The following is a 144,179-nucleotide window of genomic DNA, read 5'->3' on the forward strand; positions in this document are numbered from 1 at the left end:
GTTAAATACGTGTCTTCAGAAGTGTTATGATAGGTGTAGTTGAGAAATATATAATATTTAACCAATATTTAGGTCTTTATTTACTATAAATCTTCACTTTCACATTCTTGTTCTTTTGTTCTTTGATGATTCACATTCTTCGTGCATATCACCACCTACTGGTTGGGGCTGGTCAAAGGTGGAGATTTATAATAAAAAGGACTTAAATATTGATCTGTTCCTCACCCATGCCTTTAACTCTACACCATTTCTTAATGTGAGCTGTAAATGTTCTAAGTGTATTCAGCAGTAGATCACTGTCAAACATAATATGAGGCTTGACCTACTGATTTGAACAGCTGCCAAATGACCTCAAATAATCTATTGATTAAAATCTCATTGAATGATGGAGTAATGAAATAATGGAGTAAACCCTGTGTGCTCTTGTAGCTCAGAGTTGAGGTGTTCGGATTTGAAACTACAGTCAATCTTACAGTATATAATTCTCTGTCATCACTATAAGAGCAAAATTAGCTTCAACTAATCATTCCATCTCAGACATTTCAATTGTTTAAAGTGCAAATGGCTTAAGTTAGATTTGTTTTCAATACATACCCATAGAGATCCAGCTTGGAACACAATATGCCTCTGCCTCTGCCCATGAATCTTCATGGAATAGTCTCAGAGACACTTATGAGAGCAGACAGATTGCTTGTGTGTGTGTATACCAGTAGTATATTAGCGATTTGTGCCTGCATTTCCTTTAGAGGAAATTGTTTTCAAAAAACAGTATGTCAAATGAGATGGTTGTGGAGTATTAGGAAAACTATGCATAGTGTATTGCATCCGATGAGATTCTGAAACGTGCAACCAGTGAACACTTTACTATCCCATAAGGCCAAGGGATAAAATGATTACTTTATTCTCAAAATGTTCTGTATTTATTATTATCATTATTATTATCATTATTACTTAAATTTGGCAGCAAAAAGCTGTCATAGAAGAGCCATCAGATACGAAAAGTTGATAAAGAAAAACAAGAGCAAACCGTTAGTCTGGCAGCTCATTTCAAGTGAAAGTTGTTCCTTGTGGTTAAATTAAATACTTACTTGTTAAACAACACTACATTATTTTTGTGGTACGTCAAAGGACAGTGCTACCTTGAGGGATGTATGTCCAGGAATGTATTTACACTACACATCTGCAAACTTGAAGAATGTACTTTATAAAAGGAACATTCTGGGCTCAATACAAGTTAAGCTCAATCGACATGCTATTGTGGCATAATGTTTATTACCACAAAAATTACTTTCGACTTTTATTTTATTTCGACTTTCGATATATGGAAGTGAATAGGGCAATCAGTAAATATTAAAATGCTCACTGTTTCAAAAGTTTAGCCACAAGACGTAAACCAATTCTGTGTTAACATGATTTTAAGGTGACTGAATTGCTTACTAAGCTTTTCTGTGTAAAGTTACATCCAATTGTACATCTTCCTTGCCATGATGATGTAATGCCTTAAATGGATATTTCACCCCAAAATTTAAAATCTCACATCATTTACTCATTTACATTTACTTTGGAGCATTTAACATTTTTTCACCCATTAACTTGCATTGTATGGACCAAAAGAGCTGAGAAATCCTTCTAAAAACTTTCATTTGAGTTTAGCAGATGAAAGAAAGTCTTTCATATCTGGGATTGCATGAGGGTAAGAGAATGCTGAGAGAAGTTTCAATTTTGTGGGAACTATCCCTTTAAACTCTAAATAATATAATAATATAATCTATAATCTTTACATTTCTGCCTTTTAAAAAAAATGTAAGGCAAAAACATCTACCTCAAAAAAATGGCCCCATTCACTTCCATTGTAAGTGCCTCACCATGATATTGACTATTTTATTTTTATTTATATTTATTTTTAAGAAAGGGAGTGGCGTGTCTCAATTAATCGTTGTGGTAATCAAAATTACACCACAAATGCTGCCGATTGAGCATTACTTTGATTGAACCCAGAGTATACCTTTAACAGTTGAGAAGTTCTTCATCAATTTCGATACAATCTCTGAAAGCATGGGAATTCAGATGCGGCAAGATAGCAAACTTAAAGACACAGAGAGAGAGAGAGAGAGAGAGAGAGAGAGAGAGAGAGAGAGAGAGAGAGAGAGAGAGAGAATAAAGGAAACGGCTTGATGCCTTTAAGAGATGAAGAATCCTGGCTTGTCGCCCATTCTCCAATTTGCTGATAATGAGGCCTGTGATGAGAAAGGAACCAGGATCCATTTTTAGCGATGAGTTCATCCTTTACGGCAGGAAAAAAAGCAGAAGAGTGCAGCCATAAAAATTGCAGTCAACGTCATTCTGACACTGTCTGCCAATACCTGACAGGACGTTGCATCTGCACTTATGTGAAGTTGGCTATCAATCTACGGCACATTCCGGTGCTGAACACAGACTGCAAAAGAACACATTAGTTAAAATAATGATGGACCTAGGGGAACAGTGCCTCTTGTAAAATGTTCGATACATCGCCTGTTGCATATCTGAGCAAGAAACCTGTGTGTGTGTGCGTGTGTGTATGCGTGTGCACGTGTGTGCGTGCGTGCGTGTGTGTGTGCATGTGTATAAAAAAACAGTGTGTCAAATGAGTAGGTTGTCGAATGCCATTGTATTAGCAACCCATTACTGAATACTCACTACTCATGAGTACCTTAAATTAGCTACTCTTTTACTCATAATTGAGTGGTTTGTAGGACTGGTACTTTTACTCTACTCACAATTAACAGTACTTTTACTTGAGTATGACTTTTCTTTACTCTTTCCACCCCTAAATATCACACAGTCAAAATATCAGTCAGACTCACTGACAATCAATGTCCTGCCAAATGTCTCAGAAGTACTACTCTTCTTTTCTAAGAATCTTTTCTAAGCTTTACTGATGTTTCTGAATAAGTCACAGTAAAGTAAGGATTGAGCTGATGAATTTAGAGAAGAATTCCTGTCACATTCCCTCCATACTGGAGAATGCTCTCCCACCCCTCAAATGCAAACACACACACACACAGAGAGAGAGAGATAAGAGAGAGAGAGAGAGAGAGAGAGAGAGAGAGAGAGAGAGAGAGAGAGAGAGAGAGAGAGAGAGCAGAAACATCCCCATAATTTCCCTACCATCCCTTTATCAGTCCAAATGCAGACTGTCTGTTCAGATGGTATGGCTCTTCAACAGCTAAACTTATGATTGTGGCACCATCTATGGGTGTGAATCAGTGTTTTCTGAATTTCAGACAATCTAAAAATATTTGGAAAGTTGAAGGTATGAAAAACCTTTCATTCTGTGACATTCTTTAAACTGCCTCATAGTATTTTAAACAACATTAGGCCAATTCTTTTATAACCATTATGCATGCAGTTTATGTGATTCTATTAATTGACTACATGGAATATTTGTACTATAAAAAATGTATTTGTTACACTACATGACCATTTAAAATAAACTAGTGAAGGCAGAAAGGTGATTAAAAATGGTGAAAAACTGTGAAATTGTGACCAGTCACAGCACCTACAAAATACACATTTCCTTATAGATTCATTGAAATTTTAACCTATTTATTTTTTTATAAAATATTTATGAAAGTAATGAAGAAAAAAAATCAGATAGTGTATTAACTATTTTTAACTATTTAACTAAAGATTAACTATTTACAAAATAAAATTGCATATTGGAATTTTTTTTTTTTACTTGATAAACATAAACAAAAGCAAATATTTATATTTTTAGCAGCAGAGCACATGAAAAGTGGAAATGACCTTCCTCTTTCAAACACAGATTTCAATATTGAAACAAATCCACAGCGATTTGTAATCCAGTCAAACCACTGGTCTGGCTTACTGTAGAATAAGCAAATATTTTAGTATAACAAGCCTAAAAGCCTTTCTAGATTTAAACCATCACAATCCCCACATGAAAAAAAGCATCCTCATTCTACAGACACCTGGATTGTGTGCGTCATATCTATCGTCTCTTTGACCTCTTGCCTGTATGTGTCTGAGACAGTGTGTCCTGTGTGAGTCCTTTCCTTCACCTACAGGCTCATTATTGAAGCTATGACTCATCAGCTCAGGTCATTTGTGCTCCGTGAACATCTGCTTTTGGGAACTCATCATACGTCCAAGCGAAGTCCTTGGCTTAAAGAGGCTTTCTTATTGATTGACTTTCTAATTGCATATTTTGTATTTACTGTATTTATTAAATCTGTTCAATACAAATATAAAATCCAGTAGTTCATGGGTGTTATACTGCAGTTAGTAACAGCTCAGTGATTCAGTATTAGTGGCGTGCCTAACTGCCTATAGGAAATTAATTGCACAGTAATTGTAGATATAATACTTGGTAAACATGATGTGTAAAAACACTGCTGCACTGACTGTGTCATGAAAAGTATCCATAAACAGAATAGTAGTTCTTGTGCTGACACAACTGTGTGTATCAGAGAAATGTTTGTAAACAGTGCCACACCACAGTGCACCAAGTCTCTTGATGCAAGTGAGAGATACTTTTGCTTTGTCTATTTTGACTTTTTACTGTATGCTTGGAATATGGTAAATGGTCTGCACGTATATAGCACCTTTTTTAACCTTAACAAAGTACAATACACTGTGTCCCATTTACCCATTCACATTCACATATACATACACATGCAAGGCACTAGCCTGCCATTGGGAGCAACTTGGGGTTCAGTGTCTTGCCCAAGAACACTTCAGCATGTGGAGTCGTGCGTGAATCCAACCGCCAACCCTACGATTAGCGGCTAACCCGCTCTACCACCTGAGCCACAGCCACCCAATATCTTTTTCTCAAACCTGTGAACCCTGCACATAACTTGACTGATTCTGATGACTCCTCGTATAGATTACTTTGGTTTCTCTCAAGTCCTGTCTCTATTGACTCTTCATTTGGATCATCACTGCCCCATAGTGTAGTGGTAGAAACCTTGTGTTTACAGCTGCATATCCCAGGTTCAAATCCTCACAGTTGACAACACCTGTGACAAACAGAGATAGAGTGAAATCAAAAGCTTTCGTATTACAGAAAACACGTGTTTCACTTTCCTCCTAATATAGCTGTTTTCTTACACATGGATAATTTGTTTTTGAACATTAGCCTCAAGTTAAAAGGATGGACTACCACATCTCCCTAATCTGCACAAAGAGATAAAGCTCAACCTAAAGTAGAGGAAATTTACATCCCCTCTTCTCCGCTTTCATGAGCCAAAGAGGCCATTTAGACAATGAATGAATCTGAGTAAGATTGTCATTTAGTAATTTGCAGTATTTGTTCCCTTTCTGACACTCACTCGATGTTGTGTCGATTGTAGTTACACAAGGGGCTTCTTTCGGGAGCCACGGATTCCTCTGAGTATGAAAAAGGCCAATACCAAATTGGCGAACGGAATTAGCATGTCCCGCCCCCGGACATATGGGTATAAAATGGTCTGCACTTGGAGACCTGCAAGCGTTCTCTGTCAGCGACACTTACCTGGAGTTCCATCTGGCAGATGCTCATGTCATGTGTAACAAGTTTAGTTCATCACTTGTTGTTCCACAAATTTTGACAACCAAGAAGTATTTATCTTAATTTTTACCATGATACATTTTTTTTTTATTTTAAACCTAACAAACATGTGAAATATTAAAGTGTGTGTGATCTATAGTTCCCCTTCTGTCACTCACTCGACGTTGTGTCAAATGAAGTGACACAAGGTGTCTTCCTGGGATGCCAAACGTACCTCTGAACCTGAGAAAAGGCCAACGTCAAGTAGGCAGACAGAATTTGCATGCCTGCCCCAGACATACGGGTATAAAGGGAAGCGGTGCAGCGAGTGCCAGTCAGAATTTTTCTTCGGAGCCGAAAGGTTGTGCAACAGCAAGCTGAAGTTCACAAATGTTTCACTCACCTCTGTCAGCGAGAAGCATTGCTGTTGGATCTACGGCGCGTTTCCAGCTGGCGTTCTTCTCTCTCTGCACGCTGTGCAATCTACACCTCTGGCGCTTCAACAGTGCTTTTCACTGTTAAGACAGAGTTTTGATTGGGTGATGGCCACCCTCGTGGTCCCCAGCAGACCAAACAACAGCCAGCTCCAACTCAGCTTGGGCTCAGTTCTCAGCCCCAGCATTGAGCACCTCGCAGGCGGCGTACGCCAGGGACAGGAAAGCTCCGAAGTGCTCCTGAGACAGGCGACCCAGGCAGTCAGATGTTCGCTCCGGAGCTGGTACCAAGACCACTCCATCCCCCGGTGGAGGGCCGGGAGGAGAATCTTTTTGTATTGTCTAATCAAACAATGTTTTATCTATATATATATATATATATATATATATATACAAATATATGTTGGGCCATCAAAGAGGTGGACATCAGAGGGAGGGAGTAAGAAGGCATTGAACTGTTCTGCCCAATGAGATCTTTGGCCATTATTGTCCATTATGTGAGAGACTGCTGTATTAGCTCACACCAATCTGAAAAGGTGAACTGTCAATTCAGTCATGCTGCACTGTAAGTTATAAGGATATATGAGAGTAGGTAGCACTGTGAGTAGGTAGTACTCAGTACAGTTCTCCATTGTCAAATCTTCATTGACCACACCTTTTGATTACAAACCCTGTGTGAATCAAAGATTTATCAACACAAATCTTTCCATCATAGAATGTTTCATTATGACATTCCTCTTGCATTATTGTGGCGCTTTACTGCCCCCTGGGGATTTCTAGTGGGACACACACCCTCTATATGAGAATCATAATTCCTAAATATGTGTCAAAACAACAACAACAATAATGGGGGGGGGGGTCTAAAAGACTATAAAATGTGAACCTGAATTGCCTGAGTGTAATTTTATTCAATCAGAATTTGATACAAAGGCAGCGATAAGTGAATATGAACCCACAAATAAATACAAGAAATATCATTAGAGCAAGAAGAGTATTGTTAGGATGAAAAAGAAACATGACAAACATGAGTCTCCCATTAAACTGACTAGTGCCTTGTAGATCAACATGAAATACAGACTTTTATTTACAAAACATAACACATCTATGTTAAATCACTACACAGCCACTATATAGGCATTTGGGCTTTTCTTTTTTTCTTCTTCTTTTTTGTAATTTTATTCTTATCTTATTATTCTTGTTATTTATTTTCTTTGATTTGATACCAACTGACTAATAGCAATGACAACAACCAGAATACCTTAAGGCTTTTAAAATCACCACACATGTTAGTCCATATACTGTATGTAAGCCTGTATTTACAGAAGGAATCACTTATTACATTTGAACATAGACATTGATCGTTATGATGCATTATGGCAGTGCATTGATACAACATGTACTGTATATAAAGAATCAAGTTCCGAACCTTCTGATATACCGTTTGTTAAAGAAATACTACTGTAATAACCAACCATATATTGCACTTTTAAAACATAGGGTTACATCCATGTCCTCTATACTAATAAAAAATGAGTGTTCTGTTTGTAAAGATTTCTTTCCAGAGTACTATTGAGAGGAAATAGACTATACAAATTAAAGACAATGGTGCATCTCAAGGCCTTGTTGAATTCCACATAGTTGATTTGAAACCACAAAGGTTTCTACAAAGAACATGTACTGTACTGTAATGTCTGTTTAATATAAAATAATACCTTCAACTCACATGTCATCTCTTATACATACTGTGTCGCCTGCTTTCCAAAAAAAAAAGGACAGGACATTAGTGTTATACAATACTTAAGCAATGCTTTTTGCCAATATCATCTCAGCATGTAATCTTTGTAATGGTGTGTATATTCTGCCGTATGTTGAGGTATGGTAATCACAAGAAAAGTTAAGTGAATTAACAATATGTCTTGGTAAAGAAGAACAAAACAGTACCAAAATGTCTCTTTGCTCCAATACTTAACATGCTTTGCATTTTCCATGTACTGCCATTGGGTCAAAAGGATGATGACCAACACCTCAGGTTCCTAGGTGTGTTGGGCACTGATGATTTGACTTCAGTCAACCCGTCCAGCATTTTCATAACACATACATCACCTTCTTATTGCCAAAACCTTCCATCAGGGTGCAGCACAGCATTATTCAAAAGCAATTTGTACAAATTGAAGTAAATGATCCATGTCTGTGCTCTCCAAGGTGCTTAACGGACTGACATGTCAACATGAAGATGTGCATGAAATGGATAGTGTGAATGTAGACCAGTTCTGTACTACTAAATCCACATTTCATACACCTGCTGCCTGTGTCCAGCAATACTTATCCAAAAGTTCTACAGTTTGTTTTCATAGCTGAGATGAATCTGTGGTAGTGTTGGGTCTCTTTTGTTTGGTTAATTCCATGTACATGTCAGAGCGGAGGAATCGAGGGTACGAGTCTCTTTCCATAAGTCCAAAGATTCTGCTTTGAGCCAGGTCGAAGCAGTCTACACAGATGTTCTCCATGTTTTCCTTGATGTGCTCCCTGGTATACGAGTCCAGATTCACCTTGGGGACAAAAAACAACACTCTGCTTAGGAAACACATACTCATTTTGGACTTGGTTTCTGGCACATCTGCTCCCTGGAATCAATTAAACATTGGAAATAATCACATTTTCAAGAAAGAAAAAGAAGACAGTCAACTGTGTTGTATCTTTGGCTGTGGCTGAATATTAGTAAACTAAAGAGATAATTGCTGGCATTGCAAATTAAAATAAATTATTCTGTAAATCTTACACACCTCTTTACACCAATTGCATAATATTTCTGTATATTTTCTATATATCTTGGTACATTCTATATAGATATGGTATCTTTCTCTAACAAATATATATAATTGATTATTTATTTTTCTCTACTCCCTTGTTGAGAAGAAGAAGAAAAAAAAAAAAGAAAAAAAAAAAATATATATATATATATCAGGGCTGTAAATGGCTTAAAATTTTTAATCGGATTAATTACATGGTGTCACGATTAATTAATCGTGATTAATCGCATTTAAGTTCACAGCAACCCATTTCGCAAGTGAATTTGTCAATCAGTTGGAGATTTATTATGAGGGCTTGTTTAAGGACCCGTCAATGTACAGCTGCGTCAGATATGCTTGTGTAGCGTCTCAGGTGTATCGCATCATAAACATAAAATGTTTAGGTCACTGTGTCAAGTTAAATATAGTTTAATACTCAGAACACATTTTGAGATCACTTAGTTCAAATTTGCACTCCATCAAGTGTTTTGAACACAAGAACGTAACGAATGTCTGTTTTGTGCTGTCTGGTTGTTTTCTTCACTGTATAACCTGTGTGTTGCTCATACAGCTGAAGTTTAATTTACTGCCCTCTGGAGTAAACAGGTGGTACTACAAGCTTGCATTTCTCAGGAATATTCCTTATTACCATCCAGGGGCACTGCGATTAATTGCGGTAATTTATTTTAACGTGTTATTTTTAATAAAATTATTCGCACTGAATTAACACATTAAATCGACAGCCCTAATATATATATATATATACAGTATATATAATTTTCAAGTACCAATAACTATTAACATCCTTAAACCAAGTGCACAAGATATCAACTCTCATTTTCTGTCTTGAATGTATTCTGTCTTATTTCAGTAGCAATATTTTCCACTTTGGCATAAACTTCATTAAATGTCAAATATTTGTATTTCTATTTTTCAATCTTCCATTTATGCAGTGTTCTTCTCTTACACAGTTTTGGTAGCTTTTAGGAAAATATAGAAGTTGAACGTAATAAATTATACTTTGCATTGTGAATTTTGTTTAAGCCTGCACAAGGATGGGGGCTTGGGTAGCTCAGCGAGTATTGACGCTGACTACCACCCCTGGAGTCACGAGTACAAATCCAGGGTGTGCTGAGTGAATCCAGCAAGGTCTCCTAAGCAACCAAATTGGCCCGGTTGCTAGGCAAAAATATAGAAGTTGAACATGTAATAAATAGAGTCACATGGGGAAACCTCCTTGTGGTTGCGATAAGTGGTTCTCGCTCTCAATGGGGTGCATCTTAAGTTGTGTGTGGAACGCGGAGAGTAGTATGAGCCTCCACATGCTGGAGGTCTCTGCAGTGTCATGCACAATGAGCCACGTGATGAGACGCGTGGATTGACTGTTTCAGAAGCAGAGGCAACTGAGACTTGATCTCTGCCACCCAGATTGAGGTGAGTAACCACGTCAACATGAGGAGCTACTAAGTAGTGGGAATTGGGCATTCCAAATTGGGGAGAAAAGGGGATAAAAAAAAAAAGCCTGCACAAGGATACAGAATTTGGGCTCTTAATCTTGTGACAGATCTGCTTTTAAAGATAAGTCTAATCAACTAATAATCTGCAAAATGAAAGCACTTCATAAAACTGACCAAGAACTACTAATAATCTGCAGCTGTTTTTAAAAAGAACAGTTCACCCAAAAAGAAAGATCTGTCATAGTTTATTCACCTTCATGTCATGTCAAGACCTTGCATTGTTTAGAGTGTGTGCCACTGTAAGCAAGCCTCTTTCATGCATTATGAATGAACACACAATGGACGTCAATATTTTTCAGTTAAAACGACTGGAAGGAATGTTCTGTGTTCATTACAAGTTAAGCTCAATCGACAGTATTTGGAGCACAATGTTGAAACTAAAATCATGTCAATATGTATAATGATTACGCCTAGTATTAGTACTTTTGAAAAAATTTGTATTTTAATGTTTATGGATTTTTCTCAATCACTTCAACATAAAACTGTGATTTTTTTTCTTCTTCTTTTTTTAAATAAACAAGTGACGTTTTGAAATAATAATTTGTGGCAATGAACATTATGCCACAAATGCTGTCAGTTGAGTTCAACTTGTATTGAACCTGGAATATTCAAATTTAAATTGCGGGTTGTTTCTCACAAAAGCATCATATGCCTCCAGAAGACTTAGAATATGATTCACAAGCCACATGGAAAACTTTTATGATATAATTTGGCTCATTTTTTAAGCTTTAAAATTAGTCAATATCAACTGCCATTGTATTGACAAGACAGATTGGGCTATTTATTGAAAATTCTCCTTTTGTGTTTCACATATGAAAGAAAATACAAGTTTAAAGCGAAAGAATGGCAACTTACTAAAGAATTAACATTTTGGGGTTAACTATTCCTTTAATATGAACATGACATCTTGATAACACAAGTAACATTAACACTTTAATGAATCTTTGATTTGATTTCTATATAGGCGCTGAAAAGACATTTTCAGTTTACCTCTTTACAGGACTGTATGGAGATATACTCAGTGAATATCTTCTTTGCTCTGGATGCCATTTTAGACAGTGATTTGATCCTCTTGAAGTCCTCACATGCCAGCCAGAAATCCAGATTCTCCTCGCTGAACTCAGTTTGCAGGAAAGAGCGGAGCACTGCCAGGCCATCTGAAAGGTTAGAAAATGACTCTTACGCACTGAAAAAAGACTTAAAAGAGAATGAGAATCTGGGGTAAATATTTGAAAGTCTGGATTTGGAATACAGTGTGAATGTAAGTACTGAGACTGATGTGGATAAACTCTGCTGATGTAACAGTTGCAGAAATAAGAGAGGCGAATCTTACATTTGTGAGAAAGCAGTGCATCGAGTGACTCTGCCCATCTAAGAGCTTCTTCCGGAGTTGGTCTGAGAGAGAAGCAGACAAAGTGGTCAACAAAACCATGACTCATCACATTAGCGAGCCATACAAAGTAAGTATAGTACACAAAGTGGGTCATCTACTCACTATCCCAAAACGTCAGTATTGTTTTGATTGCAGAGATCTTTCAAGTCAATTATTAGGCTTCTAACGTAATTAAACACTCATCTTAATAGAGTCTTCTAAGGCAAGCATCACTATTACTATTTTTACAAACCCCTAATGATAAATATTAAATTTGGTGCATCATTTTGGTGCATAAGCCTTGGTAATAAGCAATGACATCCATGGACAGATGTTTTCCTTTTCTTTTTTCTTGCAGAAGATACAATGTGCAAAATATTACCATAGATTTAAACTGAAGGAGGCACTCTGTATATCTAGTGTCCAGCATATCATAGAGTATTTGGGATGGGCTCTTTTGACAATTTGACAATATAAACCAGCCATTACACCCTAGCAACCACCCAGATCACACTGGCATTATGGCTTTTGCACAGGCATTTTCTTCCAACATTTATATGTGACACAGTAGTTGTGCTGTCCTGGGGTCAGTTCAGGTGAAAAAGGAAACAATCACGTGTACTCACTTATCTGACTTGAGGATTTTCTCAAGCATGCCAGCTGGATTGCTGCCATGTCTGTCGTTGCTCTTCTTTCGCAGGAAAGTCAGTCGATTTCTCATGTCTTTGGCCCTGTGTGAGGAAGACAAAAGACATTAAATCAGGTGACTGATTGGCTACCGTAATTGTGTTACTGAAGAGCCAATGGGAGGAGATCATTTGTCCGTGTATAGTGTCTACAGCCGTGAGATTTATTGTGGCGGGACAACTGACAGTAAAGGCGTTATGCTTTTGCCCAATAAACAAGAGAATGCACACACAAAATGAAAGTTCACTATCATCAGTTTTATTCAGTCCTCCCATTTTCATATTACTAAAAAAAATTATCTAACATTGGGAACTTAATTTAACTGAGTTGATCCAACTAAAAAAGTGCCTTGTCTGCTTGACTTCATCCTTTTGCATTGGGACAACATGAATATATTTGTTTGTTCGTATAACTGTAACTGGGCAGATGATTTTTCTTTCCCAGCATGCTTTGCATGCGACCCAGCAGGGAGAGTTAAAATTAATTGTTTTTATATTTTGTGCAAGATGAATATAAAGGGGGACACTTATTAGTGTTTAATGTTTGTTATGTTGAAATTTAGAAGAATTTCAGTTATTTTGTAGTTTTGTGGGTTTCCCATCATGGTGAAGAGTGGAGCATGCATACTTGCATTTCTTGTCACTAGAGGACAATAACCAAAATATTTTAATTTGAGTTATTTTTGACATGTTACATTTTGTTGGGATTATTTGATTCTGTTATGATCCCACCTACTTTAAGTGTTTAAACTGAAATAACATGGTAATTTTAATTTAAGCAAACTAATTTAAAAAATGTGGAACCACTTTCCTTGATTGAATTAATTAAAAGTTAATCCAAAGTGTGAGCAGTTTATTTATCTATCTACTTTCATTTATTTATTGAGTGTGGAAACATTATGTTAGCATCTCTTTAACCAACCAAAAAAAAATATCTTTGTGAACAAACAATTGTAATCAAATACCTCAATAGGGTGAATCTCACATAGAAATGTCCAGGTCACCCCAAAATCAAAAGAAAAAAAGTAAATAAATAAATTATATGTTGCATAAAGAAAATGAAGAATATTTTATGAACAATTACATTTTTACATTCTAAATTATTTGTATTACAACTAAGCACATTTCCCTCCAGAATTATCTCATTCATATTACTGTAATACAGTAATACCATCCAGTCTGGACACAATGATCAGCATCAAATATATTCAGTGCAAAAACTACTATCATGGTGTAAACTTTTTCCAGACAATTGTAAGCATTTTTTGAGAGTCAACCAATAAACTGCAGATGAAGAACTTAATTATACACAGGCAAAAAGAAGAGAGAAAGTGGTTTGACTCACAAATTTTTGGATTTCTTCTTTTTGACAGCACTTTTTCCTGTGTCACATTTACAGTTTGTCTTGCCACAGACCTGTGGAAGATACCACTTATTTTACCATGTGATATTGTTATACTGATATTTAAATATCCTTATAACAATTAATTCTGGAACACAGAATGCATTAGTATTTGCAATATGACTTTATTTCTGTGTATAATGGAGATACATACCCTCCTCCCAGTGAAAAGCAGACAGATCTGGTGGACAGATCCTCCATTCTTGGTCAGCTCTTTCCTCAGAGTCTGTGGCGAGGGGATTGCCCAGCGCTCCGGAGTCTCCCGCTTGGCCTCTATACAGTCGATGGCCTGATCGGAGATGAAGCGAGGAGACCTGGGCTCCTGCAGTAAACTGCCCTCACTGTGTGTGCGTCTGTGGAGAGATCTATGCACACACAACCCTCCACTCTGCTGCACACCGGAAGGAGATGTTTCTACCATACTCCTCCTTTTAAGAAAGCCTTCATCACTGTCTGCTTCCTCATCATCTTCCTCGTCATCCTCATCTTCATCGTCAGTGGACGGTGAAGTCATAGCATCTGTATTGAAGGAGCGATCCAAGCACAGCTTGGGAATGACTAGAGGAGAGGAAGAGGATGACGACGATGTGGGTCTTGCGCCAACACTGATCGTCTCGGATGCGCTCTCACCCTCCCCCTGCTCTCTCTTCTCGAAATCTGACTCTTCCGAACCTCCTTTCACCTCCTTCGGTCTCTCCTTCCAGATCTCAGAGGTCTCCATGTACACATTTTTGCAGCTGTCTCGTGAAGGTGGAATGGTTTGGCTGGCATCTCCAGAGCTGAAATGTAGGTCTGGATAAGAGAGCCGCTGAGCTGGAGAGCTGCATTTTGTACTTCTCATGATGGGGGATGCAGAGGGGCATGATGGGGAACAGGGCTCAGACATACTGTGAGGGTTGAAGCCCAGCAGACCCAGATCAGTCTGTTCAGCTGCTTTTGGTTCCAACATCTGTCAATACAGAGATTAATTTGAAATATAACAGATGGCTTTAGATTTAACACACACTTAGTATGTCTCATTGTGGCTCTGAAAATCCATTAGAGGAAATCTTGAAGCAAAAATGCAAACATGTATAAACATCCTTAAAAAAAGAGGTTTATGCTTAAAATAAGAAAAAAACAAGCTGCCAATTTCAGTATGTTAACATACATAGTTTTTATGGCGATACAGCAGGTTTGTGCATTGTCCAGTTACAGTCTTCAGTTCTCACTGGTTGCTAGGTAGTTTTTGTCGGGGTTATTGGTGGTTGCTTACTGGTCTAAATCAAAGAGATTGCCCTCAAGTCGCTATGATATTCTGGTCCCTATATTGGGTCACTCCTTCAGTGTAAATCTATAGGATGTTTTTCTTATAGTGTGCCAGGTGGAAATTGTAAATAGTTAATCTGAATGCTTAGAAAAGTAAAAGCACACCTCTCCTCAAGAGGCTGTACATTTGAGGTATAATTCATATCTGTGCAGGTTGAGATTTTGGGCTGAAGAATATTACAGATGATATATAATAATAGTTTATTCTATTAAATTAAATTAAACTTCTATTAAAGTACACCAGGGCTAAAGGTACCACTTAAGGACATTTTGCTAATTCTGGTCACAAAATGTATCAAGTCAAATAACTATCCATTGGAGGATAGTGAAATCTCATTTAAACTGAATAACAGTCTATGCCAAGTCCCTTGGTAAACAAACCCTAATTATTAATGTAGATACAGTTGATCCACAGTGGCTGTAAATAAATCAATACTAATCAGAAAAGCAGCATATTAAAAGCCTAAGTATTGTGAAAACTACATTTCCAAACGTCCAATATCTTAGCTAACTGAATATGAAAGCATATAAACACTACATTATTGCATTTTATTGGGAAGGAAAGATGGAGAGAGGGAAAATAATAAAAGAGAAAAAAATAGATCAATGTGTGCTTTACATCTCGGTATCACTGTTGAAAAGGTTAATGTATTCATGTGCCTTACAGACCTAATCAGCTCATTAAGTAGTTTGCTGGTGGAGCAACTGACTCACAAGCTCTTTAAAGCCACAGAACAAAAGCTCTGACACAAGGAGTTAAACTAGAATTTCTGACATGCACCACCATTAATGGCTATCTAACATATATTATCATATCTATAATTAAGCAGTAATATACAAGATTTTACTCCCACAGTCCTTATCAAAAATCACATTCCATGCCTTGTGTCAAGTTAAGATACATTGAAGTGTTTAAACTTACATATATCAATAATAATTCATACATTTACTCCACCACACCTTCTCCAATATCACACACGCCAATCAAATCAGAACGGAGGTGCTAAATATACATGAAATCTCACTTCCAACAATCAGACAGCAAAAGCAGGAAACACAGCACATGCACAATAAATATCTAAATGACCTCACCTCACAAAGATCCAGTGTTTCCCCTTTCAAACAAATAATGTATTACTCCATTGTACTATCATGCATTACAGCAGCCTTACTTCTCTCTCTCTCTCTCTCTCTCTCTCTCACACACACACACACACACACACACACACACACACACACTCTCTCTCTCTCTCTCTCTCTCTCTCTCTTTCACGTGGTCACATGCGCGTATCTGTTTGTGCTAGTCTGATGATGATGTCGCTGCTCTCCTGATGTCACTTGCCCACCGAGTGAGAGAGAGAGCATGAATAAGAAACAGAAGATGCAAACATTATGTTTAAACTTGTATGTACAGTGTATAAATTGTAGTTGAGAGAGCATCTGTCTCTTACACTGTCAAGATGAAATTAAAATTGATCCTATTTACTTTTTCTTAATATACATTGTCTTTTTGAGAAAGATTCATTAGTGCACATTATTCCAAAGAGGAAGAAAAACCTGGCAGCACTACAGTACTGTTCTACATTTACGTACTATATAATTACAACAACTAGAGTAATTACTAGGTACTAACCATAAACCTAACCCCAACCCTAACCTTAAACCATATTAAGAACATGTAGTAACCTAATGTTACTCAGTACTTTCTTGGGTAAGTGCACTGTAAGTATTCTGAAAGTACATGTACTATAAAATAAAGTGTAACCAAAAAAACGTTGTAGTTTTTATTAAATTGCAATAAATTGCTCCACCCCTGAAATAACTTTCCTTTTTTGATGACATCATCAAGCCCTCTTATTTTTCAATCAATCCCCTCCATCTACCTGTCATACAGCCTCAAGGATCTATTTTTATCTGATCTAACCCACACAAATGTCTTTAGTTGGTGTAACCTTAATTGAGAAGTACATTTTGTCAGATTGGACTGATTAGGCAGGAATATATAAATATATATAGCTGCAAGCAGCAATGACAGTGTCATGTTCTCTGTTGTCTTTTGTTTTTGTGCTGTTATTTTGAAGTTTAGTTTAGTTCCTGTTTCCTGTTTGGTTTTTGTAGTCCTTTGTAGTTTCATTTTATGATTGGTTTTCCCCTAATTAGTTCTCATTCCCTGATTATTTCCCCAGGTGTTCCTTATTCCCTTGTTTGTTCCTTTGTGTATATAAGCCCTTTTAGTTTCCTTGTTTCCTTGTTAGTTCTTGCATGTTTTTGATGCTCTGTGCCAGGTCTCCCCTGTTTGCTTGTTTCTGAGTTTTTCTTTATGTTTTTGAATAAACTGCTGCGTCTAGATCCTCATTCTCCGCCTGCTTCGTCACAGACAGGCCCAAGCACCATGGGTCCATTTCCAACTGGTGGTTTTTGGAAAACAATGCATGATGGACAAATGCATTTGTTCCAGACACCATGTCTTACCTTCTAGGTTAACAACTTTGATGTGTGTGGCAAATTAAATAAATGTGTAATTATGGCAAGTTTTGGAATACGCTTGAAAATTTGTTGTTGCCAGCTGGAGGCCCTATGACTGTGACCCAGCATATCCACATCCATGTCAAAAGCATTATTAAACATATTGCTGAGTTTGTCATTATTGAATACAAAGACACTGCATGCAAATTTTGAAATTAATCGGACCAATGTTTACATTTAATGCCACATTCATATTGTTCCATGTTATAGCACCACCAAATGGCCAAACCCCTTAACTTTTTCTATGTGTTCTCAGGTTGAGCCAGACCCCGAAGCCGCCGCCATTTGCGCCATTTAGAATTTCAGCCGCCGCCAGCCAATAATTTCGTAAGCCAAATTGAGCCGCCATCTGATAAAGTTTGGCTGAGCCGGCTAGAATTATTTGCATCAAATAATAATTCTATCACATAGAGACATACACACACGAAATATATAAACAATACACGAGATCTATTTTCCCACTGGATTCATAACAGCACAATCTTGTGCTCGTTGCTACGATACACAGACTCACAGTGAATTGACGACCAATTAAAATTGCTCGTTTTCTGTACAGAAGAAGCAATGCATTTTTTTCTCGCACAGAGGTGAAATGACGGAAAGAAGCAAGCAAGGTAATTTTGATCTCAATTCTCACATACTTTCCTAATTCCTACTTACTTTTTTTTTTTAACTTAAGCCTACCCAGACTTTTGTTAAATATTCAGGGCACAGTTGCACAAACACCTGAATCAAAGATTGATGTTATGAACCAAATATTCTGGAACGGAGAGATTTATAGCACTGAACGTGATATTACTGCAGTAACAAACCACCGTTTCCACATTGCTAATTCACGACGCATGCTTCAGTGTACATTGAAGTGAAATGTGCAAAACTTTGTCCAAAATAATACTGATAACAGTGTGTGTTTATATTAAAGCGAGAACACGACAGGCAAAAACATAGTTTTTTTACTGGTCAATTTTGAGATTTTTGGATATTTGTCATCAATAACATGTCTCTTTCAGACTTGTGATGAAAAAAAGTCTGAAATACACATTTAGGTCTTTATTTTACTACACTTCGTCTGTTTACGTCTGTAGATTTCTCATAAATTCAACAAAAGTTTGCGTTCTTAATCAACATACTTCTCCATGATCTCTGCGTCACCCTCTCATCACAGTATTGCATTTTGTAGAAATATAGTGTAAGCCATGCATTGCTTGGAAATATTGAGATCTAGTAAATCAGTATAACATAGACATCTGTAGACATGAAGTGGCAGCTTCAGCCATTTGCAGCTATGAAAAGTTTGGCGGCTGCAAACATTCGTTTGACTCTGAATGTTTCACTGAATCAAAATGACCAGTTTTATAATTTTGGGCCAAAGTGTTCAAGAGTTATAAGCCAAAATAGCAATTTTTGCTATCTCCTGACCAGTAGGGGGCAGTGTGGCGAAATGCTGCAGGTAACCTCAAGGCAAGGCGAGTTTTGTCACAATCCGTCACAGTGTTGCGGAGATACAGTATGAAGTTTATTTTGGCATGCTCACCGTCAACTTTGTGAAGCCATTTCTCAGGAAAGATTTCAAACATCGAAAAAAAAGTGATAACTTTTAAGGAGCTCCATCTCACAATTGCTTTAAAACTATTTTGGTGGAAATTGGACAAAATTGTAGGATGAGTAGAGAAAAATTCAAAATGGCGGACCATCTAGTCAGGCGGAAATTGAAACATATCCATTGACAATTTTACATCAGCAGTGTCTTGACATTATTCTAAAGAATTTTGAAACAATTCATATAAATATAAGAGGGCTATTTCAAAGTCTGTTAAAAGTGCCATACTTCCTGCTGCCAGTTGGTGCTATAACCTCATTACCAAGCATACAGCTGCATTTTCATCAAAATCACACAATGCACACAGAGAAGATATAAGGCACTTCCTGTTTTCCATTTTTCACCATAAATGTATTGCTTCACCATGGCGACACTGTTCAAAATATCAAAAATCTGTTCGAAATTAAGCATAAACAATGGCTTGGCATGATGTTTGTACAAATTTGGTGCCAGTCACATGATTCCCCTAGGAGGAGTATTGAATAATAATAATCCTTAGAAGAACAATAGGGCCTCCACACTTTCACTGCTTGGGCCCTAAATATAGGAAGCACATAATATCAAAGCTTATTTTTGCACTTCCAACAATGTACTCCTTTTCTAAGGTAAGTTTCAAAAGTGCTAAAAGGTTATCCATTTTTTTCTATGGTACATTAAAATGTTTTGTTGCTTGGTTTACAAATTTGCATGTAAAATTCTCTAATAGAGGTTTAGTGTGAACATTATTTTCAAAAACAAGAGGAAAACAGTATTCTGTTGCTTTATAATAATGACCAACATATCGGTTATTGGCCGTAACTTTGAAATAATTATTGTATTGGCCAACATTTTTAACCCCAAACTCAAGTCTTGTCATATTAGCCATTTTTGCCATAATTAATGTCCTATTTCCCTCTGAAATATGTCACATTACAAAATTAAATGGTTTGTGGATGCCATTTCACATTGACTTTTAAGGAAAGAGCTAAACTACAGACATTTGAAGATAAGTAAAGGACACAGCTCTCGGGAGGCAATGTCAGGTTGCATCTGTTAGCTCTGTTTATGAAGAACTACCTTTCCTAAGACAGTATACTCAATAACTGATGCAGAAATGCAGACAGGCTATGGTTAAATGTGAAATCCAAGTATGTGTGTGAGTGTTTGTGTTGTGAGTGTGCATGTGTTTCATTTTGTACCTGGTCAAAATTGCCCCTTAGTGCAATTTGCTTGTCAATATTGTCTCTCAGACACTGAACGACCCTCCTCTTCTGTTCAGCTGAAAAGGCTTCTAGGCTGAACAGACACTCAGTCCTCTACAGAGACACAGAAACAGTGCATGTAACTGACATTGTGGGAGTGTTTGTGAAAAGATGTGTGTATATGCATGAAAGGAGAGAATTATTCATCACAGTCTCATTAATTTGGGAAAAAGGAGGGAATTGAAGGTTCATTCATCTTTAAAGTTTTAATCAAACGCACATAATAAAAGACCATCTTTTAAGAACCCTCAATATCATATGCTATTATGCAGGAGAATGGCATAAGAGATATGCACTCATACACACTCAGACATTAATGTCAGTGTGTGAGTGTGTATGTGCAATGTGTTGTCAGGGAGATGGGCAGATGGCTGGGATGTGTTTGCTCGAGTGAGCTGGCTACGTCTTTCAGGCAGCTTTAAGGGCTCTAACATGTGACGTAAACTCTGGGCACAAGAGGCCCTCCATTTAACAGCCTCACACTATTTACTTCCCATTAATGTTTACCGCAGGGCCATCCTGTTGGGTCACCGCTTCGGGAAACACATTAAACTGCATGAGATTTTTAGTGCGGTACATTGATTGTTCACCCCAAAATTAACATTCTGTCATCATTTACTCCCCTCATGTTGTTCCAAACCTGTATGACTTTCTTTTTGTTCCTCAGAACACAAAAGGAGAAGCAGAATGTTCATTCTAAGGCCAATGTATGGAAAAAGATGTAATGAAAGTGAACGGGGACTGAGGCAAACATTCTGGATAACATAATCTTCTTGTGTGCCAAAGAAGAAATAAAGTCATAGTGGTTTGTAACTCAATGAGTGTGAGTAAATAATGACAGAAATTTTTTTTGTGTGTGAACTATCTCTTTAAATTGTACTGTAGGCAGGGATCTGGGCTAAATGAGTAGGTTGGTGCGCAGGATCTCACCTCTATCCAGTAGGAGATGTACAGCCGCAGTTTGTCTGCAGGAACTGGAGAGAAGAAGAAAGAGGTGTGAATTTCTTCATCCTGAGGCTGAGCATTGCTATGTTATGAAAGGAATGCCTTGGTGTATTTTTTACCATTTCCTGACTCTGGGGGTATATGTGAACACCCACATGTACCATGATATACAGTATGTACAATAAATACACAGTATGGTATTTAAATTTACTTGAAAACCAGAAGCACTTCAAACACCATTATGCTTCAAAATGAATGGGTTAAGCAGTGACAGAAGTATCCTGCAGTGTGACACCATCAAAACAACATAATTTGACATTTTTATAAATCTGTATAATTGTTAAGCATGTGGTTTATAGAGAGACTACATAGAAAATTGGGACAAAAATTAATCTGTCACATTACAGGACATTTTAATTAAACTGCAAAAAAATCTAAAAGATTTTTTTTTTTTTTTAAATTTAATACAAATGGTCACCAGTTACAGAACCTAAAATATACACATCCATTATGTATACAGTATATACTTATATACTGCCAATGTAAATTGCATAGAAAAACAGTCACAATTAGGGCAACACAATTAGTCAAATAAATAATCAAGATGGCAATTACAGCAGCCACAATTATCAAACCATGAAGTGTCAGTTATAACATTCCAGTTGGGTCTACTCCTGCTGCATCAATATTATTTATTTATTTATTTATTGCTGTGATTAAGCATTGTAACTAATCACAGACATGTCTATTGCTTGTAAATTTGAATAACAGGTTTGTTTTTCATGAGGAAAATGTTGAAGTTGACTGTTTAGCCAATGCCTTGATTTAAAGATGTATAAAACAGCAAAAAAAGATCTTTAGTAACAGTTCTCATCTTATTCTGGATGTGTAGCCTACATAAAGATCTGTATATGACATGCAGATGCCCCACACAATAGACCTATTTTAAAGTAAATTCTTTTAATTGAAATGAATCACAAATATGAAACCAAGGGATATAATACATGTTCACAATGTTACTAATACATAACATTCACAGGCTGGATAGACCTTCACTGTAAGTGCTTGAACCACATATTAAAAGACAATTGTCAGCATGGTGATGGTTATTTCAGAAACTGAGATGTCAAATAAAGATTGGATTAAGATATAAATGCCCTCTGTGCCACATGCTGCTGTATTTTTGTCAGCAGGAAGGTGAAGAAAACACAGTCCCACCCACCCTGCCTATAAAAGGCCATACCGGAGACATGACCATTGTTTCAGCAGACAGAGAGGGTGAGGAGAGCTGGACTCTCATAACACACACACATTCACACACCCATGACACCTCCTTCCTGACTGTCACACTACTAACACATGGTCACAAATAACACAGGGTGGAACTCCCCTCCACTCTAAAAACAAAACAGTCCAGAGAGATACATCACACACCCACACACACACACACGTATAAATAGACAGACAGAATGATGGATCGGCAAACAGACAGACAGCCATATGTAAAATGTTTCTTACCATTTACACAGTAAATATTAAAACTACACTATATAACTTTTTTGCTAGAAAATAACAAAAATGTATTAATGAGAGTGCAACACAAAACCATGTCTTTACCAAAATACACTTTGATTAACCTATAATAATGATCGTGGGAAATTGCATACATACGTCATACGCCCGGGCGTGTTTAAGTCATTTATGTACACAGAGAACATAAGCTCCGGCTACTGTTGTGTACATGTATGAGTAGTGTAGACTGGAAGATTTTTTGTCACAACTAACGAGAAAGATTTACCATGGATAATTCAAAACAGCAAACCTCCAGGGAATCACTTTGTAAAAACAAAGTAACCCTGAACAGAGCAGAGTCTACAAGCAAAAAGTGAAATGGACAGAGTCTGTAATAAAAGCCGAACCAACATCGGCTTGGCTTTTCAAAGGTGGCGACAACCCCGAGATCTGAAAGGATTTAAAAGCGACCCAGAGATGGCTTTTTTCTTACTCAACAGGTAAGATATTTTATTGATATGGTTTATTTAAGTTGTGTAATCACACACACACACACACACACACACACACACACACACATATCTGTGTAGTGAAAAACAATAATTATACTGTAATCGGTGCAGAACTTTTCACTTGCTAGCACACGTGTGTATTTTTCTTTATAACAGCAATAACTTATATAAATAAATAATTTAGTCCTAGGCTTGCCAAGAACATGTGAGTCTTGAAATGATGTTGACCACTGGTTGGTAACAATGACAATCTATAAATTAGTTACTGCTGTGGTCAATTTGGCCAGAACATCCTGCAGTTATAAAAACTTTCCAACGTTTGACCTTATCAGACTAGCAATCATTATGTCTAATATTAATGCATGTTGCCAAACTTTTGTAATGTCATTTATTTCAAAACATTAATGTTTCCAATAAGTCAAAAAAAGTCTGCTCAGATGACATGTTTTTGGATATCCGTCTTTTCCTTTCTTTCATTATTTATTTGACAATTCGCTCTGATAAGATGTCCTGTATTCATGTGTACACCGGTGCCTCAAATCACATTCATCCATGCAGAGGAGCAGAGCCGAACCACAACTTACGTCATTACCAAAACCATGTTCTTCCACAAGACACATACAGTTTTATTTTTTAACCACTAGAGGGCCAAAAGTTACATAGTGTGGCTTTAAGAACTCTGTTTATTTCAGTTTGTTTATCTTAGCCAGATGTTAGTGGATACAAAGTAAACTAAGAGCAAGAAATGCCTTTGCTCTAAATAATGAAACATACATACATTATACAAGTGTCCTTATGTTTAATCAAATAATAAAGTGTACAGAATAACAAACCATCCTGCAGGTCTATCTGATGGAGGTAGAGTGGACTCTGCAGTACATTACAGCGGCCTGCTTCATCTTCCCTGGTCAACAGTATCAGGTCTGTGTAGATGAATACTGTAGCCTACAGGGGGCGATACAGTCAACAGTTAGTACCACACTGAAACATCACCGGCTGACCTTTTTGTGTCACTCTCACTCATTTTCTGGCCATGTGAAGACAAAGATAACCCTTTATACTGTTCTTTAAATTATTTAGGTCTTTAATAATTTACATCTTTAATTGAAACATGAGGCAGCAAGTGCAAATATATAATTTCACAAATCTTACAGAACAATAAACTGTCCTTTCCTCAGGGATCTGCTGGTAATTCTGCTAAAGTATTATTATGTTTCTAACACTAGATGGGTAACAAGTGAAAACTTATGAAAACATGTCTGTTATACATTTTCTTTAATTCAATCAAAAGGAAAAAAAATAAGGTTGCAATGAAATTTTTTTTAAATGTACTAAGCTTACGTTTCTTTTTTTATTATTATTGATTTCAGGGTAAAATTTGGACATGGACACAGTGTGTGTGTGTGTGTGTGGTGAGGGGGCTCTAACGATGCCCACTGCTTGGCCAACTCCTGGAATTTGGCCAACTTAATAAAATCAGCCCATCTAATTCACAGTAAAACACACACATTCATTCTAGGACACTGAAGGAATGTGGTTAGCGATGAGCAGCTCATCCTTCTTAAACACTCTGATCTTTAGAAACTCTAGACTGCATTACTAAAACAGGTCTCTAAGCAAAATTGATGTCAGCTGGCATACAGATGGAGGCCCTGCCAGGGAGAACAAAGGATGTCACAGGCTCTCAAAGGGAATTGCTATAGATACAAAGTAGATTTTAGAGGCTATTGTGGCACTCTCAGATTTATCTTAGCACAATATTGCTCATGCTGAGGAATCAAGAGAGCATGTTATTCCCAAACTGCAGGTTCCTCTAAGGCTGTAGTTGAAAAAAGACTGAGATCAAGATATCTGTTTTACCTCTATGAGGAGCACAAATTTTGTGTCAGGCATTATTGTCACAGGAAAAAATATCCAATAATGGTTTAATGAAATGGATCTAATAGAAAAGGTAGTGTTTCCTCCAGTGCAAAAAATGCATCAGTGCCTCTAGACTAGGAGACTTTTAGAGTGGTATCATGAGAACAATCTAAAACCCTGACTGAGCAAAGAAAAGTAAATTCTGCTGAAAGGGGACACCAATTCTTTACAGATACAGGTCACTTTCAGAGCTCACAAACATGATATTATAAGAATCCCTCCTGCATTATTTTATCTAAGACAAGAAATGTGATTTAGATTCTTTACTCTACACTGAAAGAATTTGAAAGGCCGTGCCTTGAATAATCAAAGTTACATAGAATGAAAATGATAATCTACTTTGAATGTTGGCATACAAAATATCCGTCTGCTCCTCTCACGAGGCTATTGTATGACTTCAGAAGACTTGGAATAAAGTCATATGGACTTATTTTATGTGGGGGTTTTTTCAACAAAAGATACATTCTGCAAAAACGTGATAAGAAAGTGGTGAATGTAAGTGATGGAAACGGCTTATTCTCATGAACGATGACGTGTCATGACCATTTGTAAAGCGCAATGGCAATGTGCTCATCGGATTGGTGTGCAAGAGCTTGACGTGACTGGATCAACGAAAGGCCCGACTATGGCACACATTTCTTCAATCTTAGCCCTGGTAAGTTGAAAGTGCTTCACCCACAAATCGATGTTAAAGTGGGTCCTCAAAATCCACTAGAACTATTTTGAGCGCCGGCAATCCCAGGCATATGGAGGCTGTTGGCGAATGGGAATAGCTATTTGAGCCCTCATATGTGGGCTATTGCACTTATTCTGCGACGTCTCCTGGCAGCATTTAACATCATAGTAATCTACAATTGCTTTATTAAGCAAATACAACTATCCCCGAAGCAAAGAGGTCATTAAGCTGCTCTATGACAAAAAGGCGGGCTCCCTCAAGATAATGCGCATTTACAACCTGAAACGTGCAATGTTTTCCATATTCTTTAGTCACATTTTCAGAATTGTGTATTAAAAATGCTAAAAACTTTGATGGAAACCCAGCTATAATCTCTCCAAGTAACAGTAATGAGATGAAAAAGAGAGCAACAGTTTTTGAAATTAAAATATTTTCTCATAACCCAGATTAAAATGCAGAGCCGTCTATTTGTAACTGCAATTTATAGACTGATTCCCTGAAAAATGTAAACATTGTGACTGTTGCGCTAACAAAAAATTGCAATGTTTAATCATCATGACCAGCCGACAAGATTTGGAAAACAGTCATTATTTTTGCAGTCTCATTTGGTGAAGTAAGTGGTGTAGAAATTACACACTTCAGCCTGTCTCCTGATTTTTCCATTAATCCTCCTAAGCAATGAAAGAGCAACCTCTAAGCAAGGCTGTAACCATGTCTTGAACATTGGGGGGACCAAACCATTTTGGGGGTGACGGGTGTTGTGGTCACAAATATAATGGTCCTCTTTGGTCCTTTAATGTAGTAAAGCTCTGAATGCAATACTTTTCTAAATAAAGGCTTGATATACGATAAAGGCCCAAAATTGTTTAATTTTTGATTTTAAATGATACATGCATTTTTAAAGTACAAGACATACACTGTGTCTGCATTGCAGCAATTTGCCTGTTTCTTTTTGTGCTGTATCAAAGAAAAGACGAATATAATTTGAATTTCTTTTCATCACTGATGTATCTGTATCTGACTTTGTCAGCTGGCTAGCAAAAAGAAAATACACAAAATGATTTACTGCTCTCAAGTTTTCCCTCGTTTTCTTTTTTTATAGGTAATTTACTTAAAGTCAAGAGAATTTTCTAAAAAGCTCCTTCAAATACCAGATTACCACATTCATTCAATTCCTTTACAATATACACACATTCACTCTTTGTCTTAAGCCTGACATGCTGTAAACTGCTCCGTTAATGTTTTCACATTCAAAATTATGAGTGACATATAAATCACATACTGTATGTGACTTTAAATTCAAAACTTTGCCAAATGGTGAATAGTTTGCACCATGGGAAATTAATGTCGGTTGGTACAACATTTAAATCAGAAAACAGTGGGCAAATATTGCATGTTTAGTTAAATAATGACATCTTACATGACACAAACACTCTTAAACTGAACTGCTGACACTGACGCATGCGTGCTGTGTTGTGCTGGGATAATCCGTGAGATTTCCGCTTAGCGTATTGAGTCAAGCCTTCATCGATTTGATTGGCTATCTCAAATGACATTGACCAGCGGTGGTAGACTACTGAGTGCAGTAAAAATTTAATTTTTTAAACCATTATGTTATTTCTGCAACAGCTTAATTACAATTAAACAGTTTAATGGACTGCAGCAGAACAGCAACAAGGATATCAATTATTGTGGGGACAGTCTGGTCATATCTGATTATTGGGGGGTCCCCATCAGTATATATTGTGGTTACAGCCCTGTCTCTAAGCAATAACATTTTCTAGAGTGGAACGCGAGAGAACTGTTACCTTAAGAGCTATGTGTTTACTGTCATGAAGGATCATTTCCTCTGATAACATCAGGATTCTCTCAGGGCTGCACAGGTCCAGTGGCTGTGATACACAAACGTTAGAAGGGTTCAATTAGTGATGGGGAGTGGACTCCAAAATAGTCTATTCCTCGACTCTGACTCATGAGTCGACTATGATAAAGGAATCTAATGAATAAGAAGTTGTGATTGGCTCAAAATAATGAATTGGCATTCTTAAGAACCAATCACATCCTCTACAAACACCTTTTGGTTGGTGGGACACCACCTCATTCATCATGTGCATTTGAGTGAGCGATAATGTGAGTGCAAGCAAAAGAGAGGGAGGGTGTGACCGATTTTGGAAGTTTGTGTAATATTTATTCAATGTAAGGGACAGTGGTTGGAGAAGTGGATTCTCCCAATTTGTCTAGTTTCTATATGACAATGTAATTATTTCCGAGCTAGCCGGTCTTTTTATATTTTCCCTCTATATGATATGAGCAGCAATTAGGGAATGACATTTTTGCCAGTCATTTTAGGTAAAGTTATGTAATGTCTCACATTTAAAAAACTCTTAATAGAAAATAAAAACTACATTTAGTGTGCGGTTAAAGACTGCAATATTCACAGGACCATCGCCAGAATATGCATAGAATAGGAAATACTACTTAGTAAAAGTGGTAACTATTCTAGGGGCCCACGGGTCCCACAACAATTTTTAAACTGTATTTTTTTTATACAAAAGGGGCCCAGACCAATATGCAGTCAGGGGGCCCAGAATTATTTGGTACTGCCCTGCAGGTAAGCAAGTGATATTTTATCAAAGCAATAACCAATATATCTTAATTATACCCACTGCTATTTAATTCGTTGTGGTCAAGACTGTTGAGTTTAAAAAGCTGCCATTTAAAAATGTTCCCCATAGGTTCCACAAAAAAGCAACCATACTGTACGTTCCGTTTAGAAACAATGGTCCAAATTAATATTTTTTTTATTTGATTACATATCCATACTATGCCTATTAAAATTTCTAATTTATCAAGGAGTAGCAATCAGATGCAATAAGCAGTGGATTGAGTGAGCTATATACAAGTGATTTTATAATTCCATTGATTTTGTGGTCATGCCTGACAAGCAATTTTGGGAGTGAAAATATGGCACTGTCCACTAATTGCCATCCCTGGTGACAGCCCTGAATTTTGAAACTATCCTGATTGAGTCGAAGAGTCGGGAATCAGAGTTGTCTCCAAAAAAAATCGAAATCGAACACCCCTAGGTTCAATGACATGATTGGCTGCCACTCATACACAAATTGTGGCTGAAATGGTGTCACAGTGGCAAAGGGCTGTATATTTGTAAAACTGGTCAAAGATGAAGCTGTGGGGATAATCACATTAACCAGCTCAAATATGTCAATGGAAAAAAATATATTTTTTTAGTTTTAACGTGTCAAGTTTGTAAATATGTATTTTTTTGTGTCCATGCTAATTTGATTCATTTCTGGAAGAAAAAACATTTTGAGCATTTTCTAAAAAAAATGTTAAAAAAAAAATGTGCATAGCATTTTATTGTACCTATACTGTATATTTACATTTACATTTACATTTATTCATTTGGCAGACGCTTTTATCCAAAGCGACTTACAAAAGAGGAAGAACATCAGCGAATCATCTTAGGGAGACAGTGGTACAAAAAGTGCCATATTACAAAGTTTCACTATCATCAGAATAGTATACAAAACAGATTTATGTGCAACAAGAAATGTAAATTATTTATTTTTTTTTTTTTAGTGACCGGCTAAGTGCTTTTGGAAAAGATGTGTTTTTAGCCGTTTTTTCAAGATAGAGAGCGAGTTAGCTTCCCGGATTGAGTTGGGAAGGTCATTCCACCACCGTGGTATGATGAAACTGAAAGTCCGGGAAAGTGTTTTGGTGCCTCTTTGTTTTTGTATATACACAGAATAGCACATAAGTCATTAGGTAATAGTAGATCAAATGAATTTAAGCTGCCATTATTGACAAGATATACTGATATATTAGCTCTAACTACTTAAATGCAATCAACTAGGTGATACCTTAATCTAGATGATCTCTTAACGTAAACTTTAAAAATCGATTAATAATTAACTTTAAAAACATTATACAATAAATGATCCAATATTAGATTAAATTAATAAACTCAACGCACCTGCACAAAAACAGGGAAGATGAGAATTTTAGGGGCCAAACTGACATATGTCCCATAGTTGGAGTGGGGCAGGTGGGATTGGACGATGGTGCAGTTTTGGTAGTTGGAAAAGCTCTGTCTGTAGGATGAGGGAGGCATGGTGGTAGTCTTCCCACTCAGAGACCTGCATAAGGTGGCTTGTGCTTGCAATCCCCCATCCGGCAGGTATCCTGGACTCTGCTGCAGCCCTCTGCTAGTGTGAGGCTGATAGATTCTTCCTATGAATTGACAGGATATATCACACTTATCAAAAATTAAAAAAAGTACCACAATTACCATTACCAAGTACTATCACCCTTTTTGTACATGTACCATTGTAATACCATGTTATTCTTTGGAGTATGTGCCATGGTATACAGTATATCAAAGTAGCATGGTATTACTTCTTGGGGAGTTTTTCTTTGCCAGTGTTGTCTTTTGATGCTCTCTGGGGGGTTTGTAAGGTACTGTTCTATTTTTCTATCATCTACAAAGCTGCAATGGAACAATATGCATTCTATAAAGCACAACATAAATACTTTGCAACAGAACATTAAAACTGATCCTCTAACATGGTAAATTAACTTTTTTTGTAAATAAACAGTGCTCGGAAACTGTTTATGTACAGACGCTCTTTTCTTTCATTATTTTCACTTAAAAGCAGACTTGTGTAGAAGTGTGACTTTTTCAACTGATCTTAGATCAGCCTACATCAAATCTCCTCCTAAATTTTTAAAAGAGATAAAGATTCAAATGGGCTCCAAATGGGTTAATGTCTTACCGAGAGTTCCTATTGTTCCACTGTTGTCAGAATAAACCGGCTGCAATATCTGCAATTTAAAACATTCACACAAGTGGCAATGGTTACCTCAGCCTTCACAAAAATGGGTCAGTTAGAATAAATATGAAAATATCTTTTGGCTACAGTTAGTGTGCATGAACTGGCGAGCTGGCACAGATAGAAGCCCTAGTTTCTAAAGGCCAGCATCATGCTGTGATGAATGATCTAAGCATCTGGGTGCATGATAAATTAAGTCACCATAAAGCTTCCACTAAACAGTAATAAAGCACAAATCTAATATTTGGTAAAGGCTGCTGGCAGGTTCTTGTCTTCCCAACCTCTAAGAAAAGCACTGTCATTACAGTGAGATATACACAATCAAGGTGAATAAGTTAAACCTTTATATTGCAATAAAAATTGCTACCTGGTTTGCAGGGCTGACAGGCGAGAGGATTATGTAGTTGTCGCCATTTGATGATGTCACACGGGTACCTTTGAGGGTCTGAGTGCGTGTTTTGTAGTCATTCTCTCGTTTCCCAGTCCAAGACCACAACGACCCTCCTAATCCATTACCTGCATTCTCATGGCCACTTCCTTTCTTACAGCGACTCTGTTTGTGGTTGGTAGGTCGAGAAAGCAAAGGTGGGGTTTTGTTTTGTGACTTTGTATTAGAAGAGAGAGTGTCAAAACCGGAAGGTTTGTAAGAAGGCCTGTGAATAAGCCCCTCGTAGTAAGGCTTCATTACAGGCACTGTCCTCCATACCACCACTGTGATCTCATTACGACAATTCCTAAGGAAAAAATATCATGTTAATGATCAGTAATGACTGCATTGCAAAAGAACCATTAAATGGATATTTTACCCTACATACATTTGCATGTTTACATGAGAAAAGTGCAAGAGTTCAATCAAATGTTGGGGTCAGCTCATTTCTTTTCTCCCCTTTTTTCTCCCCAATTTGGAATGCCCAATTCCCAGTGCAATTTTAGTCCTTGTGGTGGCGCAGTGACTCGCCTCAATCCGGTTGGTGGAGGACGAAACGTCTTGGGTTACATGTGTAACCCTTGTTCCCTGAAAAAAAGCGGAACGAGATGCTGCGCTGCTAAGCGCTACGGGGAACAACTCTATCTGTGAACCGAGCTGAAATAGTGTGTGTAACACGTCAATGAACATTGACTGGAATTTATAGCCTCGGTTGATGTAATCATTAGATGCACCTGTGGCCAGGCTATAAATGGATACGTCACCAGGTGTCGTCAGATACTTCTTTTTTAAGAGCAGTCCTGGGACGTCCCAGTGCGGCAAAGCAGCGCAGCATCTCGTTCCGCTTTTTTCAGGGAACAAGGGTTACACATGTAACCCGAGACGTTCCCTTTACAAAAAGCTTCACTTTGATGCTGTGCTGCTAAACGCTACGGGGAACACAATACCCACGCCACCGCACTTGGGGCTGTCCGGACCCCTACGGTTGTGCAGTGTACTCACAAAAACGCGAGAGGTCTCAGACATGAGCTTGAGATGTCGACTCAAGGGCATAAGAGCCCGGAGTAGCATAAACATCTAAACCATTCAATTTTGATGAATGTGTGCGGAGAGGACCAGCCTGCCGCATCACAAACTTGTTCAGGCATGAGCTGAGATGTCGACTCAAGGGCATAAGAGCCCGGAGTAGCAAAGCATCTAACCAATAAAGTTCGATGAATGTGTGCGAAGAGAACCCGATTGCAACACAAACTTGTCATAAAAACTGATGAATGTGAGCGGAGAGGACCAGCATGCCGCATCACAAACTTGTTCAGGCATGAGCTGAGATGTCGACTCAAGGGCATAAGAGCCCGGAGTAGCAAAGCGTCTAACCCATAAATTTCGATGAATGTGTGCGAAGATAACCCTATCGCAACACAAACTTGTCATAAAAACTGATGAATGTGAGCGGAGAGGACCAGCCTGCCGCATCACAAATTGTTTAGGCATGGGCTGAGATGTCGACTCAAGGGCATAAGAGCCCGGAGTAGCAAAGCATCTAACCCATAAAGTTCGATGAATGTGTGCGAAGAGAACCCTATCGCAACACAAACTTGTCTTAAAAACTGATAAATGTGAGTGGAGAGGACCAGCCTGCCGCATCACAAACTTGTTTAGGCATGGGCTAAGATGTCGACTCAAGGACATAAGAGTCTGGAGTAGCAAAGCATCTAGCCCATAAAGTTCGATGAATGTGTGCAAAGAGAACCCTATTGCAACACAAACTTGTCATAAAAACTGATGAATGTGAGCGGAGAGGACCAGCCTGCCGCATCTCAAACTTGTCCAGACATGAGCTTGAGATGTCGACTCAAGGGCATAAGAGCCCGGAGTGCAGAACATCCAAACCAAAAAAGTCCAATGAATGTGTGCGGAAAGGACAACCTGCCGCATCACAAATTTGCTGCAGAGGGAGACCTCTAGCCAAAGTTTTAGAGGAGGAGAGCCCTCTGGTAGAGTGCGCCCTGAAACCTACTGGCGAAGCTTGACCGCGCGCCTCGTAGGCCCGGGCAATAATGAGGATGCCACTTTGAGGGCACCCCACCCACCAAGCCGTGGCAAACCGCAGTGGCCACATAGAACCTGGCAGTGGCGAGGCAAGTGCCCGCTGACAGTTCTTTCTACAGAAAATCCAGAACTGAAGCAAACTGGCAGTTAGCCGGTTCTGTAATAAGAACTTTAGTAGAAGGAAACTCATGCAGGCGCATTTGCGTTACTACGTTCAGCCCCTCCCGAGGGGGGGGGGGGGACTGGGCGACTCTGGGGAAGTAGAGGAGACATTGCGCTATCAACAGAGGCGAAGAGGTCCTCTTCTGCCCTGTAAAATCTACCCAGATCAGTTCCAAGTGGAGGGAGCCCTAGCACTTGAAATGGTCTCGATAATCTCAAGAGAAAACCCTGTGAACCTCATTTGGTACCCTTAGGGGCCAGACATGAAAGGTTTCACAATTCGGGCCAAGGATGAGAAGGTCCTCCCTGTTCGGAATCGCCCAAGGCAAGCCGTCGAGGAGAGGAATTAGCTCCGAGAAACATATCCTGTTCGGCCAGTGCAGCGCCATTAATAGGAGGCAAGACCCTTGCTGGTGAACATCGCCAAGACTCCCGGGAGCAGAGAAACCGGGGAAAGAAATGCATACAGACGCATTCTGGGTCATGTATGTGTCTTAACGTCCAAACCCAAGGGGACTGGGTGATTTCAGGGAGAAGTAGAGGAGACATTGCGCTATTCATAGAGGTGAAGAGGTCCTCTTTGCCCTAAGATCTCACCCAAACTTGTTCCAAGTGGAAAAAGCCCGGCATTTAAAAAGGTCTCGATAACCTCAGGAGAGAGCCCTGTGTCCTTCAGTTGGTACCCTTAGGGGCCAAACATGAAAGATTCCACAATTTGGGGCAGGAATATTGCCCTGTGCCTGAGATAGAAGATCCTTCCTCTTCGGAATCGCCCAAGGCGAGCCGTCGAGGGAAGAGATTAGCTCCGAGAACCAAGCCCTGTTCGGCCAGCGCGGTGCTATCAGTAAGAGGCAAAAACCCTTGCTGGCGAACTCTGGGCAACTACTACCTTAGGGTGGAGTTCTTAATTCCCCCATTGGTATTTTCTGTCTGGACCATAAATCTGCTCCCATATACGGGCATCCAGGGATATAACTGACCTGAGTGACAGGAGCTTGCCCTGGGCCCTAAGGAGAACCCAACGTGTCAGAAATACAGCTGACAAGAACGTGGGTCTCCTTGATGATTTATGTAAGAGGCTAACGCTGTATTGTCCACCCGCACCAAGACATGGCAGCCTCAGCAGGAGGTATTTCAGGGCCAGAAATACAGCCATCAACCCGAGACAGTGACTGTGACAACCGAGCTGACAACCCTCCTATCTCCTTAAGCTGGACGACCACTTAAGGCCGCTACCCCGCCCATCAGAGAGGTGTCTGTCGATAGCAGCCTGCGACAACAAGACGCACCTAGAGTGGGACCCAAGGCAGAAAACCGGGGTCTGAACCACATAGAAAGGGAATGAAGCCTGAGGCGCGTAACCCTATTTAGCCTAGGGGTTTTGGCCCTTGGAAGAAATCCCCTGGCTTTTGGCCACAACAAAAACAGTCTCATGAGCAGAAGGTCCAGAGGGATCACCGTGGACGCGTTCGCCCTGAGACCTGGAAATCGTTGATACTGATAACAGTGCAACCTTGACCTAGCCTGACTTTGCTCAGGGTGATCTGAATGGACTCAATACTAGCGGGAGACAATTGTGCCCGCATTGTGATTGAACTCCATACGATGCCCCGATAGACAGTGTTCTGAGTGGGAGAGAGGACTCTTTTCTTGGCGTTGAGCCTCAACCCCAGAGAAACAGATGAGCTAAGACGATGTCCCTGTGCTGAACTGCCAGTTCCTGGAACTGCGCTAGGATCAGCCAGTCGTCTACATAATTCAGAATGCAGATGCCCCGGAGTCGCAAGGAGCCAGCGCTACATCATGCATTGTGAATGTGCGGGTAAAAAGGGCTAGGCTGAGTGAAAGAACCTGACCCTGGAAGACTTCGCCCCTGGAAGTGAACCTCAGGAACTTTACATGTTGTGGCAGAACTTCTAAATGAAGTATTGAAGTGCGTCATAAGATCGATGGTGACCAGCCAAACGAGTTGTAGGGCTTGAGACACGACCGTCTTGACAGGCATCATCTTGGACTTGAACACCCACGGGTAGTTCAAGCTTTAAGATCTAAGCCAGACGCCACCCCTCATCCTCCATGGGAAATGGGAAGTATTTAGTGTAATAACCTAACTCTCTCTCTGGAAGGGGAACACATACCATGGCCCCTTTAACCAGGAGATTTAGTTTTTTTTTTTTTACAAAAAAAGAAATCCGGTTTACGGTAGTGAGAACACGCCGTTGAAACACGGAAAAGCGGCGAGTGAATTAAATCCTGACGCCCTTATAAGACCCACAGAAAAGAATATATCCGGCAGAAGTTTCCACGCTGCCAGGATCTCTGAGATGGGTATTATATTTGAACACTTCCTGTCGAGGGGTTGTCGGGTGTTTCGCGTCCTGAATAAAATGCAGGAACAGCGAAAACACCCAATTTTGACGGAAGCCTCTGCAACCCGAAACACCAAGAGGTGGCGGGAATGGAGGGGCTTCGAGGGGGTACCGGGAGGGGTGAAGTGATAGGCCCCTAATCTAGGCGCAAGACCATCAGGGTTTTCTCTTACTAGAAATGATAGCCCTGAGGTCTTGCTTCAGGGGCTGGCGAGGGAGGCGAGACTGTCCCCAATCCCTGGGAGGAGGAGCACGACTCGCCACGCTTTGCTTTTGAGCCTCCGTTCAGACAGGACTGAGGCGGGTCTGAGGCTTGCTCGTCAAGCGCAGAACCCACACTCAGGTCGTCCGGGAGGTCATTCTGGTACGCCTGTAAAACAGCATGGTGTGCAGAGCAGCACCAGCCTGACCTGCTGCTTGATAAGCCCTTCCCACTAAAGTGGAGGTTGTCCTACAAGGCTTTGAGGGGAGAGAGGGCTTCTTAAGTGAGGATGCCGAGCCCGGCGAGAGATAGCCCGCAAGCGTCTCTTCGACCGGCGGCATCACTGAATACCCCGTGCCTCAGCACCCACGATGGTCAAATATAATGACGCCGAGAGTATGTGAACACGGGAAGAAAATATATATATATATATATATATATATATATATATATATATATATATATATATATATTTTTTTTTTTTTTTTTTTTTTAGGGGTTCCTCCATGAGCGAAAAAGCTCTTCATGGAGGTTATCAAAGAAGGGAAGGGACTCGTGAGGTGTTCCCTTTCTTAGACTGGAAGATAAAATCTATCCCCTAATTTGGAGGGTTTGGTGTCTCTTTTTCGCGTGGCCAGTCCAATCTGGCAACCGCTTGAGTAACAACATCGAGCAATTCCTCCGTAGATTTTTTTATCGCGGACGGAAAGCTCGGAGGCGGGAAGAGAATCGCGATCCTCCTCATGATCCGAAGAATGTCGGAACGCGCTTCGAGATCATGTGAAGGACCCGCTGGGTTTGGAGAGAGAGTGAGAGAAAGGGATCAACCCGTCTCTTGCTCCTCAGCCAAATCCATGCAAGAGCCCCACGAACGATCTTTATATATTTTTTTTTTTTTCGTGAGTGCTGACTCCCGGAAGCAAGCGAGGCGAGCACGAAGCACTCTGCCTGTTAAAGCAAATCGCAGGGTGCGAGCCGCCCTGCTGCAACGCGAGAGCAGCGTGCTCTTACCCCCAAACAAACAGAGCAAAAACTGATGTGTGTCCTCTTCAGCTATAGAGCAAGAAGAGGGGACCACGCACCGTTTGCGGCTTTCAGTCATTCTCTCTTTTTTCTTTCTTTTTTTTTTTTTTTTTAGAAATATATATATATATATAATATTTTCTAAACAGAAGAGAGAAGAAAAAAGAGAACAAAAAGAACAACGTTCACTGCACACTGCCTAACTGATTCTAACTCCTAACAGAGGAAAGAAAGTTTTGACAGGGTTTGTGAAACACACAGAAACAGAATCGGTCTGAAAAAAGAGTTTCTGACGACACCTGGTGACGTATCCATTTATAGCCTGGCCACAGATGCATCTAATGATTACATCAACCGAGGCTATAAATTCCAGTCAATGTTCATTGACGTGTTACACACACTATTTCAGCTCGGTTCACAGATAGAGTTGTTCCCCGTAGCGCTTAGCAGCGCAGCATCAAAGTGAAGCTTTTTGTAAAGGGAACTCAGTTGCCTCCGTGTCTGTAAATCCGCACATTTTATCACATGGCTTGTTGAGAGCATTACTGTGGAGACATAGCGTGTGTGAAGGCTTCACGCTATTCTCCGTGGAATCCACGCGCAACTCACCACGCGCCCCATCGAGAGCAAACCACATTATAGCGACCACGAGGAGGTTACCCGTTTGACTACCCTCCCTAGCAACCGGGCCAATTTGGTAGCTTAGGAGACCTGGCTGGAGCCACTCAGCATGCCCTGGATTCAGACTCCAGGGGTGTTATGCTCATTTCTAAATAATTAAAGGAACAGTCCATCTAAAAATGGAAATTATGTCAAAATTATGTCATTTACATAGGCACAGGCTTGGATAGGCAAAATAATAATAATAAAAAAAACTATAGACCTGATGGCATGTGCCAGGTCCACACACTTCCAGTGTTCAACTGGCTGGCCATTTAGTTGTAATAATGTGTCCAGCTGTTGCAATCCAGCCTGATGAGCTGGCCCATCTGAAAAAAAATCAGACCATAGTCAAATTAAGCATAAGCATACCCAAGACCAAGCACATATGGGTTCCCTTTACTATATTAAAGGAATATTTTGGGTTCAATACAAGCTAAGCTCAGTCGACAGCATTTGAGGCATAATGCTGTTTATCACAAAAATGATGTAGACTCTTCCCTCCTTTTCTTTAAAAACAGCAAAAATAGAGGTGACAGTGAGGCACTTACAATGGAAGTGAATGGGGGCCAATTTCTGGAGGGTTTAAAGGCAGAAATGTGAAGCTTATAATTTTATAAAAGCACTTACATTAATTTGTCTGTTAAAACTAATGTATTAATTTAGCTGTAAAGTTGTAATTTTTTGCAGTCATTTTAGGGTTTGTTGACATTTCGTAGTAATGGCAACAAAGTTGTAAAATTCACTATAACTTTACACAGAAAAAGTTAGTAATTTGATCTCACTAAAATCATGTTAAAACGCATATTGGTTACATCTTGTGGCTATATGTTTGAAAAAGTGTGTATATTAGCGTTCAAAATTTGCCCCTATTCACTTCCATTGTAACTGCCTCAATGGAACCCAGACTGAACTGGAGGAACGAGTTGAAATAAATTTCTGTGATAATCAAAATTATGTCTCCACCAGAAGTCCAACGCACAAAATTCAAGATGACTGTATTTTGCCATGTGAAGGTAAATGTGATCGCACCTTAATTGTGTCTATTAACAGCAATGACATTAAATAGAGAGCAAATTGTGACTTGAGAATCTTACATGAGTCACTGTATTGTTTTTGTTCCAGAAGAGATCTCAACAATGACATGAACTATGCTCAGATTTGCCAAGACACCAAAGTCATTTATTGTAAATTTCTTCCAAGACCAAATATTCTGAGCTGTACTATTTACATGAATAACTCTATCCTCAATCTGTCCACATTTGTCTCATATGTGTGTCTGTTTTCATTTCTCCCAAGTAATTTTAGGAGAAACATCAGAGGCAAAGTTGATACTTAAATTAAACATAACGAAGATCTCTATTAAGCCCACCTATCTCTAAAAGAGCAACCATTGAGCAATGCAATTTTCCTCCTGATATCATATTCATACATTCACTATATTGCATAATTTACAGCCCATGGTACATGAAGAAAGATATTAATAGAAAGTGCTTAAAATTACCTGGATCAACAGCTTGGACACGCACAGGTGAGTCAGAGCAGATGGTGAAACCAAAACCATCTTTACCTCTCAAAATGGTCACCTGTTTGAGAGACCACAAAAATGTGCATGTTTACATGATAATCAAAAAAAATAATTCTATCATCATTTACTCTTCCTCATGTTGTTCCAAACATGCATGACTTTCTTTATTAAATAAAACTCAAAAGAAAATGTTAGGCGTTATGCTAGTATCAATCACTATTTAGTTTCATTGCATCTTTTTTTGATGCAATGAAAGTAAAGGGTAACTGTGGCTGTTCTTTAGCCTCATGTTTCCTTTCATGTTCCATTGAAGAAAAAATAAATCATCAAGTCAGGGTTTAGAACAACATGAGAGTGAATAAATGATGACAGAATGTACATTTTGAGGTGAACAATCCTGTAAATAAAATGCAATTTTGTATTTCATAAATAGCATTTCTACAATGACACTCCATAATAAATCTATCATTTGTTTTGAATGGACTATAATTAAAGCTTCAACCTTTAAAGAGACATCCAGGAGAATGGACCTTTCACAGTAGGAGTAAAGTGTGAGAAGACCTCCCTGTAACCGGGTCAGAGAGTGTGTCTCTATGTGTGTGTGGTGTAGTGTGAGTGCGTGCACACGCGTGTGTTCGCTGAAGAAACCAAAATCCCCCCTGGAGCACCACTGTACACTAAGACAGTAATGCCACAGCAGAAAATAGTCAGGGATATTAAAAACTACAAGCTGAGAAATTAGTCAGGGTTGCTGGGTGATCAGGGAGCCTTTCTTTTTCCCTGGCAAGAAAAATAAATTACGGGGACCGAAAACTACCCTGGCACTGACAAAACAGCAGAGAATTAATATTTGGACAGTAGAAGTTAAAAATGTCAATAGAACCTGGAGCCAAACTAAATAGAAAATGTTGAGGGAGGGGGGTGTCTCACATTTAACATGACATTGACTGCACAACAACAAAGAGCCTTGTTTAGGAAGGGAGAGAATTAAAAGAGAAAGAGTGATGACAGCTTTAGAACTTTCACTGCCCTCGTTACAAGCTCCATTAATTACTCTGATGAAATAATTATCCTAATTAAATTCCACTGAGTTTCCTCTTTTCCATTACTCCTATTTGCGGTTCTTTCTTTCTCAATTGTTTCAAACAATGATTCTCACCTGTGTGAACGGATATCAGTGCTGGCAATACTGAATGAAAAGTTTGGAAGGAGCTTGTTTATCTAGTCCCCTCAATCCCAAAGCAATGATATACAGTGGGGTCCAAAAGACCAGTTGTGCCTCAATTTTGCTTCTGTTTTGTATTTTATTGTTGTTATTGTTGTTTTGTCTGAAAAATTTAAATTTTTCACTAACAATTTCTGAGTCCATGATATATAGCTTTTAGCTTCAATGACAACATGCACTCAAGCTGGAATGGACAATGGACATAAGTTTGTGCAAAACCTGATGATCCATGATAATCACCATGATTAAAGAATCTTCCAATGAGCATCTTGTGCACTGCAAGTGGTAACCTGCAATTGGTATCTTAAGGGGACATTTCTAAGTGACCTAACCCATAAAATGTGTTTAAATGATGTAACCTAATAAAGTCAGGCTGGTTAATACAGGTTAAAAGTTATTTTTGACTTGAATAAAGCCAGTTTATTTAAACGTTACCACAAGAAGCACATTTTTAGGTCATTTTTACATCATTCATTTTTTCTAATCCCAGAGTTTTGACATGTACAAATGTTCTATGCATCATCAACATACATAATACTGCGTTCTGACCACTTACTACTACTTTACTACTTTGTCATTTAACTCACACTTTTATTCAGGTTTTTCCACAGTACACTCATTACAAGGACGCTGAAGCAACCCAAGTGCCTAGCCCAAAGGTGAAAGCTCATGGATCACCCACTGTGGAGTTCAAACCTGCATCATTTCAGCTCTTTACCTTTAGGCTTCACAGCCACACAGTTAACTAACACAAACAATACAATCCCAAAACATCAGTTGGACAAAACCTGACATTCCTGCCGAATATCTCAGACTGAACCCGACAGAACTCCTTAAAAACTCCAAAACCAAATACATTCACTCGCAACAAGCCAGTTAAAGTAACGGAACAAACCTGTGGCAAGTTTCGTTCGATGCAGAGCCTGCACAGTCCGTGGATAGTATGCATAGCTCACCCTATGTGCATCCACCTACATCTACGACTCTTAGTGTCCTGAGTAAAAGTCACACAGGTGATGATGCTTCCCTTCGTTGTTGCTCTATTGTGGCTATGCATGCCCACTCATGGGAACTGCTCTGAGCAGAAGAATTACAGGAAACAACCTTCCAACCCCCCAGTCAGTAGCCAGGCAGTATGTCTGCTCTCGATAAGCCAACATGTTTCCTGAGTAGCTCCCAACTGTAGTGGCTGAACTCACTCTCTCTCTCTGCATTGAGATGGAGCTCACACAGATAGGCTTGATTTCGTGTAAACACCAATATTCATCATGAGCCAGAGACATTAATGTGTGCTAGATGTTTGTTTAATGAAAAGTAGGACCATAGACTGAAAAACATGGAGGATGTCCAGCCTTTGAACAACACGTAGATGCACAAAAACAGTTTCAAAATGTCTGAAAACCACAATTTTAAAACACAACTAGAATAGTATCTGTGTAGAAAGCAGCACGATTAGGTAAAGATGTAAACAGACATGATTAGGAAAAATAATTGGTCATTAAAAAAATCCATATTGATTGAACACTAAACTGAATATTAGGAATTCCCCCTCAATGTCTATCATGGTTAAAGCCCTGCAATCAGGTCATTTCTTTTAGAAAATGGACATTTACAAACTCTAAAACATTTTTTTGGCAGATGTTTTTATTCAAAGCGACTTACAGTGCACTTATTACAGGGACAATCCCCCCGGAGCAACCTGGAGTTAAGTGCCTTGCTCAAGGACACAATGGTGGTCTTTGACTATGACTCATGCACTATATCCCAAGTCTTCTGTAGACATCGATCACTTTGCACACTATACCAATGATTTCATTTCATTTGATTTGAGAGTGAAAAATGACTTGAATTTCATTCACACAAAGCGATTTTATGGCTTCAGAAGACTTGGGATATAGTGCATGAGTTGTATCAATTACTTTTATTATGATTTTTTTTATTTGTTTTCCTGTTTCAAGCTAGAGAGACTGAAGTCACTATTCACTTTCATTATATGGTGAATAAACCCTGTAAAGACATTTGAAAATTCACCTTTCACGCAACAAACAAAGTCATATTGGTTTGGAACAACATGAGGGTGAGCCAACGATGTCAGAATGAACCATCCCTTTACTGTAAGATCACAACTGTACAATTTCAATTTTTACAGTGATACTTCACCACTTACAAACCCCCCATTACTAGAAACCCTGGATAGCCACTGAAATATTTAGAAAAATGGATTTCGGGAAACGAGGAAGGAAACAAAATCACAATCTGCAGCGTATTTGACCAGCCTCCACGTAAAAATTTAGGGAACAAGCAAGAGTGTCAGCTAGACGGGAATCAAAGATAAATTATAAACACAGAGCCGGATTGGGCTTCCTATTACAGCCACTTTCTTGGCTTTTCCCGTTTCCCAGCTTTGTCTGAGGAGAACAGAGCAGGCGGAGAACAGTCCTGGGAAAAGTTGCTCACTAAAGTTGATGGGAGGGTTTGAAGAGAGTGTGTGTGTGTGTGTGTGTGTGTGTGTGTGTGTGTGTGTGTGTGTGTGTGTGTGTGTGTGTGTGTGTGTGTGTGTGTCGGAGGTGTGGGTTGATGGCTGGACACAATCATGCAAAATCCAAAACACATCCTCATATATCTACAGTCCGTATCATTAGTGCATGCAACAGAGGCACTTGTATTTCTGAGCCGATGGAGTCTGTAGCATCACTGCATGTTTGCATGCAGCCTGTCAATTTAAGCTCTCTCCACTGAAAACACATTCAAAATGCCGGCACTTTAAACGAATCTGCATTTCTTACCTTAAGATTTCAGATATTTTTCCTGACAAAACAGTGTGGTTAAATCCCATCAGATAGGGCGGTTACAACAGCACCGAAGAATTCCGAGAAATCAAATATAAAATGTAGGAAATTGCATTATTCCAGAGCTCAATTTATGAACAGCGATGTTTCCTCTTCACTGAAAAAAGTTAACCTAAAAATGTGCTTTATGTTGGAACATCTTAATTATTCAAGCAAACATATTAAACACAAATATTTAACAAATCTGATTCTAAGAATTAGATCAGGTAGAAACAGCTCATGGCAGGTTACCACTTTTACTGTGTTCCCTGTGCTTACTAAAGAATGCTTATGGGCTGTAACATTCCAGAGTCATCAATATTTTAAATATCTCTCTTGTTTTTACAGATTACACAACATTTAAAATTCACAACATATAAACAACATTAAACAACATTAAAATTCCAGCAATGCATAAGTCTCAAAAGACATCCTACACTGTATAACATGAAACCATGCAGATGTACCTTATTCACGTCAAAAATATCATTTAATATGAGTGAGTGAACCTGACTATTTTAGGCTACATCACTGATAGTAATTGTATATGGGTCAGATCAAGCTGAAATACCTCCTCTACCCAATTTGACCAATACAAATGAATTTAATTATTGTAACCTAATTCAGTCAGGTGGATATGCTCATATATATTTACACATAAATAATAATTTTGACTTGAATAAAACCAGTTAATTTATGTTACCATAAAAAGCACTTTTTATTTTACTTTACCTAACAACACTAAAATTGGTAACCTGGAATTGTTACCGTAAAGTGCTATTTCTACCTGATCTGATCATTAAAATTAGTTTTGTTAACCTAATGTAGTCGGGTTGATTCAGTGATTCTATAAGTAATATTTTTGAGTTGACCAAAGCCAGTTGATTTAATGTTATCACATGAAGCAGATTTTTTGATTTAAACAGTATTAGTATGAAAATTCTACTTACACATTTATTTATTTTAATCAAACCCTTAAAAAAAAAATTTCATATCAAATATCATTTCAAATTCAAATTACACTTACCGTATATGACTGCATATTTTCTGGACTTGTGGTCTCACGTCCAGCTTCATAGTTGGACACGGCGGCTTCTGAAAGATACACAAGAGAGTCCCACGAGTCCCAGGATGACAGATTGCTCTTTGAGTACATCATAGCCCTGGGTAAAATTCTCTCTCTACCCTGATACTCTTCCAGCAGAAGAAAGAGGACAGCAGAACCTGGTCAGCACCGTCTGCAGGCTTCAAATTAAAGTGACATGGTCTGCACCATGATGAACTAAGCCTGCATCCATGTGACACAGTGCTCACTACCCCAGAAAAGAGAGGGGGGGGTGTGAGATTGAAAGAGAAAGAGCAAGAAATCTACTCCCCTAAAAGCATTGCCCCCACCCTAACAACCAGCGACAGGCTCCCCTACTTTGTAACCATAGAGATTACACTCACAGGAAATAATGTCTTTTTAAACATTCTTCATGAAAACAGCATTCAAGAGGGACACAATACAGCTGGCTCTCACTCTTAAAGTCAGCACAGTGCCCTGACTCACGCCCTCTCTCTCTCTCTCTCTTGCTCTCTCTCTCCTTCTTTACCCCCACCTCTCTCTCCCTAATCAAACTTAATCTCGGCTGAATTTCTCAGACGGCACACATGTCCTTCCATTCACATCCCAGGAGCTTCCTTTTGTGAGTTGGAATTAAGATGATCACTTACATGCAATGAACAAAATGCCCATTCAAATCTGTCCTGATATTTCAAATGCTTTCTTGGTAAAGGTCATTATAAGAAATTGCATTGGGAGGGAGGGAAGATCTCTTAAGTGGATTTAAACTGACTTAGACACGGCATGACGCTTTAGCCTTTTAATTCTCATCCCATTCCAACAGCTCATCACAACGCACAGTGAGCTGGCCCCCGGCCTCCAGCTCTTTGCTACTTTTCTCAGCAGAGATGCTGTAAGTTTCAACACCAAGCCCTCTTTACCCCCCTTAAAAGTACAAGGCAATGTTTGTTAATTTGACAAAGCATTTTCTGAGTAAGTAAAGACATGCAAATTCCATTTAAAGCACCTGGTTGAATGCAAAAGTAACTTTCATTGACTTAAAGGGTTAGTTTAACAATAAATAAAAGTGATGTCATCATTTACACACAATCATGTTGATCAAAACCTGAATGACTTTATATTTTCTTGTGTAATGTTTAACCGAATGTTCGAGTTGCTCTCTTCAACACAATGAAAGTGGATGGTGACTATAGGAGGCCAAGCTTCAAAAAGCACAAAAACATAGTCCATGACTCATGCACTATATTCTTCTGAGGCCAGATGATAATTTTGGGTAAGGAAAAGACTGAAATTTAAGTTGTTATACTGAAAATCTTAACATTAATATCTTCTTTGCAAGCCGGAGTCACCATTCACTTACCTTGTAGGGAAAGGAGCAGCTTGGACATTCTGCTATATAAAAATCATCTTGTTTATAACAAAATGAAAGTTTGTAACAAATTTAGGGTGAGTATAGGTTGACAGAATATTGTTACTAAAAGGAATTGTCCAGAACAAAAATGAAAATCCCCTCATCATTTACTCTCCCACATGCTGTACCAGATGTGAATGATTTCTTTTGCAGATTGAAATAAAAGATTTTAAGAAGAATATTTCAGATCTGTATGTCGTTACAATTCAGGTGAATGGTGACAAGGTAGCATACAAGTAATTCATAAAGGCCTGGGTATACTTAGTTTTTCTGCATTCCGGAACAGATCTCGCCGAGCCGACCGTGTTGCCTTTTAGAGTACACTCTTCTGACCGTGAGTGAATATGAATGCCTTCGACGCATACTCACTACATCTGCTTTGTGGTACTCTTTTAGTTCAGTAAATGGCCTGCACATGCGCCAATGATGTGCACAGACGAGGATCACGTCCGCAGGTCAAGAAAATCTTGGCCGTGCACAGTCAAGCCACGCAGACTGTGCTGAGGACGAAATTGGCATCATGCCTACTGTGATCAGCAACGTGGACAACTGAAGTATACACAGGCCTTAAGACTCCAATGGCTAAATGCATATCTTCAATAGCGATATGATATGCTGTGGGTGAGAAACAGATCAAAAAGTAATTTTTTTACTATAAATCTCCTCTTTCACATTCTTTGTGCAAATCACCACCTACTGGTTGTGGCTGGTCAAAGGTGGAGATTTATAGTGAAAAAAAGGACTTAAATATTGATCTGTTTCTCACACACAACTATCATATCTCTTCAGAAGACATGGATGAAACCTCTCAAATCTTATGGATTACTGTTCTACTGCCTTGATGTGATTTTTGGAGCTTCAAAAGTCTGGTCACCATTAGCTTGCATGGTATCGACCTACAGAGCAGAAATATTCTTCTAAAATTCTTCATTTGTGTTCTGCAGAAGAAAGAAAGTCATACACATCTGGGATAGTATGAGGATGAGTAAATGATGAGAGAATTTTCATTTTGGTGTCAAATAACCCTCTAAAATGCCATTGGACCTGCTAACTTTAGTTTATTGATGTTAGAAATATTCAACAAACGTATCCATGATCACTCATTCTACTGTTGCTGAGAAGAAAACAATTATCAAGTGGAATTTTTTCAGCTTAATTTACTTATGTACATTAATGTCGTTTCATTATCGTTTCATGTCGTTTCAAACCTGTATGCCCTACTCTATTTTGTGGAACACAAAAAGAACAGTCTAGCAGAATGTCCAATGTTGCTCTTTTCCATAATAAAACTACAGCTGCACCTGGCAGAGCAGCTCCTTTTATGTACCATGGAAGAAAGAAAGTCATATGGTCTTGGTACAACAAGACCAAGGAGAGAGAGGCAGAAACCAGCATTAAATCTCACCAGCGGTCTGTCTGATGCGACGTGAGGCCACTTTCAGATGTTTGCTCCTGCCCAGCTCTTCTCCCAGGAGATAATACCAGCCCCTGATCTCCTGTCAGTAGAAAATGTGGAAAATACAGTCAGATAGAGAGAGGGAGAGACGGCAAGCAGCAGCTATGGGAAGAAGCTCCTCTTTCCCTGCAAGGTTTTTCACAATCCCAATATCTGTTGACTTGTTCATGCATCCCTCATAGGAACAGACCCTGTAGTAGTCCCAGCTCTTAACACTGTGTGTGTGTGTGAGTTTGTGCATGTTTCTGAGACCATTGCCCATCAGCAGCTGATGCCCCTTTTTCTTTCCTGCTCATCCGGAAGGAAGCGTGTTATATAAAACATCTATCCGCCTTAATAACATTTTTCAGAAATGATCACCATCTGAGAAATATTCAGTGTCTTATTTGATAATCCATGTGCACTCCTGCCTTTGACAGCAGGACAAAATTCAAAGGAACAATGACATCAGATGTGATATTTCAGTCTTTTCCAGGCAAGCATGCACAATGCAGTATGCCAGTATGTTTGCAGTGTGCTGCTCTTAGTAATTGTAGGTCATTTTTCAAGCTTCAGTAAGCAGTCCAATTGCCACTAGCCCCACTGCATAATTAGATGATGGTGTGGAGGAAAAGTGTTGCCAAGGGAAGAATGAAGTGAAAAGGAATAGTTTTAGAAAACAAGAAATTACATAAAACTAGGCTTTATTGACGAAGTTGTCTTACAATTAAAACACCTTTTTGGTTCAATAACGGATGTTATATTGCTCTCTTGGCAGTCAGTTTCCTAATATCCCACTTTTTGCTTTCTTTTCTGGTCACACTTCAGATAAAAGTTGTCTTGGTATAGTGAAAATGTATTCATTAAAAATTTGACAATTAAGTAATTGCAGTGTAATTATATTACATATGTACTGTGTAATACTAATTCCTTACATATACTTAACTATGTACATGTTTAGCTACACATGTACTTAACATGTAATTATCACGTGATGCCACTTGTAATCACACATTAATATTGCTTTTGAAATGTATATAAAAAATAATGCACACCCGAGGTGGTAATGCGGTCACGTGGTAGTTGCTAGTTCCGCTGCGTGTCATTACCGCTTTACCACCTTGGGTGTGCATTATATTTAAATAATTAAACGAGCCGGAGTAAATTATTTCTTACTTAATGCACTGCACATGTTATCATATACAACTTTTAATGTTAAAAATGTAATTGTATACACAGAAAGTAACATTAACCAAGATCAATAAACATTGAAAAGTAATGTTCATTGATGGTTCACGTGTTATTGTGTTCAGTAAGGGATCATTTAGAGTCAGTCGTTATTGCAAAATAAACCCTGACAGGATAGTTTGGACTAATTAAGTTATTATGTGAGATGAAAGAGACCACAGAGTCTGCAGAAACCATGAATTTACATTTATGCATTTGGCAGACGCTTTTATCCAAAGCGACTTCAGTGCACTTATTTCAGGGACAATCCCCCCGGAGCAACCTGGAGTTAAGTGCCTTGCTCAAGGACACAATGGTGGTAGCTGTGGGGCTCAAACCAACAACCTTCTGCTTAACAGTGTAGTGCTTTAGCCCGCTACACCACCACCACTCCATCTCGGGTTTGCGTTGGTTTTCTGTTGGGAGTTTATTTTGTGAAAATCAGTCTGGCTGCTCATTAATTATAATAAGACTACTTGCTAATTATATATAAAAAAATGTTTTAAATATTATGAAATAACACTTAGATGAAATTATTTTATTAGATCACTTGTAGAGATCGCAAAGTAAAATGAGAAGTAGGAAAGATGACTCGTAATAATGAATGACCGGTCTGATTTTTATCCTCGAATGTGCGGTCATTATTCAGAAATATCAACTGTATGGTGCAATTGACCAATCAGAATTGAGCATTCCAGAGGGCTGTGTTATATCTAATATTATCATACACTTCATTGTATAGTTTACCATAAATATTGTCCAACTCATTTTTATAGTGCTGCAGGTGAAGCATTATGGATAAATGTTCAGTGTGTACATGTGAACAGTGAACACTGAAAAGTCCATTGACAGAAGAATATTTACTTTAGATGAGGTGATGAGAGACTGGACGCCAAAACTCATACAGCCCAGGAAGTCACTGCGCCTGTGGGCACATTCAAACACTATAATACACAAAACCTCCATAAACATTTTTTATTATATATACAGTACTGTGCAAAAGTTTAGGTACTTGTGAAAATTGTTGCATAGTGAGGATGTCTTCGAAAATAATGACATAAATAGTTTTCATTTATCAATTAATGTCATACAAATTCCAGTAAACATAAAAAGCTAAATCAATATTCGGTGTGACCACCTTTGCATTTAATACAGCACCAATTCTCCTAAGTACACCAGGACACAATTTTTCTTGGTTGTTGGCAGATAGGATGTTCAAATCTTCTTGGAGAATTCACCACAGTTCTTCTATCTATTTCATCTGTCTCAATTGCTTCTGTCTCTTTATCCAATCTCAGACTGACATGATGTTCAGAGGGGGTCTCTGTGGGGGCCATGACATCTGTTGCAGGGCTCCCTGTTCTTCTATTCTAATCTTTTCTATTTGCAAAAGTAATGTTTGGGAGTCTAAAATGTACATTTCCTATTGACACACTAAAGCTGAAGGGACACAGCTGGTATACGTATAAAACACGTTTTACCTTGTTGTAACATCTAAATTAACTGGTTTGATTCTAGTCAAACATTATTTAACATCATTGAATCAACCTAAATACATTAGTTATACAAAACTAATTTTAAGGGTTAGATCAAGTACAAATAGCTCCTTAAAGTAACAATTACAGGATATTATGTTTTACAATATAAAAAAATGAAAGAATATAAAGTTTTACCTGGATATCCGATTTCGAATCCACACTGTTACCAACAGCCTCTTCTTATGATCGTCCTCACCCACATCTCTGGAACGTAAATGCATCACTTAAAATGCTCATTCATTAATGTCCAGCTTTATTCAACAACACAATGGCTTTCTCCTGCAAAGACTTCAAAAGTGTTTAGAGAGATATGCCTTGATTTAGCTAACAAAAGAGAGGCAGCAGACTCTTTTCAGGTCTTAAAGGCAGAAAGAATGATTGGGGTTAGGGAGCAAATAACGTTTATATAAATTATTCAACTACAGTATAAGATAATATGACACTCTTCATGATCTTCATTTAAAATCCCAGATCACAAAGCGCTCATTTTGAACATCAAACTTTTTTGTTTGCTGAACAATAAAACTACAAGAAAATCACTCACAACATAAAAGTCTCGTTGAAAACAGGACTTTTGCAGTCTAGAACGGTCCTGGTCTTCCATCGCTTGCTGTGGTCAACATCTGGAGCAATGGCTATCTGAAATGTGCAAAAAACATGGGTTAGCGGTTCTTATCAAGTTCATTAGTTTAACATTGCTAGAGGACATTTTCATCATATATGGAGGGAAAATCAATCAACACTTGTATCTGAATGCAAGTGGACAGCTGCCAACACAACTGATGCTTTCGCATGCCTGAAATCTGCCTGAGATGGCATGATCATGGGTTCATTTGAAGGGCAGACATCCACAGGGAATTATGTGACAAATAATGACAAAAACAATATCACATCATCACCTACATGGGAACAGGACAGTTATTGTTGTTTCTCTATTGAAATATTGGCTCTGAGCTGTGGTGCAGTGGGTAGTGCACATGCTCTTGACATATGAAAATCATTGACTCATGGAGACCTGGTTTTGGATTCGGTCTGTCCTGATTCCATTCCCCCTTTCTCTCCACCTACTTTCCCATCTACTCTGTAAGAACTTGGTTGATATCTATAAATAAAATAAAATCGCCTATTTTTAAGATACATCACATATTTCAATTTCATAACAAAACTCCATCAAATTGAACTGTCATTTTTAACTAAATGTAATCAATAAAACTTAAAAAAATATATATATATGTTTTAAAGATTACTCAATTCAAATTGAAGGAATGTTGTTATGAAACTGAAATGAGTCAATCTTAAAATTATGAGTGTATAAAAAGGCAAAAAGTGCAGAAATAAAAATATTTTAATTTAATTATTATAATTTTTTTTTTTTGTTAGGCTCCATCTTAGTCAGATGAGCTTATGTGCCATGCCACATATTGCCTGCAGAGTCATAAAAACACACTGCTTATATGTTAAAGTGCCCACCTTGATATATGAGTCACTTGGTCTATACTCTCCTCCCATGAGTCCCCTTGCTTCCAAAACTGTGAAAGACATCAGTGAATGACAACATTAGTGAAAATACTGCCTGTAGTGTAAAAAGTGGATATACTTTTATAAGTCTTTCATTGTCATTTGCACAGATCACACATGGTGGAAAATGAGCATTGAAATTTGCGAGTTAGGCTCTGTTAAAAAAGTAAATACAACAACAATGTAATGACAAATACTTGTTTGGATATATATGCATTTGTTACCTTTTTTCTACATTAAGTCTTTTCTACAGAAATCAGGCTGACTGAATTAAAACCTCTTCATATGGATGTTTACATTTTTATACTGTAAGGGATTCAGACTGTTGTTTAGAAATTAAAGTCTAAATGTTTCCTGTATGAAATCATTGTAAGCACAACCTATAAATACAAAAAATGTATAGCTGTATGAGAAGAGCTTTATTTACAGCAAACAATCTGTTAAAAAACACAAAAACAGTTTACAGACATGTAATAATGCTTACTTCGAACATAGAGCACCCCATTGCCAGGAGTAACTGTCAGTTTCAGTTGACCTGTGAACAATGAGCGAAAAAAATGATTTTATACACAAGATACAAAAAACAATTATATAAAGAGTTCACACACCGTTTGACCCCATGAATTTCTATGACTCATAAAAAACAAATTCTCCACAATTTGGAATGCCCAATTCCCAATGCGCTCTAAATCCTCGTGCTCAAGGACTCACCTCAATTTGGCTGGCGGAGGACGAATCTCAATTGGCTCCGCATCTTATCATGTGGCTTATTGAGCGTGTTACCGCACTGACGTAGTGCGTGTGGAGGCTTCACGCTATTTTCCATGGCATCCACGCACAACTCACCACGCGCCCCACCAAGAGCGAGAACCACATTATAGTGACCATGAGGAGGTTACCCCATGTGACTCTACCCTCCTGAGTGACCTGGCTGGAATCAAGGGACTCCAGGGGTGATAGTCTGTGTCTTTACTCGCTGAGCTACCCAGGCCCCCTGACTCTTATCATTTTATAAAGACTGCACTCACAAAAAGCTTTTTCTAGCAGATTAGAGCTGTGCATTTTCACCATATTAATTTCCATGACTTCCATTATACTAGTTTAAAATTCTGATATTTCCAGGTTTTCCAAAGTTTTCCCAAACTTTTGTGTAAATTATTAGAGCATCTCTTAAGATAAAACTCCTGCTGGTTTCACTAATATGTAAACTGGCACACATATTTCCTTCAGAACATCAACAACAAACAGGTCATCTTGTGCCACAACGATATGTGCAGTCAAACAAGCGAATGTTAGTCTTTGCCTCAAGATGCATTTAACATCAAACAAACAACGTATTGAGCGTCTCAACTCATTTACATCACACGTGAAGTATTTAAAAATGTGTAAATACATTATTAAAGCATAGCAAGAAAAAACAGGCTTACATTTCAACCGCCATTTCATTTTGAACAGCTGATTAGACAGGAAGAGCTGTGATTGGTCAGAGAATAGCGCTGATGAATGAAGTGAAAGGGGGTGGGAGGCCAAGTCCACCTGCTGTATAATAATACACAATACCTTTGACTAAAGTTGCTCTTTTGGGCTGATCTGAAATCAGATTTTAGATTTCAGATCAGGTTTCTCTTATAATGTGTTTGAGCTCACTTTAGCAAATAGTCTCAGAAAACAAAAGTACACAAACATCTTGGACTACCCCTCTCCTTTCTAACAAAACATACAAAACAAGCACAACATTAAATATAACTCAATGCAATGATCAGATTTAGGATCAATCCTACAAAAAAGTTTGGATGCATATTATGCATTAACTGCAGACTTTGTCAACCTTCCTGATGTCTTATAGACAACTTATGCCTTGAAAATACAAATATGTTATTCTTGTAATGAAAACCCTTTTCTCCTTAGGACAGAAAGCTGCTCTCAAAGAATCTACTGCCAAAATACATCTTATTGTTGTAAAAGCAGCCTTAAGGACAAGCATTTGTTCTTGTCCGTTAAAGGACTTTAATCTCTAAGAGTCATTCATTGACAGACCATGCAGGAAATTAAACAGTCATTGCCTCATTAATTTCTAGATCTGGCTATCCATCTCCAGAGGTTAAATCCAGATTTCACTGGTGGCCAGCTGCTGCCTGCTGTGTAATCATACTAGCTGGACTCAAAATAACTCAAAATGTCATTATCCTTCATGTGGCTGTGGATGGTATGCATCCCTCCACAAGAGCAAAACCATTTTGACTGCATAAAGAATTTCCTAGCCTCCTTCGGGAAAGAGAAGCCATGGAAAATGCATGCAACTCAACATTCACGCAGACAAAAATAACAATAAACCGCTGGCAGCGGCGCATGCTGTAATGCAGTCAAATTAATTCAAAATAAAAAAATTGTAACAGGCAAAAAAAATTATAAAGCTTATCACTGTGTTTGACTTTGTGAGATCACTGAGATGGGACACCTGAACCCCAGATTTTATATTTCATTCTACAAATTTCAGGAGGAATTTACTGATGTGCAACCACTGTCCTTTCAGTAAGCACAAATGTTTTGAGCAGAATATATAGAAATAGGGATCCATACCATAAAAAGTTTATGTAATGGAATGCTTTCTAAATTAAAGTATTGAAAATGATATACAGTATACTTATACTACAGGTGCATGCATAATTTTGAGCTATTCACAAAGCTTTACAATGTTATGAAGACATTTATGATTGCTATGTTTAGCAGTAAGGGCTTAAATGTACAGTGTACATGCTGTGCGGAATACTGAATCCCTCAGTCTGCTCTCGACTTCACCTTCCACTACCAGTGTGCATGGTGAATGAACCAGAAGTAATTACAGCCATGGCTTTTACTTATTATTTGATCAGATATATTTTTTATTTATATATTATTTACTATGTTTTTTATTTGCAATTTTTATTGCAAATATCTATATTTATTTACACAACTAAATGCTACAACAATGTAGGCAGCATACAATTGTTTTAAACGGTTATCATAAATTGTATTCAGTAAGCATGCGTTGCATTACAAACAATGCTCTGAGAATCTAAACACTGTCATATAGTGGCTCCAAGTGTAAAACATTATTGTAATGAATGTTCACTCATCTCCATAAGAATCGTCACCAACAAAAATACTGCATGTGTGATTAAAGGGATAGTTCACCCAAAATGAAAATTCCCTTATTATTTACACACCCTCATGATACCCCAGGTGTGTATGACTTTCTTTCTTCACCAGAACATATTTGAAGAAAATTAGAAAAATATCTTAGTTCTGTAGGTCCTTAAAATGCAAGTGAATGGAGAGTTTTCTTTTGAAGCTCCAATAATCACAGACAGTCAGCATAAACATCATCGATATGACTCTAGCAGTTAAATTAATTTCTTCTAACGTGATAAGATCGCTTTTGGTGCGAAAAAGATCAATATTTAAGTACTTTTTAACTATAAACCATTGCTTCAGTTAGGCTTCACAAGAGGGTGGAGATCAAGTGGTCTCTCCTGAGATGTATTTGCGTTGCCATGATACGCATGTAATCTCACGTTCTCCTCTCGGTTGAGACAGCCACACACATACACAGTATTGTGAGTAAAGAAACAGATAAATACAGATCCAAACTCACGTGCCAAACCGTTTACGTCACACGCGCATACCGCTGCAGACCGGAAGCAATGATTTAAGGCCTCGTTATACTTCCGTAGAAGTCCTTCATCATTCTTCCTTCAGGGGTAAAAAGAAGTTCTAAACAGCAAAGCAACGGTATACTGTTTCCGAACATTCAGACACCCACCACACCAAAGTGGGAGACATTTAGAAGTGCATTTAAATATGAGGACGCTACATGTAAACCGTGTTATCAATGACCTTATGATAAAAAATTAAGCTGTTTATTTAAAAGAAGCTGTTTTAACCACTTGATGATGATTTAAAGTTTATATACAGTAGAAAGAGTTTCATTTGTCTTGATTACATTATGAATTAATGACGCTAATGCGCTAACATGCTACACGCAGCCATAATATGCACCGGTTACACTGTTATTGTAACTTATTATGACACTGTGTGTGTTAATGTGCAGAACAATGACGACAGAGGCATATCTTACTTTAGACAGGTCTGTGAATGGCTTTTGCTGCAGATGAGTGAATGGGCACTTGAGAGTATTTGAGAAGGTTTGATTCCTATAGTAGACTAAAAGAAGAACAAAATGCCTAATCGAATGATCGTACTTACGTAGGTACATTTGCACCAGCTCGCTAATAACTCTGTACATCGCTGTGTTCGTGTGGACTGAATTTGACTCACTGAACAACTTGGTGGGTGGAGCTCTAGGTCACACAGTAAGTTGTTTAGCAGCCGATCCGAATTTTTCCTAAAAGTTTGCCCCAGCGAGCTGTTACAAACCACCGAAACGAATGCAAAAACACCTTTTAGGCCAGATTTTGATCTAAATTACATCACGCCTGTTCGTTCTTCGATTTCGTAGGAAGTATATTGAGGCCTTTAAAGTTAAAAAAGTGCTTAAATATTGATCTTTTTTGCACCAAAAGTGATCGTGATGCTTTAGAAGACATTCATTGAACAGCTGGTGTCATATGGATGACATTTATGCTGACAGTCTGTGATTTTTGGAGCTTCAAAAATCAGATCACCATCCACTTGCATTTTAAGGACCTACTGAGCTAAGATATTTTTCTTCAAATGTGTTCTGGTGAAGAAAGAAAGTCATACACACCTGGGATATTATGGGGGTGAGTAAATAATGAGAGAATTTTCATTTTTGGGTGAACAATCCCTGTGTGACTCAGTAACAAATGCTTGGGGAAAGATGAATCTTTTACCTTTTCCTCTGAAACCAGAAGGGTGAATCTTCCTCCTCTTCTTGCGAGCCATTTCTGTATTGTTAATAACTGTGGTTTTGACCACTGCTGCCACTTTAACCTGTGCAGATGTACTTTGGCTGAGAGCGTTGCCCCAATCTTTCTCATTTGGCCATCCAGTACTGACAATACAGAAATCACAGGAAGAAATAACAGCATGAGGAAAAAATACAACTGTGTGTCTACTTAAATGTTCTTCAATGTGACACTTTCTATATGAATGAGACTGATTCTATTGTATGAGAGCAAATTAACTGTCACCCACAACATTCATGCTTTTTGCTTATTTTTAAATAGTGACTTTAACATTAATTACATTTCCATTTATTCATTTAGCAGATGCTTTTATCCAACACAGATTTAAATAATAATATTCAACCAGCAGTAATTAACCAAAGAGAAAACAAAATACAAGCACATACCATTATAAATATCAGCAGTTGTGTACGTGCAGAAAGTTAGTTATTAATTATTGCTAACATGGTTGATCATACATAGATGACGTATTGTTCCATTCACTGGTATAGCCGGGCTAAACGGTGTATGGTTTGTTTTGATGTGGTCACGCAGCATTAAACAGAAATGTTCAGTTCATGTCATACGTTTATGTCACAAGCCTCAAAGACACAGAGGTTCTTTACTTTGCCTGTTGGCTGGGTGCCAGTGCCCTTTTGTCCCTGACAGATCTGATGTGTCCCGTCGAAGATCTCCTCTCTCTGCTGTCTGTAAGCCTGGTTCTCTCTCTGCAAGGCTTCTTTGTTGATGGGCCCTTGGGGAGGGATGGATCCTGTAGCCAAAGGGATTCCCTGTGAAGTCTCTTCCTGAGGGAACAGCCAGAGGTGTTTATGTGTTTGGCACATGAAATCTGAAGACAGAGTGATAGACAAGTGTACCCCGCAGGAGGCACTGAAATTATCTTAATCCACAGACAATTATGCAAGAGCTGGACAGCCATAACAGCCACGCTATTATAACACACATTTTATCTGAAGTCGTTTAAGTTATTCCTAATATTGTTTATGTGTACACTCTAAATGTTGTTAATTTGCTAATTTATAAATCATTTAACAACAAGGAATGCCCCTCATTAAGTTTAATTAAGGCATTCTGGACAAGTTGAAGGGAAATTCTTCTGACAGCTCAGCAGGCAATCAGGTGCTTGCAAGAGTGAGAGGTCGGAGACACTGTTTAATCCAGTACAAACAATTTGATCTTTCAGACATTCTGGGTGACATGTAATGTAGATTCATATTAAGTTGCTATTCATTACTTAAATATTTTTTTACTTACTTTACTTAAGTACCTCTTAAAGGTATTAAATGTGTATTTTAATACATTATTAAGAAATTTAGGCTACAGTAGCCCCAAACATTTGGACACTTGGGTGAACAAATGTATAAATGTCTTTACGTCAGAGGTGACAAAATATAAAACCAGTGGCATTCTTTTTAAAGGAAATAACACAAGCATATGTTTAAGCTAAACACCCCCTTCAAAACAAATAACATAAAAAATGTATAGGTTTTAAATTATACAAAAAATGTATATACTGTTAAAAATCAATAATCTGGGACATGTCCTTGTGATGAACTGTTGTTGATTTGCTTAGGCACTGACTTCATAAATTTACTCAAATTGACCTTGTGACACGTTGGTTTAAAGCGACAGTTCACCCACAAATGAAAATTCTCTCATCATTTACTAACCCTCATGCATCCCAGATGTATAAGACTTTCTTTCTTCAGCAGAACATAAATGAAGAAATGAAGACTATTTCAGCTCTGTAGGTCCATTCAATGCAAGTAAATGGTGCTGGCCAGAACTTTGAAGCTCAAAAAAGCACATACAGGCAGCATAAAAGTAATTCACAAGACTCCAGTGGTCTAATCATTGTCTTCAGAACCGATATGATAGGTGTGGGTGAGAAACATATATATATATTTCAGTCTTTTTTTATACTATAAATCTCCACTTTCACTTCCACATTCTTCTTGTGTTTTGCATTCGTCGTGCATATCGCCAGCTACTGGGCAGGGAGGAGAAATGATTGTAAAAAGGACTTAAAAATGTATCTGTGTCTCACCCACGCCTATCATATCACTTCTGAAGATATGGATAAAACCAATGGAGTCTTATGAATTTATTTTATGCTGAGTTTATGTGTTTTTTAAGCTTCAAAGTTCTGGTCACCTACAGAGCTGAGCTATTCTTCTAAAAATCTTAATTTGTGTTCTGCAGAAGAAAGAAAGACATAGGCCTACACATCTGGGATGGCACGAGAGTGAATAAATGATGAGACCATTAGGCTATCATTGTTGGGTGAATCCCTTTAAAGTAATAATAATAAAAAAGAAACAACAAAAGGTGAAGTTAGTTCAGAGAATAGGTCTAAAATAATATATAGATTGTTTTTTGGGTACAATCCTGTAGTTTCGTTGATAAACAGCGTTTAACCAAAATAATGCAAAAATAGTTTTACGTCAAGTGATATACCATCGTCGAGGTATAAAATAGTTGTTCTGTTTCCAATGCCGTAATTTTTGCTAGAAAAGCCCCACATACACAAACAGTATAGGGGGGGGCGGGGGGTTACAACTTTATCCTGAAATCATGAACTTGCTGCTTGAGCGCATCAGTAATCAGGAAGTAGCCTACATGAGCGGATTACACTCTTCACTTCTTTTATAACAATGTGCAATGTGACATTATTACATTTAATAGAGCTCTGATATAGTGCTTTAGACTCTAACACATCTGTTTCCTTAACCTGAAGAAATAACTGTACCATTGCCTACACGCCACAACATTGCAGGCAACAGTGGTATTAACTCGTATATAAACTCTTGAACAACCACAGCTGAACTGAGCTTGTATTTTAAGATACTTTATTTTAGGCTTTTCCTAAAGATTTAAGAAAAATCTAAGGATTCAGAAATATTCCAAACAAGGTCATTTACACTTACCTTTCTCGGGTATCCAAACAGCGGTTTGCGCGTTTTCTCCCATAGTCCATCTCTATAAACACAAATGTCCAGCTATTCGGTATATTTTTGTACCAGGTCTGAGAAGTCCAGATGTGCCACCGCAAACATTCAAACTCTAGAAACTCCCCCCATCAGTTCTTCCCACTGAAGAGGAAGTGTGCGTGTGCGCGCGTGTGCGCGCGTGTGTGTGTTCTGCGAGAGATGGGGCTGTGTGGATGCGTCCACCAATCCGAGAGCTGCATTTTAAACACAGGGGAGTTTGAGTAAACTTGCACAATTTTCCAAAACTCACTGGGGTCCAAAAGTAGTTGGGGATGAATGAGTAACTGTTTATCGTATATACATTTTTTTGTGATTCATGATCATTTCATTGCATAACTTTCACTGGTTTACACTCATTAAATTATCATTTGATATTCTGCATGCTCAAAAAGAAAATCTGTTCACTCAAATGCAACTGTTGAAGCATATTTTGTTTTGTCTAGGCACTGGAAATGTTATATGTGTCTCCAAGACTTGCATTTAAAAGTCTTGTTCCAACAATAAATATGAATTGTCCCATTAGTGCTACAATAGCCTATATGCATGTTTTTACAGTATTGCATCAGTTCAGACCCAACTTAACCAACTGACTATACTTTTATTAGGTACAGTGGCCAGTTGTTTCTCCTTATTTTAACTACCACTGAAGACGTTCTTGTTGCCAAGTATCCTAAAAGAATTTTACTTTTTTTCTGCCTCCCTCTGGGTTGTCAGCCCGGAAAGCTCTATATATCAGTGGCAGACATTGTTTTCCTTTATTCTCTTTTGGCCATTTTGACTACTTGTCTGGCACATTTCAGTGTCTTTTAAAACTCCGAAGAGTTACAGGCCCTTATAATTAGTTCCTAAATGTGCTAACAGAGTCCCTGTTGGTTTTCAACATGTAGCTGGTCAGTATCTCCCTATAAAGCCACCACTAATGTAATAATATAGAAAATAAAACACAATCTAGAATCCAGTCTCATTTATTCAAGAGCAGTGTGAAAGTCAGACAGTATAGTCTCCACTTCTTGTTCAGCCATTAGTCACAACACAATGAGTGACACCACAAAAAGACAGAACAAAAGAAGGGGTTGTTCCTAAACAAGGACATAACGACACATGGGATGTGCCCCATTACAATGTGAGAACACTGATTGGTTATTGGTGTTAAATGAAACAGCTTAAAAACCATTGACCATCAGCTCATCAAGGACTGTTTTTGAAAGGTATTCTCTTGGGGATGATCCTTTAAAAAGACTATAATATTAATAATTAATAATAATAAATACACTTCGAGTGAGACAGATTCTTTATTGATTTAAAATGTCAATATTATTTGCAACAAATTATGGCAAAGCTAATACAAATAATATGTAAAGAGTATAAATGATGTATGACTATATAACATTACATAAATATCTACTAAAAACTAAAGGAAATATTGTTTTACTGCCCCATATAAAGTGTTGCACACCTCTTCCCCCACTCCAAAAGACAATTGCTGTGTTCTTCCATTGAGAAAACAACTACATTATGTAGTGTTGACTCACTTAACATAAACAAAGCCACATAGTGAGAGCCAAGCACAACACCACGTATGACACTATAGACTGATTATGTATACATCTGACTGCACTGTTGAGACGGGATGAGAATGAATGCTAATTTACATAGCTGCAGTGTGGTGGCAGCTTCCTTGAGGCACACCAAAACTATTCCTTGATTAGCAACTAATGTCAGTGCAACTAAATTCAGATTACAGTTATGTGCTGAAAAGAAATTGTTATTTGCTGTGAAATAGGCAATATAGGGGAGAATACACCTACAAAAACTATCCTTAAAACTTTACACAAGAAGAACTAAATTTGTACTTTGTTGGTCTGCACACGTTTTCCCTCCCTCCTTTTTGAAGCACATTCAAAAGCCTACTGGCTTCTCCTAAAATGAGCGGGAAATCTGTAGTTAATGAGGGTATCTGCACTCTACATCAACTACATGGATTGTTCATTGTAATTAGGGAATTCCTGTTTCTCTGATCTCAACATTTAATTCCCAGAGTGTTCCTCAGCCGTATGAACTTGTCTTGAACCTTTAAGAAGGCCAGCTCTACTGTGGTCAGCAGAGACCACCACCACATCGCAAACTCCCATTTGCATTGTTTTAAACATAGAAATATGTAACACTGCTTATAATTATATTCAATATTGTGCTAGGAAAAGTATATTTTAATGCTTAGCTAAAGCATTTTCAGATGAGTCAATGACACATCTGTAACTGGTATTTAAAGGTATAGTTCACCCAAAAATACTCACATGCCATCCCAGATGTGTATAACTTTCTTTCTCCTGCTGAACACAAATTAAGGTTTGTTTGAATAATATCTCAGCTCTGTTGGTCCTCACAATGTAAGTGAATGGTGACCAGAAATCAGAAGGTTCAAAAATGACATAAAGGAGACATAAAAGTAATCCATAAGACTCAAGAGGTTCAATCTATGTCTTCTGAATAAATATGATAGTTATGGATGAGAAACAGATCAATCTTTAAGTCCTTTTTACTATCAATTTCCACCTTTGACCAGTACTGACCAGTAGTGGCTGAATGCGAAAGTCTCTTCCACAAAGAATGTGGAAGTGAAAATGTAGATTTACAGTTAAAAAAGAACTTAAAATTTTATCTATTTCTCACCCACACCTATCGCTTCAGAAGATATGGATTTAACTACTGGAGTCTTATCGATTACTTTCATACTGTCCTTTTTGGGCCTTCAAAGTTCGCACCATTCACTTGCATTGTGAGGACCAACACAGCTAAAATATTCTTTTAAAAATCTTCAATTATGTTCTGCAGAAGAAAAAAGTCACACATGTCTGGGATGGCATGAGGGTGAGTAAATGATGGGAGTATTTTCATTTTTGGCTGAATTAAACCTTTAATGTATTATTATTATTATCATTATTATTATTATGTACTGTAAGTATTAAGCATATGAATATAAATATACATCAAGAGAATAAAACACAGTCTTATTGTTATCTTCCACACAAAGACACTTTAATTTCATCAAGAAGCATTGGCCAGTGTATGACACCACACCACAATAAGACATAGATGGCAGCAGTAAGACACAGTAATAACAAAGTGATTAGTGTACTGTACAGGCAGAGGGAGTGACTAACCCAACAGCTCTCCAGTATTCCGCATTTGCATCTTTTCTTTCAACCAAGCGCAATCCATTCCTGCTGCTACAGCAACATTAGGCACGCAGCAATTTCAGGATAATGCTCTTTGTCAGACGAAAAGCACAGAAAGAGAGAGTGTGAGAGAGAGAGTGAGAGAGAGAGAGAGAGAGAGAGAGAGAGAGAGAGTGGAAGAAGAGGGAAAGGGAGGGAGGACTGGTTCTAAGAGTCAAATGAAGGATGTGAACTCTCACTGTGAGAAGGGCTTCCTTTGTGTGGATGGCTAAAAGACTAGAATAGCATGAAAATAAGAAAAGTCTTTGAAAATTAAATAATGGGAGGGTTTGAACTAAATTGGCAATGTTAATGTCCTGAATAAGGGCTTATTATTGTTCATTTAAGATAACATAAGCATTTGGCAGTTGTGTGTAACATTAAAGGGATAGTTCACCCAAAAAATAAAATTCTCTCATCATTTACTCACCCTCATGCCATCCCAGATGTGTATGACTTTGTTTCTTCAGCAGAGCACAAACAAAGATTTTTATAAGATTATCTCATTTCTGTAAGTCCATAAAATGCAAGTGAATGGGTACCAACATTTTGAAGCTCCAAAAGCACCTAAAGGCAGCATAAAAGTTATCCATATTACTCCAGCTTTTAAATCCATATCTTCAGATGTGATATAATAGGTGTGGATGAAAAACAGATTTATCTGGATCTGTTTGGTACCCATTCATTTGCATTGTAAGGACCTACAGAGTGGAGATATTCTTTTAAATATCTTCATTTGTATTCAGAAGAAGAAAGAAGGTCATACACATCTGGGATGGCATGAGGGTGATGATGAGAAAATTTACTTTTTAGGTGAATTATGCCTTTAATGTAAAGACACTGATAAGAGGAAAGACAAATAAAGGAATACCCAAGACAAATCAGAGAATCAAAATACAACTTTCAATTATTGTCAATTACTAACAAGGTAAGTGAAGATGTAAATAAATGCAATATAACTATGTCAAATCTTTAAGAACAAGAACTTACCTCCGATAGACCCTTTTCACATTTCTAGGTTTGGGATGCGGAAAGTAAACAATAGTGGAATAAACTTCTATAAAAGTACAATGAAGACCATAGCAAATGTTATTTTTTACACTCCCATTCACTCCAACAGTAAAAGAAAAGAATCCACTATCATAGTTCCACTACTTTCCAAAAGACGGAAAACAATATAGAGAGATGAATTATGGCAATCAGAAGAGAAAAAGATGCCATATTTACTATGACTCACCCAACAGCTCTATTTGAAACCTCATCACATCAGTAGTGACTATTTGTTTTTTTTTATTAATACCACATAACAAGGAATAATTTTATACATTTACACTAAATAATTTTAAAAAGATTGCAAGATTTATGCTTCTAAATCATGGTGGAAATGTGTCATCATTATGTGAAAAGGTTTGAATTTGAATATAAAGGTGCTCAATAACTGTTATGTTTCTTCTCTTAACATAACCTTTAATAAACACAGACTCACAGTCACAGTTGAGACGATTGTGTTTACTGAACCATCATCGCACACAGAACAAACATGCATCAATCCACTGACTTAACACACACACTCATAGTGGAGCATAATGTTCTAACGCGCCACAAAGTAGTGCCTACATCTATGTATTGCAATCAGAGTCAATACATAACAATTCCTCCCTTCCAGCTTTGATGCACTTATAATCATCAAACAAAAATTATATTGATTTACCAATATCCAATTTGAAAACAATTCAAATTTCACAACATTTCAATAACTCTTTTTATATATATATATATACAGTGAGGAAAATAAGTATTTGAACACCCTGCTATTTTGCAAGTTCTCCCACTTAGAAATCATGGAGGGGTCTGAAATTGTCATCGTAGGTGCATGTCCACTGTGAGAGACATAATCTAAAAAAAAAATCCAGAAATCACAATGTATGATTTTTTAAATATTTATTGGTATGATACAGCTGCAAATAAGTATTTGAACACCTGAGAAAATCAATGTTAATATTGCAATTACAGAGGTGAAACGTTTCCTGTAGTTTTTCACCAGGTTTGCACACACTGCAGGAGGGATTTTGGCCCACTCCTCCACACAGATCTTCTCTAGATCAGTCAGGTTTCTGGGCTGTCGCTGAGAAACACGGAGTTTGAGCTCCCTCCAAAGATTCTCTATTGGGTTTAGGTCTGGAGACTGGCTAGGCCACGCCAGAACCTTGATATGCTTCTTACAGAGCCACTCCTTGGTTATCCTGGCTGTGTGCTTCGGGTCATTGTCATGTTGGAAGACCCAGCCTCGACCCATCTTCAATGCTCTAACTGAGGGAAAGAGGTTGTTCCCCAAAATCTCGCAATACATGGCCCCGGTCATCCTCTCCTTAATACAGTGCAGTCGCCCTGTCCCATGTGCAGAAAAACACCCCCAAAGCATGATGCTACCACCCCCATGCTTCACAGTAGGGATGGTGTTCTTGGGATGGTACTCATCATTCTTGTTCCTCCAAACACGGTTAGTGGAATTATGACCAAAAAGTTCTATTTTGGTCTCATCTGACCACATGACTTTCTCCCATGACTCCTCTGGATCATCCAAATGGTCATTGGCAAACTTAAGACGGGCCTTGACATGTGCTGGTTTATGCAGGGGAACCTTCCGTGCCATGCATGATTTCAAACCATGACGTCTTAGTGTATTACCAACAGTAACCATGGAAACGGTGGTCCCAGCTCTTTTCAGGTCATTGACCAGCTCCTCCCCTGTAGTTCTGGGCTGATTTCTCACCTTTCTTAGGATCATTGAGACCCCACGAGGTGAGATCTTGCATGGAGCCCCAGTCCGAGGGAGATTGACAGTCATGTTTAGCTTCTTCCATTTTCTAATGATTGCTCCAACAGTGGACCTTTTTTCACAAAGCTGCTTGGCAATTTCCCCGTAGCCCTTTCCAGCCTTGTGGAGGTGTACAATTTTGTCTCTAGTGTCTTTGGACAGCTCTTTGGTCTTGGTCATGTTAGTAGTTGTATTCTTACTGATTGTATGGGGTGGACAGGTGTCTTTATGCAGCTAACAACCTCAAACAGGTGCATCTAATTTAGGATAATAAATGGAGTGGAGGTGGACATTTTAAAGGCAGACTAACAGGTCTTTGAGGGTCAGAATTCTAGCTGATAGACAGGTGTTCAAATACTTATTTGCAGCTGTATCATACAAATAAATAGTTAAAAAATCATGCATTGTGATTTATGGATTTTTTTTTAGATTATGTCTCTCACAGTGGACATGCACCTACGATGACAATTTCAGACCCTCCATGATTTCCAAGTGGGAGAACTTGCAAAATAGCAGGGTGTTCAAATACTTATTTTCCTCACTGTATATATATATATATATATATATATATATATATATATATATATATATATATATATATATATATATATATGTGTTTAACGGAACATTTTCTCTTCCTTTACTTTGTTTTTTAATGTTATAAATCAAGTCTGTCCGGAGGTTTGCGAACCCTCTCCGGATATCTGCGTTCCAATGGATCAGGCAGGTTTGTCGTTGGTTGAGGTATGTTCACTGCCTCTGGTGTAAGCATATTTTCCACAGTTGTCATGTCCGGTGTTGGAGTACTGTCCCCTAGATTCGGTAGAACAGCAGATGTCCCAGTTTGACCAGTCACCTTTCCAGGTGAAGCATCAAGAAGTTGATCAACATGTCTGCGCCAGACGACATTGGGTTCCACACTCACAGTGTATGACAGCGGTCCAGTTTGTGACAAGATTTCTGCTTGTCACTCTGGCTGCGATAGTCTCTTGCCAGTACTTTTTGTCCAACGTCAAATGATCTCAGTTTCCTTTGTTGTTGAATGGGTGAACATTGTTTGTTTGACACCTGTTTTTGAATGTCCGGTTTCACTAGATCCATGCGAGATCTCAAGTTTCTTCCCATAAACAACATTGACGGTGACTGTCCAGTAGTAGTGTGTGGAGTGTTTCTGTACGCCAGCAGAAAGTTGGCAATTTTCTGCTGCAGTGGCACTTCCTCCTTTCTACTTGCTTTCATGGACTGTACAAACCGTTCAGCTAGTCCATTAGTTGCCGGATGGTGAGGAGCAGATGTTAAGTGTTTAAATACCGTTGATTTTCAGGAAAGTTTGGAACTCCTCACTGGTAAACTGGGTACCATTGTCACTTACAAGTTGTAGCGGGTATCCAGTGCGAGCAAAAAGCATCTGTAATAGGTTCACTGTTACAGTTGAAGTTGCTTTCTTCACAGTGAAAACTTCGGGCCACTTGGAATGAGCGTCGACCACAATAAGGAACATGTGATCCAAGAAAGGTCCAGCGTAGTCGATATGAAGGCGTTGCCACGGGGCAACTGGCCATTCCCAAGTGTGAACGGGTGCAATCTGAGGTTGGCGCTGAGTGTGGTGGCAACCTGTGCGTGTTTTGACCAGAGTTTCAATTTGGTTGTCAAGGCCAGGCCACCACACATAACTTCTAGCGAGACTTTTCATTTTCACCACACCCATGTGTCCATCATGCAGTGAGTTAAGAACTTTGGGTCGCAGTTTGGGAGGTACAATTACACGTGACCCCCACATGACACATCCTTGACACACGGTAAGTTGGTCTTTTCTGGTGAAATAGTCCGAAAGTTCTGTATCTGTGCGTGATGTCCAACCATTCACAGTTAAATCATACACTCTGGGAAGCAATGGGTCGTTTCTTGTTTCTTTGCTTATTTGTGCACTTGTCACAGGGAGCGTTTCCATTTGTAACATGTGAAGGTTTAAAGCAGGATCAGAGCCCTTCCCTGACAGTGACTGAGGCAGACGGGACAGTCCATCTGCATTTCCATGTAGTTTTGTCCCTTTGTATTCAATGGTGTTGGTGTGCGCTCCCAGAAAAAGAGCCCAACGCTGTAACCGAGCCGCAGCCATTGCCGGAACACCTTTGTGTGGACTGAAAATAGAAACTAGTGGCTGATGGTCTGTAATCAGCGTGAAATGCTTGCCATATAGATACTGGTTAAACTTTTTCACTCCCCACACTAAACTTAAAGCTTCTCTGTCTATCTGTGCGTAATTACGCTCTGCTGGTGACAGAGAACATGATGCAAAAGCTATGGGGCGTTCAGAGCCATCACTCATTTTGTGTGACAGAACGGCACCAATACCGTAAGGCGAAGCGTCACATGCTAGGCGCAAGGGCAACTTTGGGTCATAATGAGTCAGCACTTTGTCTGAAATGATGAGATTCTTTGCCTTTTTAAACGCCTGCTCACAGTCTCTAGTCCAATCCCACTTTGTGTTTTGATGCAACAGCGCATGGAGTGGGTGCAACACCGTTGAAAGATTTGGCAAAAACTTATGGTAATAGTTAACGAGGCCAAGAAATGAACGTAACTGACTTACGTTTTCCGGTTGTGGAGAATTCACAACGGCCTCAATTTTGTCCTGAGTTTTGTGAAGTCCCTGTTTATCTATTTTGTGACCACAATACTCAATGGACTCCTTGAAGAACTCGCATTTCTTCCTATTTGCCTTAAGCCCATATTCCTCCAGTTTTGTCAAAACTGCATCCAAATTGACCAAATGTGAGTTTTCGTCTGAGCCTGTCACAATAATGTCATCCAAGTAACATTGAGTACCTGGAATTCCTTGTAGCACCTGGTCCATAGCACGTTGCCAGATTGCTGGAGCACAAGTAATGCCAAATACAAGCCGATTGTACTGGTATAGACCTTTGTGGGTGTTAATGGTGAGGTACTTGCGTGAACTTTCATCCATCTCCATTTGTAAAGTAAGCTTGTCCTCCGACAAAAGCCGTTTTTGAATGCTCTCGTTGTGCAGCCCGCACACGAACCGGTCCCTCAAAGCGTCAGAAAGTCCATCTCTAAACTGGCAATGCTCGGCTAGTTTCCTCAGCTCAGCGATGTATTCTGACACGGACTCACTTTTTGACTGGTTTCTCTTGTGAAATCTAAAACGCTCAGCGATCACTAATGGCGCTGGGTTTAGGTGACTTTTCAGCGTTCGCGTTATTTCATCAAATGTTTTGTCTGCCGGTTTAGCTGGAGCAACAAGGCTGCGGAGTAGGTTGTAAGTTTTCGCGCCCATAACACTTAGTAGGACTGCTACTTGTCTTTCGTTCTGTATCTCGTTTGCTAGACAGTACTGCTCAACTCTTTCCACATATGTTGTCCAGTCCTCCACCGAACTATCAAAACTGTCCATATGTCCCAATATTCCAGCCATTTTTGCTTCTTGGCATCTAATCACTTTTACCTTGGTCTTGATGAACAAACGTCCCCACCTCCAGCTAGCTCGTCCACAGCAGAACTGCGGGGTGAGCAGACGAAACTTTCGTCCACAAAACCAAGTCCATTCAAAACTTTACACCGGTCTTATTCAATCTGATGTATTTCACGGGTTCTTCTTAAGACTCGTCGCCAGTTTTGTTATGTTTCTTCTCTTAACATAACCTTTAATAAACACAGACTCGCAGTCACAGTTGAGACGATTGTGTTTACTGAACCATCATCGCACACAGAACAAACATGCATCAATCCGCTGACTTAACACACACACTCATAGTGGAACGTAATGTTCTAACGCGCCACAAAGTAGTGCCTACATCTATGTATTGCAATCAGAGTCAATACATAACAATAACTTTTGTCTTTGTGTCATCTTGGACTTACACTGACGCCTACTGCAGACATGGGCAACATACGGCCCGTGGGCTGGATCAGGCCCTCCACATGGTTTAATGTGGCCCGCGGCTCACATTTTTTCATTGGATATTTCAGTTAACTGCATTTTATAACTGGTGTTCTTCATTTCTAAATACAAATGATTTATGCTAGTAATGAAATACACTGGCACCACACCTGTGTACATCACAATTCTCAGCATAATTTGTAATTAAAATACATTTACTGATGCCTCCTCCATGTGTTTTTGAAGGAGAAAAACACACCTTCAAGTAAAAAAGTGATAAGGAATGTGGACTGTCCTTGTGTTCATGGGAGTGTTTTAATGTACGTTGCATGTGAGTGTATGTGCATGCATGTGATAGAAAGGGGTCAGTGGTTATCCTCTGTCTGCTCATCGCCAGTGTTAATGCTCTGTGAGCGAGTCTGGAACTCTGTTGGATCTAGTGTGGGAGGCTGGTGCTCTCCATCTTCAACAATAGACAGATTGATGGAGGCAGACACATGGACAGAGGGACAGACAGACAACAAGGGAAAAGACACAGAATTAGGAACAACACACAAAGTTTGGGTTTGTTTACACAAAAATTTAAATTCTCTCATCATTCACTCACCCTCATGATGTCCCAGGTGTGTATGACTTTCCTTCTTCAGCAGAAAAAAAAAGATGAGAAAAATATCTTAGCTCAGTAGGTCCTTAAAATGCAAGTGGATGGTGATTCGACTTTTAAAGCTCCAAAAACAACAGACAGTCAGCAAAAATTTCATCCATACAACTCCAGCTGTTAAACGAATGTCTTTTAAAGCAACACGATCACTTTTGGTGCAAAAACGATCAATATCTAAGCACTTTTTAACTATAATGCATTGCTTCCAGTTAGCAATGTAATGTGCGTGTCACGTAATCGTGTCGGCATGTTCACACGAAAACTGCTGCACTTGCAGCACAGCCCGGAGAGCAGTGCTGTTTACAAGTGAGAAGGAGAAACGCTGAACAGAAGCTTAGTTGGTTTTGGTTTAGATCTGCATTTGCATCTGTTTCTTTACTCACAATGGTGCATTTGTGTGCTTATCCTGGATGTCTCAACCAATATAAGAATGTGAGTTTACGTCTGTAACATACCAACGTGAATTTGTCACACAAGAGATTGCATGAACTCAGCGTTCTCGCGATTACTTCACATGCCTATAATGCTGCTGACCGATTCATGTTTAATGAACCGGTCTTAAACATTTGTACTTAAGTACTTAAATATTGATCTTTTTTGCACCAAAAGATCATTTCTCTGTATAAGACATTAATTTAATCCCTGGTGTCGTTCAATTTTTATGCTGACTGTCTGTGATTTTTGGAGCTGCAAAAGAGAAATCTCCATTCACTTGCATTTTAAGGACCTACTGAGCTAAGATATTTTTCTTCAAATGTGTTCTGGTGAAGAAAGAAAGTCACACATACCTGGGATAGCATGAGTGTGCGTAAATGATGAAAGAATTTTCATCTTTGGGTGAACTATCCCTTTAAGCTTTAGGAAATAACTATAAGAACAGCAAATTAGAATATTCCTATAATATCTAATTTACTGTAAATAAATTAATAATAATAATTTCAGTCCTTCAATTAATATTCCAGTACAAATATACAGAATTTGTTGTTAATGTGAACTTTCAGACAGAAATTAGAAGGACAAATGTATTAAAAACAGCTCATTTGAAATTCATGGGATCTGAAACAAAGCAAATCAAAACAACAAAACTAAACTAAATGAAATAAACTGTTGAACTATCCCACATTAGCGTAATTTCTGAGAACTTGTGTGTGTCTGTCCATAAACCAACAAAAGCACTAAACACAGACATATCTGAAGTGGGAGGCTGACAGTCTTGGTGGGGATGGGAATAAATTTGCCTCTAGATTTTTACCTGAATTTTTCTAAACCTTAAATCAGAAGAACAGAATCAGAATCAACTTTATTGCCAAGTATGCTTACACAAGGAATTTGTCTTGGTGACAGGCTCTTCCAGTGTACAACAATACAAACAATACCAAAAACAGCAGCAAGACATAGGTAATTAAAACAAAAAACAAAAAAGAATAAAAAATAAATAATTACGTATACATATACGTACGTACATACACTCACCTTCATACATACCCACATACACACACGTAGTGAGGAGTGCAGTGCTAAAACCAAAATACACAAAGCAACATCCATTAGGACTGGCGTGTTTGTATAAAGATTAAACTCCATATATACAGCATCACCAACCAGGTGGCATGAAAACTGATATAAAACTCAAAACAGAATAAAGTTCAAAGAGAGGTGGACTAATTGCAACAGATATATAAAGAGAATGAGGGGACATCAGATGTTAACACATTCAAAGATGGATCCATGCAAAAGATGGGATGATGTCATATAAGAAAATATGTGTCAGACATACCATTTGCGTAACACCTCATTGGCCACTGAAAGAAATTCTGAAAGAATGACCAGAATCATTGTGGGAGGGTTTAGTGGGACCGAGATTGAGGAGAACATGTGTGCATAGGAAAGAAGCAATGGGAGAAAACTTATCATCTCCATGGTCTGTCTTTTAACTTGTCTTACTCCTCTGTTAATTTGTTTGTTTCCCACATTTTCTTTCCCCAAACTTTAAAGTGCATTATGACAGAATGATGTCACAAAGCAGATGCAGTGATCTTTATTTATACAAAAATATATGAATTTAACAAGTTAAAACATTATTTGAATGAAGATGCATGTGGATTGGCAAATGGATGGATGCTGAGGAGGTGGGAAAAGAAAACCAGAATGGGTGCGTGATTTGTTAGTACAGGTCCCTACAGAAAGTCAGACTGTGTTTAGGTGTGTGTGTGCTGAGAAAAAGTAATGGATTGTGAAAGGGGAGAGATCTTTCTTGTGTTAAAGAACAGAGATCAGGTCAGGGCAGAGGGGCTGTAAAAGGTGTAAATGGAGGGTAGTTTGTAGATCAATGCTCTCAACGCCATTAGCACTTGTATTACTCCTCAAAAAACCTGCAGTATATTTGCAACATCTGACCAATTACACTGGAACATCATCAAACATGCCATTCATAAATCAAAATTAGGGATGTAACGTGTACACCGCGGTTAAAAAAATGTGGCAATATGCATCATGGAGATTGGGAGGTTTTTGTTGGTTTGTTTTTTTATTATTTTACAAGCATCTGTTGTAATGTTTAATGTTTGTGTTCGTGTTTATTCTGTTTATGTTTTCATGACTTTTATTTTGAAAAGGTTCTTTTCATGTGATTTCATGTTTCCCTCCATGTTCATGTGTCTTGTTTATCATTGGTTTTAGGTTATTAGTCTTGTTATCTTGTTTATAGTTCTATCAGTTCATTGGTTGTCTTGTTACACATGTCTGTGTATATGAGCCCTCTTGTTTTCCATTGTCTCTTGTCAAGTATTTTTTGTAAGTGTAACTTTGTTTTGTTTAAACCATGCCAAGTCTAGTTTAGTTCTCATTTATAGTTAGGGTTTTGGTTTCACGTTTATTTAATAAAACTGCACTTGGGTTCTTCACTCCTTCGTCATCGTCTTTGTAATTGCCAGCAGCAGCAACTTTGTTACATCCGTATCAAATATGCAAGATGCCCTATACGTAACATGAGCATACACATGGAAATCATTTCAATGCAAAAAAGATCTAAAATGTGATTACTAGCCGAATCTGCAAGAACTGTTAGCAGGAGAGAAGCACATTTTTAGCTGGGAGGGATCTGGGGGCGAATTACAAAAAACATCCTATCTTGATTTAGGATTCATATCTTATCTTACAAAATCGCAGGGGTGTAAAAAGCACTAGTGAAAATATGTATACTGAGCGAAAAAAATGTCTCAATTAAAAGTATCAATTAAAAGTATCTAGCCAAAAATGTACTTGAGTGAAAGTATTCACATTAAATTGTACTTGAGTATTAAAGTCTTTTTTTTCCTAGCTAGACTGAAATTCAAGAGAGGAGATTGTGTGAGAGATGTTGTTAAATTTAAATAAAAGGTTGCCTTTATACTGTCACTGACGACTGTCATATTTCTCCCCCAGTGGCATTCGCAACCTGGTCATAGAATCATGTTATTTATTATTTATGCATTTGGCAGACGCTTTTATCCAAAGCGACTTACAGAGCCCTTATTACAGGGACAACCCACCCAGAGCAACCTGGAGTTAAGTGCCTTGCTCAAGGACACAATGGTGGTGACTGTGGGGATCGAACCAGTGACCTTCTGATTACAAGATTACCAGTTATGTGCTTTAGACCACTACACCACCACCACTACTGTATGTTACAATAAATACTAGGGATGTCCCGATACCACTTTTTCCACTTCCGATCCGATTCCGATATCGGACATCTCAATATAGGCTGTATTACATAAATAACAACATTTACAAGCTTAAGTGATCAAATTGCACAGTAGCTCAACTGATAAAGCATTGCACTTGTGATACAAAGGACCAGGGTATGAGTCCTGAAGAGCACGTGAGTCGACACATGAGCCGAAAGTGACATAGAAGCTCCATAAAATGGCACAATTGTGTTTTTCATCTCACATTTGCTTTTTATTATGCTATCGTTTAGGTTCCAGGATAAGAGTAGGGAGGTCATTATTTTATTTAAATCTCGATTGAACCTTAACATTAAAAACATCTTTTAGGACCACACAGTGGACATTTCACTTCAGAACTGCCCTGAGACATGTAATGGACCACATCATTTTATTTTGCAAAAATGTTGCCTAAGTCACGCAATATTCATTGCATGGCAGAAGTCAATCATGAATTGCGATATCAGAACACCCAGCCCCTTGAGACATATAGAAAGATAAAACAAATGTAAATGAAACTTTTAAGAAGTAATAATGTTGTTGCTTTTGTGAATCGTTTTCTGAGGTTTGTTACCAAACCTTGATGTTGAGCAGATGGACAAATTCAATAAAATTCATGATTAATATTTACTCAAGTACAGTCTCATACAATCTAGCAAAAATATTTCAACATATCCAAAGTTTAAATCAGATCCAAAATTACACCAACTCCACATAGCCGCCGTGCGACACTCCATTTGAAACGACTGACTGCAGTGAAAAGGCAGCTTCAGTTCAGTAAGATGCAAGAAAATGATATGCAAAAATATAGAGTACTATTTAAGTTTAAATAAAATTCTATGGAGTAAAAAGTACAATATTTTTGGGGGGAATGTAATTAAGTGAAAGTTTCCATTTAAATTGTGCTCGAGTAAAGTACAAATACCAACAAATAATACTTAAGTATTTTTACTCAATTACTTTACACCCCTGCAAAATTATATGTTATCTCTAGTTAGGAAATCCTAAACCGCTCCATCGAGTTCGAAAATTAACTCATGTCTGTTACCAAGCAACTAACGATGTGTGAACAGCTGCTGTGAAAAAAAAAAACATTATAAATATGAAAATGTAGAAGAAAAAATAAATAAATAAATAATCGACAAACTTTTAATTTCAAGGCTGCAGAAATACAAATTTTGATAACTGCATTATCATATTTCATAGGAGTCTGTAATTATTTTGAGTGTTTTGCCATCAAAGCGCAGCATATCATCTGGGACTTTCAAAAGTGTTTCCACATCAAACATGGCTTTCCTGCATTTTGTATCGCTAATAAATGTAGCACTATTCTCGGACAGTCCTATAGTTATGTTTCATAGTATTGTAATGTGACTGTAACCATTGGCTTTCAAATACATTTTCAGTTAGGATGCCAGTGGGGTTGCCTTAAAGTTAGGACACTTATTTAAAGGGGCATTCAGTGGTTCTCAAGCTAGCATTAGCTTTGCTCTTTTTCGTGTACTTCAAGTACCGATACGACAGTGGTGTTAGACAGTGTACTGCCATCTATCGATGTGGATAAGCATGATCGTCTCTGCTGCCCCCGCCAGCTCTGGAATATGTTGGAGTTTGAGGTAGTTTCTAAAGTCATTTGTTACTACTATAATATAATTGCTTTGCCAAACAACAATAATCATAGACACACACATATCTACTTTATCTACACAGGCGGCAGCAAATGAGCAAGAGGATTCTCTTCTTCAATGTTTAGTGAATCACAGTGAGTCATGTGATTTCAACATGTAGAATAAAACACTTTTTATAGAACACTATTATGAGTACAGTCTTTATAGCATGTGAGTGTTGACCATTCGGATCAAACTTCACACAAACACAGTTCACTTTTTAATGTGTAAACTTTTTAAATTAGCCCCAAATTACTGAATGCACCTTTAAGATTTTTGGCAAATAAGGATGCTTCTCCACATGATCTGCTCTGACTGCACAAGAGAATATTAAAGTTTACAGAGATCTAATGATAGTGCCATATTAATTTACTATATATAATGCTGAATATGTGTAATAATGCTATGCTATTTCACATGTCATGTCTGATTTGATATCATCAGTACATTTCAGTTGGGTTTTAAGTGGGGACATTATTTAACTGAATAAGCATGCACTTCCATTAAATATGTATGTACATTTTTGGAATTGAATATTAATATACTGCTTATACTGTAATTTGCAGACAAATTTTTTTACGTGAAAAACAACATGTGGTTGCTGGTGGTGCTGGATGGCAGAGGCAGGCTAAATACATACAAATTGTGCCGTTGTGATTTAATGTGCTGAGTAAAGTTATTTTCCGATCTTAAAATCAGTGCGACACATTTTGCAAAAGGTGTGGGCATTGTCGATATGGCTTCGAGATATGATATTAAATTCTTCCATCCAGCTGTTGTTAAATGTACATGTACATTTTTATTTTTTTTCACCGGAGCCCCAGCTGAGTCTTCTACCAGTGATGCTTCATTCAACTTCCCGCATCTACTACCTGCGCAAATATCAACAACTAGGTTGTAGGTTGCCAGGTTGAGGTCACAAATGGGTTGAAATTTGTATGATGTGTCGACTGTGTGAGTAGGATGCGTTATACAAGATCTGGCGACTGGACAATCTTGGAATAATATATTGATGTGATTATTCATATAACGAGGTTTGGGCCATACAAATTACAGGAGTTTCCCTGGAGAAATAACAAAACGGGAGGGGCGGGATATGGGTGTGAAATACGGGAGGCTCCCGGGAAAAACAGGAGTGTTGACAGGTATGGGCTCAGTCCTGCTTAGCTTCAGTAGGCAACAAGTCTTGTGCTACAGGGTGATATGGCTGCTGGGATGATTTATCATTCTGACTGATGCTGCTTATCTCTTTAAAATCTCTACAGGATTTATATTTCAGATTTTACACAAGTACAGGTGTCGCTGCCCTTTTCTGCATAGTTTTGTGGTCCGCTCTGCATAACGCGGCGGCTCATTTCAGCTTATCGCGCCCCATTCAGCCCGTTTCTCCCGATGGCCAGAACACCCCTGATCAGACCCAAAGTGCGTCAGCCCACAGGGAAAATGCCCGGTATGCCAGATTACCAGTCCAACCTGTGTGATGGAAAGAAATAGTGATGGTCCACTATATCACCCAGGCCCATTTGAGATCGGCTGATTAACAGAAGAATTCCTTATGTCAGTTTCATATATATATATATAAGTAAACAATGAATTTTCCAAAAAAAGTGGTCCCTGCTGCAGTCATGAAACAAACCGCTAAGACCTGCAGCTCTCACGGCGCGTATCACAGATAAGCGGAGCATCGTCGATGCCAAGTGCCAGCATAAAGCGGTGTTCAGCCAGCAGAGTGCTCGCAAGTTGCAGGTCACAGTCCAGCACTCAAAGCATGAAAATTTGTTTGGATTAAATCCAAGAATATCCATTCTATCGGGAAGACACGCAGGCTTGAGTGAGGTTTAGGATGCCATTTATTTGATGAATGTAAAACAGAAAAGTAATGTCTCTCTTTGGCGTAGGCCCCATCTGGCTGTCCGAGGGAGTTGTACTTGGAACCGTCATATCCTGCTGCAGGAGATAGGAGGCAGGGGCAAGGAGCCTACCCCCATGCGGTACAGGGCTCAACTGGTGGTGGTGGGGTGGTGGAAGTTGCTGTGTTAGCACACTGAAACAGCAATGTGATAGATTGTGAGCAGACTTATAAAGCAATGGCTTACATGTGATTGGCTAGGAATTACCCACCCAGCTAATGGTGTGATGATGAACAGCTGCTAGTCTTCCCGCTAGAACTACGCTGCGTTTACATTTATATGGATGTGTGTAGTATGAGATGGAGACAAACACAGACTAAAAGTAACAAAACAGAAGTGTGCAGCGGTTGCACTTAGTAAACAAAATTGCAGTGTCCAGGACGATGGGTGTCATATAGTGGGCTCTTTACTAACATAGATCGTCCTGAATATTGGAAGTTTGTAAAAACAATATTAAGTACTACAGGGGCCGACGGGATGAGTGGAGCCAGATAAAAACTTACTGAGTGTAGCTTTAAGGGCTTACAGGCTTTACATGGTCATGATAGGAGTTGAAAGATTGGACACAACAAGTTTATTCTCAAATTAGCCACCTTGTGGCTTTAGTCTCAAAGCATTGTGCATTTTAACATTTATCCAAGTGCAATTAGCCTTTTTCACAAGAATTAGTAACTACAACACAGCAGGGTAAAGTTACGCTACAGTATACGGTAGGGATGCACTGATTCCACTTTTTCTCTTCCGATCCAATTCCGATATCAGAAATCTCAATATCGGCCGATACCGATCCGATACCAGTGTTGTTTTTTTTGCATAATCAGTTTATAATATCTTTACAGTATTGTGTGGAACTAATTAGGTGTCCTCTTTATATGTATAGAAACACAAACCTCAAACTACACATTATTTCAATATAAAAGTTTAGCTTATCAAGAAACACTTTATTATTAACTAGTACACTGGATAATGTAGCAGCAAAACTAACAGTAATTCCAGTATAAGTCATCAGTAGAAAAAAAAAACAGTTTTATTTTCAACTTGTGTTTCAGTGTTTCAACTTACATTTGGACTTTAAAGGATTCAAATCTATTTTTTGTTAGATTTAATTGTAAGGCTTCAATCCACTTTTCATTCACACAGAATTTTTGGAAACACATTCACTTAAATATTGTTATAAATTGTAAACAGATACTAATGATGACAATAATAATAATACTAATAAATAGTTATTAATATTAATATTATTGACTTTTAATTTTAAATACAACAGTAATATAGTTAAGTCCTGCACATTTTAAACTCTCACGCTTTTATTTTGACATTCTAAACTCTCCAGGAAGTCCTGTATTTGTCTGTTTGTAGGCAAGTTCAGTAGTTGAATTCGCTTCTTATTCAAATTCTGGTAAAATGCACCTCCGGTGTCGTTCTAAATACATATAAGTGAACTGAACTATTGAGCATCTTCATCTAAGATGTGGTTCATGAGTAGCGCTCAAATATTGCACACTGTATGACGGCTAAAAATAGCCGTGAGTGAATCACCCAGGGCTGCGTGTGCTTATGTGTGTCAACAGAGCATCACCACTCACTAATGTGCTAGCTCTGCACGTGCATACTATATTTTATATTATAAAATATAAAATAGTATTTATTTATTAAACACAGCCTATTGCGATTCACAGAGCTATCGCACGTCTTCAAGCGGCTTTGTATAAAACGCATGAGCCATATAAACCACTTCAATAATGTTTTTATGGTACTTTTATGTCATTTCTGGAGCTTGACAGTAACAAACATGACTTAACACACAGTATCAGATTTGGATCGGGCTTGTCGGACCGATTCCCAATCAGTTTAAAAACATCAGTATCAGATCGGTGCAGCCCTAGTTTATGGCTTTTACTTTTGTTTATCTCGAATAACACTTCTTACCTCTTTTGTACTGTCTGTTTTCGACCCACAATATAATATACACAGAAAATATTTATCATCTTTTCTGAACTAATTAGTCAACACAAGCTGCAATCTTTTTGGAGTTTATGCACTTAAATGCAGCCCTGGTGTGGATTCTTTGCCAGCCCAGCTCCCATCTCATTAGCAGGAATATTCACCATTTCCCTCTTCGCATCATGGTATCACAAAAAAAGTATTCTAAAAAACCATATATACTCCCAGTACAGATGCAAAAATATATATAATAATGTATATGTCTCATGTAAACTTGTAGGAAACTCCCAATAATGTTAAATGCAGTATAAGTGTATGAATAATCAAATTAAATTATGAAATCAAGTCATCATATGCAGTTTCCAATTAATTTTTTTAAGCTTAAAAGATGACAAAGAAAAACAAAACATGTATACAATGAATCAACATTTAACTCCCACTGCTACCCCACCCCGACCCCCAACAAACATCCCCTTGGTCTCACATAAGTACACACCACCCTCCCAAACCCCTCATACCACTCCCGAATGGAGGGTGCTCCAGCTGACTTCCATCCCCTTAAAACAATCTGCCTGCCTGTCATAACACTGGTCAGGAACCAATTTTTTATGTATTTATCTATGTACCTATATCAATTTAGCTCCGTCCCCCAGACTCTGAATTAGCAGGGAGTAATACACTGATGCCTCATGTCTTTTTCCAAAAGTAGTAATCACCACTCTCAGAGTGTCTGCCACTTTAGGGGGGTATATGCTATTCCCAAAAATAGTACAGAGCAGGCGGCACAGCTGTAAATTCATGTAGAAACCCCCCTCACAATCCAGCAGAAAGGGTATTTATTAATACATAATTTTGGGTTCAGCCATATGCTTGAGGCAACATTAAAAGAAATATCTGAATTAAACTCTCATAACGAGTGCAAATGCGAGATAAAGGGGTGTAACTTAACTTCTCTGGTTAGTTTATTAGAAAGGCTTTGCAATGGCGAAATAGGGGCAAGAACTTCTTGTTCAATACAAAACCAGGGAGGGGCTCTCTCAGGTGGAAACAACAAATGAGCCACATGTCTGAGACCGAATGCATAATAATGAAACAAATATTGGGTAGGCCTAGCCCAACTTTGTCAATCGACCTATGTTAACTTATTTAAATTTTATCTGGTACATTTACCATTCCAAATGAAGGACTTTGCTATGCTATCAAATTGCTTGAAATAAGAGAGGGGACATCTACAGGAAGAGATTGTATCAGGAAGTTGAATTTTGGAATACAATTCATTTTAATAACACTAACCTTCCCAATCATAGATAAATTTAATGAAGCCCACCTGACCACATCACTCGGAAAACTTTTTATTAAGGGGTCAAATTAACTAACTAAATCACACAAATTTGCAGAGCTAAAGTTTAGGATTTGGACCAATTGACTCTGTATCTTGAGAACTTGGAAAAGGAATTCTGTGGAGGCAAGGCACAGATCTAGTAGGGTCTGAGACAAATAATAAAATATTATCTGCGTAACGCAAAAGCTTATGAGCCATATCTCCCGCCACCACACCTGGAAATCATCTTCCTGTCTTATCGTGGCTGCTAATGGTTCCAGGGCAAGACAGAACAATAATGGGAAAAGAGAGCAACCCTGCTGGGTGCCCCTATCCAGAGTAAAATAATCTGAAATTAATCCATTAGTTTGTACTGCCGCTACCAGGTGTCTATAAAGGAATAAACTTAATCCATCCAATAAAATTATTCCCAAACCCGTATATTTCCAAAATCTTAAAAAGATAATCCCATTCTACCATATCAAACGCCTTTTGGCGTCAGGTGAGATGGGAGCGACCAGAGTCTGATTATTTGCCACTGACCACATAATATTGATGAAACGCCTTATGTTATCACAAGAGCTGTGGCCTCAAATAAACCCCACCTGATCTATATAAGAGATGTCATAAATTTACTTAAATCAGTCTTTACATTTTTATTTAAAAGTAGATGAAAAATTTACTTTACGTCTAGCTGGCTCAGGGAAATTGGATGTTAACTCAGACTTACTTGGATAATGTTTGGATGATTTTAAGAATCAGACTGATTCGGGCTTGTGTCATGGTCGGCAGAAGCTTTCCATTCTTTAATGATCCCGTATAAACTTCTAACAAAAGTGGAGCCTGTAAACAAGGCCTTAATCACCTCGCCAATCTCCTCTAGGGTTACCTCAGAATCAAGAGAATTGTTTTGCTCAGTCGTCAGTTTAGGGAGTTCAAATTTTTCCACAAAATGTATAATATCTTCATCAGAAAATGAGGATGTGGCGCTATAGAGATCAAGATAGAATTCTTTAAAAGCATTTTTAATATCAATGGCCAAGGTAAACATTTTACCACCAGCAGATTTCACTGAAGGAATGGTAGAAAAAGACTCTCTCTGTTTATATAGCTAGACACAAGTTTTCCTGCTTTGTCCCCCGACTCAAAGTATGACTGTCTTGCCCTGAATAGCCAAAACTCCACCTTACATGACAAAATAGTGTTATTGCTGTATTTCAGTCCAGGCCATCAGACGACATTCAGCATTTCAACTCTACCACATCACTTTTAATATTCCCTTACAACACCAAGAGTTCTCATGCTTTGGATTTTTTGATGAATTAGGCATACTGTATGATCTAGCCCCTAAAAACTGTTTAAATGCCTCCCAAGCCATGGCCACAGTATAGTGAGGATCAGTTGGTCACCATATAAACATTGATTTAGGCATTTAACATTTGTTGAAATTCAGAATTTTGCAAAAGGGATACATTAAAGCACCAACTACATGATGTATTTTTCTCTGTATGTGGCAACACCTCTAAAGTCACCAGGGCATGATCTGGGACTAAAATGTTTCCAATTGAACAATCAACAACAGATGAAATGAGGGACTTCGATATAAAAAAATATGAATAAATCTTATAGACTGATGAAAAAAATTATAGTCCCTACCAGATGGGTTCAAAAGTCGGCAAATATCTGTAAGACCAAGATTTTTACACATCCTGTGAAGCATCAATTTTGTTCTAGGGGGCTTACACACATTTACTTCACTATGATCAAGGACTGAGTCCATCAAAAGATTAACGCTCTCGCAATATCATATCAATAGGTGTGCCAGCGAATTGCAACATCCCTTCAAGATCGATAACAAAGCCCTTATCATCAGTGTTAGGTGCATAAATATTAGCCAAAAAATCAACCTTTGCCCCTGAATTTCTGCTAAAAAATTATTATCTGTTCTTTAATCTGTTAGACATTTGAATTGTAGATGCTTACTTATCAAGGTAATGACTCCCCTACTCTTACTTGAGCCAGCACTAAAGAAAACATGTCCACCCCATATCTTCCTAAATTTTTCAGCTTCCTGCAGGTAAAGATGTGTTTCTTGAAGAAACACTATATCATATTTCTCAGGTTTAAGAAAAGATAACAATTCCTTCTTTTTTCACATTCCACGTGGAGAGAGACAATCCACTCATATTAACATTCAACATTTTGACATTTTAGAAAAAATTTAGAATTTTAATGACCACATTCCAACATTAGTACAATAATTAAACCCTGAACTCCCCGAACACATGACAGCGCTAACTGCCGTACATCCCTCTGAACTTAAACAGTCCATGTGCGCATACGAGAGCCCCCGTGACTACTTTGCCGTTGGATTGCTCAAGTTTATACAAATTTGTGAGACAGAATTACACAACAGAAAATAATCTATAAAACAAACTCCAGACAATAGAAGGCATAAGCAAAAAAATTCATCCACATAACTGTCCGAAGGTGTGTTCCTCCATAAAACAAGCTCCAGCCGCTAGCAGAACTAGCACAAAAAGAAACAAAAATGGCGCTCCGTTTCCTCAAGTGAATGTTCATTGAGTCAGGCTCACTTGGCTGCATCGAGAGTACCACAAAATGACTTACTTATTCCATTGACTTTATGAAGGGCATTGCTTGCTGTGGACATGTAAATATTTTGCAGCCATCCTTTGTATCTATTCTCAATTTGGCCAGGAGCTTCATGCATTAATTTAAACAATCACATTTCTCTCAAAATGCTGTGGTTCTTCCAAGAAAACCTTTCTTTACACCTCGCCTTGCATAACACAAGATCTTTATCGGATAATCTCAGAAATTTGGCCTCCCTCCACGGATCTCTGTGCCGGAACTCTGTGAACTTGCTCGATTTCCATCTTATGACCCATTATGTCGAGCAGACTCATGTCTTGGCCTTCTTCGCCCTTAGGAATTCCAACAATTCTGACGTTGTTTCACTGGTTACGATTCTCCAAGTCTTACAACTTCTCACAGACATGCTCCAAATCTGCCTTGGTCGCAGCTAATTCCCTCTCCGATGACTCCAGATAATCAATCCGTTTCTCAACATCCCCCACTCTTGTAACCATCTCAGTAAATTTCACCTACATGGCATGGTGATCTATTGACGTATTACAGCAAGATCCTCCAAGTCAGCAACGACCTTCATCAGCATTGCCGACACATTCATCAATCGATACCGAATTTCTTCAGAACTGCCGACAAAGCAGACAGCCATCACAATAGTTCTTTCTCCAGTAACACAACACTGTGTCTGGTGATGGAATAAATTTTCCATGTAAACTGCCAGTATAAGAGATGAATGTCCAGACAAACCAATGTAAGGGGAGCCCCTGACTCCAGGGACAGATCAAATGGTTTAATTATGATTTATGTCTCTTGGTTATAGGTCATCTTTGTGTCAGTGCCTTTAATAAGAACCATCCTGCATTGCAGAAGAATGCTCTGTGGTGGGACTGAACTTTAGTCCTGATGTGAACTAAGCGAGACTTCCCGTCAGCTTCACTAAACCACCTTAACCCTTGTCTGCATATATGTTTAAAAGCACGCATATGTGTGTGTAATTGTTAGGGGGGCTGTAAGCCAGTATAAAGGGCCTTTTATCCAGAGTACAGAGAGGAAGTGTGCTTCAGAAGAAATAGAAGCATGAAGAGAGGTACAGACCACAGGACTGCACATCTGGAGATATTACAATTCCATTTCCATGCCAAGAAACTCAGAACCACCACCCACACACATGCATTGATCAGCCACAACATTAAAACCACCTGCCTAATATTGTGTAGGTCCCCCTCATGCCGCAAAAACAGCACAAACCAAGCGCTATTCTTCTCAACGCAATTGTACAGAGCCATTATCTGAGTTACCGTAGGCTTTGTCAGTTCGAACCAGTCTTGCCATTCTCTGTTGACCTCTCTCATCAACAAGGTGTTTCCATCCACAGAACTGCCACTCACTGGATGTTTTTGGCAACAAAAAAAATATTTCTGTAACTGCTGATCTCCTGGGATTTTTATGGACAACAGTCTCTGGAATTTACTCAGAATGGTGCCAGAAACAAAAAACATCCAGTGCATGGCAGTTTTGTGGATGGAAACAACTTGTTGATGAGAGAGCTCAACATAGAATGGCCAGACTGTTTGAACTGACAAGGTCTACAGTAATTCAGATAACCACTCTGTACAATTGTATTGAGAAAAATATAATCTCAGAATGCTATTCTGAGATGCGGGTTAGAGCTGTTTTGGCAACACGAGGGGGACCTACAAAATATTAGGCAGGCAGATTTAATGTTGTGGCTGATCGGTGTATATAAACACACAGATACCAGAAATACATCACAAAGAGTGAGTCTGACAGGTCTTCATTAGTACCAGCTTTCTCTGCCTTACTTTTTTTTAACCTCTGACCTTTGACTTCCTGTTTAACAAGAAAAGAAACAAACCAAAAGGCGGAGGGAAAAAGGGGGAAAAGCTCCACCTCTTTCGCTCCTGCTCCCTTTTTTCAACTCTTACAGGGAAAAGTCTAAAGTCTGCCACGTCGATTCTGAAAAAAAGTCCACTTTTGAATGAAGTATGCAAATTGAATGATTTGTGCTGGAACTCGTGCGTTACAAACCAGGCTTGCGATGCAATCGAAAATGCTGCATCACTTAAAATCTTGTCTCTTTTTGCAAAAAAGTCTTTGCTGATAATATTTAGAGGGATTTATGAGTCGACGGGGGTGAAAGGGCCAGGAAATCCACTGCTTCTTGCCACCCACATTCTTTGGCTTCAACCACCATCAAACACTAAGAGGTTTAAAAGGGTCCTCCTCTCCTCCTCCCCCACTCACCCACAACTCTTTGGCATCTTACACACTTGGACATCCAGCCCAACAGAGACAGAGAAAAAGAGTGACAGATAAACGGATGGATTGAGGTTTTCGGAGAACAATCTGATGGTCTGATCGCTAATGCCAAATCTGATTGGCATGGATGCGAGAACTTTCAGGTATTTCTTTTTCTTCTTTTTTTTGTCCCTTTGAAGTATTTATAGTTTACATATGGGAGAGATGGATCTGAATGTTAAAAGTTAAGGAGGGACAATGGGCTGGATAGACTTAAGATTCTACACTGTAAACAAAAGTTCATCCTTACATTTTAATATCATTGTTGTTTTCATCCATTTGCTGTAACTTTTTACCAGATTTTATTAGTTTATTAGCAATAAAATTCATAGTGGCCAAAAATGAGCATATCACTGCAATTTGTCACTTTGGCACAACTTTCATTTTAATTCAAAATTAAGGCAGTACAGTAAGTTTAAGTTTTAAATTTTAGAGGGTTCATTTTATTTCACCGAAGCAACTGTTATTGGACACATGAAATTAAAGAATTTCATTTATATAAAAGGGGCAAAATACAGTATATACACATTGTGGAAGAGCTAGCATGTATCTTGGCAAACATCTCTGAAAAAATAAATAAATAAATATATATATATATATATATATATATATATATATATATATATATACACACACTTTGCTTCATCAATTAATGTAATTGACCACACACAATGAATGTTTGGGTGAAGGTGTGATTTTTACGCAGCACTTTAAATGCTGTAATACTGAATTGTTTTTACCCACAAAAGTAGCTTATGTGAAAACTTCAACCTCAATTGTCAATAATAATCATTGGCTTTCTTTACTCATTCTGTCTATGCTAATTGTGACACCACCAAACACTGAAATAAGTAAAATATTTACTTTGATTTTGTGTGAAGAATTAATTTTCAATAAAAAAATGATATGTTCATTACCATCTTTGTATTATGTGCAAGTACTATATGTGTGATTCTAAACATTTTGTGCATGTTCGTTCCTCAGTGCTGTTGGACTCATCTCATCTCCCTGTGATACGTCATGCCCACCCCGCTTTCCCAGTGTTCAGACTACCTGTTCAGGGCATAGAGATTGTACAGTAGTCTGCACATTGGTTAGGCTGTGTGGGAGGTGCACACACATTCATCCGGTTCTGTTGGTCAGCACTGAATTCTCGCCAAAGCATTCATGTTTCTGTATGTCTTTTCATGGAAAACTGTATATATACTTAATACATATATAAATTATAAATACAATATATAACTGATTTTCTTTTCTTTTTAATTTAATCTATTATTCTTAGCTAAATCTAAAAATCAGAAACTAAATCTAAAACTGGGTAATTGTAAAAAAAAAAAAAAAAAAACGTTTACCCCCAAAGTTACAAAACGTTTTCTTTTAAAGGTTTGGTTTAGGGTTTAAAGGGGTTTGGGTCAGGTATAGTCTGTAGTAATCATAATTATCATTATATAAACAAAAGAAGTCTATGGAATGTCCCCATGGAAGGAAGGAAGGAAAGAAAGAAAGAAAGAAAGAAAGAAAGAAAGAAAGAAAGAAAGAAAGAAAGAAAGAAAGAAAGAAAGAAAGAAAGAAACTGAAATGATTGGTTATGATGTTGATTTGGTTGGAAAATAAAAGAATATATTTCTCTGTGTGTGATTGTCATGGTTTGGATTCTTAATTCACTTGGACCATCTTGTTTTGGCACAAGTGGAACATAACTGTGGTTTTTAAAAATGAGGAGATTAAATGAAAAATTATTAAATGCAATAGAGGAATTTTATTTAAAACAATAAGTACTTATGGACTAGGAACTATTTTTTTTTTTTCAAAGGACTTTCTCTGCATATCTAAACTAACATCAAGTGAGGGCTTTTGGGAAGTGTTAGACCAAAATCTGGTATGTATGTAAATGAAAACCATATGCCACCTCACCAACCCCCAGAGCAGTCCTCCCACCAGTCCCTGGTCTGCTTCTACTCATACCTCCAGTCTGGACTGACAGTTGGAGCGGGGTGGGGGTCATGGCGGTACTGCAACTCCTGTGCTTGATCAGACCAATAAGACGACAATATGCCTGGACATTACTGAAATAAGAAACAGAGATAATACACAAACTGTAATGTTAATTAATCCCGTGCATACTGTATGACCTCATCTGTCGCTTTCAGACATAACGCATCTTTTCTTGGAACCAGTAGAGCAGTGCATTTAAACCATAGATCACTGGTGAAAAGATGGTTTCATTGTAAAATAGACTAAATATAGCCTTACCGATAGTGTAAGTAATCCTAACCACCTACAGAGGCCAGGGACAAGAAAACAAGGCTGCTTTAGGGCCACGATATCATTCGAATTATCCAAATTTAGAAAAGTCGTATGAATCCTGACGATTTCGCCGTGAGTATGTGGTTGATGTACAGGAACAGCTCTCAAGAGGGCAATGGATTTCCTGTGAAAACCTTATTTAATTTCAGCATCTTGAATGCACAACTATGGTGCAAAAAACACTTAACGTTATTGAATGGGTCAGAATTAAATAATGAACATAACGAGTAATTTGCCATTGTGGTTTCAAAAGACATCACAATGAAGCCCATAATAAGCATGCAATGCAATTATTTTAATACATATTATACATAAGTATAATACAAAAGAGTGCATTAGCTGATACAACCACACACACACACACACACACACACACACAACACACACACACACAACACATAGTCCACATTCTGTGCATACTTAACATTATCTCATCCTGAGGAGCATTGGCATAGCAACAGTATCAAAGCAAAAGTCAGGTTTTAAGATACTGCAGGTAATCATAAACTGGGAATGGCAGCAGAAAGAATCAACAAGATTAACAGAATACAAAAGTAAAAAACAAACAAACAAAAAAGATAATGCTGGGATAATTCAGTAACCAGTTCACACAGCTGGTAACAGGACATGCTAAAAGATAAGGCATACAGACCTCAATAGGAAACAATTAGATCATTCATAGCTAATATACAGCATGTGAATTACACCCAATAATAAAATACTGAGGCTCTATTCCAAAACGTAATGAACTGCCTCACTGCCGTCTGCCTACATAGGCAGCATCCTAAGTGACATGGAACCTCATAAGTGGCTACACAGATACATGATACAAGATTTAAAAACTTAGCAAATACATTTGACTCAAAAAAATATGATACTATCTGAGCATGTATTACTGTAAGGTTTGAGTGATGCAAAGACCTGTAAGGTTTGTGTGGTGGATGCAAGCTGTAGCATCTGTTCCTTTTGCTTTTGCATACCTGATTACCAGCAGCCTTCTTATTCATCTGACTGCTTCTCTGCTGGGCACTTAACAGACGAACAGGTAAAACCAAATGAATAAAAGCAGAAGGAAAGCACAAAGATATTGGAACTTACTGAATGAACAACTAATGGCCACTAATACTACAAAACACACATATGTCCCAACTGAAAAACCCAGCATAGCTGGACAACTGCATAGCTTCCAGCTTTACCAGAAAGACCATGCGGGTTGACCAGCTTCATCAGCAAAGCTTGGTCCACCAGCTAGACCAGCACCAAACCAGCCAGGAAACCAAATCATCCTAGTCTAAGATGGTCTTTTCAGCAGGGATGATCAGATTTGATCGTAAATTCTATGGATTTGTTCTTATACCTATATCAAATGAAAAAATGGTGTATTAATGTTTTATAAATCATTCGTAGGTACATTTAGGAAATGATCATACATTCACATCTAGAATTATTCTACGCACACCATTATAAATGCCGCACTAGTGTGTCCACTGTGAACATCTGGGGGTCACAGAGGACACAATCCAAGTCTACCACCACAGGCCACTGGTTAATTGTTCTGGATAAAAGCATTAAATTATAGAGATTTAGAGTTTATGTTTTAATGAGTGTAATGATATTACAGTCATGTTAGAGTGTTCTAGCTGTTTGCAATTTAGGTGATAGACAAAAATGTTAGTAAATTGTGCAGGCCAATGTTCTTACTTTGCAAAACCAATGTGTAAAACAGTTAAAGGATGGGCAAGGAGGAGGCGAGAACCGGCTTGTCAACATAAATAATAATTTAATGAAAACTAAAAAAACACATAAACAAACACACATGCGGACATGTCCGTAATTCTCTCTGTCTCGAACAATCGTCACCGGCCGCCTTTATCCCTCGCGCGCCTCATCGGCCGATTGGGGACCGGGCGCGCAATATTCCGACCCGGCCCCGCCCTCCTCCGCTCCACACAATGAAATCCTCATGATTAGTGTTCATGTAGGCCAACTCAATGTCAATTAGCAAAATGACCCGTCACCAGAAAAATTTTGGTTTCACCACATTCATTTTTATTTGTGAATGAATGGCAAGGGGGTGGGCTATGCCTGATTCTTTGTGCGACTCTCTCGATCACGGATGTGCTGAGTGACAATCCTCTCCATTTCCTCCTAACATGGGATGCTGAGCCAGCTGTCCCACAAAAACACAAAGCACAGGCTGGATTAGGAACAATCAGGATTTATGATGAAGCAAATCTTATTACCACAGGCAAATGAACAAGGGATTATTAGTTTAAGTATGAATTTTACAAAAACAATTCTGGGTAATTTTTCACACCAAAATCAAAAGAAATAATAAGAAATAAAAACAAGAAATAATATTTTCCATTGGGAAAAGAAACATTTTTGTAGGACCATTAAGATTGTTTGCATTTTGACATAATTGTAATGTAAATTAAGCACATTTACCCCTATACACATTACTGCAATGCATCTGGTTGTTTTATTTTTGAGTTTATAATTATATACTACTAATAATATATTTGGCTTTAGAATTCTTATTTTCACATTTCCTGATGATCATTCTCAGTTGATTCTGTAATAAAGTAATACGAATTGTAAAAACAATTAGCATAAATTTATAAATTTGAATCTCAGCTTTCAAATAATGTCAATGTTATTATTAAATACAAACATTATTAAAGTGCAACAATCTGGTTCCAGAAGAAAAAATCCCATAAATTTTTCCCATAAACAAATAGATTTTCAATTATAATTTATGAACCTTTACAGGTAGACCTACTGTGAGCTACATGGTTCATGTTCATCAATGGTATATGCTTCTGATGAAGCCATTAGTCCGTAATATTTCAACCTCATTGTTTAAAAATAGTGTTTGATAGCGTAATTCCTGGTAAACATTACCCAAGGTCTAGCAGAGAATGCTTCACCAATCAGAGAGCCATGGCGAATGAAGCCCGCGAAACGTGTCTCAGAGCAACAGCCTACTCTCATGATGCACTCGAGTCTAGAGGACTCGATTACATCGACTAGAGGTGCACCAATACCAATAATAGGGTGTAGCTTACCTTTAAAAGCATCCCAGCTAACACATACACATTATTCATGCTTTTTGTTATTTTATCCATTTTGTTCTGTACATTCAGGGAGAGGACGGTGCAGCTTTAGTACTGCTTGATAGTTCTGGTCTTGTTGCATTAAGCCTGACTGAGTTCAATGTCGGTTTGATTGCTTTATACTGAGTTGTTATTGGACTGAAGTAAAGTGACAGTCAGTAACTCCCATCATATTTTCCAGCTTCGTCTTCATGCATAAAAAATAATATTTGGAGTTGCTGTGATTCTGGCTCAAAGATTTCTGGCTCGAGTCTGATCATAGCGCTCTTTTTTTCTCTCCCTCAAACACAAATGTGCAGAGAGACTAGCTGGATGAAAGGAAAACATACACATTATTTTCAAACAATTTCTTTCTTTTCTTTTATCTGTCAAAATGACATTTGGAATTATCCATTAAAAAATCATGTATGACTGGAAAGTGCTAGTGAATGTGAGCTCTCGAGCCACACAAACAGGAGGGAGAAAGAGAGAAGGCGCTTGCACGTGAGAGAATCCACTTATATAAAGTAAAGATGGATCAAATTAAAAATAGTTTAAACACATTAAAATGTTTCTCATGTTTTCAAACTGGTCTTAGAAGTACTTTGCACACATGTGCAATCATGTCATTATATTAATGTACTTCTGCTTGTAAATATGAAATGATGACACCAAAACCGAGTACGAGTATTTACCCCCCAGTATCAGCCTGATACGAGAACTAAAGAGTAGTATTGGTACACCTACACAATAGACATTTAATACAACCTTGTTGTTTTTAGAGGGCAGGCACTTGGCAGCAGGTCAGGCTGGAAGAGCAACTGGCCGACCAGCTAAACCAGCGAAACACCAACCTAGACAAGACTGGGATACAATCTAAACCATCTTTAACCACCTAAGACCAGCAAACCCCCTAAGGCTGGTTTAAACTGGATTGTTTGGCAGGGAAAACATGAACAAACTATACAGACAATGATTTCATAATAGCACATTTTTTTTCTTTATAGTTTGTTTGCAATTTAAAAAAAATCATTATAATTGTTAGATTCAGTATTTTGTCTACTCTGAGTGTGTTGATTGGCCGCTGTAGCCATGTTTGGTTCTCAAAGAAAAAACACAGCAGTATTGTGTGTTGTGTGATGGACCAACTCGAAGGGGAAGCACTCGTGAAAGATGCAATTGATCCTAGCACCTCCAGACAGTTCCACCGTATCGACTTGATCTCCTGAACCCTCAATACACTTCTCGAAATCCACAGCAAACTGTTGCACCATCCTTTAAACCAGAGAGTTTTTACGAGTGAGTCATAAAAAAATAAGTGCTTGTACTCCTCCACTTCTTTCTCAATGGACAGCAGCTGGCTCTGCAGTTTATTCCTCAGTCCAGGTAAGGTGTCTCGGATGTGGTTAGTCAGTTGCTTTACAAAAGTGGAGAATCATGGTTACTCATTTACCAAATATGAGTCTTTCTGGTCAGCCTGTGTTTATTATCTCTGTAGTTAATCAGACAGTTCTATATTAATTCTTTAAAAACAAAATCTTTATATTAGTTACACATTTACTGTAAAATCACTTGAAACAATTCTCTGAGACAGCAAATACAGATTTCTGACAGCTAATAGTCACTATGATGTACAGATATGGCTAAAATATAATATTGGGAAATATGTCTAAAGTTACATAACAAATAAACACAAGGGAACAAAGCCAAAATGTTGATGTTTGTTGTGCATTCATGAGCATTATAAGAGAGGCTCTATCACAGTGTCATGTGCTCATGCGAGAACTTGCACTGCTTTTAGCACTAAACAAGATAAGTTCTTTGACAATATAAACTAGCCTCACTCATGTGCTCATATAGAGCTGAAATAGGTCTATACAATGCAGGTGAATGGGTGCCAAAATTGTGATGCCCCAAAAAGCACATAAAGGCATTGAAAAAGTAATCCATACAACTCCAGTGGATGATAGGAGAAGCTGAGAAACAGATTAATTAAATTTTTGCATTAAATTCTTCTCCCTGCCCAGTAGGGGGTGATATGCCGCACCTATCATATGGCTTCTGAAGATATTGATTAAACCACTGGAGTCTTGTATAACTTTTATGCTGACTTATGTGATTGTTTTTGTGCTTCAAAATGTTGGCACCATTTCACTTGCATTGTATGGACCAAAAGAGCTGAGAAATTCTTCTAAAAATCTTCATTTGTGTTCTGCAGAAGAAAGAAAGTCATACACGTCTGAGATAGCATAAGTGTGAGTAAATTATGAGAATATATATTCTGAATATTGCGGTGAACTATACCTTTAAGGCAGACATTACTACACACATATTAGCAATGCAATGCTTAACAGTTTATCATGTATACGGTAATGTATGTATTAGTTTATTAATTAGAGTAAGTATAAAGTGTTACCTATTTTGCCATTAATAAAAAGAAAAGTTAATCAAACCTATTCATTTAAATAGATATTTAACAAAGTTTTAGTAGTGTGCTCGTCAGAACCAGAATGGGTGAAAAGTGGCGCGAGACACACTGGTGAACGCTATAAAGATGTATTCAATAAGCCACAAGATAATATCTGACGAAACCGCACATGAACGCACACAACCCGACTGTCGCCATTGGCAACTAGATTTTACATTTTAGTCGCAGTGTGTAGTCCTGCATGAGGGTGAGTAAATGATGACTATCAAAATATCACCCTGTTTTTTAAGCAGTCCAACATGTCAAACTCTGGCTCAACCAATGGAGTAAGTTTGGGGTGTGATCTGTTTCACAAAACAATGGAAGGTGAGAGGGAGAGTGTTTGGGAAACCTGTTTGGAGACTAAATTTGGAATCGCATACTACTTACTCCTCTGTCAATTTTGACCGTTGCTATATATGACAGAAAATGTGGTAGTAGTATAGTAGTATGTTATTACAAACTCAGCCAGTCATTTCGTTTTGTTTGGTGCCAGATATTACACACCGTACCTTTAACCCTTTTAGTAATTGCTGAATTATTTGCATCTAGTTGTCTTTATAATATTCCTGATAACCTGTCTTGTTAAAATGACCAAATATTCTTTAAAATGTCCAGCAGAAACAAATGGAAACACTTGTCTAAAATTGGAGTGTTAATGAGAGTGTTGTGGAGTGTTGTCGTTCATCTCAAGGTTATTCCAAGTGGACAGTGTATACATTGGTTAAAAAGCATCTGTTAAATGAAAAGCATTCAATGTCAGTGAATAATAGTCTGGAGAAAGACCATCTGCAACTGCAAATAAAGTATACCAGTCACTAAAATCCACAAGTACACTTAGTCTTAATAGTGCTTGAAAGGCTTCAAAATGTACAAATGTCCTCTACAGAAGAATTCTTCTTAAAGCATGTTGCAGGCACAGTAGAATTGTGCACTCCTTTATAATTAGATGTGTTCCTGTATCTGAGCAGCCTTAAAAATAAATATATAAAAATAGATTTTTTTAGCTTCTTTAAGAGATATTTTTAAGAGACCAGTGACATGTTCCTTCACCATCTTCTAGTGTTTGTGCAAGGACATGAAAGTATCAGTGGTAAAGATAGGTTTATAGACGGGGTGGGTGTCTAAAGATTTATACTTAAGCCATTAAGTAAACAAACATCATTATTTGAAACTATTTACTTTTGACGAGGATTTGTAGCAATTCCTAATTAATATTTTTTTTAAATAAATACATAAAAGTAATGTAAGACAAAATGTCCACAGAAACAAAAGAGTTTTTCTTTTTCAAGAACAAACTCGAAACGATAAGCCACGCATGGATGAGCTGTTTATGGGGAACAAAATTTTTAGATATAGACTTTATAGACTGAACTCACCTCTACATAAAGGAAGAAGCTTGTTCTCTGGGATGTCACATGTATCAGTTCCTTCATCCATTAGATCCAGCTTAGTGATCACACCAATAGTTCGAAGGCCTGTTCAAATCACATACAAGTCGAAGAATAGACGAACAGAAACCGGTATAGCTTTCAAAATATCTATGCAAGTATTATGTGTTAGATCTGATTAACAATTCAAGCTATATATTGTCTGTTGCCATTAAGATTATGCTGATGGATTTGACGAAAATCACCAACAAGATTTTAGTCACTTCTGGATGAAAACACTCCCTGAGGGTCCACAGTTGGCCAGGTTTTTTTGGTCATATTATGTTATTCTGACATTGCATATATGTAACTCATTTGAACATGTTAATATTAGAAAGCAATTATGATATACAAGTCTTCATCATAACAGCCTTGTGTATCAACAGTATCTTTTATTAGACTTTAATGAATGTCCTATAAACTGCTTCAAAACGCTTCATTATGGGCAGAATAATGAATGATGAGCTTATGTTTGTTTAACTTTATGATTAGCCTTAAGTGAACTGGGCTGCTGTGAATGCTCTAGTTGTTAGTCGATATCCTCTCAGCTATTTTTTTGTAAAATATAAAGGAAAAAAATAACATACCCTGAGGGTCCACCTCTATGGCAATCTTGAGGGCATCGGAGTTGGCCAAGTCAGAACTGGCAGGAGACACAGCCAGGAGCAGGCAGTTGTCCTTTGTCACACACTGCATTAGCATGTCCCTGATCTGGAACTCTATATCAACTGGCTGGTCGCCTATGGGCACTTTGGTTATGCCAAGGAAGTCCACGAGTGTGAGATTCAGGACTAGTGAAGACGACAAGAAGTGACATGGTTGCTTGTGAAATTTATCAAAATGCATGCTTATATTTGACATAAAAGAAGATTGGGTCTTCAATTATTTCCAGCCCAAGTACCCATTGGTGAATAGAGAAGCAGAGCAGGGATTCCTTGTCATATATTGTATAAAAATGTGTTGCATTTTAAGCCTGGTTTGTAATAAAATGCGTACTGAACTATATTAATGTACAGTATTTACATACTTTATTATGATGCTTACATTACAAAGCAATTAAAATAATAATTACTATCGTACAGAGTCATATACAAGTACATTACATTTTAAATCTTACTAAATACATTATAACGCAGGAAGGAGAAAGAAACGTTTAGCTAAATTTTGGCTTTTCATTAGCAGAGCCTGTTGAAGACCCCTGTAATATACAGTATGTCAAAATATGTCCGTCTGATTACATTTCAATAATTCTCTCTGTACACGCATGAGTGTGTAGGTACCATGAGGCGAATAGACACGCAGGTTGATAGGGACCGGTGAAATGCCTTTGTTTTGCTGTTTCCGCTTCAATCTCCAGTCGCACTTCATCAAATTCCATAAACTTCTTTCCCTTGCAATGCAAGAACTCCGCATACTCTGAAAACAAACAATTAGGTAAATGTTGGCATATAGACAAATAACATTTTCACAATACTTTAGTTAAGGTTTGTATTGAAAACAAACATTTAAAACATTGATTGACAAACACTATAGTATGGAAGCCCATTTCCACCACATAAATTATTTGTGCTTTGGTAAATCATATTTATGACATGCTACACAATAATTCTAAATTTCAAGAATAAATGTTTTTAGATTAAGTATTATAATTGAGATAAAGTCCAAATTATGAATTACTAAAGTAATAATTTGGAGATAAAAAGTGATTATGAGATTCAAAGTAAACATTGAGATAAAAAGTCAAAATTATGAGATAAAAAAGGTCACAATTACGACAGACTAAATCATAATTTCGAGATAAAAAGTCATAATAACTACATACTAAGTCATCATTTCGAAATATAAGAAAATATTAAATTGTGAATTGGTAAAGATGGTTCTCCACGCAACGTTACTTAAGGCCAAGGCGAGTCACCATTATTATCAAAGTAAGTCATAAAATCTGCATTAGGAACACATTTAAATATTATTGCATTTATAGCTTACTTTTGGGAAGAGGAAGTTTTGAAAACTTTTGCGATTAGAACTGGGATTTGATCAACATTGATAATTTATATCGTAAATGAGATAGAGCGCCGCACTTCCTAGACTGAAGGGCACATGAGGCACGGCAGGGCCGCAAGGTCAAGCAGGATGAATCTAAAAGCAAACTGTTCCTCCAGCCAGTAAATCTCATTTTTAGGGGTTCATGCGAGCGCACCTCATGAGCACGTACAGACCATTCTTTGGTGTTTGTTTCAGTTCAACTGAAAAACATTACCACTGAAGTCATTTCATTTTTGTAACCTGGACACACACACACATAAGACGAGACAGTCACAATGTAAGTCAAAATACTGCTTTTTATTAGTTAAAAAGCAGGCGAAGGTACAGAAGGGAAAATCCAGAGGGAGAATGGTCGAGGAATGCGTAGGGTCAAAGCCGGGGAATGCAAGAGAGTAAAGGGGGGCAAATCCGGGAGAGTAGTCGAGGGGAGCGAGGGTCAAAGCCGGGGTAAACAGGATGTATACAAGAGGGGACTAGAGGGAGCAAAAGACAGGGGAACAAGAGGAATAGGGGGCTGGCAAGCTAAGAGGGAATCAAAGAGGAGTACAAAACTAGGCGAGACTAGCGAGGGGCAAAACACGGGAATCTAAATACAATAACCAACCAGATACAAACGGAAGGATAGTGTATTTATAGGGGAGAGTGCAGGTGTAAACAATGACAGGTGACGAGACGAGTGCAGGTGAAACTAATGTGTGGGGATAGGAAGCGCATGAGTGCAGGTGGTCATAATGTTCAGGCTGAAGCGCGTGAGAAGCGAGCATGAGTCAGAGGGGGGAGATAGTTTACGAGCGAGAGCTCGTAATAGCAAAACCGGCCGTGGAAGCCCGAGGGAGGAAAAAGAGCGTACGAGCTCAAGGGGGCGGTGCGAGGGAGCGGGAAGCGAGCACGCTCGCGGAGTGCATGTGTGCGTGCTCGAGGAAGCGGAGATGGGGCAGAGGAGCGGGGTTCGTGACAATTTTCCTGTGCATTGTAGTAACTCGTCACTGTCTGGCTGCTCTAGCATGCCTTTTACCAACAAGGTGTTATGCGGGGTCAAGTTTTCAGAGTGGAAGTGCGGACCGCAAATTCATACAACATAGTGCGGTGTGTAATGGACGACCGACTTTCGACACCAGGAAACGGGTGCAAAATGGCTGTGACATGTCAACCGCCTATAGCTGGCTGTCTTTCTAGCTTTGAGAGACTTTCATTTCGATATTGTGAATCATCACATTCTGATTAGTTCGGACAACACAACAGTAGCGCCGTATATATGTTGCCATGATACGCTGGCCCACGTATGGCCGGCGAAACTAAAGTATGAGCTTCCCCGGGTTTGCCGGAATTCGCTCTGTCATATTCAAAGTCCGAGAGGACAAAGAAATGATTCTATTCTTTTTTCGGCCCAACCAGCCATGGTTTCCGGAAGTGATAGAGATGCTGTACAGCTCGCCATGGGAATTACTGCTGATGAGGGATTTCCTCTCTTAAGCGCAAGGCACAATCTGGCATCCCCAGCCCAAGCTGTGGAACTTGAATGTGTGGCCCCTGAATGGAGCATGCTAAGCATGCCAGAACTGACACATTTAGTCATGAACACCATTTTACAGGCCAGAGCACCATCCACGAGACGCCACTACATACTAAAATAGAATGTGTTCACTGATTGCTGTCTCTCACATGGCAAAGACCCAGTAAAATGCCCCATACATGAAATTCTCTTATTTCTTCAAGAGCGATTAGATGCAGGATTCACTAGATTTTGCAGAATTCGGCACCACTATAGGCACACGTACTTGCCAGTTCAGAACGTCTGATCAGCTCTTTATATGCAATGGAGGACGCACAAAATGAATGTCCGTCTCCAAGCAAAGACTCTCTCACTGGATTTTCGATGTGATTTCCCTGGCTTATGAGTCGCAGGGTCAGACTTGCCCAATAGGTGTTAAAGCACACTCTACTAGAGGCATGGCCTGCTGATGGGCATGGACGAATGATGTGTTCTTACAAGACATATGTTTTGCAGCAGGATGGTCCTCTCAAAACACATTTGCAAGATTTTACAACCTAGACGTAACGTCTCTTTATTCACAAGTCTTCTCTGTTTTGAGCACTTTCTATTCATTGGACAAATATATATACTTCTAACCCTCCCTTTAAAGGGTTAGTTCACCCAAAAATGAAAATTATCCCATAATTTACTCACCCTCAAGCCATCCTAGGTGTATATGACTTTCTTCATTCAGCCAAACACAATTGGAGTTATATTAAAAAATATCCTGTCTCTTCCACGCTTTATAAATGGGAGTGAATAGCACCTTAGATTTTGAAGCCCAAAAAAGCGCATCCATCCATCAAAAAAGTCATCAATACTGCTCCAGAGGGATACTAAATGATCATTCCTTTGACTTCAACATGAGGATCACTCACTGCAGCGTACTCATATTGGTCACCGTCCCACAAGACTGTACCATCATGTTTCCTCTCTGGGAAGTTATGTTGTGCAGAGTGGTGTGATGGGATTCTGTTCCATATAACCATTGCGTTACTTCGCAATGTCGTATGTACTGAGACGTAAGGGAACGTCTCGGTTACGTATGTAATCTCGGTTACCTGAGACGAAAGGAACAAGATATTTGTAATGCTATCCGCACTACAAGTCTTGTCTTGAGGTCCGAGTGATGCGCTCCTTGTTCTCAGTCAGAAATTCTGAGGAAATGGTGTTTGTGCAGCTGTTTTTTTAGCGGACAGTTTGCGCCAAAACAGGCGGGGCTCAAACACCATAGCCAATATTAGAATATTGGCGTTATTGTAGAGAGGTTTCTAATAGGCCGCGTAAGAAAGCACTCCCCATATGTGTAACTACGCAATGTCTCGTTCCCTTCGTCTGAGGGAGCCGAGGTTACATACGTAACAGAGTGAAATAATAGGTACTGTTCCAGTCTTGTACATTTATAGATACCAAACCTGTTTCTTTGTACTCCCATTTGTGTTTTAGTCTATATAACTTTTTTTTTTTTTTTTTTTTTTGTGGTTTTGTCATTTTCTTGGATACATTTACAAATGTGTTGTTGTTTAATGAATCTGTAATATTGTAATATTTACTAATACATTATAAATCAATATTTGGAATTTCTTTTGAATCACTTGTTGACTACATATTTTATAATAAATTGGCTATATAAGGAAACCTGGAATATAAATTAAATGCATTTGAAAATCAAGTGTAACTAACATAAAATCTGTGTTATCAGAAAAAATAAGTAAATATTATTTGATAATGGTAGTCCCCTACAATATATATATATATGAATGTCCGTCTCCATATATATATTGTAGGGGGATATACAATATATATATTGTCTTTATAACATTAAAACAATGGCCTGTAAATTATTACATTTGTGTTGGAATCGCATGTTGGATTGTGTTGGACTTTATCTCAAAATGGACTTTTGTTTCTCATAATTATGACTTTTTAATATCTGACTTTTATATCTCCAAAATATAGATTTTTTTTTTTTTATCTAATAATAGACATTTTATCTCAAAATATTTATTTTATCTCAAATTTTTTACTTTTTAATCTCATAATTATGACTTACCAAAGTACAATAATTTGTTTTATGTGGCGGAAATGTGCTTCCATACAACAGTGTGCAGATGAGATTTTTACCAGTAGGGCAGTTGATGAGCTGCAGCAATAGGGGGCGCCGAGTGACAAAACCAGAGCCACGAGGCAGAAAGTCCCTGAAAGAGAAGCAGCATTGAATTTCATTCATTTAAAAAAATAAACAAGAGTTATTAAAGGTTATCAATGTGCATTTCTAGCATTCAAATGCTGCATAAAGTGCTGTACATTACACAAAAACAATGTGCTTTCAAGAATAAATAAACATTCCAAATGATAAAATATATGTAATGGAGATGCTGCTACATTTCAAAGAGATTTGTCACATCAATCAGAGGAAAACACATATTATATGAAAATATATATAAAATGAAAGAAAGAACATGTACAATATAATTGCATGGCACTACTACTAAAAACAACTACTATAGCTTCAGAGGATGGATGTACAGTATATTGTAGCAAACACTGTGAAAGTGGAAGCTATGTCTACCTGATCTAACCCTAAAAATAATGTTGTTGGTGTAACCAAATGTAGTTTGGTTGACTCAATTATTCATATTTTTACTTGAATAAAAGCAGTTAATTTTGATGTATCCACATGCAGCACATGTGTTTTCTTTTTAGGAAGTTTAGGAAGCTAATAAATAGTAAACTTTAATGTAGTAATACAATCAAATATTACATTGACAGTGAAATTATGTTCATCTAGAAAAGGTTAAGATGAAAATGCCATAACAATGTTGATAGACAAGTATCTTATCATAATAGCCTCTTATATCACTAAAATATATTTTCAGTCTTTAATCTTTACACTTTGATTCTCCCATAAACTGCTTCACATTTCTTTATATGTGTTATAGTGTGCAGGTGCTGTGTTTGCAATAATTAATGATGAGCTTATGTTTGTTCAACGAATAAGGCCGCACAGTTTATTTTGGGACTGCTATTAAGCTCTAGTCAGTGCTGCTTGCTAAGGCACATGACTAAATCAATGTACTGCAGCTGGTTGTGCAATTACATACTGATATGTGGGTTTTGCATCAAGTGGTAATTATTGTATTGTGTTTATAATTTGACGTGGATATGTATTGATGTGAATTAATGTGAGACAGTAAACGCTGTGGGATGCAAGACAATTTTTGGAAGAGAATCCAACAACAAATTGGAATTTTATTTGAACTGAATATCAATATTAATATTGCTCATACATGAACAAACCTCTAGCCCTGATTATTAAATTTGTGCTGAATTTGTCCCACACTTTGCTACGGACTTGAACGATGCCTCAAATTGTGCCGCATGTAGAACAGAGATGTTTTATTACTTTTCTAATTGATCAGACATATAATTTATGTAACGGATGATAAAACACACAAAACATTCCATAGATTAACATAAAAGGAGCCGTATATAGGGACCAGAATAACAAAGGCTTGGAGATAAAAACAAATTATATATATATATATATTTTTTTACTTTGGGTCAACAAGTAACCAACAACCACAAACTGTGTATTTTAACATTTATAGACTGTCCCCATTCACTTCCATTGCAAGTGCCTTAGTGTAACAACGCCTTTTATTTTGTATTCAATAAACGAGGGATGAGCCAAAATAATTTTTTTGTGGAAATCACTTTCATTTTGCCACAAATGCTGCAAACTGAGCTTAACTTTTACTGAACCTCAAACATTATTTTAACACAAAGACATCATATCTGCTTCTCACAGTCAATGAAATGGCATTCACACAGCAGCTGTGATATCCTGCTGCTTTTTACTGGAATGCAATTGGATTAGTAATTAATAACTGTAATTATCATTTCATTCACATCAGTGCATGCCTACATTTAAATATGTCTCATCATCAATAATAGCTGTCTGATATATATCACCACAAGTGTCAGTGTGAATAAGCTCATCTTCGATCAACTGTATAAGACACTGTAACTGATTCATAAATCCAAAGTACAGTATCTGCGTAAATTAAACAAGTATCACAGAATAATCAGCTAAGATCCATCCTGCTCAGAGCTGAAAACTGTACAGTAGCCAGGTAGAACACTACAAAACACTGTAAAAAAAAAAAAAAAAAAAAAAAAATGTTGTGTGAATTTACTGTATTTTACTGGCTATAGTTGCAAAGCTTTCTGGCTAATTTTGACAGTATATCTATACAATTAAAAACTGAAAAATATACTGCGACGTTACAGTGAACCAGGAAATGACTGTTGTAGAATCACACTGATTAGCGGTGTCTGTATAACAGTAATCTCTTACATTACACACTATCATTAACTGTAATAGTGATGTCTACTACGCTGGCTAATTTCATGCATGCATCAATATATTTTGTGCATTTTCTTTTATTCGTTTTTTTTTTTTTTGCATTATTTTTGCATTACACTGTTTTTGTTGTCACTTGTAGCTACTTTTTTGTTATGTAATTTTATAAAAAAAATTATTGTAATGAGTTTAAGGTTTAAAATAAAAAAAAAAACTGAAAATTCTCAATTTACTTATTATTTTTAAAACATTGAAGGATAATTTCAAATGCTTTGTCATTTTGACAGATAAAAGCATTTAAAACCTAGTGCATCAGTTTTGACTCTAACACACCCTCCCACTGTGCTTGTGCCCTGTTCATTGCCTGGTAGTATTAAGATGTGTATTAACATGTGCAATCACCATTTAGGCCTACACCTGGTACTGTGCATCTCTTTTGACATATTGTGTTTGGACTTCGAGGAGAGTGTTTCTGAATTGATGACTGCATACATCAGTGATAACGGTAGTGTGTTACTGCGTGATTAGTGTTACTTTATTAAAATAAAGCGCAAACAGTAAAATAACCAAATGAAAGTGTGAAAAAAACAGCTTATTGTTTCTGTCAATTACTAGTATGTAATCCAAGATCCAATATTACGTTTAGAGCATAATTATGAGTTATTTCAGAGGAGTAACTGTATTAAGAGCTTCAGTGATGTGTATGCTTCTGTAACATGGACTCAGGTTGAGTGGGATTCATGTGCAGTTTATTAAATACAGCAAACTCAAGTACAGAAAGGTGTAGGTCGAGTAATCCCGGCAAACAGTAATATCAGAGGCAGAGCAGAGACATAGTGAGACAGGCAGAGGTTCAGGGCAGGCAGCAAACAACTATGTCAGTAATCCAGGCAAACACAACAGCAGGCAGGCAGGAAACAGATGTAAACAATCCAAAAGCAGACCCAAACACAGGTAATCAAGACAGGGAACGTAGCCGGGGCCAAATAAGACTTCACAATGATAGCCAGAGATAGAGAGACTTAAATAGCTTAGAGTGAATCAGGAACAGGTGAACAGGTAATCAGAGTCAGAACGAGGATTGTGGGAAATGGAGTTCAAGGTGGAAAGTCAGTATTCGGGTGATGGCGACCTCCGGTGGTCGATAAGGGAATCTTCACCAGCGTTTGTGACAGCTTCTCGTCTGTGACACTTTATTGTGATATCGGGCACACTGAATATGTTCATTGAAATTGTGTATGTAAACACACACATTTTAAAATTTTCTATCTGAAGTTTATTTTCTTAAAAAGCTGCACGTAACCACCAAAGTTTAAAAGTCTTGTATTAGCACGGTTGATTGACAGATGGAACTTTCACCCAAGAACTCCTTGGATTCACTAAACTTGCGCTTGAGGAGTCCAATCCACTTTCATATGCCATTATTATGGATGCAGGGGCAGATCTAGAAATGTTTTTATCGGGTGGCAAGTTGGTGGCATGCAGACTATGAGTGGTGGCAACACCAAAGCAAGCGCCATGCCTAGTTCTTATGGATTAAATTACCGAGCTTCATTACAAAAAATACTAGTTCAATACTTGGAGTCACTATCATATTACAAATGTCCATGAATCTGTGATACAACTGCGTTTCCACAGGAACCACATTTTTTCTGGTTATTTTTGGAATTTTGGTTTAACAATGCATCTGATTGTTTAACTAAATCTGAAATGTTATTTATTTTGGATTCCTATAGCATCTATGTCTGTGCCCATCATTGTAAGGAAAGAATAAGATTCTATGAACCGGTTTTAAAAACTATCGTTCCGATTAATCGTTATCAGCCTTTTCCACCATCTTAGTTAATGGCACTGGCAACATCAACAATCAGCCAAACTCTACAAATGTAGCTTATTTTCTCCATGTAACACAGTGCAACCAATTGTATTCTGTTACACTACTGGCTGAAAATGTATTGCAACTAATTCAAATAAATTAGGCCCAAAGTACCAGCCAAAGGGAACACTTATGATGATAACATGGTTACTTCAAACAAAACCCAGGTATTGACAGTTTTGACTGTGTGTGTACTTTAGTTTGTTTTACAGTAATTTGTTGCTACCTACCACAGAAAAATGCCTGAATGCCTGAGAAAAAATCTGAATACAGTATTTTACAGTAGGAAATGATATTGTAAAACCTTGTGAATTTGTACAGTGCACACCATTTTCTGACAAACAACTGTCATTGCACATGTGCACCCCTACTTGTAACAGCTGTGAGCATTGTGCTGTTGGTCAATAGAGCTGTTTGTGACTGACAAGCTGACTGAGACACTTTAGTGTACATGGGGCTCACTGTATAGCATGACCAATAACAATGTTTTAAAGCCTTGCTAAATAACTATGAGGCTCTGACGAGAGCACAACCAATGTCAGAACATTACCGTTGAGATTAATAGCAACCTGCCACTGACGTGGATGTATGTGTTTTTTGAGGGCTTGTAAAAGCAAAACATTTAAATTTTTTCCTTCAATAGGGATGTTACCAGGGATCCAGGGACTGCATCTCCTATAGGTGTCAAAGCTTTAGGCTCTGTACAGGAAATTCCATAACAGAGCCGCTTTTTAGTTTATCGTATTTTCAACACCGTCAGCTATGCAGCTATGGATAATCAACACAAGTAAAATGCCTCAGTTTAGTATGCAAATAAATGCCAGAAAGACTAGTCGCAGTATTCAAATGTTGCAGAGAATAAATTGCTGTTGGTTCAATTTTTAAGGGTTTATATCCAAACAATGTATTTGAATTGGGAGTCAAGTGACACTATGCGACTTGTAGTAAGCTAGTGGCGTTCTCCGCTGCACTTTGCTACAATTATCCTTTCAATCAACATTACTCGGTGAGAACTGATTTAGTTTTGATTGTTAAACTGCGCAGGGAGTGTAGGATGTCCAAAAAAAAATTTAATTGTCGGCTTATAGCATTTACGGTCACACATGTCTGACACCTCTCAAGTGCAAGATGGTGGGGTCCGGTTAGGAATGGCAGCACGCCTCAGCATGTAGGTAAAGATATTGTGAACATTTATGTAGCGCTTAAGAAAATCTCAACCGATATGTAGGGCCTCGCGGATATACGTTGAGCGATCACATCTATGGAGGTGAAACTTTCCGCCCTGATCACAAGAATGGACAAGGCTGAAAAGCAAATTGAGTCTCTGGAAGTAGCCGGAAAAGGGCTGCAGACTAACCTGCCGGCCACCAAATCTTACTTGGATCAGGTGTTGAAAAATGAGAGGATATGGAAAATCGAAGCAGACATAATAATGTTTGTTTCACTGGAATCACAGAGGGAAAGGAAGGTCAAGATATGGTAAAGTTCCTAGATGGGCTTATTCCGAATTTGTTCAGAAATAGAGCGTTTCATTATTATAATGAAGTGTTAACTTTAAAAGGCCGGAGCAAAATTAATTGCAGAAATTGTGGATCATAAATAAGAATCTCAGTACAGTGCTGTCTTGAAAGCACTGTAATTTAATGGGCTCTAACATGTATATAAATATGATGAGATATCCAGCTCCACAAATGTATATTTTGAATCACTGTTCTTGGTCCCTTGGCCCTAGGGTTCATCTAGATGTGAGCCAAATGCAAGATAATGATTTCGCTACGAGGATGCCAATTAGTTTAAAAAGTGTTGAAGGCAAAAATAGCAGCTTTCCTCAATAGGACCTCTCTTGAACATGATAGCACACAAATAGTATTCACTATTGTACAAGCATTTTGCTTTGTTTTTTGTTGTTGCCCCGTTTACATTTGTATTATTTTATTTCTTAAACAATTATTTTAAGAATATATCATTATATTATTTACAATACACATATTTTAATGATATGTTGGGGGGTGGAAAGAGGTTTATAGAGTCAGTGAGTAGGTATCACAAAATGTGTCCCAAAATTACATAATTTATAAACGCAACCTGAAAACAGCGTAAGACTGATCTCGCTCCACCACCGTGATCTTTTGGAATTTTGTCCGATCGCAAAGAATTCCTCCATTCCCCGATTGCCCATCTTTAGGGAAAAACAATCGGCTCTAGTTCAGTGTGGTGGAAAAAAAATGAGGGAATCGATCCTGAATGGAGTGCCGAAATAAATTAATGCTGTCACTTGCTGCGTTTTCTTAGATTTTCCAGGCACCTTTGCAAATCGACAAACATCCTCATCCCAACCCGCTGCTCCCTGCCTGTGTACACCACATTTATGCGATCTACGGGTTGGATGCAGTGATGAGGCGCCGACTGCAGTACCTTCTCAAGCCACTGGGGGCGCAATGAATGGGACCTGTTATAACATGGCTTGATCAATAATTTCAATAAACTGTTTAAATGAACAGCTCGCCCCAAAATTAAAATTCTCTCATCATGTACTTAACCTTATGCCATGCCCGATGTGTATGACTTTCTTTCATCTGTTGAACTCACATGAAGATTTTCAGAAGAATTTTTCAGCCGTTTTGGTCCATGAAAATGCAAGTGAATGTGTGCCAACATATTAAAGCTGCATCAAAGGCTGCATAAAAGTAATCCATACGACTCCAGTGGTTAAGTCAGTGTCTTCAGACATATGAGAGGTGTGGGTGAGAAACAGATCACTTTCACCTTCTCTTGTGTTTTTGGTGATTCACATTCTTCATGGATATCACCACCTACTAGGCAGGGAGAAACATTTAAAGCAAAAAGGGACTTCAATATTGATCTGTTTCTCACTCACACCTATCATATCCTTTCTGAAAATATGGATTAAAACACTGAAGTTGTATGGATTATTTTTATGCTGCCTTTATGTGCTTTGTTTGAGCTTCAAAATGTTGTCACCTAATCACATTCATTGTATGGACCTACAGAACTGAGATTTTCTCCTAAAAACCTTAATTTGTGTTTTGCAGAAGAAATAAAGTCATAAACATCTGGGATGGCATGATGATGAATAAATGAGAGCATTTTCATTTTTGGGTGAACTATCCCTTAACTGCTTCACAGTAACCTCGATTTTTGCTTTTTTGAAAGAAAAGGAAGGACAAGTCTAAATTTATTTTTGTGGTAACCAACATTATGCCACAAATGCTGTCGATTGAACTTAACATGGACTGAACCCAGAACATTCCTTTAAGTTTTTTTCTACTGGATTTTCTAATTCTATCCCTACAGCCTCGTGAAAATTAAACAGCTCTGCACTGAATAAGGTCCATTGTGCTTGTTCTAACCCTAGATAAACACAACATAATATCCATGGTCCTAACAGATTACTTCGACACGCATACAATTTTAGAATTTTATTGCACAGGCGTTCTGTACACACAATAGTAATTTGTGTAATATTAATGGAAATAATTAACCTCTAATTTGATTCAAGAATTAGATTCTTTCTCCCAGCCGAGAGAGGACGGACTACTGCTAGTTGTTACTAACCGACATCTAAACAAATGTAATAGAGTAGAGAAAGAATTGTCTATAAATGGTATTGGAGTAAAGCTTATCAAAATGCGAGCCTTTTCACTTATTTACCCCATGTTGTTTAAAAAAATAAAGCAAATCAAAGCAGGGTTGGGGCAATAGCCTCCACAATAAAGCAAGACAGCTTGATTTCAAACTTTGAACTTTATTTTATCTAAAAGTTCAAATGAAACTGGAAAAAAAGTGCAATTGAAATGTGTGTTGTATATATCTATATATCGCAATATCCAATTACATCGGCAACCCCCTCGGCTGAGGGGACCTGATTTATTTAACTGCTTTATTTAAAAAAAGAACAACTTTAATCAAATAAATTTCTAAATTCAAATTGCACTCCATCTAAAAAGTGTCAGTCTAAACATATAGGCAGAAAATTACACAAATGAATACATAAAAACAAATTACAAATGTAAAAATAATAATACTAAATGATAATAATCATGCTTCGGGGTGAATATGTTTTTGTATTTTTTTATGTTTTAAATCACAGATGTATAGGTTGCAGAGTTGTGGTCACAATGAACTGCTCTGTGGAAATAAATTGAAATCAACTCAAAGCACCTCCTGAGCGGAGATGTTTGAGGTCATTTCCTGCACTTATAGATGATACTGTTCTTGCAAAAAAAAAAAATAAATAAAAAATTCAGAAGACAGAAACAAAGAAAGTGTGAGAACTTTTTACATGCGTTTGTTCCACGAGACTGCACACCTCCGTATCAGAGTGTCATATACGCGCACAGACGACTTTTCTGTCATCTGTTCTTAATAATATAATGAAGTGTGTTTCTTCAAGTACGTGTCTGTGTCTCTACAGGCAAATTATTTGTAATATTAATTTGATAATAATAATAAAATATATTAATGGGAAAATTATTCAAATATAGATACGAGTATACAATTACTCATGCACATAGTTCAAATCAAAGCATGAAAAAAATCTGAGTCAACTGCAACAGCAACAAACTTCTTTAATTCTGTCTGATTTAACATGTACTTACCCATTGATAAATATAAGTTTTGCAGCCCTTGAAAGATTGAAGACTGTATGCTGGGGTTTCTGGACACTGGTGAATTGATGAAATCTAATAAATTTCTTTCGATCATGCATCCATTGATACATTTATTTGTCATTTTCTTCCTCAAAACACTGCTGTGGCGATGGAGCCATGGCCGAGAGGCATCTGGGCAGAGTGAGGCCATGGAGATGTGTAGTGAATGAGTTCCACCTGTGCTCCACACGTGTCTCGTGTTCCAGGGAGGAGGGACGGGAGCATTTAAGGAGAGGAGACAGCGGCAGACAGAGAGAGAGAGAGAGAGAGAGAGAGAGAGAGAGAGAGAGACGCATGCAGCAGAGTTGGTGTGTGTATTCCATGTGTAAGGCTGAAAAGCCAACAGATTGTGTATTGTTGCTGAAAAGGTGGCAGTAGGCTGAAAACCAATGCTGTTCTTAGAGAACTCAAGAAAGTCAGAGACTTTGTCACAACTGCCAACAGACCACCAGCACCATATTCTCCTCCACTTTTTCCTACAATAAGAGCATGCCACAATGTTTCGCAGAGCCACCATCCGAAAACATCTCATGCACCCAAAGCGAAGTAAAAGACCAGCTCATCCTATGTGCTGTTATTTGAATTAGATTTGACTTTTAAAAATCCATTGCTGCTATATCAGTTTGTTGTATCTTCTTTTTTCTGGCTCATTGTAGGAGTTACATTCAGTCATACCAAGCAAGTCCCAAGAGTGTTTCTAGAAAAAGGGGTCAGCCAGTCTATTCTTGGACCACCTCCCATAGACACCTCTGCAAGAGACCTCAGTATTAAATTCATACCTGGTCGTTATCCTTATCCATGTGGATCACACATCAGTAGGGTAGCTGGCGTTCCTCTGTACCATGCCCTTACACTAACAGGGTTATAGTGAGTCTCAGTGGAACACTTATAAATATTAATCTCTGAAAAGCTGTTGGATTTAGGGCACATTACAGCGGTTTCTCCACCTCGTGCACTATTTGAGTGCAGAGAATGCCTGCAATGACAACAACGCTCAGTACGATGATGCTGTGACACACTGCCCCATGAAGCACCCTCCACCTCCAAATTGATCCCGCTCCAGAGTACAGGTCTCGGTGTAACGCTCATTCCTTTGACGATAAACAGGAGTCCGACCATCACCCCTGGTGAGACAAAATCACGACTTGTCAGTGAAGAGCACTTTTTGCCAGTCCTGTCTAGTCCGGCGAAGGTGGGTTTGTTCCCATAGGCGACGTTGTTGCCAGTGATGTCTAGTAAGGACCTGCCCTCAGTCCAGCCTCTCTCAGCCTATTGCGGACAGTCTGAGCACTGATGGAGGGATTGTGCATTCCTGGTTGATTTCAGGCAGTTGTTGTTGCCATCCTGTACCTGTCCTGCAGATTTGATATTCAGATACACTGATCCTGTGCATGTGTTGTTACACATGGTCTGCCACTGTGCCCATAGGCAACGTTGTTGCTGGTGATGTGTGGTAAGGACCTGCCTTACAACAGGCCTACAAGTCCTCAGTCCAGCTTCTCTCCGCCCATTGTGGACAGTCTGAGCACTGATGGAGTGATTGTTCATTCCTGGTGTAACTCGAGCAGTTGTTGTTGACATCCTGTACAGGTGTGATATTTGGATGTACCGATCCTGTGCATGTGTTGTTAAACATGGTCTGCCACTGTGAGGATGATCAGTTGTCCTTTCTGTCTCCCTGTAGTGCTATCTTAGGTGTCTCATGGTACAGACATTGCATTTTATTGCCCTGGCCACATCTGCGGTCCTCGTGCCTCCATGCAGCATGCCTAAGGCACGTTCACGCAAATGAGCAGGGACCCCACAGGCATTTATTTTGGTGTTTTTCAGAGTCAGTAGAAAGATCTCTTTAGTGTCCCAAGTTTTTATAACTTTGACCTTAATTGCCTACCATCTGTAAGTGGTTCCACAGGTGCCTGTTCATTAATTGTTTATGTTTCATTAAACAAGCATGGAAAACATTGTTTAAACCCTTTACAATAAAGATCTGTAAAGTTATTTGGATTTTTACAAAATTATCCTTAAAAATACAGTGTCCTGAATTCTTTTGTTCTTTTTTTTTGCTGAGTTAAAGAGACATCTACTTTGTGCATGACACAAGTAATTTTTCCAACAATTGTTTACAGACATATTGTTTCATATTTAATTAACTATTAACTGTTAATTCCAGTAGGTCAGAAGTTTACATACACTAACTGTGCCTTTAAGCAGCTTGGAAATTATGAAAAATTATATCAAGCCTTTAGACAATTAGCCATTGAGCTTCTGACAGGAGGTTTACTGCATTGGAGGTGTACCGGTGGTTGTATTTTAAGGCCTACCTTCAAACTTGACAAAATTGACGACGTGGGAAAATCAAAAGAAATCAGCTATGACCTCAGAAAAACAATTTTGGACCTCCACAAGTCTGGTTCATCCATGGGAGAAATTTCCAAATCCCTGAAGGTACCACGTTCATCTGTGCAAACAATACACAAGTATAAACACCATGGGACTGCACAGTCATCATACCACTCAGGAAGGAGACACATTCTGTCGCCTAGAGATCAATGTATTTTGGTGCGAAAAGTGCAAATCGACCCCAGAACAACAGAAAAGGACCTTTTGAAGATGCCGGAGGAAACAGTTAGACGAGTATATATATATACAGTGAGGAAAATAAGTATTTGATCACCCTGCTATTTTGCAAGTTCTCCCACTTGGAAATCATGGAGGGGTCTGAAATTGTCATCGTAGGTGCATGTCCACTGTGAGAGACATAATCTAAAAAAAAAAAATCCAGAAATCACAATGTATGATTTTTTAACTATTTATTTGTATGATACAGCTGCAAATAAGTATTTGAACACCTGTCTATCAGCTAGAATTCTGACCCTCAAAGACCTGTTAGTCTACCTTTAAAATGTCCACCTCCACTCCATTTATTATCCTAAATTAGATGCACCTGTTTGAGGTCGTTAGCTGCATAAAGACACCTGTCCACCCCATACAATCAGTAAGAATCCAACTACTAACATGGCCAAGACCAAAGAACTGTCCAAAGACACTAGAGACAAAATTGTACACCTCCACAAGGCTGGAAAGGGCTACGGGGAAATTGCCAAGCAGCTTGGTGAAAAAAGGTCCACTGTTGGAGCAATCATTAGAAAATGGAAGAAGCTAAACATGACTGTCAATCTCCCTCAGACTGGGGCTCCATGCAAGATCTCACCTCGTGGGGTCTCAATGATCCTAAGAAAGGTGAGAAATCAGCCCAGAACTACACGGGAGGAGCTGGTCAATGACCTGAAAAGAGCTGGGACCACCGTTTCCAAGGTTACTGTTGGTAATACACTAAGACGTCATGGTTTGAAATCATGCATGGCACGGAAGGGTCCCCTGCTTAAACCAGCACATGTCAAGGCCCGTCTTAAGTTTGCCAATGACCATTTGGATGATCCAGAGTAGTCATGGGAGAAAGTCATGTGGTCAGATGAGACCAAAATAGAACTTTTTGGTCATAATTCCACTAACCGTGTTTGGAGGAAGAAAAATGATGAGTACCATCCCAAGAACACCATCCCTACTGTGAAGCATGGGGGTGGTAGCATCATGCTTTTGGGGTTTTTTTCTGCACATGGGACAGGGCGACTGCACTGTATTAAGGAGAGGATGACCGGGGCCATGTATTGCGAGATTTTGGGGAACAACCTCCTTCCCTCAGTTAGAGCATTGAAGATGGGTCGAGGCTGGGTCTTCCAACATGACAATGACCCGAAGCACACAGCCAGGATAACCAAGGAGTGGCTCTGTAAGAAGCATATCAAGGTTCTGGCGTGGCCTAGCCAGTCTCCAGACCTAAACCCAATAGAGAATCTTTGGAGGGAGCTCAAACTCCGTGTTTCTCAGTGACAGCCCAGAAACCTGACTGATCTAGAGAAGATCTGTGTGGAGGAGTGGGCCAAAATCCCTCCTGCAGTGTGTGCAAACCTGGTGAAAAACTACAGGAAACATTTGACCTCTGTAATTGCAAACAAAAGCTACTGTACCAAATATTAACATTAATTTTCTCAGGTGTTCAAATACTTATTTGCAGCTGTATCATACAAATAAATAGTTAAAAAAAATCATACATTGTGATTTCTGGATTTTTTTTTTTAGATTAGGTCTCTCACAGTGGACATGCACCTACGATGACAATTTCAGACCCCTCCATGATTTCCAAGTGGGAGAACTTGCAAAATAGCAGGGTGTTCAAATACTTATTTTCCTCACTGTATATATATATATATATCCACAGTAAAAACAAATCCTATATCGGCATAACCTGAAAGGCTGCTGAGCAAGGAAGAAGCCACTGCTCCAAAACTGCCATAAAAAAGCCAGACTACAGTTTGCAAGTGCACATGGTGTAATGGTGGCGGCCCCTGTACTAAATTTAAATACATTTTACATTTCAAAATTCGGGTGCCAGACAGGTTTAGGCCCGTCAAAATTAATACCTTGTCCCAGATAGCTCTAAAAGCCACCAATTACATGCAATAAAACAATAACAAAATAGGAGTGTATCAAATTTGAAAGCATAAGTGTATTATTCAAATACCATAAAGAAAACAGTAAATGAAGGCAAAGACTCAAGCAAAACTCCAGCAATAATCAAATACATAAATTCCAACTGAACAAAACATCCAACAACAATAAAAGTGTTTGTGTGTGTGTGTGTGTGTATGCATGTTTGAGAGAGAGTTAAGGCGGGAAAGTTTGTGGATGCTGCACGCTGGTTCTCGGAGAGTTTGCATGTACCTGTTTGGTGACTGTGAGCAATGCTGCAGGACGCAGAGCGAGAGTCCAACACAAGGGAATAAAGGTAGGTCAGAAGAATCAAGGAATCATCTGGCACTTCAACTATAGACCATTATTTTTCCGTCACACCTTGACCATGGAGCTCTTCGGCAGTTGAAGATCCTACGAACTCATGCCACTCCACTTTCACTCAAGAAGTGCAAATTAACGGCTATGAAAAAATCCAGGCCTCACTCTCTGGTGATAAGCACTGCCAGATTTGTCCCTTTGTGGTTTCCTCTCTTCTCTGATCGCATTCCTGTTCCACATCACAGTACACAAAACAAATGTTCTTTCTCCGCTTGGCTCACCTCTAACCAGTCTCAAATCACTCTTCTTCTTTTTCTCCTTGTGAATGACCATCTTCCTGGTTACCTTATAGTTGCCTTTATCGTTGACACCTGGTAATCTGACGAGCAGCCATTTAAGTTGGTGGTGGTGGATCCTTAAAGGGGCAGTGTGCAGTTCTGCTCTGCCACACTGGGAACAAAGATCTTACTGATCTTAAAGATGACTTACTTTTTGGAGAAATTTCCTCTGGTTTTATTTAAATTTTTTAAATAAAGTAGTGTCCAACCTGACCTAAGACAGGGGATGTTTTCTACAATTAAATTGTGGAAATGTATTTGGCTGAGGTGTGTAATCTTCTGACTTTAACCTATATGTATGCACTGGTGGCCAAAAGTTTGGAATAATGTACAGATTTTGCTGTTTCGGAAGGACGTTGGTACTTTAATTCACCAACGTAGCATTCAACTGATCAGGACTGATGTGAAAAACTGCACCAGCACTATTTGAAAAAAGTCATTTTTGATCAAAACTAGACAGGCCCCATTTCCAGCAGCCATCACTCAAACACCTTATCCTTGAGTAATCATGATAAACTGCTAATTTGATACTAGAAAATCACTTGCCATTATATCAAATACAGCTGAAAGCTATTTGGTTCGTTGAATGAAGCTTAACATTGTCTTTGTGTTTGTTTTTGAGTTGCCACAGTATGTAATAGACTGGAATGTCTTAATGTCAATATAAGGTAAAAAATGGCAAAAAAAAAGAAACAGCTTTCTCTAGAAACTCATCAGTAAATCGTTGTTTTGAGGAATGAAGGCGATACAATGCTTAAAATTGCCCCAAAAAACTGAAGATTTCATATAAATGTGAACACTACAGTCTTCAAATACAAAGGACAACTGACTCTAACAAGCACAGAAAGAGATGTGGAAGGCCAGATGTACAACTAAACAAGAGGATAAGTACATCAGAGTCTCTAGTTTGAGAAATAAACACCTCACATGTCCTCAGCTGACAGCTTCATTGAATTCTACCTGCTCAACACCAGTTTTATGTACAACAGTGAAGAGAAGACTCAGGGGTGCAGGACTTATGGGAAGAATTGCAAAGAAAAAGCCACTTTTGAAACAGAAAAACAAAAAGAAAAGGTTAGAGTGGGCAAAGAAACAGACATTGGACAACAAATAATCAGAAAATAGCAGAGGTGGGACCAAGTCATTGTTTTCCAAGTCACAAGTAAGTCTCGAGTCATTGCATTAAAGTCCCGAGTCAAGTCCCAAGTAAAGGCAGGCAAGTCCAAGTTAATTTACAAGTCCTCAACTTTTAGCTTCAAGTCTTAAACAAGTCATTAGTGCGCTTTGCCCAAATTAGTGTCAGAGTATTAATTACTATAGTAAATTATAATAATTTTATCGAGAAGTTTCTAATTTATAAACTAATTTTATCTTTTTTTTATCGATATCTACCTGTAAAGACTAAAGAGGGTAATAAAGATGGTACATGGATCTTATCTTTGGACACTGAACGTGCTGAACTGGTGAATGAAATCTGAAATACTACCAGGCAGTGGCTAATTGCAGACATTTAAGTTGCATATAGGAGTTATATACTTTAAAGGGCTGCGAACAGAGTAAATGATCGGTTTTGTGATTTTTAGAACCATAACCAATATAATTAAATAAATATAGCTAAACGCACGACAGAGGACCAGCGCATCCGCAAAAGAATGAGTGTGTTTACATGCACGTTCTGACCAGTTATGCTCAAAAAGCACCAACGTGTGTGGTCACAATAAATGGCGTTCCTTTATTGAGGTCATACAACAGTGTAATAAAACACCGGGTAGATTTTGTCCATTACACCAATTGCTATAACACGTTAAACGCTACTGACCGCAGTAAAAAAATTGTTTGCGGTTCGATATGCAGAATTTGTTAGCCTGTAAATCTGCTATGTGCTGCCATAGACATGTATGTTACTGAACCATAGCTGACGGAAATTAGTTAACAACTTACCTCTGTCACAAAATTGGACGTTGTTGACGAGGTGTCTGTAATTTTGGAACCACAGGTTCTACATGTTGCAATCCTTTTGTTGCCTTTAACGCTGTATTCAATATATCACCTTTGGTATCATTTTTGCTGTGTCCTTGTCCTTAAATGCGCGCCGCGGTCTTCAAACTTGGTCCAGCTTTCGTGGAAGCTGATTGGTTGGTTGTCTGATTGGTTGAATATGGAGCGTTGAAATGCAGATTTGAAAATCAAATGAATCGTTTATTTGGTAAATTAATCATTGATTTACTGCAAATTTTTAATTATGCAACAATTATCTTTGGTTTTAAAAAGTATAAGTGTTTCCAAGTCAGACGGCTGAAGTCCAAGTCAAGTTGCAAGTCATTGCTGTCAAAGTCTAAGTCGAGTTGCAAGTCTTTTTTGATTCTATCGAGTCGAGTCGCGAGTCATCAAATTATTGACTTGAGTCCGAGTCAAGTCCAAGTCACGCGACTCGAGTCCACACCTCTGGAAAATGGTGTTATGGATCTTAACCCCATTGAGCTTTTGTGGGATCAGATAGACTGTAAGGTGAATGAGAAGTGCCCGTCAAGACAGCCACATCTATGGCAAGTGCTACAGGAAGTGTGGGGGTGAAATGTCACCTGAGTATCTGGACAAACTGACAGCTAGAATGACAAGGATCTGCAAAGGGCTGCACTTGGAGAATTAAAAAAACAAAACAAAATCTAATTATAATTAGATGTTATAGTAATTTTTCAAGTTAAAAAAATGTCCTAACTATATATTGTGATCAGTTGAATGCCACTTTGGTGAATAAAAGTACCAATGGCAACAGACAGTAGTGAACAGTCACTTCTGTGCTTGATCTCTACGCCTGCATTAGTACACGTGGCATGCAGACACATTTGTGTCCTACAGGGGGCGACAGATCAGACAGCGGGGCATTATGGGGCGGAGAGATGGCATACTAGGGCAAGCATACAGACGACAAGAAGGCAAAGCTAGTGCGAAACCTGTAACATATCTTAGAGTGGGCACAGATATAGACAAATATAGCTTAAACAATCAAAGGCGTCTTGGCGATAGGAAACGTCGCTTGGTTTTGCTGTCATGGCTCAGAATGATTTGATGAGCAATGCGGAGGACGTGGCGGATCAGGTAAGAACAGAACAGAAGGCCCTGCTAGCCAACTGAAAAAAAAATCACGGAGATTTCAGGGCATTTCTGTCGTTTCAAAAACAACCTGATGTTGCTTACTCAAAGCAGAGTCCAGGAATGGTCCGTGTCTCTGTTTGGAGTTAGCGTCACGTTTGCATTGTTGCAACAGAGTCTTGTTGAACAACTAACTTCTAGTCTTGTGATTCGGATCAAGGAACTCGAACACTAGTTCTACGATCAAGAAATGTTAAACCCGTAAATAGCTCGAGGAATGGCTTAATTTGTCTTCGTAGTCAAATATGTTTCGGTTTCCTAATGATTATGCTATATTTCCCAAGGCTGCTATCAAGTGGTGATAAGGACTGTGTGCACCCAAAGTGTGAAAATGGCATTTTTAAACTTCAGGAATGATTTGAATCACTGCACTTAATAAAATGATGCATAAATGCAAATGTGATTGTTAATAAATTTATTTTTAAGATAACTACTGTTAGTTTTGACCGTATGCAACAGGGAAATTACATTAAGCCATCATTGTAAAGTGGGCATGGGCATTATCCAGTCATTTGAAGTAGAGTAATCGATTAATCGTAAATTAAAATGTAAATGCAACTGTACGTACGTAAAATGTATATTTTGTTTTATTTGTAGAAATTACTAAGAACTGTTAAAAAAATTAATTAAACAAATTATGTTTTTGTAAAATAATTAAATGAATGTGCATATTCATAGATATTAAAAGTAATAATTGTAAAAACAAATCTGTTGCACTCACCAGGGGCCAGTTGCATCAGCTATATGCAAGTAAAACATTAGCCTAAATGTGCACTAAGTCACAATTTACACATTACTAAATATTTGAGCATTGCACCATTAAACTTATATTATATTTAACGGTATAACGTAACCCTACGTATAAACTGAGTATAAACAAGACTCTGATCAGGAGTAATGCTTGGGATAAAAAAAGACTGATAATTTATGACATCAAATATACTATTGATCAAATCTACTTTTACGTATAGTATTTTAATGGGCATGAAATTTATTACAGCTGACAGTTACGTGAGCAAACAAGGTTTGAACATCAACCGTAACAAGATCAAATTGAAATGGTGTAACCAAATTAAGCACTGACTTGGTTACAAACTATCTAGTAGTTACTAAGCCCTTAGTTTGAAATTTACATCTCAACTTAAGTGAGAACTTCTGCACAGCTGGTGCAAACCTACACTGGAGCTCACATAAAAGCTGTCACATTTGATTAGTTCACAAAATCAATTTGCAGGATTCGAGTAGTGTTTTTAATAATCGACTAGCTGGTGTCGAATGAGTACTCGATTAATTGATTACACGTACACATCCTTAATGTAGATTATATTTGTGTTGTCCGCATTGTAGAAGCATTTTACCTTCTCAGTAGATGTTAGCAGTAAGTCATTTTGAACCTTTAGTTAAAGGTGCAGTATGTAAGATTCAGAAACCCTTGTTATTAATGTCACCTGTGGTCGTTAAGTGAACGCAGCCAGCTACCTGTTGCTCGTGCACTTGCACACACTCCATAGGGGAGCGAGCATCAACCAAAACAATGACGTAACTTACAAAGAAGCTTAATGTGATTCACCGCCGTCATGCTGAAAGATGAGGTAGCATTATTAAAATTACACAGTTATAATTGTTTTACAACAAACTTTGAGACTAAACTAAAACTACTTATCAGCTAATATAGCATACTGATACACACATACAGCTACATACTAACGAACTATACCAGACAGTTTACCGTTGCACTATTGTATGATTTGTTGTCATATGTTGTACTACAATCAAGAAACCAGCGTATTTGCTTAAAGTTGTCCTGTATACCTGACTTTTAGTATAAAGAGAAAATTGTTGAAATTATTTGAATGTTATGAAGCAAGGTAGCTTGCAATTCATCAGCGTTAGCAGGCAAAAATTACATAGATCAGTACTTATGACACTATTTCACATGCTTTGCAGTTAAGTAATCTTACCTGTTCAATAAGAACGCCATTTCAGTCGGTTTTGATCTCCAAAACCGAATGGAAGTCCCTCCAGGATTCAAATGCACTGCCGAGGTTCATTCTAGTTTTCGCTCGACCGCGATCACGTTCCCGCTTAGCCAGACGGGATTCAGTAGATAATTATTATTATTTTATTTTTATTTTTTTGGCTTACTCTGAGTTTGTGTTGGAGTCGGTGTTGTGCAGGGAGCCAGATGTTTGCTGGATTCCATCTATAAAATAACGTTACCTAGTGTTGCAGTTTGTTGTCGCTGTTGAATAGCGGAAGCACGGAGGCAAGGCTCTTGGGAGCATGCATAAACGTTGCATCCTTTGGATTTTCACGGCAAAAGCGACCCTCTCACTTCTCATGAAAATCAGTTTACAGTATTTAATAGGCAACATAGGATGTCCGGGACGTGCACATTTTTTAAGTTGCATTACAAGCCGTTCAAACATTGGCAAAAAAAACAATTTTACTTATTGCAACTTTTATAAGGGTTTGATGAATGTTTTGTGCTTGCATCGGATGCATTTACCATATTGCTTTATTATAACAACCTAATCTTCAAGGATTTTAGTTTAGTCATTTAGTCCCTTGTCAATGACATCTGTAATCATAATTCATTCTTATGCTTTTTTTCAACTTCATTCACACAATTGCTTGATTCTGGAATTCTGTCTTGCGTTGCCATGTAACATGTCTTATCAAGACAAATCCATACTCAATATTTCTCAGCTGCTTGGAAACAAGGCCCTCCAGGCACACTGATTGCTAGAAATGTGTTGACAATCAAGCAGACATTGCCCCTGTGGTCTCTTCCCATTCATTCAGTCTTGCTTGGTACTTGTTGAATGCTGATTGGCTCACACTCGACTGAGTGCTGATGTGGATTGTCTGGAGGCGGGGCTTAGTAGAGCCCTCTGTTGTGTTTATCACAGGCAGAATATCATTATTAAAGTCTGCCCTGCATTTATCAAAGTGTTCTAATTAAATGCAAACATAAGGTAGCTTCGAAGTAGTAATCTAAATTATCAGACAAGCAAACAGTAAAATTTGGATCCAAATAGCTCAACTTGAAGTAGGCTTAAATGGCAAATATATCATCTCTGATTCATGAAATGAATACAAATGAAGCTTAAAAGTGACACCCTAAATAACATTGCATTAAACTAATGTTCAAAACTGTGGAATTACTGAACAGCTATTTCAATTGTTAGGGATAGTGAATAAATTAAAAATTCTTTCATCATTTACTCACCATCATGTCATCCCAGATGTTTATGACTCTGCACAACAAAAATTATGATATTTAGAAGTATATTTCAGCTCTGTTGGTCCATGCAATGCAATGCAATGCAAGTAAAGGTGACTAAAACCATTATTAACCACTATATTACCATTATAAAGTCATTATTTTTACTATAAATTTTCCTCCCTGCCCAGTAGGTGGCAATATACCAGAAGAATGTGAATTGCCAGAAACAAAGAAGAATGTTGAAGTGGAGATTTATAGGGGAAAAAAGGACTTAAATATTGATCTGTTTCTCACACAGATTTATGATAATGCTTCTGAAGACATGGATGAAACCACTGTAGTTTTAAAGATTACTTGGTGCTGCCTTTGTGGGGGGGGGGTTTAGCCTCAGTTTTGGCCACCATTCACTTTCATTGCATGGACCTACAGAGCTGAGATATTCATACAGCTGTATTCTTTCCTGTACATCTCTACTCAACAACATTGCATGAGGAAGTGATAGAGATTTATAGGCCGCAGTATTCACTGCTATTCAAATGCTGGAAATGTAGCCCTTGTGTTCATGAGTCATGAACACGGCAGTAGCATATGGATGTGCATTTGACCTGTGCACTGATATTGGCTGAAAATCTAGGGGAAAGTGAAAAGAACATTGAACAACACCTGTTTGAGATGCTGCCTCAGCATTTGCTTTATGTAATATGTAAGTGAATAACCAAAACATTTACACATTTGTGTACACATCAAGAGACAAAGCTATTTATTCCTGTTTCTTTTGTTGGCTTAAAGTATTAGATCATTGAGGTCATTAGTGTAATGTGACACTGGGATCAAAGTATCTTTTCTAATTCAATAAAACTGGGCTAGACTCCAATAATAAATGTAACTCCATCCACCTTTTATTTTAACATTGTTCTGTCTCAACCGGGTCCTGAATGCTGACTTGGACCTCAGATGTGGTCTCTAATTATAGTCTCAATGTTATTGCCTTAAAGGTATAGTGCACCCAAAAATGAAAATTGTCATAATTTACTCACCTGCATACAGTTACAAACCCATAATACGTTCTTTCTTGTATGGAACACAAAAGGATATATTAGGCAGACTCAAGTCACCATTCATTTTCATTGTGTGACAAAAGATGCAATGAACGTGAGTGTTGATGAAGACTAACCTTTCCTTTTGTGTTCCACAGAAGAAATTAAGTCATATGGGTTTGTAATATCATGAGGGTGAGTTAATGATGACAGAATTGTCATTTTAAAAAATGTCAGTTTCATTCAAAAATCAGAATTGGCATTTTTGGGCAAACTATTTCTTTTAAGATAACTTCAGAATGGCATAATATTGCTAATGACAAGTTTTTCATGTCAAAATCTTTAAGACATAAGCAAAAATTATCTTCTGATAAGCTTAGTTACAAGAGATTGCTGTTTCATATCTCTGCCCTTTTGTTCATCTCTAGTTCCTTAGGATGACGAAGCAGTACCTGCCTCACATAGCGCGCCTCTGTCTGATTAGCACATTTCTGGAGGATGGCATTCGGATGTGGTTCCAGTGGAGTGAGCAGAAAGAGTATATCGACATGACGTGGGGATGTGGGTTCTTCCTTGCCACACTGTTTGTCTTAATCAACTTGTTAGGGCAGCTGGGTAAGTGTAACTCAGTTTATCCAATGGAATAATCTTGGTCCCAATTATAAAGGCTGCTGTAAATGTCATAAGATTTCTGTTAAACAGTTTTTTTTATTTTTTTTTTTTATTATTTTTTTTAATTATCGTATCTCTTAAACAGGTGGCTGTATACTGATCCTGAGCAGAAATTTTGTTCAGTATGCCTGCTTTGGATTATTCGGAATCATCGCCTTGCAGGTGTGTGCAGGATTATTAAAGGAATATTACAAGTTCAATACAAGTTAAGCTCAATCAGCAGCCTTTGTGGCATAATTTTGATAACCACAAAATATTTTTTGTCTGTCCCTCCCTTTCCTTTATAAAAGTAAAGAAAAAATCGAGGTAACATTGAGGCACTTACAATGTAAGTGAATGGGGCCAATTTTTTGAGTGTTTAAAGGCTGAAATGTGAAGCTTAAAATTTTATAAAAGCACTTACATTATTACTTCTGTTAAAACGTGTGTATTATTTGAGCGAAGTTGTTTAAATCATAAATTTTATAGTTTTTTTAGGGTTTACACCATTATGTCGTCATAGCTAAGATGTAGTATTGGAAATAACTTAAGGTGAAAGTGATTTTATCATGATAAAATCATGTTAACTTGTATAAAGTTTATGTCTTGTGACTAGACAATTGAAACAGTATTTTAACAATAACCGACTGGCCCCATTCACTCACTGTAACCCAGATTTCTTTTTATTTATTTATTTTATGAAAAGGGGGGATGAATCAAAATAAATGTTTGTGTTGATCAACATTATGCCACTAATGCTGTTAACTGAGCTCAACTTGTATTGAACCCAGAATATTCCTTTTAAGTTCTTTTACTTTAACATAGAACCATCTTGGGGGCCGTTCACACCAAAAGCGTTATTCCATAAAAAAAAAAAGTATAGTTGTGCACAAAAAATGGAACAGATTGCAGGTTTCTTAAGACATGTTTTTTTTTTAAAGATCAAGTTCTTTTTAACTTAAAACACAATCTTAACATTTTGGCATTCATGAACAAGATGCTGACAAAAGCAGCAAGACGCGAGGTGACGTCCATCTAGCGCATGTTTACAAAGAAGAACAATTCAAAATCAGCACCAATAGATGCAAAGCACGCTCCTTGTGAACGGCAACTAAGACTAATTAAGATGAAAATGCTCTCATTATTTACACACCCTCATATTATCCCAGGTGTGTATGACTTTCTTGCTTCACCAGAACACATTTGAAGAAACGTATCTCTGCTCAGTAGGTCCTTAAAATGCAAGTGAATGATGATTTTTCTTTTGACGCTCCAAATATCATATCAATATATATCAATCTTTTTTTAACTCTAAATCATGCTTCAGTTCTGCAGTGGTAAGCACATGTGACGTTATAGCATTTGAAACATGAGAACTGACACGTGTGTCACTACTGGAACAGCAGCATTGTTTACAAGTGAGGAGGAATTCTGTATAGTAGCTTGGTTGGTTTTGGTTTTGATCTGTATTTATCTGTTTCTTTATTCACAATTGTGCATTTGTGTGCTCATCCTGGATGTCTCCACTGAGTGGAGAATGTGAGATTACTTCTGTATTATGGCAAAGTGAATACATCACACGAGAGACCACTTAGACTACACCCTCTCATGAGGTGTTGGATTATAGTTAAAAAGTACTATTTTTTTTTTTTATCTTTTTTGCACCAAATTGATCGTATCGCTTTAGAAGACATTCATTTATCAGCTGGTGTTGTATGGATGACGTTTATGTTGACTGTCTGTGATTTTTGGAGAAATCTCCATTCAATTGCATTTTAAGGACTTACTTAGCTAAGACATTTTTACATTTTCTTCAAATGTGTTCTCATGAAGAATGTCATACACACCTGGGATAACATTTAGGGTGATTTAAATGAGGTTTTTGGGTAAACAATCCCTTTAAACACCATCTTTGAACAGGGCTATAATTGTTAAACGGTTTAATTACAATCATGATCTTTATCTGTTCCAGACTGTTGCCTATAGCATTCTTTGGGACCCAAAGTTTTTGATGAGGTGAGCTTTTTGAAGGATAAGGAACATGCAACATGGATTTTTCTTTAATTTCACCTGGATTGACTTCTCTACTCTTTCTGTCAGGAATTTGGCCCTGGGTGGAGGTCTGTTGCTGCTCCTTGCTGAGTCCCGCTCTGAGGGCAGGAGTATGTTTGCTGGAGTTCCCACTATGAGAGAGAGCTCTCCTAAGCAGTACATGCAGCTCGGAGGCAGAGTCCTGTTGGTGCTCATGTTTATGACGCTGCTTCACTTTGACACAAGCTTCCTCTCGGTGAGCAAACATCCTCATCTTGGTAAAAGGATGAATGTCTGGGGTCATATTTCACTCAAATGAAATTAAAAGAGATGCTGTAGTGCATAAAGAAAAAGAAGCCTATTCTAGAACCATTGAGCTTATTTGCCTTGTGACATTATTGTCATGACTGATAAACCCAAAGTATACTTCAGATTTTACATGAACACTTATTGTCTGCGTAGTGTGTAGCATCGAACGCTGCCTTTCAAAGTATACTTTATTTGACAGTGCGCACATACACAGGCAGTTGACACGTGTTCGCTGCGACTGCTGTGAGATATTGGACTATTTCTCTACAGGAGTTTAGACCCATAAAGATGTCTTTATAGTCTTTCAGACTCGAGTTATACAAATGCAGGTATCTCCTGACCTCCTCACACACAGGCTCTTGACATGCACATACACTGTTGTTGTTTCCACCTTACCCTTCTGTTGTTTAGCCATGAATACATCTCAAGCACTTTACGAAGGCTTAACGGTGAGTGTTGCCACCTTGTGGACTCCTTACTTGTGCAAATAATTTCAGGTGCATGTGCATAATGCACGTTCAGAGTATGCACGGTTAAAAAAAATCATGTCACGTGCATTCGGTGCTCGAGCACTCACTAGGTTATATGAGTTTGCAATGTGCCTTAGTCGCCAAGTTCCCTAAGATCAACTTAAAGTTTGTTTCTGGAGGTAAATTTTTAAGTTTTAAGTAAACATTACGGTGCACAGCGTCTTAAAAATTCAGTGGAATTACAGTTTTTAAAGTTTAAATTCAGCCTGAGACGATCCGAGAAAGCAATGGTTGGTAAACACTTCAAGCACGTTTCACTGTCTCTTTGCACTTGAAGGTCTATATCAGACATTTAACCACATAGCAGCGTGAACCGCACATGACAGAAGTTTGAAAGAGACTAGTACAGGGTGTCAGCACCAGCGCTTTTAGAATGAAACATCTACATGCTTCAAACACTCCACTGTAAGGGAGGAGAGAGAGAGATCTGACAAAAGCATGCATCACACCATTTTTATTTTGTATTAATGTAACTCTGTTTCATTGATAAATATATCGCTATATGTTATGTAAATGCATAAGTGAAATAGCTGCAAAAGATAATGAGTTATAACATTAGATATATTTAATCGCAGTTAATGTATTCAATTTTACATTAAAACTGCTTCATTCTGCTCTGAGTGGTTTTTAAAGCTTGGTCAGAGTAAGAGAATGGCTCATTTATTGATGAATCAAATCTAAATGGGATGTTTAACAAAAGTATAGTCCTTTGCAGTCATTGAAGCTCAATAGTTATAAAATATCATCAATGAATGAAACGCATGTTAAAAAGATGGCCAGTGGTGGACTGACGCAGAATATAAATGTTTTATTTAGCTACATTTGGAAAGAAAAATGTATATATATTTAGATGTAAATTATAAATTTTAGATTAGTCCGTTACCGCCAAAAACATGATTTATTTCTTAAATCATCTTACGGCCCTAAAGATTAGAAAAGATGTGCCTGCCCTTGGATAAACCTGTGCTTGGTCGCACTAAGTAGAATGTGGAAGCAGTTGTGCAATAGTCCATTGCAAAAAAATTAATTCTTATTACTGTAATGTAGAAAACAATGTCATTGTCCGATTGCCAAGATTTAAAAAATGTATATATATATTTGTGGATTAAAATCATCAAATTCAGTACCACAAATGTACCACCATATGGTATTCTTAAAGTTGTCATTTACAAATGTATTTCATTATCACTAATACAATTCAAAAATCCTAAGCATATTTACATTGTTCCATATGAAGATTAGTTGTTTGTTTGGTTGATCCTTTTATTCGTTTTCACAGTTTTTAATTATTTGCTTAATTGATGGATCTCACTTTGTTCTTGCCATGTAAATTGCATTTGATGCTGAAATGGCATTAAACATTAAAATATATGCATACATTACAACTTGAATAGTATATAATAAAAAAAATCACTGTATGGTAGTAGGAATTAGTTGTTTTATTTTCACATCTCAGTAGGCTACTGACATGTGAAAGCAATGAGTGCTTAATTGGTATGAAAAAAAACTTTATGGTCCTAAAATTTTCATTTTCTTTTTGTAAAGTATAATTATATTTCTGTTGTCTTTTTTTGTAATTGGTAGTTTCAGCATTGATGAGGGTATTATCCTCACGGCTTAATCAAACTAATCAAGGCTTTCGTGTTAACATTGTAAGCTTCTCTAAAAAATAGCTACCTAAATGGCAGCAGAAATATGGCATTTAGAACATTACAACCATTTCTCAAGCACTTTTTTAAATGGGCTTGCATGCAGATCTATCAACAACGTTTAGAAACAAGGTTTTTTTTTTTATTGATTTTCACATTTAAAATGGCCTTCACAAATAAATGTGGAGACTCAAGTTAGCCTTTTCTGCATTTTTATTGGTTATACTCATAAACCCAGCTCTATGCCATCTTAAGAGTTGGCAGAATGTCAAAAATATGCCTAAGGCTTACTCATCATAATACAGAAGATATAGTGATTGCATTGCTCAGGATGTTGTCTGGCTGTAATGCAGGATTTGTGTCAGTTGCTTAATGATGCCCTGATTGTGATGGTTACTTAAACCATGATCAGTTTATCCTAATTCTGTAAATGTATGGTGTTTATTACAATGGGGATGCATTCAAACTGAACATGATGTATTTGGCATTTCAAATATGGTTGTTGTAAAAACAAGAGATGTTGTCATCACTGATCTCGTAAAATGTCAATGTAGAACATTTATGGAATAGTTCAAGCCCATATGACTTTCTTGCTTGCGTGGAACACAAAAAGGAAAAAATAATGATTATCGCAGTCTTTCTAATCTATTCTATACAGTGGCATCTTAAAAAGAATGTCATTAAAAGTAGTCTGCTGCCTGTGTGCCATATTACCATGTCTTCTGAATGCATACTATACTGTAGGTCATGTGGTTTTGGAACGACACAAGGGTTAGTTAATGATGACAGAGTTTTCATTTTTTGGTGCTACAGTATTTAAGGGTTAGTTCACAACAAAATGAACATCCATTCTCGTGATTTACCTACACATCTGGGATAGATTAAAGGTATGACTCCGCCTTTAGCAGAAATGAAGTTAAGTTTTTTTATTAGCAGATTTACACTCAGTTTGGCCATACAATGCATGTAAATGGGTGCCATCAGGCTGCTGGCTATTTAACGGTCCAGAAGGCATATTTAGGCAGCATTCACACGACTCCAGTCGATCAAGTAATGTCTTCTATAGCAAATCAATAGGTTTTTTGTAAAGGCAAACTAAGCTGAAACCTGCTTATATTAAACTTAATTTCAGTTCTGCTGAAGAAGGAAAGTCATACACATCTGGAATGGCTGAAAGGCAATGAAATCATCAGAGAATTAAAATTTTTGGATGAACAAACCCTGTAATAGTGTGCCTTCTCCATTACAATAAGCCTTTTTTGCCACTAGAGGTCAGACATGCACAAGACATTTTATCACAGAAATTGTTTGTGTTCCCTTTTCCTATATATTTGTGCATTAACCAAGTCTCATTGACTTATTTCTCATGGTAATTTCTTTTTTTTTTTACTGTCACAAAGCTTATATCTGTGTTTATATCCATTTGGCTTAGATCTTGCAGAACATGGTGGGTACCGCTCTTATTGTCCTAGTGGCTATTGGCTTTAAGACTAAGCTGGCTGCTCTCACCCTGGTCATCTGGCTGCTGGCAGTCAACGTGTACTTCAATGCTTTCTGGACCATACCAGCCTACAAACCCATGCATGACTTCCTCAAGTACGACTTCTTCCAGACCACATCTGTCATCGGAGGCCTTCTGCTGATAGTAGCACTAGGTCCAGGTGGAGTGTCTATGGATGAGAAAAAGAAAGAGTGGTGAGACTGGACTGAACTCAAACGGCTCACTCGTTCACACTGTAGTTTGCCCTTTGAAAATAGTAATTCCGTGCAGTTATCACACAAAGCAGGTACACTACTTAGGGAGGACTGAGCTGAATTGAGACGTGACCTCAAAGATCCCAGGACCAACAGAATGACCCACTCTCCACATTTCCACATGCACTGTCTTTGTTTTCATCTTGCCTGCATACTGAATTATTTCTGCCAAGCACTTTTAGACATTAGTTTATCATATTTATTTTCTAAGTATTGGGTCAGATTCTGTTATTTGAAGCCCCCCCCCATAATTGAAGGAATAACAAATTGTTCTCCATTGCCCTGTCATTTTGCCTTTTATTTGTTTTGTTTTTATGTGTGTGTCAATTGCATTCAGCTTACCAAAGACACATCCATTTTCTTCATGTCATTCTTTACAGTAATAGATATGCCTTCAAATTCAGGTTACCTATTAGTTCATCAAGATGAGAATTTAAAGTAAATCTACACGAAAGTAGATGTCATTGAAATATGTGTTTCTATATCTGCAAAAAGTTGTTGATTAATGGCTCAGACAGTCAAATTTGCTGTCACTGGTCTGGTTTTAAAGAATTGTTTCACCCAAAAATGAAAAGTTTCATCATTTACCCTCATGCCATTCCAGATGTGTTTGACTTTTTTTCTATAGCAGCACACAAATGAAGATTTTTAGATGAATATCTCAACTCTGTAGGTCCATACAATGCAAGTGAATGGGTGCCAACTTTTTGAAGCCCCACAAAGTACTTATAGCCATCATAAAAATAATCCATAAGATTCCAGTGGTCTAATTAATGTCCTCTGAAGCAAAACGCTGGGTGTATAAGAAATAGATCAGCATTTAAAATGTATTTAAAAAATTCATGAAGGTCGATGTCAAGCGTGTTGGCAAGTTCATGCGAGAACTGGCACCTGAAATACGGAAAAAATAAACAGAAGCACTATGTTGTTTACAACAGACGAGCATATAGAATCATACATGGGTGCCTCATCAGGCTGGTTTGAATATGTCTACTGCACGCCATCTTGGAACAGTGAACAAGGAGAGCGTCATTGTAGAAAACACAAGCTGGCTGAAAGCAAACATTTTTAGTAAAACAAGAGTTTTAAAAATAAATACATTTCTTATACACCCAGTGTTTCACTTCAGAGGACATTAATTAGACCACTGGAATCGTATGGATTATTTTTATGATGGCTATGTGTACTTATTGGAGCTTCAAAAAGTTGACACCCATTCACTTTCATTGTATGGACCTACAGAGATGAGATATTCTTTTAAAAATCATAATTTGTGTTCTGCAGAAGAAAGTCATTTCGCATCAGGAATAGCACGAGGGTGAGTAAATTATGACCGATTTTTCATTTTTGGGTGAACTATTCCTTTAAACTGACATTTGTTGATGTATTGAAATTTGCTACACACTGTTATTTTATTTGACTCAAATGGGCAAGTCCCTGGTCTTTCCCTGTCAACAGGCCAAACAAGTCACAAAATAATCAAAATCTAGGTGAACATAAAGAAAACGGAAATCTCTTCATGCATATTCTCTGCAATTTATAAAAAATGTGGATCATAAAGATGAAAAAGTTAAATGTCCTTGAAGTTTATTTAAAAAAAAAAAAAATGCATTCCTTAAATATTTGTTGGCTTCTCATGTCAGTGTAAGAAATTATTCGTTTCATGTTTGCTGTCTGTTGTCAGGTCACTTTGAAGTTTACAAAAGGTGAATTACAGTATTTCTCAAAACAAGCAAGAGAGTGAGATGAGAAAAATTAAACCCTGTGTTTGTCAAACTCTTTGTACAAAAAGAAATAACAGAGAAAAGCTGTTTCTAAAAGGTTTTCTAAATGTTTTAAATATTTGTTTTGACATATAAAGGGAAAATAAAAAAAGATATCAGTTGTTTATATTCTTTTTATCTTCTCAGCAAAAAAAAAAAAAAAAATTAAGTGTTATTCTAAAAAAGCAAAACCCCTCTGGTCTACATGAAAATATACACTGAACAGACATTTTGTCCAATGAACGTAAATAAGTACTGCTTGTTGATTTCATACTTTGTTTGGTTATAATGTGGTTCAAACATGGTGACCTTCATAACAATCAGGTGGAGCAGTGTGGTCTTCCAGAGGTCGGAGCTGAAGAGTGAGGCATGCAGGAGATAAATTAAAAAGGCAACTTCATAAGGATAACAGGTATTGAAGCAGCAGGATACGAGTCTCTGTGGATAGCAGATGACATGACTGTCCCTGCGCTGCTGCACCTGCGAGTAGCCGACATAGACCGCATAAATGTGCTGCTGCAAGCCTACAGAACAGGACAACCCTTAGGTGATTATTATTAATGCTTTAATAATATAAAATATTTTACTATTATTTTATTCGTCTTGGTTTTCTATGTGATATTTCAGTCGAGGAAATGATGTGAAATCAGGTTCAGGTTGTATTATTTGTCACACACATGAAGTGTCGTGATTAAAAGTTGAACTGGCCTACCATGTCGCAGATGTGAAAACTTAGTATAGCCACTACTGTCATGAGAATATTATAATAATAATAATAAATGACCGATCAAATGAGATATTCTGGAAGTATATTGCACCGTTTAAATGATTTCCTATTATAATTTGACAATAGATTTGCAATAATGATTGGATTGTGGTACTTATATGTTACTTTGTTTGGAAAGATTGGTTGCCAAGATACATTTCCATACCAATTTTTGGTTTATTTGAAAACGGATTGTCCATCGACAACGATTGCAGCCCTCTGTTTGAGCAGTAGATGACGCTCCGGGTGTTTCTAATGGTTTATATCAGGACCACCACTGTCCTTAAGGCGTAATCAAAGATTCAATTACTTTATCCTGCCCTGTCTTCAAATAATGTGCTTTTATAATACAGTGCTGTGAAAAAGTATTTGCCTGATTTCTTCAAACAAAATCTAACATAAAACAAAGACAATCTGAGTAAACACAAAATACAGTTTTTAAATGAAAATTGTATTTATTGAAGCTAAAAGTTATCCAGTACCAACTGGCCCTATGTGAAAAGTATTTGCCCCTCAATTACTAAATAATGTGGCTCCGCTGGATTTGATAGCCAGGCCTGATTAATGCCAGCCCTGTTCAATCAAATCAACACCTAAATTGAACTTTTTCAGCAGTATGAAGTTGGCTAAAAGGTGTCTCCCAGTAGCACACTATGCCAAGGTCAAAAGAAATTTCAGAAATAATAATAATAATAATAATAATAATAATAATAATAATAATAATGAGGAGGAGGAGGAGGAGGAGGAGGAGGAGGAGGAAAAAAGGTGATTGAAATACATCAGTCTGGGAAGGGTAACAAAGCTATTTCAAAGGCTCTAGGACTCCAAAGAACCACATTGAGAGCCATTATCTCCAAATGGAGAAAACTTGGCATAGTAGTGAACCTTCCCAGAAGTGTTTGCCTTTCCAATATTCTTCCAAGAGTACAGCGATGACTCGTCCAGGAAGTCACAAAAAAGCCTAGGACAACATCCAAGGAACTGCATGCCTCTCTCGCATCAATAAAGGTTCATGACTCCACCATCAGTAAGACACTGGCCAAAAATGCCATCCATGGAAGAGAGGTGAGGCAAAATCCACTGCTAACACAGAATAACATTAAGGCTTGTCTGAATTTTGCCAAAACACACCTTGATGATCCTAAATCCTTTTGGGAGAATGTTCTGTGGACTGATGAGTTGAAAGTGGAACTGTTTGGAAGACAGGTCCCGTTACATCTGACATAAAAACATCATAACTACGGTCAAACACGGTGGTTGTTATGGGGGATGCTTCGCTGCTCCATGGCCACTGTGACTTGCAATAGTTGAGGGAAACATGAATTCTGCTCTCTACCAGAAAATCCTAAAGGAGAACGTCCAGTGATCAGTCTGTGAGTGGAAGCTCAAGTGCAACTGGATTATGCAGCAAGACAATGGTCAAAAAGCACAGGAGTAAGTCCAACTCTGAATGGCTCAAAAGAAGCTAAATTAAAGTTCTGGAGTGGCCTAGTCAAAGTCCTGACTTGATCACGATTGAGGTGCTGTGGCAGGACCTTAAATGGGCAGTTCTTGCTCGAAAACCCTCCAATGTGGTAAACTAAAACTGTTCTGCAAAGAAGAGTGGGGCAAAATTCCACTACAGTGTCGTGAGCGACTGCTCTCCAGTTATCAGAAGCAATTGGTTGCAGTTGTTGCTGCTAAAGGTGGCACAACCAGGTATTAAGTTTAAGGGGGCAGTTAGCTTTTCACATGGGTGATACAGGTGTTGGATAACTTTTTTGCTTTATACCATATGTATATGAAAACTGTATTATCATGTTATATCTCATTTGAAGATCTGAAACTATTTAGTATGAAAAACACACAAAAACAGAAGAAATAAGGAAGGTTCAAATAATTTTTCCACAGCACTGTACATGTTCTTTGCTACTTTTGTGTTCCTATGGGATCTCTGAGATGTTTGTTTAAGAGCGTTTTATCTGGAAAGCATCACTATCTAATATCTGCTAAATATCTTAAAAAGATCAGATTTACAAACAGTCAAACTCCTAAACACCTCAAAAACATTTGCTGAATGTCGGAGACAAGGGCATAGCCAGGAAATTACTTTTGTTGTCCTCCTCAAAAATGGATGGGCCAAGTTTTTGTCCATACATTATTTTCCCCAAATTTTCCTTAACAGAGAAGCGGCACATTCAAATGAGTCTTCACACTTCAGAATTGATGATTTTCTTTTTACTATTTAAAAATGTATATTTGAAGTCAAAGAATTCAGAATTTGGTGTGGTCCATCCCACATCAACCCTGTCTATGCCATTGCTCGAAGATGTATGTGTGCTACCTGGAATGGTATATAAATGGTACTCCAAGCTTAATCAAGGAATACCATAGTGGAAAACCAAATGATTATGTTTACATCTGGAAGAGGTATTTTTTTAGGTTGTTTGCTCATCTGCAATACAATTCCTCTCGGCTGTCAATAAGACATCTTGGAGACGTTTATGTTTTTAAGACATTTATCAGATGTAATCAACATGCAATGGTTTTCAGATGAAACGCTCCTAAACCGACATCTCGGATATGTTTGTGTGCTATCTGGGAGTGAGTTGGAATGTATGACATTTCAGTTTACAAAAGCCGTTGTCTTTAATATATCCACTTTTATTGTAAGAAATTTCACAAAGTATTGCTTTTTTAAGGTTTGCAGACGTTGGCACTGTTTCATGTTTGATATTGAGACGGGGCCATCTAGCAACTGGCAACTGCTGTTTATCTTTTTGTTTTCTTCCTCTTTGTGCCCACCCTCACTTTCTCAGCCTTCAGCCAAGCATGCAGCAATTGCCCTGTCAAGACAGCATTATTTGTACACAAATATGGCCTGCTTTCTTTGCTACAGTAAAACATGTTTGAAGAGTTCAGATACAGGTCATTGGAGATACCTCAGTGCTTTGTTTTACCATATACACCCATTCACAATTAAAGGAGGTTTTTTTTTTCACCCCAAAAGGAAAATTCTGTTGTCATTTACTCCCCATCATGTTGCTTAAAACCCATATGAGTTTCTGTCTTCTGTGGAAGATACAATGAAAGTGAATGTGTCATTCCCTAATATTCTCCCTAACATCTCCTAGTGTGTTTCCACATTTGAAAGAAAGTAATTTGCGTGTTGAACAACATAAGGTGATAAACTGACAATGGAATTACCATTTTTAGGTGGACTATCCTTTAACTTCTAGTTCCTTATCCTTCTCGTTAAAGGTGTAGAGATACTGATCGAAGAAAGTTCCAGTATTCCTTGCATATTGAAGGTTTTGGTTCCTCAAGGAAATGTGGAACAGTTAAAGAATGTGGCACTTTTAAGAGAGTCAACCCCAGGCCACACTTTGAGTTTGTCTCCGTTGGGGTCACACTTTTGAAGGAAGAGGGTGACGAGGTCAGCCTTCAAGTGCCATCAAAAAGATGTTCTTCCTTGCTTCAGTCTCTTTACATCCACGGAAAGTGCCAGGAACACACAGACAATGATTTGTCACCAGAAACGGCCCTGATAATTTCCAATTTCATGGGAGCCAGAGAAGAGGCCAGGATGGTCAGCCACAGCTGGAAGTGTGTGTGTCCACTGTGGGCCAGGCCATTGTTGGAGGCCCAGCCGCAGGCCACTGTGTGTGGGGGACACTTTTACTCTGACAGCCAAATGTCACCATTAACCATACGCTGCAAAATCGAAGGCATTCATGAGCGACGCTCCTCATAAGCCATAAAAGGGGTCATCGGTGAGGGTGACTCCAGTTCAGCAAGTCAAGTTGTGCCCATATTCAATGGTGTCATGCTTGTGCTACTCTTTGATGTGACGTGTGTGGAAATGTGGGTTCTTTCTCACACTTGTTAGTGCTGTCAATCATCTGATAGATTCATTGGTTAAACAGTTGTCTGTTCTCAATGCTGGCACTGTGAAATCAATGATATTGTTGACAGATCGTCAGATAATTTAATCAAGAGTTGGCATCTCCAGCAGAGTTGGTTTGTGGTTTCTATCTGGTTGGTTCAGAGTGCTTATTCTTTTTTCTCCTCATCTTAGGCCGTGACATTTTTGCAGTACACCTCCAGCTAGTTCGGGTCCTGGATGCTGATTGGTCAGTACAGCATTTTGTGCTGACATATGACAGAAAATACTTGTTCATGTATTGTGTATATCACTGCACAGCACCTAAAGAGGCCAGCTATTAACTGTATCACTAGGTTAGAAATTACTATTTTCCTATTTCCTAATTACTATTTTACTTTACTATTTAACTATAAAACTGCAGTATGAATCAAAATGAAAATATCACAAACTGAACTATGGGAATTATGTAATTATTTAAAAAACAATCTAAATTATACTTCAGCTTTTTCTGTGTAGTCACACTTTGCATGGATTAGAGATCTGCAGACTTTGGTCATTCTCTCAACCAACTTCATGACATCCCTCTTCACTTGGGATGATTTTTCAACAGTATTGGCTGCTTGACCTTCACTATTCAGTTTAAACTTTTTACAATTATTGTAATTTTGTAAAGAAATTCATACGAAGGCGGAATTCTATTTATTTACAAAACTAATTTTAAGCATTTAAGCAAACCTTTAGATCAAAGGTTTTTGAGATCATGAGAAACATAAATTCAGTCAAGTGTGTTCTGACTTTTAACTGGTATTGTACGTTCTTGTGGATGGATTGCACTTAATTAAGGTTTTAATGATATGTGTGTCCTTAACAATTAAGGTTATGCTATTTTGTGAAATATAGTCAATGCTGAAGGGGTTGCAATCCTCACAATATAACACAGCCTCTCATAAACCGTTAAAAATGTTCATAACTAACAAAAATAATGTAAAAATGCTACAGTAAAATACTGTTTAATGTCAATTTATATTTTATTTAGCAAGACAATACATGCAATTTTACAGTAAAATATTGTAATACATTTTTTTTTAAGTAAAAACCATTATTTACCTGTTAACGGTGAAAATGTATATTATATACTATATATGTACTTTTACGGTAAATTATTGTGAAAATAGAAGTTCCTGCGTGACCTGTCACATTTGATAATATTTTATTGCAATACTTATATTTCTTATTATTTTGAGATCAGTTAAGTACACTGGAATGCTTTGTTACATTTGATTTACTTCATGTTTATTGGATTATTTTAGTGTCACATGTGTTACCTTGCTGCTGTTTTTTGGTTGTGTGAGTGACACTGTGCACTCTATTCATATTTATTGGCCATTGCTCCTGAAAGGGCCACTCTTGATGAAATTTAAGTAATCATGTGGCCTTTTGCTCTACAACCTTATACAATTTAATAATAAATACAGCATGATAGTGAAAAACATGTATGCACCAAAATTACATCCCATAATGCCTGAAACATGGCTCAATAATTTTATTCATTGTGAAGAAGTATGTCTTACACTGACACCTACTGGCCTGGAAGCTGCATCATTCAAACAGTAGTTTTCATTTACCAACGCCATTGTAGAAATTCACTATGCACAATAAACCAGGATGCATTTAATCCATGAATATCAAAAAAGTGTCCAATATTAAGATGTTTACTGAGATTAAGCAAGTAGTATATGGCTGGTCATGTGATCTTAACATGGCTGCCCCCACCCATGTAGAATAAAGAGCATTTATAATGTTTCTGAAATGACAGAACTCTTCATCTCACATGAGTGGTTCAAAATCACAAGTAAAACTGTAAATTATCAAAAAATTATTGAGTACACCTTTAAACAGGTTTTTTTTTTTTTATTATTTACATTATTGCATGATTCAGACCCACTAATAATTGCAGTCACTTTTTTTACTTTTGGTGTCAGACTTTGATTATCATATAGATCCACTTGCTGCCTAGTCCATCACCGTTCCAGCACACACCACACGCAGGTGAACTGTTCATTGGGTCCTGAGGGATCTGTCAGCATCAGACACTCCCTGCTCGACACACTTCCTTCAGCCCTTTATCCCTGACATGAAATGTAACATTTGCTCTTATTGTCAGTGTTGGATAAACACAAGAGTCTCTTTGATCATAACAAGGGCAACCTGTTGATGTTGTGGTGGAGGAGAGGAAAGAGAAGGAGGGGTGGGTGCTAGGGAAGAATGCCTTGCAGTGCTGCACAGGAAGTGTGACCAATCTACCGGTGATTTCTATTGTCTCTGTGGTTTGATTGACATGATGCCAGAGGGACTGTGTCCTAAGATTTCTCCATAGTTCATGGGTTAAATCAAGGCAATTTTGATATAAAGTGGCCCCCAAAACTTAAAAATGTATTAATGCCATTGCATCGACAACAAAATATCAAGTGGCATCTGCATATTCTTGACCTTTTCTGAGAAATAACTTTACATTTCTTTAGCCATTTGTAAATTACTTTTATCCAGCTGGTCCCAAGGTGATTTTTAGTGGAAAACAATTACACCCTCAGCCACATCCACACTAACACCTTTTTGTTTAAAATGCTTTGTTTTGCTATGTTACTGACCGCGTTCTCAATAACTGCTTACTTTGGGGAAACAATAACTTTAGGAAACTGAAAGCTGAGATTTCAAGCAAAAATGGATTTGTGTGGACGTGGCCCCAGGTGCCCTTGCAGAGTAACCACAGGTGTAGTTCATCACATTAACTATCCAAATACTTTTTGTCATATATGTTTTGAAACATTCACCAAAGTGCCCCACCAAAAAAAACTCTTCCTGGCCCTGCCTAACAAATTTCATTTTTGTGAAATGTTTTGCTTGTTCAAAGTGTGCTTGTGCCAACTTACTTTATTTATTTTTTAATCCATTTGGTTTAATATCCTCTTATGTCATAAAATGACTTTTAAACATTTACATTTATATGCATTTTATGCATTTACATTCAGTAGTGTGACAAAAGTGTCTGAAAATATTTTGGGGCCACTGCACCTTGGAAAGAAAGTATTTATTGTTAAATTCAATTTGTACTGACAGTGTGTGAGAGTCGTGATTGTAAAGCAACAGTTTCCATCTTTACAGTCCAACAGTTTATTCAGCTAACTCTCCTTTTCTCCGTCATTCTGTTCTCTCTTTCTCTCTGTCTCCCAATCTCTCTCTGGCTAACTTTTCTTTCCATTCTCTCCCTCGTTCCCCTGCCACCAGTTTCTTTTCTCTGGCCTCTTAGGGAATCAATTGAAGGGTAATGAGGCAGCTAATGCGCAGAAAAATAGAAATTTACTTGCTTTAAGTTCATGCTGCAGACCCCTCTGAAAGAGAGCATTCAACTGCCCGTCGGTCCACAATAAGAAGCGATTGAATAAAGCCTGCAAGCAGGTTCTTAGCGGCTACATGATGGTTCAGTTCACGGCCCATTTGCCTCCAATGCTCTCCTATCTCTCCCCCACATATTTTTATCTTTTCCTCTCTTGCTGAATGACATCTTTTTGCCCAGACCCCCCTGCTGGAGGAGGTTTAAATGAAATGCATTGATACGGGCACAAGAAGCAATTTGTCTCTTGAACTGTTTCAAGGATTTAAAGCGAGTCAGAGAGAAAGTGAGAGAGGGATTGAGAAGGCTGTCTGTGTGATGGAGCCATCCGAGGCACTGCCATGTCTGACGACAGGATGCATTGAGTTTTGACATTAAATGTTGGAACTGAATATACTGAAAATACACATCATCATCATATGCTGACCCCCCACTATATATATATATATATATATATATAAGTGGCAGGTGCAAGTGCTTGTGAAGAACATCTTCTCTTCAATATAAGTAGAGTCTGTATTGCTAACCAATCGCTCACTCTCCTCTTTGATGAAATTCCAACAATGGCTTTACTTAAGGACAGAAATACATTTTCTTCATGTGACTGTAACATGTTCTCATCAGATCAAGTACTGTATGTGTGACCTCACAAACTAAGTGGCACAAAGCAGCATTTAACCTCAATGGAGCGTCTCTGTCTACATGTCACATGGACTTTCGCTCTCGTTTACTCTTTCTCACACCAAGTCTCTCTCTCTATCTGTCTCTCTCTCTTTCTGTCTTTTCTCTTCTCACACCACCTGCTGTGAATGTTTGTTCATGTGGTCTGAAACCATCAAGACAAGAAAATATCATTGCTTGCCTTTTTTCTATTCTTGCAGCCCCTATTCCATTTTCTGTGACTCTATTTCTCTCTCTGATCATTTTTCCCTCCACTCCAATCCCTCTACTTACACCGCAGCACAGGACTCACATCAGCTATCAGAATGGACAGCATTTATGCAGTGGGGTCAACGAGTCTGAGACCACATAAGAAATGTGGGATTCAAAGTCTGAGCTATCTGATCAGAAAATATAATACATTTTATTACATACTATTGCAATTAGAGGTGTTTCTGTGCTATTTCTAGGGCACTAATTACGTAAATGAGCAAATGTTTGGCAATGACAGTGTTAACTAATTTATACAAAAGGTCAGATTTTCCTTTTTCCATGCAAGATATACTCACTGTAGTAACATTATTAAATAATGCTGGATAACATGATCATCAGGTTTTGCATCAAGTGCATGATGTCATTAAAGTGAAGAGGAACTTAACACTCTAACAGTATGGTCCTAATAAAGTGCGTGACGTGGTCTTCTGCTGCTGTAGCCCTGGGTTGTATCTACCTCAAAGTTCGATGTCTTGTACAATCTGAGATGATGTTTTGCTCACTACAATTGTACAGAGTGGTTATCTGAGTTACCATAGCCTTACTGTCAGCTCCATCCAGTCTGGCCATTCTCCGTTGACCTCTCTCATCAACAAGGCATTTCCATCCACAGAACTGCCCCTCACTAGTTGTTGTTTTCAACTCTAGAGACTGTTGTGCATTAAAATCCTAAGAAATCAGTAGATACAGAAATACTCAAATCAGCCCATCTGGCACCAAAAATCATGCCACGGTCCAAATCACTGAGATAATTTTTTTCCCCATTCTGATGGTTTATGTGAACATTAACTGAAGTTATATATCCGTATCTGCATGATTTTATGCTTTTGTTTTTTTGCTGACACACAATTGGCTGATAATGTAATCACATGAAAAAAGTAGGTGTACAGGTGTGTAAAGTCCTCTGTGAGTGTACCAAATACTAAGAAATTCTGAAAGTCTTGTTAAATTTTCAGTTCAACTTTTCACTCAAACTGCTTGCTGGAAAAAGTACTGTAATTGGGACTTATTTTGTTAGTAGTAGTCTCTGAAATTTGGACCCCACTGTATATATTACAGTTCCTAAAAGCTGTCTGAACCCATTTAATTTCATCTGAAGTTTGAAGGTTTTCCATTTGGTAACAGTATAGACAACAAAGGAAACACTTCTCATGAAACCACTTCACAATAAGTAGAAAAAAATCATTAATGCATGTAGGTACATATTGAAGCACACAGTATTGCATAGTATTAAAACACAGCTAGGTTTTTAATGTAAATGTAAAATAGCTTTCAATAATGAAACCTAGGAAGAGATGTACTTTATATACTTTGAAAAGCTAATCACTAATTCATCACAAATCACTTTCTACTCTTAACCTCAACATGCATCACAGCCATAATCAGCAAATTAAACAAATTTGAATAGACTTTAGAACTACCATTGAACCACAAACACTCTTTTTAAATGGCTATGCCTTTCCCTCGGCCTCCTCCTTTCTTGGAAAGACCATGAATTTCTCATGCTGCAAAGAAAGGACACATGGCTGTAATATTTCTTCATTGCTGCATCTGCAGCGGCATTGTGCGCACGTTCTGAAAACAAGAAAAAAGAGAGATCCCGGCAATTCGTATTGATAGACTGCACGACAGATTGCATGTAGCGAGACTACGCCTGGCACATTCACAGCATCACTTCATTTATTTGAAGTTTTAATCTAATTATTAGCTATTTTGGGGGATAATAAGCTTTGTGGCTGTAATAGGCGAATTGTATGCCTGAGCTCTTGTGCCGTTGAGAGCGGCGGTACAGAGGCCAATCCTCTGGGGGGTTAGGGCGCTGACAAAAGCACTTGTCCAAAAATATTTTGTCAAGTCTTTTACGCGCCATTCTAACAGGGCTTACATTGGATGCCTGAAAGAGGATGAGAAAGGCTCCTTTAAGGCTTGATTGGCAACTGCAAACACACTAAATGCTAATGAAGTCCAGATGGATTGAAGATTAGCACCATAGTGTTTTCTGCTCTCTTTCTCCATGTCCACAAAAGTTTCTCTCCGTCTCCACAAATCCTCCCCACCACATCACCTCTGCCACCCCTGTTCCCACTCCTAAGCCCTTTTATTGCTCATTTCTTACTATTAATAACCCGGTCATTGGAGCCCCCCTTTTCAGGCAGAAAGGCGGACAGTAATTAATTCATGGGATCCGGCCCCTTGATCTGGCCAGAGGAGGGGCCTTTGTGATGGGACAGAGACTTGGGGCAGAGTGTGTGCAGGTGGGGGAACAGTCCCGCATCCGTATCCCAACTGAAGTTCACCGTGTGACCGTGCCTTCCTCATAGTACTTTGAATCCTGTATATGGGTAGTTGACGCAAAACATGCCAATGAGCTTTTTTTTTTTTTTTTTTAAATCAACATTAGGATTTTAGATGAAAATTTGTAGAATGTATATTTTAGGTCCTGTAACTGGCCACCATTTATTTAAAAATGTTCATTATTTTTGCAATCACTAGGTCATTTTAATGGTCCTGTGGTGTAACTAATATTTTTTTTAAAGTAAAATTATCCCATGTAGTCTTTCCAATAATATGATGTCATAACATTCTAAAATAATTAGCAAAATGCTGGTTAAAGTAGATTTAGATGTAATTTAGTGTGTTACGCTGCAAGATATGTCAGTTTCCCTAATGTATTATGTCAGCTACCATATATAAATAAACTAGATTCAATTGCTTCTACTTTTATATATCTCTTGCACATTTGGATCACAATGCACACACATACACACATGCACATGGCCTCTCTCTACCTCCTCTCTGGACTCTGCTGCTGTATAGAGCTGGTGGGACAGAAGGTGCAGTGGCACATGACAAAAGCAAGGCATGAAATTCAATTAGGAAAGGGTCTGCTTGAGATTTCACAGCCTTCACTGAAGAGAATAGCTTTTGATATATTGGTACTACTATTTACAGCCCAACTAGACATTGCTCTCATTAGTAAGCACCCCACCTCCAGCCCTCCCTTTGCCTTTCTCTGCTCGGTCTCCCTCTCTTTATCTCTCTCTTCATTTTCTCTTTCTCCCTCTATTAGAAATCTGTCTATGCTAGTTACACTAAAAATATAATTCTCAAAAATATCTAGAATCATCGTCCCACAAAGTTTATGCTAACGTTATTATTATTAAAATGCACTTTAAACTGCACATTTACAAGCATTTCAACTCACTCTGAGGAGCTGTCCCTTGCGATTCTACTTCAACTGAAATGTTCCTCTATCAATCTTGTCAAGTTAATTCTAGCTCATGAAAAAGCAGAGTTTTTAGGGTTGAATTGAGATCAAATATAGGAAAATTGTCATCCTTGGGTCAAAAGTGGCACAATTTTCCTGAATTCACCCTATAAGAGTATTGTTGCCAAGGTCCTGGATCCCAGTAATTGTTACACTAATGATACATTAGCCATAGCAGCCACGAATTCTAAAAGCACAAGCTGTCGGCCATTCATTCATTCATACATTCATAATATTGGACAGGTATTTTCTTTGGTTTACATGGCACTTGTTAAATGTAGACATTTATGGACGTCCCCCCAGCTGCCCTGGCCTTTTCAAAGTATTTTCTTCATTCAGCCTCCACCATATATTGAGCTGCAGCCTCAATATAGCCGCAAACTACTTTCCAGTTTTCTGTTTGTCTTCTATTCTCTGTTTTCTCTCTGTGTGTGAACATAGTCATCGTATCTTGATCAAAAAAGTTTAGATGGTCTTGGGTGAATGTTTTTATGTTTTATTCTATATTTAAAAAATCACTATACTTTTCTACAGTATAATGTGTAATATACTGAATACAGTATGGGCCATTCAAAAATAATGTTGTCTTAAGCCATCTTTACACTGCCAAGGTGTTTAGAGGCATTTACACAGACTGTTTAATGCTGCTAAGAGCAGGCATAAATGCATTTACACAGAGATTACAATTGCATAATAATATGAGATTAATGTTTTAAATATACCATTTTGAATATAGAAATACGAAATTAATTAATATATGAAATTATACCTTAAATATGAAACTAAATAATTACATATAAGCTCTATCATGACAAAAACCAAGTTTAAGACTGCTCTGAGGTGTGTTAGAGCAGACTTAGTTTAGACTGGCTTTTATTCTGCATCAGAATTAACTCATTGTAAAAATGACTTTAGATGATAAAAATGTTTAAGAAACAGAAATAAGAAATATTTTAAAATGTAGTTTTTAAACACATATTCAATTGGGAGAAATGTAATCTTTGTGGCCATGTTGGTTTAATATTTTTTAACAAATAAAAAATAGTTTTAATCATTTAAAAAATGTCAAATGGTGTAACCATTAAGTAAAGGTATGTTCAAAACTAAATCATTAATTTCAAAACGTTTTCAAGCATATTTCTCAATGTAAAATACAAAAAAATCTTAACAAATATCATGACTTTTTGGGTTATTCATATTACAATATTTTCTTTGGGCTATTCCATTTGCCCTGAACAAAACATGGTTCACAAAGATCACATTTACATTTTTTCAGAAATTCCATATTTTTGTCACCTCGAACAAAGTGATTTGCCAATGACCCATATATATTTACTTATATTATTAAATATGCTATATAAATACATCCGCCTTCAGT

The 144,179-nt window shown here is 38.0% G+C and overlaps 2 protein-coding genes and 1 pseudogene across 5 annotated transcripts; 1 reads left to right on the plus strand and 2 right to left on the minus strand.

The window, feature by feature from the left end:
- Positions 1-6,863: 6,863 nt before the first annotated feature.
- On the minus strand, positions 6,864-59,507 carry LOC127642963 (regulator of G-protein signaling 3-like). 4 transcript variants are annotated; one of them, XM_052125435.1, is made up of 25 exons: positions 59,350-59,507; positions 57,028-57,207; positions 56,348-56,508; positions 51,979-52,029; positions 51,447-51,505; positions 50,521-50,615; positions 50,112-50,180; positions 49,303-49,363; positions 47,182-47,272; positions 44,327-44,394; positions 39,223-39,304; positions 37,942-38,047; positions 31,194-31,560; positions 30,770-30,818; positions 29,971-30,227; positions 27,782-27,865; positions 24,211-24,322; positions 21,339-21,382; positions 20,346-20,462; positions 13,888-14,682; positions 13,677-13,747; positions 12,272-12,376; positions 11,607-11,668; positions 11,264-11,430; positions 6,864-8,516 (listed from the first exon to the last, which is right to left on the minus strand). In XM_052125435.1, exons 1-25 carry the CDS (start codon positions 59,397-59,399, stop codon positions 8,316-8,318), a joined length of 3,504 nt encoding a protein of 1,167 aa, XP_051981395.1. In that variant the 5' UTR covers positions 59,400-59,507; the 3' UTR covers positions 6,864-8,315. The 4 variants fall into 4 exon arrangements, with proteins under 4 accessions (XP_051981395.1, XP_051981396.1, XP_051981398.1 ...); XM_052125436.1 differs by lacking the exons at positions 44,327-44,394; positions 47,182-47,272; positions 49,303-49,363; ... (5 more) ...; positions 57,028-57,207; positions 59,350-59,507 and adding an exon at positions 41,367-41,514; XM_052125438.1 differs by lacking the exons at positions 20,346-20,462; positions 21,339-21,382; positions 24,211-24,322; ... (14 more) ...; positions 57,028-57,207; positions 59,350-59,507 and adding an exon at positions 16,134-16,237.
- Positions 59,508-69,711: 10,204 nt separating this feature from the next.
- Positions 69,712-109,369, minus strand: LOC127641389 (dynamin-1-like; annotated as a pseudogene).
- A 7,998-nt stretch (positions 109,370-117,367) lies between these two features.
- Positions 117,368-129,512, plus strand: LOC127638597 (surfeit locus protein 4-like). The gene is made up of 6 exons (XM_052120180.1): positions 117,368-117,570; positions 122,319-122,505; positions 122,648-122,724; positions 124,514-124,557; positions 124,642-124,828; positions 128,493-129,512. Exons 1-6 carry the CDS (start codon positions 117,523-117,525, stop codon positions 128,757-128,759), a joined length of 810 nt encoding a protein of 269 aa, XP_051976140.1. The 5' UTR covers positions 117,368-117,522; the 3' UTR covers positions 128,760-129,512.
- Positions 129,513-144,179: the final 14,667 nt, after the last annotated feature.

The sequence above is a fragment of the Xyrauchen texanus genome, chromosome 4 (genome assembly GCF_025860055.1).
Source record: "Xyrauchen texanus isolate HMW12.3.18 chromosome 4, RBS_HiC_50CHRs, whole genome shotgun sequence".
NCBI lineage: Eukaryota > Metazoa > Chordata > Actinopteri > Cypriniformes > Catostomidae > Xyrauchen > Xyrauchen texanus.

Coding starts and splice junctions, on each gene's coding strand:
- LOC127642963 (XM_052125435.1), bottom strand. CDS start 59,399: ATGGACTATGGGAGAAAACGCGCAAACCGCTGTTTGGATACCCGAGAA. Junction 57,208..59,349: donor TGTTTGGATACCCGAGAAAG/GTAAGTGTAAAT, acceptor CTGTTCCCTCAG/GAAGAGACTTCACAGGGAAT. Junction 30,819..31,193: donor CTGTCAGCCCTGCAAACCAG/GTAGCAATTTTT, acceptor TTTAAATTGCAG/ATATTGCAGCCGGTTTATTC.
- LOC127638597 (XM_052120180.1), top strand. CDS start 117,523: ATGGCTCAGAATGATTTGATGAGCAATGCGGAGGACGTGGCGGATCAG. Junction 122,506..122,647: donor CAACTTGTTAGGGCAGCTGG/GTAAGTGTAACT, acceptor TCTCTTAAACAG/GTGGCTGTATACTGATCCTG. Junction 124,558..124,641: donor GACCCAAAGTTTTTGATGAG/GTGAGCTTTTTG, acceptor TCTTTCTGTCAG/GAATTTGGCCCTGGGTGGAG.